The following is a 140,349-nucleotide window of genomic DNA, read 5'->3' as shown; positions in this document are numbered from 1 at the left end:
CAGGTCTGAATTTCAGCTCCAGTCCGTACCTGCTCAGTCCCAATATTATCTAAATCTTTGATAGTTGGGAAGTCTATTGGAAATTTGGAATTGGGGCTCACAAGCTTCAAGTTATGTCAATGGCCTCACCTCACAACTTACAGGATTTGAAAGTTTGTCCGCTAATATCTTGGTGCTTTAAAGGGAACCTGTCACCCCGTTTTTTCAGATTGAGATAAAAATACTGTTAAATAGGGCCTGCGATGTGCGTTACAATAGTGTATGTAGTGTACCCTGATTCCCCACCTATGCTGCGAAATACATTACCAAAGTCGCTGTTTTCGCCTGTCAATCAGGCTGGTCAGGTCAGGTGGGCGTGGTGACATCGCTCTTTTCTTCCCCAGCTTTCCGTTGGTGGCGTAGTGGTGTGCGCATGTCGCAGTGACGAATCCACTGCGCGCACGTGAAGAAGCAGCGTGCGATCTGCGCTATTACCCCCTGTCATCGGTGGGGGCGGCCATCTTCCTGGGGCCGCGCGTGCGCATATGGAGTGCTCTGCTGCACGGGGCTTCAGGAAAATGGCCGCGGGATACCGCGCGTGCGCAGAAGAGATCGCGGCGGCCATTTTCCCAAAGCCGAGTTTGCATCTCGGCTTTGGGAAAATGGCCACCGCGATCTCTTCTGCGCACGCGCGGCATCCCGCGGCCATTTTCCTGAAGCCCCGTGAAGCAGAGCACTCCATCTGCGCACACGCGGCCCCAGGAAGATGGCCGCCCCCACCGATGACAGGGGGTAATAGCGCAGATCGCGCGCTGCTTCTTCATGTGCGCGCAGTGGATTCGTCACTGCGACATGCGCACACCACTACGCCACCAACGGAAAGCTGGGGAAGAAAAGAGCGATGTCACCACGCCCACCTGACCTGACCAGCCTGATTGACAGGCGAAAACGGCGACTTTGGTAATGTATTTCGCAGCATAGGTGGGGAATCAGGGTACACTGCATACACTATTGTAACGCACAGCGCAGGCCCTCTTTAACAGTATTTATATCTCAATCTGAAAAAACGGGGTGACAGGTTCCCTTTAATGTCACCTTTAGAGGTCTTGTTGTGAGCTCATATGGCAGTACAAACGAGAACTACTCAATATAGGCAGGTGGTTTTATGGTAATTGTGGTCAGTGTACATACTGCAAGAGTCGTCATTAATCAAGATCATACATTTGTCAGAGTAAATACGACATGATAAATTACTCGCATGCCAAAGTTAGCTACAGATGGAATGTAAATGAAAACTAACTACAATGTGCAAGTTGACGGATCTACTCATACATCCATTTATTCCTCTATGGTGCCAATTCTACTGTCTAATGGCATTGCACTGCAAGTCTTAATAAAGGGTCTGTCTGGTGTACAATGGGCCTAACTCACTAGGCTTCGTATTTTTAACTGGCACTGCTAGAAATGTTACAGCAGTCAGGGACTGGGGTATATTGTGTACGTTAGTTTTCTATAATGTGATTGGCGGGGCGAAACCATGTCCCATCTCACCCATTTTACACCCATATTGGCATAGCTGGCTGACACTGGTATATAAATGACAAAAGCTGCAGTATTTTTGTACAACTCACAAGTTGCAATATTTTGCACCTTATTAAGGTGTTTTACTCCAGAATTCTGGCATAGACCCCTTGATGTTTGGGTCCTATGTGTTCACATGTATTCAAAAGGGTATTTTCAAGTTTGGAAGTTATTCCCTATTCAGGTTATAGGGTATAGGTGATAACTTCCTGATTGATGTGAGTCCAACAAATGGGACCCCAGACATCCTCCAGCACCAGGGATATGAAAACCCCCATGTGAATGGAGCGGAGTCCAATCATTCACTCTGCCACTCCATTTATTCTTAGTGGTACTGCTGGAGATAGCCGAGTGCTGCGCCCAGCTCATCAAAAAAAAAGCCATGGGACCTGTTATGACCTGGTGGTTAGGAGCACCCGGAATGACCTGATAGTTAAACCTCATACAGGACGAGTTCTGGGATGTGGGAGCTCTGCTGACCGCAAGCCCTAATCCTATCACACACTAAAAATAGCCGTGGAGCGCTCCTGACCAGACCTAGGCGCCTCGTCACAGCCTAAGAACTATCTAGCCCTAGAGATAGAAAATAAAGCCTACCTTGCCTCAGAGAAATTCCCCAAAGGTAAAGGAAGCCCCCCACATATATTGACTGAGAGTAAAGATGAAAGTCACAAACGCAGAAATGAAACAGGTTTCAGCAAAGGGAGGCCAGACTTACTAAATAGACAGAGGATAGGAAAGGTAACTTTGCGATCAGCACAAAAACCTACAAAAGACCACGCAGAGTGTGCAAAAAAGACCTTCGCACCGACTCACGGTGCGGAGGGGCCACTCTGCATCCCAGAGCTTCCAGCTAGCAAGACAAAATCATGAAAACCAGCTGGACAAGAAAACAGTGAACAAATAATGAATATCAGGAACTTAGCTTCTGCAGGAGAAGGCAGGTCACCAGAGAGATCCAGGAGCGAACTGAACCAATGCAAAAACATTGACAGCTGGCATGGAGTAACGATCTAAGAGGAGTTAAATAGAGCAGTCAACCAAAGGATAAACCACGTCACCTGTGCAAGGAACCTCAGAAGCAGCAGCTTCACTCACAGCCACCAGAGGGAGCCCATAGACAGAACTTGCCGAAGTACCATTCACGACCACAGGAGGGAGTTCGACAACAGAATTCACAACAGGGACCCCACTATTCTTGATAGCCAGCTATTATAAAGCTTACAGCTGAGGGTTGCAACCCGCAGCTGTCACTTTTGCCTGCACTGGTTATCAAAAATAAAAGAGACCCAACATAATTTTTTTATTATTATTTATTTATAGCACAGGCACTGGCTGATGAATACTCCCATCAGCGGTGCCTGCTTTCACTGTTATTAGTGACAACAGGCGTAGGCTGATGGGAGTAGTACTCCCTCATCAGCCGATGCCTGTTACAGGTGATAACCTTTTTACCACCGGTCATAGCTGTTGGCTCATGCTGCCATCTGACAGCGTGGGAACCGCAGCTCTCTGACTGGCGGTAATGATCTTACCCCTAATCCAAGCCACCGGTGTTTCTCGCACTGTCATGCAGATGACAGTGTGGGAAACAGCCGATGTTCAGGCTGCCGAACCCAAACAGTAACACAGACTTCCTGGAGAAGTCCGTGCCCTAACACCTGGTGTTTGGTACGGACCTCTAACTTTAATGCTCGGGTTTGCCCACCTCTATCCCCTATCCTATGACTAGGGAATAACTTTCAAACTTGAGAATGCCCCTTTAATTTTATTTTATTCCTAAAGTGATCAGTTTATTCTGTCTGCAAAAGATGAGGACATTTCCTTATTAGAAGTCAAGAAGACACTGCCATCTACAGGCCAGAGGTATGGAAACTTCTTATAAAACATATTCAAGAGGATTAGATAGTGTTCTTGCATTCCATATAAAAATAATTCTAGGGCATATTGTGTTTGAACTTCAATCCTCTGTTGTTCTTCTTGTAAATGCATAAATAAATTGAACAGTGAACATTACTACTCCCTTTGTCAATAAGGTGTGTTCCTATTCACTCTGGCATTATCCAGTAAGTGCGAACACGAAATCTATCATAATTGCTGAGTAAACTATTTCCTTATTCATGCCCCCATCTACCCCCTTGCTCCTCAGTTTGTATTTTCAAATTTCTCCAGCTGTCCATATTGTGTCTGTACCTGTCCTTTCCTTGCTCTCCAAACTGTGTCCTCAAATCTTCCCCATCCTGTTACACTAAATCTCCCCCACACTAAATACCCCCATCTCCACACTAAATCTCACCACACACATTAAATACCCCCATCTCTACTCATACTGTGTCTGAATACATTCCCCCTTCGCTCCTCATACTGCGTTCGCACCCATCCCCCACTCACCATACTGTGTCTGCACCCACTCCTAATATTGTGTTCCCACCATACGCCCACTCACCATACTGTGCCTGCAGCCATCCCCATACTGTTTCCTCATACATGCCTGCCCATCTACCCACTTGCTCCTCATTTTGTATCTTCAAATTTCTCCAGCTGCCCATATTGTGTCTGTACCTGTCCTTTCCTTGCTCCTCAAGCTGTGTCCTTAAATCTTCCCCATCCTGTTACACTAAATCTCTCCCACACACTAAATACCCCCCATCTCCACACTAAATCTCACCACACACATTAAATACTCCCATCCCCACACTAAATTTCCCCACACACATTAAATACTCCCATCCCCACACTAAATCTCTCCACACACATTAAATACTCCCATCCCCACACTAAATCTCTCCACACACATTAAATACTCCCATCCCCACACTAAATCTCTCCACACACATTAAATACTCCCATCCCCACACTAAATTTCCCCACACACACTAAATACTCCCATCCCCACACTAAATCTCTCCACACATTAAATACTCCCATTCCCACACTAAATCTCTCCCACACACTAAATACCCCCCATCTCCACACTAAATCTCACCACACACATTAAATACTTCCATCCCCACACTAAATCTCTCCACACACATTATATACTCCCATTCCCACACTAAATCTCTCCCACACACTAAATACCCCCCATCTCCACACTAAATCTCACCACACACATTAAATACTCCCATCCCCACATTAAATCTCTCCACACATTAAATACTCCCATCTCCACACTAAATCTCCCCACACACATTACTCTCATCGGAATTCAGTCACCAGGGGAGACACTTTGGACCGCCGCATTAGGCAGCCCAACTGTGCGGCCCTGCTTGCTTTGCCCGAAACAAATGCCTTGGCGTCCGCCATGTTCTTCTGCCGGCGGCCAGGAGGAGCAGCAAGAGGATCCAGGGACCTAGGTGAGTATGCTAGGGTCCCCGAATCCCCCTATTTCTCTGTCCTCTGATGTGCGATCACATCAGAGGACAGAGAATTACACTTTACTTCTTTTTTTTTTTGCGGTCGCCGGTAAACAGTTAATTACCGGCGATCGCAAAACAGGGGTCGGTAATACTCTTTGGGGTAATGCTCTTTGGGGTCTCGGCTACCCCCAGCAGCCGAGACCCCAAAGATTCTCCCGATGCCGGCCGGCGGGCGCACTGCGCATGCGCCCGCCATTTTGAAGATGGCGGCGCCCACCGGGAGACACGAGGAGCATCGGGGGAACTAGGTGAGTATTGGGGGGCCACCTGGGACCCCTTTTCTCTGTCCTCCGATGTGCGATCACATCGGAGGACAGAGAAATTAAAAAGAGATCGCGGTTTTTTTTTTTTTTGCGATCGCCGGTAAACGGTTAATTACCGGCGATCGCAAATGCGGGGTGGGTTAAAAACCCCCCGAATCATGTTCTCTGGGGACTCGGCTACCCTCGGCAGCCGAAACCCCGGAGAAAATCGGCCTCTGGGGGACGCTATGGACTTTTTCCACAGCGCCGTTAATTAACGGCTCTGTGGTTTAAGTACCCTTAGCGGCCGCCGTTAAAAGGCGTATCGGCGGTCGCTAAGGGGTTAAGGTTGAAGGAAGACTTTAAGTCCATCTAGTTCAACCCATAGCCTAACCTAACATGCCCTAACATGTTGATCCAGAAAAAAAAAATTCCTTCCCGACTCCACATACGGCACTCAGACTAGTTCCCTGGATCAACGCCCTATCAAGGAATCTAGTGTATATACCCTGTAACATTATACTCTTCAAGAAAGGCATCCAGTCCCCTCTTAAATTTAAGTAATGAATCACTCATTGCAACATCATACGGCAGAGAGTTCCATAGTCTCACTGCTCTTACAGTAAAGAATCCGCATCTGTTATTATGCTTAAACCTTCTTTCCTCCAGACGTAGATGATGCCCCCTTGTCCCTGTCTCAGGTCTATGATTAAAAAGATCATCAGAAAGGTCTTTGTACTGTCCCCTCATATATTTATACATTAACATAAGATCACCCCTTAGCCTTCGTTTTTCCAAACTAAATAGCCCCAAGTGTAATGACCTATCTTGATGTTGCAGACCCCACAGTCCTCTAATAACCTTGGTCGCTCTTCTCTGCACCCGCTCTAGTTCAGCTATGTCTTTCTTATACACCGGAGACCAGAACTGTGCACAGTATTCTAAGTGTGGTCGAACTAGTGACTTGTATAGAGGTAAAATTATGTTCTCCTCATGAGCATCTATGCCTCTTTTAATGCATCCTATTATTGTATTTGCCTTTGTAGCAGCTGCCTGACACTGGCCACTAAATGTGAGTTTGTCATCCACCATACACCCAGGTCTTTTTCATTGACGGTTTTGCCCAGAGTTTTAGAATTAAGCACATAATTATACATCTTATTACTTCTACCCAAGTGTATGACCTTACATTTATCCCCATTAAAGCTCATTTGCCATTTGTCAGCCCAAACTTCTAGTTTACATAAATCATCCTGTAATATAAAATTGTCCTCCTCTGTATTGATTGCCCTGCAGAGTTTAGTCTCATCTGCAAATATTGAAATTCTGCTCTGAATGCCCCCTACAAGGTCATTAATAAATATGTTAAAAAGAAGAGGGCCCAATACTGACCCCTGTGGTACCCCACTGCTAACCGCTACCTAGTCCGAGTGTGCTCCATTAATAACCACCCTTTGTTTCCCTATCCCTGAGCCAGCTCTTAACCCACTTGCACATATTTTCCCCTATCCCCATTATTCTCATTTTATGTATCAACCTTTTGTGTGGCACCGTTTCAAAAGCTTTTGAAAAGTCCATATACACTACATCCACTGGGTTCCCTTGGTCCAGTCCGGAACTTACCTCTTCATAGAAACTGATCAAATTAGTCTGACATGAACGGTCCCTAGTAAACCCGTGCTGATACTGGGTCATGAGGTTATTCCTCTTCAGATACTCCAGTATAGCATCGCTTAGAATGCCCTCCAGGATTTTACCCACAGTAGAGGTTAAGCTTACTGGCCTATAATTTCCAAGTTCAGTTTTTGTCCCCTTTTTGAATATTGGCACCACATTTGCTATACGCCAGTCCTGTGGTACAGACCCTGTTATTATGGAGTCTTTAAAGATTAAAAAATAATGGTCTATCAATGACTGTACTTAATTCCTGCAGTACTCGGGGGTGTATCAGTCATTTTCTGATGATCTCTTCCCTTAAAATCAGACCACTTTAAACAATATGTATTTTTATGATGATATCTTCACTTTAAGTCAGTAGACCACATTTTGTATCTTGTGCTTTATGTAAGGGAGTATAACAGTCTTTGATTTTTGCTTCTAATAGTATTTTCTGTTTTCAGGTGATGCCATCTGTAGCCTGTACCATGCTGAAGTAACCTATTTGGCCACTAGATGTCAGCACACACTCACTCACTCCTGTCACCTGCCCTAACTTGACCAGTCTACTCTTTCAGCAATTATCCCCTAAGCACTTGTATTGTACGAAAATGCAGTAGTAAGCAAAGTTTGCCCATAGAGCTATTTATTTTCTGCTTTTTGATGAGATCCGACAAAACTTTTAAAATAAAATTATATATTTTTCTACTTTTTATTTGTAATTATTTTTTTTATTTTTTATGCAATGGGTTTATTACTCTAGCTCTATCTCTAGCTGAAGTCCTAGCTGTTGAAAAAGTATGTAAAAATTAAAATATTGTTGGCGTTTTGCTTTTCCACAGGGGACATGTTTTTTTTTTAGGTTACAGGGGAAAAGAATAGTGCATCATTTGTCTTATCACTCGTTACCTACACAGAGCACTCACTGCGGAGCCCAGCAGGCAAGGACAAAGTTATCCTGGCTGCTACACTCTGCATAGGAAACTGGAGATACCAAACCTCCTGGCTATATTACTCATCTAGATTGCTAGCCAAGCACGCACTCGCTGTGCAATAGCACCATTTCAAGAAATGGTTGCAGTGGGGGTTTGGGGTAGAAATGTACACTGTTATGATCTGGTGGTTTAGGAACAACATGAGACAAGCTCTGAAGGAGGTGGTATCTGTACTGACCGCAGACCCTGAACCTAGCAGCGCAACTAGAAATAGCCGTGGGGGGTACCTGACGCTCCCTAGACCCCTCGGCACAGCCTAAGATCTAACTTCCCCTAAAGAAGGAAACAGGAAACCTATCTTGCCTCAGAGAAAATCCCCAAAGGAAAGATAGCCCCCCACAAATATTGACGGTGAGAGGAGGGGAAAATAACATACGCAGAGATGAAATCAGATTTTAGCATAGGAGGCCAGTCTAGCTTGATAGATAGGACAGGAAAGGATACTGTACGGTCAGTATAAAAACTACAAAAATCCACGCAGAGTTTACAAAATATCCCCACCTGACTAAAGGTGTGGAGGGTAAATCTGCTTCCCAGAGCTTCCAGCTAACAGAAATAATCCATAATGACAAGCTGGACAAAAATAGAATGCACAGAACAATAAGTCCACAACATGTGGACTGAAATGAGCAAAGCCAGAACTTATCTTTGCAGAACTGGTCAGGAAACCAGGAGAATCCAAGCAGAGATGTGAATCCAGCCAGAGAACATTGACAAGTGGCATAGGCTGAAGACTAGAGCCAGGTTAAATAGCAGAGCCAGGAGAGATGATTAGTGAAAGCAGCTGCTAAAGCTAAACCCAAGGAGTGGCAGTTCCACTCAAAACCACCAGAGGGAGCCCAAGGGCAGAATTCACAAAAGTGCCATTTACAATTGTGGAGATCAGACTGAACTAAAGGAATCCATCTTATCTTCTTCCTGAGAAATCTCGCTTACAACAAGATTCATTTCTGCTGACTTGACATTTCCTTTTATGGAAGTAATCATGTGTGCATTCCTTCTTTCAATAGCAGCCTTTCATTCACCTTCCAGATGATGTAACTTTCTACTGATAAAGACTGGTATAGATTGTTTATGTAAGAGATAGTGAAATATGAGCGCTTGTGCGCATGTCTGTAAAAGAATAATTCTTTTCTATATAAAGGGAGGGCAAAGCCCAGAGAGAGAGATGTGCTCCTGGGCTTCCCTTGTATATGATCACACAATACCTTGTTTGCGTGTCATTTACTCTGGATCCCTACCTCTAGTAAGCCAGGGACTGAGAAGGACTTAACATTTCTTTGGCGCCCGAACAGGGACCCGAGATGAGAGTATTTGCTCGAGATTCACCTGCGGATACGGACAATGGAGATCTGGGATAATGGACGGCAAATGAACTGAAAAACCTGGCCAGGTAAGAGACATTATTAGTTCTCTTTTATCTGCCTTGTATTATCCGAAAGATCTCTATGAGCCGTGTCACGCTGGGTTAGTCTAGTAGTGAGTAGATACCTATAAAACTCGGGTTACTATATTGTATAGATTTATGAGTCCTGTCCCTGGCAGTGTGTGAACAGTGTGAAGGTTGTGGTATGTTGTGAAAGAAGAGCAAAAGTGCGTAGAAAAATAAGCCGAAATAGTTGGGGTATAAGCCTTATACACGGAAGTCAGCCTAACTGGGTCATGTGGTTGCGTCCTTTCGGGGAGACCTCCGCCCATGCTTGACTCTCATTTAAGTGCTTAACCTCCTTCATTTCTGGATAAGGTTTGATAGAATGAGCCCAGGACGCGGGTCCATGAGCCTGGGACAAGTATGCTAACTGACACAGAAAGTTTTGTGATCTGTATGGTGTTGCTGGGTCTGTTTGCGTGCATAATAGCACTTAAGTACATTCTGCACATTAGAAAGAATGGAGCAGATCAGCCCTTCAATATTTTAGCTCCCTAGGAGAGAAGGCAACGAGACATCACCTAGGATAAGTGATTGTCCAAACGTCACCTGGGGTAGAAATAGCTAATATTGAAAAAGAAAAATGGGAAATAAACAGACAAAAACCGTCTTAGGACAAGTGGAAGCAGCAGATATCATACAGGAAAGATGTGGGAAGACAGTCAGAAGTCAGATTAGAAGGGTAAGAGAAAAATTGGGAATTTCAGAAGCACTTATGTTCAGTACAGAATGGGAAAAACTGAGTAAAGAACGAGGTGGAATTATCAAAGACAATGGGTGGGAAGAAATCATACACTGTATGATAGAGGTCTCAAAAACAGCTAAAGAGGAGAATTGGAAGTATGATCCAGACACTTCCAAATGGATTATGGGGAAGGGAAAAAGTTGTGACATAATCCCACCACCTTACCTAGATCCAAAAGCCCAATCATTTGTACCATCTGGAGGAGCAGAAGGAGGAAAACAATTTCCAGCCTTGTATCCCAATCTTGGTGGGGTAGGAGGATGGGTATGTTCACACTGTGGACAACAAAATCCAGATTGGAGAAATGATTGCCTAGTCTGTGGTACACCTAGACATGGCGCTGTACTTGCCCCTGTTAGGGTAGTACCAAGACCCTTTAGGGAACCTGGTGCTGACGGGGTAATGGGAACTAGATATCACCAGACCCGACAGTATTTTCCTTGGTCCCCTGCTGAAGGTATGTCCCTCCTGCATAATGCGCCTGATCCCACTCAATATCCCATCCGATTTGCACAATACATACAACAAATCATGCAGACTCATGCTGGGGTCTGGGCGGACGGGGAAGAATTATGTAGAATGAAAATGTCCCCCGGACTTTTTCAGGAATTATTGACACACCTACAGCCCAATAGACCAGTGGCAGAAGGGGGTGCCTTACAGACAGAAGCATCAGGTACCCAGTTCACAGAGGCATTAATAATTTTCATGAGAGAAAAACAGAGGGAAAGGGGATCTACGGGTGTGATTATGCAGAAATTTGGGCAAAGTATTGAAGAATATAGTCAAGAATTAGAAAATAGCTTTAGGGATGAAGGATTGGATTTGACTGATGCTTCAGTAAGGAGACTTTTTACAAAACAATTAATAGAGGGGCTAGATCCGAAAATCAGAGAAAAATTTAAATCCTCTACTCCAGATTGGAGAACAATTGAACAACCAAATATTGTGAAACAACGATGTTTAGGAATAGTCATGGATATGAGAGAGAATCGTAAGCCTGTTAGAATAGCACAAGCTAATACAGGAGGAAGAGTGAGACACAACTTTCCTTGCCACTACTGTAAAAAGCCAGGTCATTTCCAAAGAGAGTGCAGGAAGAAGTTGGCAGATATAAAGTCAGGCAAATTTGTTCCCAGAAATAACCCTCCCCAAACGGACAACCAGCAGAAATCTACCATCATAGATGGTCCCATACCAGATTCAGATTGACTCGATGTGTTACAAACTTCCCTACCAGCTAGAAGACCTATGATACAGGTGAATGTGGGGGGGAGAGAGATTCCATTTTTGATAGATACAGGTGCAACTTCCTCAATTTTGAATCAAGATTTTCTTCCGAATCCGGAAGATATTTCAGAACAAACAACTTTTGCTGAGGGTTATGATGGGGTAATTCGAACACTGCCATATACTGTGCCCCTAGAGGTCTCATTAGGACCTAAATGTTTTGCATCCAGATTTTTGTATGCCAGAGGTGCCCCAACATGTTTGTTAGGAACTGATGTCCTAAAGAAATTAGAAGCTAACATCAATTTTAGGGAAGATGGCACAGTTATACTGACTATCCCTGATGATGCAGAAACATTAGAACAATATGTTAGAATTCAGGCTTTTGAGGATTATGCTGAAGAAAAAGAGTACACCACAGATCTAGACCTCTCAACAGTCCCAGAAACACTGTGGGCACAGGGTGACACCGATGTGGGACTATTGCATATCTCTCCTGTAAAACTATCTGTGCAACCAGGAACTGTTCTCCCACAGCTCAGACAATACCCTGTGAGTGCCCAGCAGGAACTAGCGATTACAAAACAGATAGAGGGATATAAAGAGAAAGGAGTTTTGGTAGAGATACAATCACCTGCTAACACTCCTCTGTATCCAGTCAAAAAGAGAACTCTTGATAAGAGTTCTATGCCCAAATATCGTATGGTACATGATTTAAGAGAAATAAACAAAGTTCTAGATCCAATCACCCCAGTTGTACCCAATCCTCATACGTTACTATCACAGATACCAGCCAGTTCTCAAGTATTTACTGTAATAGATCTTTCAAATGCATTTTTCTCGGTTCCTTTACACCAAGATAGTTGGCATTTGTTTGCATTTACATTTAAGGGCAAACAGTTGGCGTGGACACGCCTTCCACAGGGAATGATACACTCCCCTACTCTTTATTCAAATGCCCTACAAACAGTCCTTCAGAGGTTTGAACCCGAACCACAGGTAGTAATTTTGCAGTATGTGGATGACCTACTACTTTGCTGCCCAGATCTAGAAACTGCAGAAAGGTCCACTGTGAGTTTACTATGTTTTTTAGAAAAAGAAGGGTGTAAAGTGAATAGACAAAAGCTACAAGTTTGTCAGACCAAAGTGGTCTTTCTAGGTCATTGCATTTCTCAAGGTAAAAAGCATCTTACACCACAAAGAACTGAAGCAATAAGACAGATGAATGAGCCTAGAAATCATAAACAGCTACGAGCATTTTTAGGAATAGTGTCTCATTGTAGACAATGGATTATACATGCCAGTCAACTAATGCAACCACTGTATGACTGTGTAAAAAGTGAACCTTATTTGTTGACAAAAGAAGGTCAGATTTCGTTCCAACAATTAAAAGATGCCCTTGTTTCAGCTCCAGCGTTAGGGCTACCAGACTACACCAAACCGTTTCAGCTTATGGCTGCAGAAGTTGATTCCCATGCTACAGGAGTTCTTACCCAGAAGCATGCAGGGAAACAAAGACCAATTGCATATCTTTCAGCAAGGTTAGATCCCGTAGCTAGAGCAGCGCCAACCTGTGTACGTGTAGTTGTTGCTGTCTCACTATTGTTGGACAAAGCATCAGAAATTGTCCTAGAGTATCCACTCACAGTTCAAACTACACATGATGTTTATGGGATATTAAACCAGGTCCAACCAAAACACATTTCCATGGCCAGACATTTGCGGCTACAGTGTTCTTTGTTGATCCCCTCTACTATCACATTTGCTAGGCTTCAGACTCTCAATATAGCTACACTGCTACCTCTCGAGTCTGAAGGGGGGAATAAGGACACTGATCCACACGCAAATTTTTTCCCTACAGACACACATGATTGTACAGAGCTCATTTTACAAGAAACGGTAGGCTTACCCAATGTATCCGAAACACCACTTCAAAATCCAGATTTAGAGCTGTTTATAGATGGTAGTAGGTTTGCAGATGACACAGGTAACTTCCATACAGGGTATGCAGTTGTGTCAGAATCTGAAACTCTCAAAGCAGAACCACTTCCACCGAAACAGTCTGCACAAGAAGCAGAACTAACAGCATTGATTGAAGCTCTTAAAATAGCTGAGAACCAGACAGCTAATATATACACTGATTCTAGGTATGCACATGGTATTGTGTTTGATTTTGGAGTAATCTGGAGAGCTAGAGGTTACATGACAGCGTCAGGACAACCTGTAAAACATGCTTCTCTGATCAAACAGATCTTAGAGGCTGCACAAGAAACAAAAGAAGTAGCAGTAATCAAGGTAGCTGCACATGTGAGACTCGACACTAGGGAATCTAGGGGAAATGATAGGGTTGATAAAGCAGCCAAAGCAGCAGCTGTCAAACCCTTACAACAGGTTCATACTGTAAACCCCACAGAAAATACTGAAGATAGACTGAGACAAGCACAGGAAGATGCAGGAGAAGAGGAGAGGGACAGGTGGAAAAAGGAAGGGGCAGAAGAACAAGCGGGAATTTGGAAGAAAGATGGACTAATATGTCTACCTAGAGCCTGGTATCCGATTGTAGTTGGTGGACTGCACCACCCTACTCATGTGTCTGCAAATGCAATGACACTACTGGCAAAGCAAGTCTGGTTGGCTCCAGGTTTTGGCAACTATGCAAGAGACTATTGTGCTGCATGCGCTATATGCCTGACACATAATCCCGGACAGACAGCAAAGACCCCTATGAAGCACCACGTCCGACCTCTCTACCCGTTTCAGCGATTACAAATAGACTTTATCCAGCTGCCAAAAAGTAATGGGTATGAGTATGTGTTGGTGTGTGTGGACATGTTCTCGGGGTGGCCAGAGGCCTATCCAGTTCGGAAGGCTTCAGCTAAAAACACTGCTGTAAAGCTAGTTGCCGAACTGATACCCCGTTACGGTCTCCCTGAAGTGATCGAGTCAGATAGGGGTACTCATTTTACTGGAGAAATATTTCAAAATGTACTGAAAATGTTGGGTGTTGAAAGTCAGTTACACACTCCGTACCATCCTCAAAGTTCTGGTAAGGTAGAACGCATGAATGGAACTTTAAAATTAAAAATACAGAAAGCCATGGCTGAAACAGGAAAGCCTTGGACAGAATGCCTTTCACTGGCCCTTTACTCAATACGCAATACCCCAAGGGGTAAGACTAAACTGTCTCCATATGAAATTTTGTTTGGCAGGACTGCCAATTTAGGATGTTATTTTCCACAGCAACTTGTGTTAAATATTGAGTCATTGACTTCTTATGTGCAAAATCTTCAGAAACAATTAACTAAGGTGCATGCACAAGTTTTTGCTTCCCTTCCAGATCCTGACAACACAGAAGGAAGTCACAAGTTGGAACCAGGTGATCAAGTCTATGTAAAAAGACACACCAGAAAGGCTCTAGAACCAAGGTTTGACGGACCCTTCCAAGTCCTGTTGACAACACCTACATCAGTCAAGCTTGAAGGAAAGGCATCATGGATACATGCAAGCCATTGCAAGAAAAGCAGTATAAACTCATGATATTGATGTTAATAATGATAACCTCAACGGAGGCGTGGGATAGACTGAATTCTCTAGCCCCTTTGAACAATAGATTCGTACAACATCATAGAAAATTAGTGCATGACTTGTTAAACAATACACAAACCCTGACAGATTGTTGGATCTGTACCCATTCGCCGGTATCAGCCACAAGTATACCTTTTCTAGCAGTTCCCGTATTAGCAGAAGAAATATTCGCTTGGCCTAATTGTTCAGACAACCTGGCCAACAACCAAATTGGTAATGCTAGGCTGTGGAATACTACAATCGCCATACCAATTGTGGGATGGGTAGAATTTCCTTGGTGGCAGGGTAATCTCTCAGGGAGTAACACACATCTACAATATTTAGCATTTAGGGGAGGAAAATGGGTACCTAGAAATAAGACTCGATTAACTAATTTAGGACAGGTCCCCACAGAAAATCTACAGCTTAGTTTCAGTACAACCGTCCCCCCCCTCTGATGCTTTCAAACCTGTAGTATTGGAAAGATACATACATAATAGAAAATGGAAACATTCTAAATTGTTCCCCCAAGGTGATGCAAACAGTTGTACAAGTAAGCCGGGGAACCTGGTTTGTAATGAATCCGATGAGTATATCAAAGGAATGCCTGTATGTGGGAATCCCGCAGCCGGGTACTGTAGCCCCTTGGGACAAAAACCCTCTTGGTGTATGCTTCAGAATGTATCTAGATTTGTGGACTTGGCTCACAGATTGGTATTGCAGCACTCAGCTCTATGGGATCTGCCTGAAGGTACATTTTGGATATGCGGAGAAGGAGCATATAAATGGCTTCCCGTAGGTATAAAGGGTACTTGTACATTAGGACGCCTAACCCCGGCTACATTCATAATTTCAAATAAACAAGTGAATATGCAAGCCGTGCCCAAGCACACACTGTATAAAAGAGCTGCAGATAACTCACCACGTCCCTCGGGGAGGCCACATATAGTACAAATGGGAATTCCTAACAAAATTGCTAGTACCATTTTTATTTATCCTATGTTAACACAGATGTGGGATAAATTAGTTAGAGCCACGGATTATCTAGATGATCAGATCTGGGATATATTGGATATACTAAACACTAGTATAGCTGTACAGAATCAGCTTATAATAGTCGTCAACCAACATACCCTGGTATTGGATTACCTAACTGCCTCACAAGGGGGTATGTGTCAAATCATCGGACCCACCTGCTGTCATTATATAGACCCGAATAGTACTATGAGTATGACATTTAAATTAAAGGACGTACAACGACTCAGAGATCAGTATGACAAAGACAATGACCAGAATAAGGATAGCTGGTGGTCAGATACCTTTTCTTTTCTTAACCCAGCCAACTGGTTCAGAGGAATCGGTGGGTGGGTTGCTGGGATTATGCAGAGCATAATACATATAGTTATGATTATTGTAGTCATATACGTACTATTCCAGATTGTGCTCAAGAGTATCTCAGTATGCACAGATAAACTTTGTGTAATAGATGCAAGAGTATAAAGTTTTTTTCCTTCTTCTCTTATGTTATCCTTTGCTAATACTGATTATTGCGCTTATTTTGCTATCCCTTTGTAATATCTGTACTTATTGCAAAACAAAGAAAAGGTTGCGAGAGTTAAACGGAAGAATTAACACTAGATTTGATTCTCTTATTGAATACAAGCATGTACATGTGTAATACCAAATAAAGGCTTTGTCTTTGGCCCTGTGGTAATAAAATAAATAAAAGAAAATGTCAAAGGGGGGAATTGTGGAGATCAGACTGAACTAAAGGAATCCATCTTATCTTCTTCCTGAGAAATCTCGCTTACAACAAGATTCATTTCTGCTGACTTGACATTTCCTTTTATGGAAGTAATCATGTGTGCATTCCTTCTTTCAATAGCAGCCTTTCATTCACCTTCCAGATGATGTAACTTTCTACTGATAAAGACTGGTATAGATTGTTTATGTAAGAGATAGTGAAATATGAGCGCTTGTGCGCATGTCTGTAAAAGAATAATTCTTTTCTATATAAAGGGAGGGCAAAGCCCAGAGAGAGAGATGTGCTCCTGGGCTTCCCTTGTATATGATCACACAATACCTTGTTTGCGTGTCATTTACTCTGGATCCCTACCTCTAGTAAGCCAGGGACTGAGAAGGACTTAACACAACCACAGGAGGGAGCCCAAGAACGGAATTCACAACAGTACTCCCCAATATAACTAATGGCCTAGGGCAACTGCCTTGTGGCTGCCCACACTACTACTGGCAGAAAAACACAGATCTGTCCCCATTTCCTGTAATGAAATAAACTTTACAGGTAATGGACAGCCACTTAGACAGAAAGCATTCATCAAAACTTTTAATAATAATAATCTATTTATATAGCGCCAACATATTCCACAGTGCTTTACAGTATTTGCACACAGTTTATGCCAGTATTGTGACAAAGTGGGCAGAGCTGGGTTGGGGTCCTGGCCATTGGCGATCATCAAATTCATGACAAATGGGGGCGTTACACCATGCAACAAATCTTCCTACTCCAGGAACTGGAGTAGGACTTGTAGCGAGGTGCAGATAGAGGTGTAGCCACTCTTCCAATGCTCCTGATTCATGAAGAGGCGTACATCTCTCCATGAATCAGAACTCCAGCACATCTCCTCAAGACCGGTGTGAACAACGCCAATTTCCATGTATCGGGCTCTTTGTGCCTTGCACTCTAACAATTTTTCATGCTGAAAAGCCATTTTGTGTAAATAAAGTACTTATTACATGAGCCAAAGATTATTATAATGGCATCCACCATTTAAATCCAGAGGACTTTTTTAGCTACTGAAATAAGCTGTAAGCCAGCCCCCTTCACATGTCGACAAAATCTTGTCCTATGTGGTGCACAGGACCAACCAAAAAGCAAGATCAGGGGCAGATTAAGAGTAGCCAGGGCCCCATGCAGTTTAGAAGGCGTCGGGCCCCCGTCTACCGTTCAAAAGTTTAGGGTCACTTAGAAATTTCCTTATTTTTTAAGGAAAAGCACAGTTTTTTCAAATGAAGCTAACATTAAATGATTCAGAAATATACTCTATACATTGTTAATGTGGTAAATGACTATTCTAGCTGCAAACGTCTGGTTTGTAATGCAATATCTTCATAGGTGTATAAAGGCCCATTTCCAACAACCATCACTCCAGTGTTATTATGGTACTTTGTGTTTACTAACTATGTAAGAAGGCTAATGGATGGTTACAATACCCTTGAAAACCCTTGTGCAAGTATGTTAGCACAGCTGAAAACAGTTTGGCTGATTAGAGAACCTATAAACCTGATCTTCCTTTGAGCTAGTTGAGAATCTGGAGCATTACATTTGTTGGTTCCATTAAACTCTCAAAATGGCCAGAAAAAAAAGAACTTTCATGTGAAACTCGACAGTCTATTCTTGTTCTTAGAAATTAAGGCTATTCCATGCGAAAAATTGCCAAGAAACTGAAGATTTCCTACAACGGTGTGTACTACTCCCTTCAGAGGAGAGCATAAACAGGCTCTAAGCAGAGTAGAAAGAGAAGTGGGTGGCCCCGCTGCACAACTGAGCAACAAGACAAGTACATTAGAGCCTGTAGTTTGAGAAATCGACACCTCACAGGTCCTCAACTGGCAGCTTCATTAAATAGTACACGCAAAACGGCAGTATCAACATCTAGAGTAAAGAGGCGACTCCGGGATGCTGGCCTTCAGGGCAGAGTGGCAAAGAAAAAGCCATATCTGAGACTGGCTAATAAAAGGAAAAGATAAATATGGGCAAAAGAACACAGACATTGGACAGAGGAAGATTGGAAAAAAGTGTTATGGACAGACAAATCCAAGTTTGAGGTGTTTGGATCACACGGAAGAACATTTGTGAGACACAGAACAACTGAAAGGATGCTGGAAGAGTGCCTGACGCCATCTTTCAAGCATGGTGGAGGTAATGTGATGGTCTGGGGTTGCTTTGGTGCTGGTAAAGTGGGAGATTGTACAAGGTAAAAGGGATTTTGAATAAGGAAGGCTATCACTCCATTTTGTAACGCCATGCCGTACCCTGTGGACAGCGCTTGATTGGAGCCAATTTCATCCTACAACAGGACAATGACCAAAAGCACACCTCCAAATTATGCAAGAACTATTTAGGGAAGAAGCAGGCAGCTGGTATTCTATCTGTAATGGAGTGGCCAGCGAAGTCACCAGATCTCAACCACATGGAGCTTTTGTGGGAGCAGCTTGACCGTATGGTACACAAAAAGTGCCCATCAAGCCAAACCAACTTATGGGAGGGGCTTCTGGAAGCATGGGGTGACATTTCTCCAGATTACCTCAGCAAATAACTGCTAGAATGCCAAAGTGTTGTGAATTCTGTGGCTGAATTCACTCCTGTGGTCACAAGTGGTACTGCAGCCTCTGGGCTTCCTCCCTCAGGTGTTCTGGTGAGCTCGTTGGCTGCCTTGTTATTTAACTCCACCTGATTCTGTCTTCCTTGCTCCTTGTCAATGTTCCAGTGTTGGATCTGAGCTCCTGGATCTTTCCTGTGGCCTGCTGCTCTGCTTAGATAAGTGCTTCTTTGCTTTTGTTGCTGTTTTTTCTGTCCAGCTTGTCTGTTTGTTTTTGCTGGAAGCTCTGAGACGCAAAGGGTGTACCGCCGTGCCGTTAGTTCGGCACGGTGGGTCTTTTTGCCCCCTTTGCGTGGTTTTTGCTTTAGGGTTTTTTGTAGACTGCATAGTTCTCTTTGCTATCCTCGCTCTATCTAGAATATCGGGCCTCACTTTGCTGAATCTATTTCATCCCTACGTTTTGTCTTTTCATCTTGCTAACAGTCATTATATGTGGGGGGCTGCCTTTTCCTTTGGGGTATTTCTCTGAGGCAAGTCAGGCTTGTATTTCTGTCTTCAGGCTAGTCAGCTCCTCAGGCTGTGCCGAGTTGCATAGGTAGTGACAGGCGCAATCCACAGCTGCCTTTAGTTGTGTTGAGGATAGGTTCAGGTATTGCGGTCTACAAAGATTCCACGTCTCAGAGCTCGTTCTATTGTTTTTGGATTTTTGTCAGATCACTGTATGTGCTCTGATTGCTGCACACTGTGTTACTGGATTGCCCACACAACAGTACAAGGAGCCAATCTAATGATTCTCAATAGAGGGAAAAAAGAAGTTCTGACATCATTTTTTTTTCTCAGCTCTGTGTTCAGTCTTTTTTTTCCCCTAGACATTAGGGTGCTTCAGGACACAGCTGTGGACATGGATATTCAGGCTCTGTGCTCTTCAATGGATAATCTCGTTATAAATGTACAAAAGATTCAAGATACAATTGATCAGAAATCTATGCTAGAACCAAGAATTCCTATTCCTGATTTGTTTTTTGGTGATAGAAATAAGTTTCTGAGTTTCAAAAATAATTGTAAGTTATTTCTGGCCTTGAAACCTCATTCTTCTGGTAATTCAGTTCAACAGGTTTTGACTATTATTTCTTTTTTGCGCGGCGACCCTCAGGACTGGGCATTTTCTCTTGCGCCAGGAGACCCTGCATTGAGTGGTGTCGATGCGTTTTTCCTGGCGCTCGGATTGCTGTACGATGAGCCTAATTCAGTGGATCAGGCTGAGAAAAATTTGCTGGCTTTGTGCCAGGGTCAGGATGATATAGAAGTATATTGTCAGAAATTTAGGAAGTGGTCTGTACTCACTCTGTGGAATGAATCTGCGCTGGCAGCTTTGTTCAGAAAGGGTCTCTCTGAGGCTCTTAAGGATGTCATGGTGGGTTTTCCTATGACTGCTGGTTGGAATGAGTCTATGTCTTTGGCCATTCAGATCGGTCGTCGCTTGCGCGAGCGTAAATCTGTGCACCATCTGGCGGTATTGTCTGAGATTAAACCTGAGCCTATGCAGTGCGATAGGACTATGACCAGAGTTGAATGGCAAGAACACAGACGTCTGAATGGGCTGTGTTTCTACTGTGGTGATTCCACTCATGCTATTTCTGATTGTCCTAAGCGCACTAAGCGGTTCGATAGGTCTGCCGTCATTGGTACTGTACAGTCCAAATTCCTTCTGTCCATTACCTTGATATGCTCTTTGTCATCGTATTCGGTCATGGCGTTTGTGGATTCAGGCGCTGCCCTGAATCTGATGGATTTGGATTATGCTAAACGTTGTGGCTTTTTCTTGGAGTTTTTGCGGTGTCCTATTCCGTTGAGAGGAATTGATGCTACACCTTTGGCCAAGAATAAACCTCAGTACTGGGCCCAGCTGACCATGTGCATGGCTCCTGCACATCAGGAAGTTATTCGCTTTCTGGTGCTACATAATCTGCATGATGTGGTCGTGTTGGGGTTGCCATGGCTGCAAACCCATAATCCAGTATTGGATTGGAACTCTATGTCGGTATCCAGCTGGGGTTGTCAGGGGGTACATGGTGATGTTCCATTTTTGTCTATTTCGTCATCCACTCCTTCTGAGGTCCCAGAGTTCTTGTCTGATTTTCAGGATGTATTTGAAGAGCCCAAGTCCGATGCCCTACCTCCGCATAGGGATTGTGATTGTGCTATCAATTTGATTCCTGGTAGTAAATTCCCTAAAGGTCGTTTATTTAATTTATCCGTGCCTGAACACACCGCTATGCGCAGTTATGTGAAGGAATCCCTGGAGAAGGGACATATTCGCCCATCGTCATCACCACTGGGAGCAGGGTTCTTTTTTGTAGCCAAGAAGGATGGTTCGCTGAGACCGTGTATTGATTACCGCCTTCTTAATAAGATCACTGTTAAGTTTCAGTATCCCTTGCCATTGTTGTCTGACTTGTTTGCTCGGATTAAGGGGGCTAGTTGGTTCACTAAGATAGATCTTCGTGGTGCGTATAATCTGGTGAGAATCAGGCAAGGAGATGAGTGGAAAACGGCATTTAATACGCCCGAGGGTCATTTTGAGTATCTAGTGATGCCGTTCGGACTTGCCAATGCTCCATCTGTTTTTCAGTCTTTTATGCATGACATCTTCCGTGAGTATCTGGATAAATTCCTGATTGTTTACTTGGATGACATTTTGATCTTCTCTGATGATTGGGAGTCTCATGTGAAGCAGGTCAGAATGGTTTTCCAGGTACTGCGTGCTAATTCTTTGTTCGTGAAGGGATCAAAGTGTCTCTTCGGTATGCAGAAAGTTTCATTTTTGGGGTTCATCTTTTCCCCTTCTGTCGAGATGGATCCGGTTAAGGTCCAAGCCATCCAGGATTGGACTCAGCCGACATCTCTGAAAAGTCTGCAAAAGTTCCTGGGCTTTGCTAATTTTTATCGTCGCTTCATCTGTAATTTTTCTAGCATTGCCAAACCATTGACCGATTTGACCAAGAAGGGTGCTGATTTGGTTAATTGGTCTTCTGCTGCCGTGGAAGCTTTTCAGGAGTTGAAGCGTCGTTTTTGTTCTGCCCCTGTGTTGTGTCAACCAGATGTTTCTCTTCCGTTCCAGGTCGAGGTTGATGCTTCTGAGATTGGAGCAGGGGCGGTTTTGTCACAGAGAGGTTCTGGTTGCTCAGTGTTGAAACCATGTGCTTTCTTTTCCAGGAAGTTTTCTGCTGCTGAGCGTAATTATGATGTGGGCAACCGAGAGTTGCTGGCCATGAAGTGGGCATTCGAGGAATGGCGTCATTGGCTTGAGGGAAATAAGCATCGCGTGGTGGTATTGACTGATCATAAGAACCTTACTTATCTCGAGTCTGCCAAGCGCTTGAATCCTAGACAGGCCCGTTGGTCGTTATTTTTTGTTCGCTTCGATTTTGTGATTTCGTACCTTCCGGGCTCTAAAAATGTGAAGGCGGATGCTCTGTCTAGGAGTTTTGTGCCCGACTCTCCGGGTTTATCTGAGCCGGAAGGAGTCATAGTGTCTGCCATCTCCCCCGATTTGCGGCGAGTGTTGCAAAAATTTCAGGCTAATAAACCTGATCGTTGTCCGGCCGAGAAACTGTTCGTCCCTGATAGGTGGACTAGTAAAGTTATCTCTGAACTTCATTGTTCGGTGTTGGCTGGTCATCCAGGAATCTTTGGTACCAGAGAGTTAGTGGCTAGATCCTTCTGGTGGCCATCTCTGTCACGGGATGTACGTACTTTTGTGCAGTCCTGTGGGATTTGTGCTAGGGCTAAGCCCTGCTGTTCACGTGCCAGTGGGTTGCTTTTGCTCTTGCCGGTCCCGAAGAGGCCTTGGACACATATTTCGATGGATTTCATTTCTGACCTTCCCGTTTCTCAAAAGATGTCAGTCATTTGGGTGGTCTGTGATCGCTTTTCTAAAATGGTCCATCTGGTGCCCTTGGTTAAATTGCCTTCCTCCTCTGATTTGGTGCCTTTGTTCTTCCAGCATGTGGTTCGTTTGCATGGCATTCCTGAGAATATTGTTTCTGACAGAGGTTCCCAGTTTGTTTCGAGGTTCTGGCGAGCCTTTTGTGGTAGGATGGGCATTGACCTATCTTTTTCCTCGGCTTTCCATCCTCAGACTAATGGCCAGACCGAACGAACCAATCAGACCTTGGAAACATATCTGAGATGTTTTGTTTCTGCAGACCAGGATGATTGAGTGTCCTTTTTGCCGTTGGCTGAGTTCGCCCTTAATAATCGGGCCAGCTCGGCTACTTTGGTCTCTCCATTTTTCTGCAATTCTGGGTTCCATCCTCGTTTCTCTTCAGGACAGGTTGAGTCTTCGGACTGTCCTGGTGTGGATTCTGTGGTGGACAGGTTGCAGCAGATCTGGACTCAGGTAGTGGACAATTTGACCTTGTCCCAGGAGAAGGCTCAACTTTTCGCTAATCGCAGACGCCGTGTGGGTCCCCGACTTCGTGTTGGGGATCTGGTTTGGTTATCTTCTCGTCATATTCCTATGGTTTCCTCTCCTAAATTTAAACCTCGTTTTATTGGTCCGTATAGGATTTCTGAGATTCTCAATCCTGTGTCCTTTCGTCTGACCCTCCCGGACTCCTTTTCCATACATAATGTATTCCATAGGTCGTTGTTGCGGAGATACGTGGCACCTATGGTTCCATCTGTTGAGCCTCCTGCCCCGGTTTTGGTGGAAGGGGAATTTGAGTATATTGTGGAGAAAATTTTGGATTCTCGTGTCTCTAGACGGAAACTCCAGTATCTGGTTAAATGGAAGGGTTATGCTCAGGAGGATAATTCCTGGGTTTTTGCCTCTGATGTCCATGCTCCAGATCTTGTTTGTGCCTTTCATGTGGCTCATCCTGGTCGGCCTGGGGGCTCTAGTGAGTGTTCGGTGACCCCTCCTCAAGGGGGGGGTACTGTTGTGAATTCTGTGGCTGAATTCACTCCTGTGGTCACAAGTGGTACTGCAGCCTCTGGGCTTCCTCCCTCAGGTGTTCTGGTGAGCTCGTTGGCTGCCTTGTTATTTAACTCCACCTGATTTTGTCTTCCTTGCTCCTTGTCAATGTTCCAGTGTTGGATCTGAGCTCCTGGATCTTTCCTGTTGCCTGCTGCTCTGCTTAGATAAGTGCTTCTTTGCTTTTGTTGCTGTTTTTTCTGTCCAGCTTGTCTGTTTGTTTTTGCTGGAAGCTCTGAGACGCAAAGGGTGTACCGCCGTGCCGTTAGTTCGGCACGGTGGGTCTTTTTGCCCCCTTTGCGTGGTTTTTGCTTTAGGGTTTTTTGTAGACTGCATAGTTCTCTTTGCTATCCTCGCTCTATCTAGAATATCGGGCCTCACTTTGCTGAATCTATTTCATCCCTACGTTTTGTCTTTTCATCTTGCTAACAGTCATTATATGTGGGGGGCTGCCTTTTCCTTTGGGGTATTTCTCTGAGGCAAGTCAGGCTTGTATTTCTGTCTTCAGGCTAGTCAGCTCCTCAGGCTGTGCCGAGTTGCATAGGTAGTGACAGGCGCAATCCACAGCTGCCTTTAGTTGTGTTGAGGATAGGTTCAGGTATTGCGGTCTACAAAGATTCCACGTCTCAGAGCTCGTTCTATTGTTTTTGGGTTATTGTCAGATCACTGTATGTGCTCTGATTGCTGCACACTGTGTTACTGGATTGCCCACACAACACCAAAGGTCTGCAATGCTGTAATTGCTGCAAAGGGAACATTCTTTGACGAAAGCAAAGTTTGAAGGAGAAAATTATTATTTCAAATAAAAATATATTTTTCGAACCTTGTCAATGTCTGGACTTGATTTTCAATTCAACTCATTTGATTAATAAAAGTATGAGTTTTCATGGAAAACACAAAATTGTCTGGGTGACCCTAAACTTTTGAACAGCAGTGTATCACATGATCCATCAAAGGGAATCCAGTGACAGGTCATGTGAGTAACACACAGGTGCTCTGGTGCACATTTGTAGATGGACGATAACACAGACAGCGGCGTACAGCACAAATTTTTCCTTTATGTAGAGCACTATACTGTACATAACAAATATATACAAAATAGAGCAGGGGAGGGAGAGTAATTTTCCCAAGGGGCCATATCAGAGACTGACTTGTGGAGGCTGAAATTAATTCTGCTCAATATTATAATTAGCATTAATTATAATAATTTTTTATATTAATTGTATGGCGTAATAGAGCATAATTATGCTGCCATCCCCCTATGTACAGTATGAGCCCCACATACAATATTTCCCACTCAATCAACAACCAAAGCGATCAACTTAATACCTTAAAAAATAAAAGTATTTTGTTAGTTTTAAATCTCATATACCCACATAGACACATTTCTATGGGCATGGACTACCTATATATCTATAGGCCTATATGGCCTGAACAGTTGTGTACTTAGCTTACTGGCATCTTCTTCTGACGCGTTTCCCCCTCTTTTGGTCATTCAGGGGTTCATACAAGAATTCTTTCAAATAGGACAAGAAATGGAGACCATAATCTGTACTGCAGTGAGGATAACTGCTTACAGGTCCAGGCAATATGCTCCCACATAGCCCCCTATATACAATATGAGCCCCCACACAAAGCCCCCCATATACGGTATGAACCTGCACACAGCCCCCATATACAGAACAGCAAAGCCACAAAAAGAAACACAAAAAAATTCATACTATAAAAGATTAGGTGGGCTGCTGGACACAATATTAGCGCACCCCTTGTTCTGTTTGATGAATCCTGTCATAAATCACACTCTGTGAGTATCTCCAGGCTCTTTATTCACATCATGTCTCAACCTCCATTACATGAATTCTGAGTACAACAACATCCAACAAGTTCCAAACAAAGAATATAGAACACACATAAAAGTAGTGAGACCCCTAGAGGCCACATGAACATATAACATATTGCTACATCCTTTCTCTTTTAACTAGAGGAACAATAAAAGATACTAAACTAATGTATACTATGACAAAGTTAGAAATTAACCTAGTACGTCCAGTTAGATATAATCTTTGAGGTGCGCCGGCTTTTTGCTAATTCTGCCAGCTCTGGTAATATAAGATGTGTCACTTTCTACATCTGGTACATCTGGTAGTTCTTCTGATATTGTCTGTCTCTGGCCAGAGTCCTCAACCTGATGGTCAGCTGTCACTGTTGGTGCCTGACTTGTACTTGCTGCCTCGTTGTCTTGGGTGTCTGGATACTGTTCAAAAGGCCATGAATCATCTCTTTCTTGCGTTTTCCTCAAATATCTTCGATTCCTCCTTAGTCTTCTTCCGTCGTCTGTTAGAATTTCGTAAGACCGAGGTCCCAGTTTCTGGACAACCTTTGCCTTTTGCCAGTGTTTGTCAAATGTGGTGCTTGGCTGCAGCCGAATGTTGTCATTTCTCTGGAGCTCAGGCAGATCCTTTGCAGATTTATTGTAATAGAAAGCTTGCCTAGCTTGATTCTTCTGTAATTTAGCTTCGATGTTTCCCAGCAGCTTTGGCTCTAACAGATGACACGCAGTTGGTACGAGTGTCTTTGTACGCCTACTCATGAGCCTCTGTGCCGGACTACTGTCTAGGCCTTGGGTGGGTGTGTTTCTATGATCCAGTATAGACAGATATACATCAGCACCCGCCTGGTTTGCTTTCTGCATGAGTCTTTTGGCCGTTTTTACTGCTGACTCTGCTTTCCCATTACTCTGAGGATATCTTGGAGAAGACGTCTGGTGTTCAAATTCCCATTTCTTACTGAAAGTTTTGAATTCTTCCGATGTAAACTGTGCCGCATTGTCAGAGAAAACGATATCTGGAATGCCATACCTGGCAAAATGGGCCTTGAGTTTTTTAATCACTGTTCTCGCCCTTGTGTCCTGCACCAAATCAACCTCCCAGAAGTTAGAGCAGACCTGGGCAAGATGCGGCCCGCGGGCCGCATCCGGCCCGCCTGACGATTGTGAACGGCCCGCCGCTCCCGGCACCGCTCGGCCAGCTGCCAGAGACAGTGCAGCTGCTGCGCGTCGCTGGTTCCCCTTCCCTTCAGCCACTCCAGCGCCTGCGCCTCTGCGCCCCTGCACCCTGCATTCAATCCCCCTGTCTGCTGAGAGGCGCTGACCGCCGCTGGCACTTCCGCATCAGGGAAGCGCCAGCAGCGGGTGACGTCACTCAGCGTGACACAGGCTGCTGCGCTGCTCCGTTCCGCCGGTGTTCTGTGTGGCACTGCGGCTGTACTGAGGTCTCCGGTGGTCGGTGGTAAGTGCTTCATGCTGCGGGGATCGGGTGATGGAGCTGCCTGGCACCTGTCTGTCTGCCTGCATGCATGATAGGAGGAGGAGGGAGCAGCGGCCAGCCCTGGGGGGAATGCGGATGGGGGCAGCACAAACAGGACAGTATGGGGCTGTGGGGCACAATTATCAGGAGTAAGGACAGTATGATGGGGCACATGTGACAAATCAGGACAGTATGGGCCCCATACTGTCCTGATTTGTCACTTGTGCCCCCATACTGTCCTGATTTGTCACTTGTGCCCCCATACTGTCCTGATTTGTCACTATGGGGGCACAAGTGACAAATCAGGACAGTATGGGCCCCATACTGTCCTGATTTGTTACTTGTGCCCCCATATTATATTAGTCCGGCCCTCTAAACCATCCAAATTTCTCATGCGGCCCCATGGCAAAATTAATTGCCCACCCCTGAGTTAGAGAAATAGTCCACTGTAATCAGGTATTGTTTGTCATTCCATGTGAACAAGTCTGTTCCTATTTTTGACCAAGGCCTATGTGGAATTTCATGAGGTTGCAATGTCTCCTTTGGTTGCTTATCATTGCAGGATGCACATATTTCACATTGTGATATGTAATTTTTTATGTGGTCATTCATTCCTGGCCAATAAACTGATTCTCGTGCACGACGTAGGCATCCTTCCATGCCTAAGTGAGAAGACTGCAGTGTCTTCAATATGCCTCTTCTGAGAACTTCAGGTATAACAGCCCTGTCTCCTTTAAAGATGATTCCTTGCTGCACTGACAATTCATCTCTTATGTGGAAGAATGGTGAGACTTCCCTCGGAGCATGCTGCTTGTATTTTGGCCAGCCCTGCAATATGACAGTCTTTAAACTCTGGAGACTTTTATCCTTCTCTGTAAAAGTCTGGATTTGCTTGACCTTTTCTTTTGACACTGCAAGGTAGTTACACATATTGATGGTTTCAATGTCTTCCTCCTCAGCATTTGTGATAGGAAGGTAAGCTCTGCTTAGCGTATCTGCAATCAGTAAGTCTCTTCCTGGACAGTACCCGATGTCAACATCATATTTCTGAAGTCGCAACAGCATGCGCTGTAGTCTCTTTGGGGCATTTAGTAATGGTTTCTTTGTAATGCTCTCCAATGGTTTGTGATCCGACTGCACTGTTACCCGTCGACCATAGGTGTACTGGTGAAACTTCTCCATCCCAAATACCACAGCCAGTAGTTCCTTCTCAATCTGCGCATATCCCTGCTCTGTTGTTGTAAGGGCTCTGCTTGCAAATGTAATTGGCTGTTTGTTCTGCATTAATGTGGCTCCAAGGCCTTTTTCCGAAGCATCACATTGTACCACCACTTCTCGATCTGGATCGAAATACCTTAGGGTTGCTGTATCTGCAATGGCATTCTTTACTGCTCGGAAAGCAGTCTCCTGGCTTTCTGTCCATTCCCAGCGCACATCTTTGTGGGTTAGCTGTCTCAGTGGCTCACACATGTCTGACAGATGTCTGCAAAATTTTGAGAGATAATTCACCATGCCCAAAAATCGTTGTACTCCAGAAACATCAGTAGGGGTAGGCAAATCTTGTATTGCTCTCACCTTTTCAGGATCCACTTTGACCCCAGTTGAAGTCAGTCGATGACCAATATAGGCCACTTCTGTCATTTTCAATTTGAATTTGTCCAAATTCAGCTTTATGTTTTTTTCTCTGCATCTGTCCAAAAATTGTATCATCTTCTGATCGTGATCCTTGATTGCAGATTCCATATTTTCACCTTCTCCCACTACTAGGATATCATCCGCTATTGTCTTCACTCCAGTAAGTCCTTCCAAAGCCTGCATCAATTTCTGCTGGAATATCTCTGGAGCAGGTTTTAGTCCCATGGGCATTTTCAGCCATTTAAAGCGTCCAAATGGTGAAGAAAATGTTGTCAATAAACTTGAATCTTCAGTCAGGGCCACATGCCAGAATCCATTTTTTACATCACATACAGAAAATATCTTAGCCTTTGATAAATCTGGTAGAACATCATCTAATGTTGGCATTGGGTAATGATTTCGTTTCAGCGCCTTGTTGAGTGGCTTAGGATCAATACATATTCTTAACTTGCCCGATGGTTTCTGCACTATGACCAAACTGCTGATCCAATCTGTGCTCTTATGGATTGGTGCTATCATGCCTCTTCTCTGTAGATCTTGCAGTTCTACTTTCAGCGGTTTCATTAAAGCTACAGGCACTCTTCTTGTAGGTAATCTGGTGGGCTGCACTGTGTTGTCAATTTCTAGCCTATATTTACCTTCAAAGCATCCATCACCTTCAAATACATCAGCATACTCTGCTTTTATTTTCTGCATGTCCAAGTTGTGCTCTCCATTTAGTTTTGGATTTTGTATATCCTGGGCAACTTCAACAGACATAATGTTCTGAGACTGTACTTTTATTAAGTCCATTGCCTGAACTGCTTTTAGTCCCAGTAATGGTACATGGTTACCACCCCGTAACATGGTAAATTCAACTCTATAACTCTTTCTGTTACATGGGTTTTGTATTTTTAGCTTACATGTCCCCATTGGTTTCAGAACACTTTTGTTGTACATCACCAGTACCTTGTCAGTTGGCTCAATAGAAACCTGTTTGTTTAGCAGATCAAATGAAATTACATTGCAGCTTGCTCCACAATCCAGCTGAAATCTAATGGGCTTCTCATCCAACAAGAATGTTGCATACAGCTGCTTGGCATCCTTCACTACTGACTGCCCGACTACATTGACTTTCTCTGTTGTAGACTGCATTTGTAGCCATGTAATGTCCTCTGCACTGTCAGTGTCTGGTGTCACAGTGTGGAGCTGTCTGTACTGTTTGCCTCTTCCTTGCCTGCAGACAGCAGAGGAATGATTCTTCTTGCCACATGACCTGCAGGTTTCCCCATATGCTGGACACTTGGTTTTGTCTCTCTCATGTCTTTTCCCACAATACTTGCAGTGGACAGTGTTTATAGGGTAGTCTGGTCCTGTCTTTCCTTTCATAGATACTGAATGTACCCTGTCATCATCATTCTCACTGGTGCCTGCCATCATCTTCAGGCTGTGCTTTGTGAGCTCAGCAGCCCTGCAGATTTGCATACATTTCTCTAAAGTCATGCCTTCCTCTCTCAGTAATCTTTCTTTGAGATGACAGTCCTTTATGCCACACACCATTCTGTCCTTGATTAGACTGTCCCTGATCTCTCCAAAGCCACATGTTTCTGCAAGTCTCCTCAGCTCTGTCAGATATCTGTCCACATTTTCACCATCCTCCTGATGTCTTGTGAAAAACTTATATCTTTCCACTGTCTCATTCTTCTTCGGGTCACAGTGTTTATCAAATGCCTGCACAATGTCTGCTAGGAGGAGGTTGTCTGTGTCTGGGAGCAAGGTGTGGGCTAATTCTCTGCCATTTTCCCCAATTAGGTAATAAAACAGCTTTACTTTCCGTTTGTCATCAGTGGGGCCCACAGTCAGATCCACATACAGTGTAAACTCTGCCTTCCAATGTCTCCAAGTCTGGGACAGATTACATGAAGTGACATCCAGTCTCTGAGGGGGCTTCAGACCAGTCTCCATTTTTCTGTACTGTCAGGGAATCTGTACTTACAGTTGCAGTGATCTGTGCAGTTCCAGCCTCATATAAGCTCTAAGAATTTGCAGGTTCTGTGCCCGGCTGCCACCATGTTCTGTTTGATGAATCCTGTCATAAATCACACTCTGTGAGTATCTCCAGGCTCTTTATTCACATCATGTCTCAACCTCCATTACATGAATTCTGAGTACAACAACATCCAACAAGTTCCAAACAAAGAATATAGAACACACATAAAAGTAGTGAGACCCCTAGAGGCCACATGAACATATAACATATTGCTACACCCCTTGAGACCAGACTCCAAGTAAGGGGAAGGGGAGATGGTGGTTTGGTTCAGCGAGGCCACTAGTAATACGATGATGTACCATTGGGGTAATTATATAAAAATCGTTGCTACTCATTTCGGAGCCAGTATGGTGCCTTCATCAGGCCAGTATACATACCGGCTCTGAAACGCATAGCAATGATTAAAGTTTTTACACAATTACCCCAGTGGTACACGATCTTATTACCAGTGGCAGCGCTAAACCAAGCCACCACCTCCCCTTTCCCTTGCTTGGATTTTTATCTGGATTCCAATGGAGTCCAGCGGGTGGTGCAGCAGCCATTCGGATTGACTAGATTTCTCTCCAGTGTTGAGCCTGTTGGACAATGGCAGGCACAGGTGAGAAGGTGAGAACCTCCTATATTATGCAGTTTGAGATACAGTTTCCCCTAGTATGATCTGCACAAGGTGCGCTTTCCCTTCTCTTTTTTTCTTTCATGAGAACAGACACCCCAGTTTACAAGGCCAGCGATGCTGGGCTTGGCTGCACAATGAAAAATAACATGAAAAAGCATGTATATAATATATAAGGTACTAGCTGAAGAGCCCGGTGTTGCCTGGGCATAGTAAATATCTTTGGTTATTTATAGCACCTCACTTCTCTTATTTTCCCATCACCCCTCTCATTTAGCACCTCACTTATCTCATTTTCTCCCGCACACCTCTTATTTTCCCCCTCACTCCTCTCATTCCCCCTAACACTTGTCATTTCAACCTCACATCTGTCATTTTCTGATCACTCCACTATTTTCCCTCACTCCTCTCATTTTACACTCACACCTTTTCATTTTCACCTCACACCTCAAATTTTCACCTCACACCTCTCATTTTCCCATCAGAATATACATGTTTGTCATCTCCCTTATATATAGCATATACCTGTATGTCATCTCCTGTATATAGAATATACCTGTATGTCCTCTTCCCTGTAAATAGTATATACCTGCTGTATGTCATCTCCTCCTGTATATTGTATATTTCTATGTGTCATCTCCTCCTGTATATACCTGTACGTCATCTCTTTTGTATATAGTATATACCTGTATGTCATCTCCTCCTATATATATAGTATATACCTGTATGTCATCTCCCCTGTATATAGTATATACCTGCTGTATGTCATCTCCTCCTGTATATACCTACGTGTCATCTACTCTTTTATATAGTATATACCTGTATGTCATCTCCTCCTGTATATAGTATATACCTGTGTGTATTTAGAACAATTCTTTTCATGTTTTTTCATTTAAGACAAATTTAATGAAGATAATAATACCAAATAATTTGTGTTTGCAATCATTTTCATGAAGAAAATGAGTATTATCTGACAGAATTGCAGGGGTGTCAATACTTTTGGCCATGACTGTACGTGTGTGTCATCTCCTCCTGTATATAGTATATACCTGTGTGTCATCCCCCATGTATATAGTATATACCTGTGTGTCATCTCCCCTGTATATAGTATATACCTGTGTGTCATCTCCTCCTGTATATAGTATATACCTGTGTGTCATCTCCTCCTGTATATAGTATATACCTGTGTGTGATCTCCTCCTTTGTATAGTATATACCTGTGTGTCATCTCCCCTGTATATAGTATACACCTGTGTGTCATCTCCTCCTATATGTAGTATATATCTGTATGTCATCTCCCCTGTATATAGTATGTACCTGTATGTCATCACCTCCTATATATAGTATATACCTGTGTGTCATCTCCTCCTGTATATAGTATATAACTGTTTCATCTCCCCTGTATATAGTATATACCTGTGTGTCATCTCCCCTGTATATAGTATACTAGATTGTGGCCCGATTCTAACGCATCGGGTATTCTAGAATATGCATGTCCCCGTAGTATATGGACAATGATGATTCCAGAATTCGCGGCAGACTGTGCCCGTCGCTGATTGGTCGAGGCATCCTTTATGACATCATCGTCGCCATGGCAACCATTATGACATCTACGTCAATACTGTGCCTGTCGCTGAATCAGAAACGTGGGATTTCTACGTCCTTTATGACATCATCGTCGCTGTGCCCGTTGCTGATTGGTCGAGGCCTGGCGGCCTCGACCAATCAGACGCGGGATGTCTACGTCCTTTATGACATCATTGTCAATCAAAGAAGCTGGATTTCTACGTCGATACTGTGCCCGTCGCTGATTGGTCGAGGCCTAGCGGCCTCGACCACTCAGAAACGCGGGATTTCCAGGACAGACAGACAGATGGAAAAACCCTTAGACAATTATATATATAGATATCTGTGTGTCATCTCCTCCTGTATATAGTATATACCTGCATGTCATCTCCCCTGTATATAGTATATATATGTGTCATCTCCTACATATAGTATATATATGTGTGTGATCTCCCCTGTAAATAGTATATACCTGCTGTATGTAATCTCCTCCTGTATATTGTATATACCTATGTGTCATCTCCTCCTGTATATACCTGTATGTCATCTCTTCTGTATATAGTATATACCTGTATGTCATCTCCTCCTATATATATAGTATATACCTGTATGTCATCTCCCCTGTATATAGTATATACCTGCTGTATGTCATCTCCTCCTGTATATACCTATGTGTCATCTACTCTTTTATATAGTATATACCTGTATGTCATCTCCTGTATATAGTATATACCGATGTGTCATCTCATCCTGTATATAGTATATACCTGTATGTCCTCTTCCCTGTAAATGGTAGATACCTGCTGTATGTCATCTCCTCCTGTATAGTGTATATACCTATGTGTTGTCTCCTCCTGTATATACCTGTATGTCATCTCTTTTGTATATAGTATATACCTGTATGTCATCTCTTCCTATATATATAGTATATACCTGTATGTCATCTCCCCTGTATATAGTATATACCTGCTGTATGTCATCTCCTCCTGTATATACCTATGTGTCATCTACTCTTTTATATACTATATACCTGTATGTCATCTCCTCCTGTATATAGTGTATACTGGTGTGTCATCTCATCCTGTGTATAGTATATATCTGTGTGTCATCTCCTCCTGTATATAATATATACCTGTGTGTCATCTCCTCCTGTATATAGTATATACCTGTATGTCATCTCCTCCAATACATAGTATATACCTGTATGTCATCTCCTCCTGTATATAGTATATACCTGTGTCATCTCCCCTGTATATAGTATATACCTGTGTGTCATCTCCCCTGTATATAGTATATACCTGTGTGTCATCTCCCCTGTATATAGTATATATCTGTGTGTCATCTCCTGTATATAGTATATACCTGTGTGTCATCTCCCCTGTATATAGTATATATCTGTGTGTCATCTCCCCTGTATATAGTATATACCTGTGTGTCATCTCCTCCTGTATATATATACACTTGTGTGTCATCCCCCTGTATATAGTATATACCTGTGTCATCTCCCCTGTATATAGTATGTACCTGTAGGTCATCTCCTGTATATAGTGTATACCTGTGTGTCATCTCCTCCTGTATATAGTATATACCTGTGTGTCATCTCCTCCTGTATATAGTATATACCTGTGTGTCACCTCCTCCTGTATATAGTATATACCTGTGTGTCATCTCCCCTGTATATAGTATACACCTGTGTGTCATCTCCTCCTATATATAGAATATATATCTGTATGTCATCTCCCCTGTAAATAGTATGTACCTGTATGTCATCTCCTCCAATATATAGTAAATACCTGTATGTCATCTCTTCCTGTATATAGTATATACCTGTGTGTCATCTCCCCTGTATATAGTGTATACCTGTGTGTCATCTCCTCCTGTATATAGTATATACCTGTGTGTCATCTCCTCCTGTATATAGTATATACCTGTGTGTCACCTCCTCCTGTATATAGTATATACCTGTGTGTCATCTCCCCTGTATATAGTATACACCTGTGTGTCATCTCCTCCTATATATAGTATATATCTGTATGTCATCTTCCCTGTATATAGTATGTACCTGTAGGTCATCTCCTCCTGTATATAGTATATACCTGTGTGTCATCTCCCCTGTATATAGTATATATCTGTGTGTCATCTCCCCTGTATATAGTTTATACCTGTGTGTCATCTCCCCTGTATATAGTATATATCTGTGTGTCATCTCCCCTGTATATAGTTTATACCTGTGTGTCATCTCCCCTGTATATAATATATACCTGTGTGTGATCTCCTCCTGTATATAGTATATACCTGTGTGTCATCTCCTCCTGTATATAGTATATACCTGTATGTCATCTCCAATATATAGTATATACCTGTATGTCATCTCCTCCTGTATATAGTATATACCTGTGTGTCATCTCCCCTGTATATAGTATATATCTGTGTGTCATCTCCCCTGTATATAGTATATACCTGTGTCATCTCCTCCTGTATATAGTATATACCTGTGTGTCATCTCCCCTGTATATAGTATATACCTGTGTGTCATCTCCTCCTGTATATAGTATATACCTGTGTGTTGTGAATTCTGTGGCAGAGCTCCCTCCTGTGGTCACAAGTGGTACTTCGGCTGGTTCTCTCTGTGAGCTTCCGTTGGTGGAGGAAAGTGGTACTGCGGCTTCTGAGTTTCCTTCCTCAGGTGATGTGGTGAAGTCGTTAGGTGCTTCTCTATTTAACTCCACCTAGTGCTTTGATCCTGGCTTCCAGTCAATGTTCTAGTATTGGATCTGTTTCCTCCTGGATCGTTCCTGTGGCCTGCTGCTCTGCATAGCTAAGTTCCTCTTTGCTATTTGTTTGCTGTTTTTTTTGGTCCAGCTTGTCAATTTGTTTTTTTTCTGCTTGCGGGAAGCTCTGGGACGCAGAGGGTGTACCTCCGTGCTGTTAGTTCGGTACGGAGGGTCTTTTTGCCCCCTTTGCGTGGTTTTTGTAGGGTTTTGTGTTGACCGCAAAGTTACCTTTCCTATCCTCGCTCTGTTCAGAAAGTTGGGCCTCACTTTGCTAAATCTATTTCATCTCTACGTTTGTCTTTTCATCTTAACTCACAGTCATTATATGTGGGGGCTGCCTTTTCCTTTGGGGTATTTCTCTGAGGCAAGGTAGGCTTATTTTCTATCTTCAGGCTAGCTAGTTTCTCAGGCCGTGCCGAGTTGCATAGGCAGCGTTAAGCGCAATCCACGGCTGCCTTTAGTGTAGTTGGAGAGGATTAGGGATTGCGGTCAACAGAGTTCCCACATCTCAGAGCTCGTTCTTGTTTTTTGGGTTATTGCCAGGTCACTGTATGTGCGCTGACCTCTATGTCCATTGTGGTACTGAATTACCTTTCATAACACCTGTGTGTCATCTCCTCCTGTATATAGTATATACATGTATGTCATCTCCTCCAATATATAGTATATACCTGTATGTCATCTCCTCCTGTATATAGTATATACCTGTGTGTCATCTCCACTGTATATAGTATATACCTGTGTGTCATCTCCCCTGTATATAGTATATATCTGTGTGTCATCTCCTCCTGTACATAGTATGTACTTGTGTCATCTCCCCTGTATATAGTATATATCTGTGTGTCATCTCCCCTGTATATAGTATATACCTGTGTGTCATCTCCCTGTATATAGTATATACCTGTGTGTCATCTCCCCTGTATATAGTATGTACCTGTAGGTCATCTCCTCCTATATATAGTATATACCTGTGTGTCATCTCCTCCTGTATATAGTATATACCTGTGTGTCATCTCCTCCTGTATATAGTATATACCTGTGTGTCATCTCCTCCTGTATATAGTGTATACCTGTGTGTCATCTCCCCTGTATATAGTATACACCTGTGTGTCATCTCCTCCTATATATAGTATATATCTGTATGTCATCTTCCCTGTATATAGTATGTACCTGTAGGTCATCTCCTCCTGTATATAGTATATACCTGTGTGTAATCTCCCCTGTATATAGTATATACCTGTGTGTCATCTCCCCTGTATATAGTATATACCTGTGTGTCATCTCCCCTGTATATAGTATATATCTGTGTGTCATCTCCTGTATATAGTATATACCTGTGTGTCATCTCCCCTGTATATAGTACAGTGGGGCAAAAAAGTATTTAGTCAGTCAGCAATAGTGCAAGTTCCACCACTTAAAAAGATGAGAGGCGTCTGTAATTTACATTATAGGTAGACCTCAACTATGGGAGACAAACTGAGAAAAAAAAATCCAGAAAATCACATTGTCTGTTTTTTTTATCATTTTTTTTGCATATTATGGTGGAAAATAAGTATTTGGTCAGAAACAAACAATCAAGATTTCTGGCTCTCACAGACCTGTAACTTCTTCTTTAAGAGTCTCCTCTTTCCTCCACTCATTACCTGTAGTAATGGCACCTGTTTAAACTTGTTATCAGTACAAAAAGACACCTGTGCACACCCTCAAACAGTCTGACTCCAAACTCCACTATGGTGAAGACCAAAGAGCTGTCAAAGGACACCAGAAACAAAATTGTAGCCCTGCACCAGGCAGGGAAGACTGAATCTGCAATAGCCAACCAGCTTGCAGTGAAGAAATCAACAGTGGGAGCAATAATTAGAAAATGGAAGACATACAAGACCACTGATAATCTCCCTCGATCTGGGGCTCCACGCAAAATCCCACCCCGTGGGGTCAGAATGATCACAAGAACGGTGAGCAAAAATCCCAGAACCATGTGGGGGGACCTAGTGAATGAACTGCAGAGAGCTGGGACCAATGTAACAAGGCCTACCATAAGTAACACACTACGCCACCATGGACTCAGATCCTGCAGTGCCAGACGTGTCCCACTGCTTAAGCCAGTACATGTCCGGGCCTGTCTGAAGTTTGCTAGAGAGCATTTGGATGATCCAGAGGAGTTTTGGGGGAATGTACTATGGTCTGATGAAACCAAACTGGAACTGTTTGGTAGAAACACAACTTGTTGTGTTTGGAGGAAAAAGAATACTGAGTTGCATCCATCAAACACCATACCTACTGTAAAGCATGGTGGTGGAAACATCATGCTTTGGGGCTGTTTCTCTGCAAAGGGGCCAGGACGACTGATCCGGGTACATGAAAGAATGAATGGGGCCATGTATCGTGAGATTTTGAGTGCAAACCTCCTTCCATCAGCAAGGGCATTGAAGATGAAACGTGGCTGGGTCTTTCAACATGACAATGATCCAAAGCACACCGCCAGGGCAACGAAGGAGTGGCTTCGTAAGAAGCATTTCAAGGTCCTGGAGTGGCCTAGCCAGTCTCCAGATCTCAACCCTATAGAAAACCTTTGGAGGGAGTTGAAAGTCCGTGTTGCCAAGCGAAAAGCCAAAAACATCACTGCTCTAGAGGAGATCTGCATGGAGGAATGGGCCAACATACCAACAACAGTGTGTGGCAACCTTGTGAAGACTTACAGAAAACGTTTGACCTCTGTCATTGCCAACAAAGAATATATTACAAAGTATTGAGATGAAATTTTGTTTCTGACCAAATACTTATTTTCCACCATAATATGCAAATAAAATGTTAAAAAAACAGACAATGTGATTTTCTGGATTTTTTTTTCTCAGTTTGTCTCCCATAGTTGAGGTCTACCTATGATGTAAATTACAGACGCCTCTCATCTTTTTAAGTGGTGGAACTTGCACTATTGCTGACTGACTAAATACTTTTTTGCCCCACTGTATATATCTGTGTGTCATCTCCCCTGTATATAGTATATACCTGTGTGTCATCTCCTCCTGTATATATATACCTGTGTGTCATCCCCCCTGTATATAGTATATACCTGTGTCATCTCCCCTGTATATAGTATGTACCTGTAGGTCATCTCCTGTATATAGTGTATACCTGTGTGTCATCTCCTCCTGTATATAGTATATACCTGTGTGTCATCTCCTCCTGTATATAGTATATACCTGTGTGTCATCTCCCCTGTATATAGTATACACATGTGTGTCATCTCCTCCTATATATAGAATATATATCTGTATGTCATCTCCCCTGTATGTAGTATGTACCTGTATGTCATCTCCTCCAATATATAGTAAATACCTGTATGTCATCTCTTCCTGTATATAGTATATACCTGTGTGTCATCTCCCCTGTATATATTATATATCTGTGTGTCATCTCCTCCTGTATATAGTATATACCTGTGTGTCATCTCCCCTGTATATAGTATATATCTGTGTGTCATCTCCCCTGTATATAGTATATACCTGTGTGTCATCTCCCCTGTATATATTATATATCTGTGTGTCATCTCCTCCTGTATATAGTATATACCTGTGTGTCATCTCCCCTGTATATAGTATATACCTGTGTGTGATCTCCTCCTGTATATAGTATATACCTGTGTGTCATCTCCTCCTGTATATAGTATATACCTGTATGTCATCTCCAATATATAGTATATACCTGTATGTCATCTCCTCCTGTTTATAGTATATACCTGTGTGTCATCTCCCCTGTATATAGTATATATCTGTGTGTCATCTCCCCTGTATATAGTATATACCTGTGTGTCATCTCCTCCTGTATATAGTATATACCTGTGTGTCATCTCCCCTGTATATAGTATATACTTGTGTGTCATCTCCCCTGTATATAGTATATACCTGTGTGTCATCTCCCCTGTATATAGTATATACATGTATGTCATTTCCTCCAATATATAGTATATACCTGTATGTCATCTCCTCCTGTATATAGTATATACCTGTGTGTCATCTCCCCTGTATATAGTATATACCTGTGTGTCATCTCCCCTGTATATAGTATATATCTGTGTGTCATCTCCTCCTGTATATAGTATGTACTTGTGTGTCATCTCCCCTGTATATAGTATATATCTGTGTGTGTCATCTCCCCTGTATATAGTATATACCTGTGTGTCATCTCCCTGTATATAGTATATACCTGTGTGTCATCTCCTCCTGTATATAGTATATACCTGTGTGTCATCTCCTCCTGTATATAGTGTATACCTGTGTGTCATCTCCCCTGTATATAGTATACACCTGTGTGCCATCTCCTCCTATATATAGTATATATCTGTATGTCATCTTCCCTGTATATAGTATGTACCTGTAGGTCATCTCCTCCTGTATATAGTATATACATGTGTGTCATCTCCTCCTGTATATATTATATACCTGTGTGTCATCTCCTCCTGTATATAGTATATACCTGTGTGTCATCTCCTCCTGTATATAGTATATACCTGTGTGTGATCTCCTCCTGTATATAGTATATACCTGTGTGTCATCTCCCCTGTATATAGTATACACCTTTGTGTCATCTCCTCCTATATATAGTATATATCTGTATGTCATCTCCCCTGTCTATAGTATGTACCTGTATGTCATCACCTCCTGTATATAGTATATACCTGTGTGTCATCTCCTCCTGTATATATTATATACCTGTGTGTCATCTCCCCTGTATATAGTATATACCTGTGTGTCATCTCCCTTGTATATAGTATACTAGATTGTGGCCCGATTCTAACGCATCGGGTATTCTAGAATATGCATGTCCCCGTAGTATATGGACAATGATAATTCCAGAATTCGCTGCAGACTGTGTCCGTCGCTGATTGGTCGAGGCAACCTTTATGACATCATCGCCATGGCAACCATTATGACATATACGTCGATACTGTGCCCGACGCTGAATCAGAAACGTGGGATTTCTACGTCCTTTATGACATCATCGTCGCTTTGCCCGTTGCTGATTGGTCGAGGCCGTGCGGCCTCGACCAATCAGAGACGCGGGATTTCTACATCGATACTGTGCCCGTCGCTGATTGGTCTGTCTGTCTGTCTTTCTGTCTGTCTGTCTGGCCTGGAAATCTCGCGTCTCTGTGTCATCTCCTCCTGTATATAGTATATACCTGTGTGTCATCTCCTCCTGTATATAGTATATACCTGTGTGTCATCTCCCCTGTATATAGTATATATATATGTGTGTCATCTCCTCCTGTATATAGTATATATCTGTGTGTCATCTCCCCTGTAAATAGTTTATACCTGCTGTATGTAATCTCCTCCTGTATATTGTATATATATGTGTCATCTCCTCCTGTATATACCTGTATGTCATCTCTTCTGTATATAGTATATACCTGTATGTCATCTCCTCCTATATATATAGTATATACCTGTATGTCATCTCCCCTGTATATAGTATATACTTGCTGTATGTCATCCCCTCCTGTATATACCTATGTGTCATCTACTCTTTTATATAGTATATACCTGTGTGTCATCTCCTCCTGTATATAGTATATACCTGTGTGTCATCTCCCCTGTATATAGTATATATATGTGTGTCATCTCCTCCTGTATATAGTATATATCTGTGTGTCATCTCCCCTGTAAATAGTTTATACCTGCTGTATGTAATCTCCTCCTGTATATTGTATATATATGTGTCATCTCCTCCTGTATATACCTGTATGTCATCTCCTCCTGTATATAGTATATACCTGTGTGTCATCTCCCCTGTATATAGTATATACCTGTGTGTCATCTCCTCCTGTATATAGTATATACCTGTGTGTCATCTCCTCCTGTATATAGTATATACCTGTGTGTCATCTCCCCTGTATATAGTATGTACCTGTAGGTCATCTCCTCCTGTATATAGTATATACCTTTGTGTCATCTCCTCCTGTATATAGTATATACCTGTGTTTCATCTCCTCCTGTATATAGTATATACCTGTGTGTCATCTCCGCTGTATATAGTATATATATATGTGTGTCATCTCCTTCTGTATACAGTATATATCTGTGTGTCATCTCCCCTGTTTATAGTATATACCTGTGTGTCATCTGCTCCTGTCTATAGTATATATCTGTATGTCATCTCCCCTGTATATAGTATATATCTGTGTCATCTCCCCTGTATATAGTATATACCTGTGTGTCATCTCCTCCTGTATATAGTATATATATCTGTATGTCATCTCCCCTGTATAAAGTATGTACCTGTATGTCATCTCCTCCTGTATATAGTATATACCTGTGTGTCATCTCTGTTATGTTTGCTAATGACAGGTGTTATGAAGGCAATCCAGAAACACAGTGTGCTTAGCGATCAGAGCGCACACAGTGATCTGACAAATACCCAAAAATACAAGAACGAGCTCTGAGACGTGGAAACTCTGTAGACTGCACACCTGATCCTATCCTAAACACAACTAAAAGCGGCTGTGGATTGCGCCTAACAACTACCTAGGCAACTCGGCACAGCCTAAGAAACTAGCTAGCCTGAAGATAGAAAAATAGGCCTGACTTGCCCCAGAGAAATTCCCCAAAGGAAAAGGCAGCCCCCCACATATAATGACTGTGAGTAAGATGAAAAGACAAAACGTAGGGATGAAATAGATTCAGCAAAGTGGGGCCCGATATTCTAGGACAGAGCGAGGACAGTAAAGCGAACTTTGCAGTCTACAAAAAACCCTAAAGCAAAACCACGCAAAGGGGGCAAAAAAAAACCCACCGTGCCGAACTAACGGCACGGCGGTACACCCTTTGCGTCTCAGAGCTTCCAGCAAAACAAAAGACAAGCTGGACAGAAAAAAAGCAACAAAAAAGCAAAAAGCACTTAGCTATACAGAGCAGCAGGTCACAGGAACAATCAGGAGAAGCTCAGATCCAACACTGAAACATTGACAAGGAGCAAGGATAGCAGCATCAGGCGGAGTTAAGTAATGAAGCAGTTAACGAGCTCACCAGAACACCTGAGGGAGGAAGCTCAGAAGCTGCAGTATCACTTGTGACCACAGGAGTGAATTCAGCCACAGAATTCACAACAGTACCCCCCCCTTGAGGAGGGGTCACCGAACCCTCACCAGAGCCCCCAGGCCGACCAGGATGAGCCGCATGAAAGGCACGAACAAGATCGGAAGCATGAACATCAGAGGCAAAAAGCCAGGAATTACCTTCCTGAGCATAACCCTTCCATTTAACCAGATACTGGAGTTTCCGTCTAGAAACACGAGAATCCAAAATCTTCTCCACAATATACTCCAATTCCCCCTCCACCAAAACCGGGGCAGGAGGCTCAACAGATGGAACCATAGGTGCCACGTATCTCCGCAACAACGACCTATGGAATACATTATGTATGGAAAAGGAGTCTGGGAGGGTCAAACGAAAAGACACAGGATTGAGAACCTCAGAAATCCTATACGGACCAATAAAACGAGGTTTAAATTTAGGAGAGGAAACCTTCATAGGAATATGACGAGAAGATAACCAAACCAGATCCCCAACACGAAGTCGGGGACCCACACGGCGTCTGCGATTAGCGAAAAGTTGAGCTTTCTCCTGGGACAAGATCAAATTGTCCACTACCTGAGTCCAGATCTGCTGCAACCTATCCACCACAGAATCCACACCAGGACAATCCGAAGACTCAACCTGTCCTGAAGAGAAACGAGGATGGAACCCAGAATTGCAAAAAAATGGAGAAACCAAGGTAGCCGAGCTGGCCCGATTATTAAGGGCGAACTCAGCCAACGGCAAAAAGGACACCCAATCATCCTGGTCTGCAGAAACAAAACATCTCAGATATGTTTCCAAGGTCTGATTGGTTCGTTCGGTCTGGCCATTAGTCTGAGGATGGAAAGCCGAGGAAAAGGATAGGTCAATGCCCATCCTACCACAAAAGGCTCGCCAAAACCTTGAAACAAACTGGGAACCTCTGTCAGAAACAATATTCTCAGGAATGCCATGCAACCGAACCACATGCTGAAAGAACAAAGGTACCAAATCAGAGGAGGAAGGCAATTTAGCCAAGGGCACCAGATGGACCATTTTAGAAAAGCGATCACAGACCACCCAAATGACTGACATCTTTTGAGAAACGGGAAGGTCAGAAATGAAATCCATCGAAATATGTGTCCAAGGCCTCTTTGGGACCGGCAAGGGCAAAAGCAACCCACTGGCACGAGAACAGCAGGGCTTAGCCCTAGCACAAATCCCACAGGACTGCACAAAAGTACGTACATCCCGTGACAGAGATGGCCACCAGAAGGATCTAGCCACTAACTCTCTGGTACCAAAGATTCCAGGATGACCAGCCAACACCGAACAATGAAGTTCAGAGATAAGTTTATTAGTCCACCTATCAGGGACGAACAGTTTCTCTGCTGGACAACGATCAGGTTTATTCGCCTGAAATTTTTGCAGCACCCGCCGCAAATCAGGGGAGATGGCAGACACAATGACTCCTTCCTTGAGGATACCCGCTGGCTCAGATAAACCCGGAGAGTCGGGCACAAAACTCCTAGACAGAGCATCCGCCTTCACATTTTTAGAGCCCGGAAGGTACGAAATCACAAAGTCGAAGCGGGCAAAAAATAACGACCAACGGGCCTGTCTAGGATTCAAGCGCTTGGCAGACTCGAGATAAGTCAAGTTCTTATGATCAGTCAATACCACCACGCGATGCTTAGCTCCTTCAAGCCAATGACGCCACTCCTTGAATGCCCACTTCATGGCCAGCAACTCTCGATTGCCCACATCATAATTACGCTCAGCGGGCGAAAACTTCCTGGAAAAGAAAGCACATGGTTTCATCACTGAGCAATCAGAACCTCTCTGTGACAAAACCGCCCCTGCTCCAATCTCAGAAGCATCAACCTCGACCTGGAACGGAAGAGAAACATCTGGCTGACACAACACAGGGGCAGAACAAAAACGACGCTTCAACTCCTGAAAAGCTTCCACAGCAGCAGAAGACCAATTAACCAAATCAGCACCCTTCTTGGTCAAATCGGTCAATGGTTTGGCAATGCTAGAAAAATTACAGATGAAGCGACGATAAAAATTAGCAAAGCCCAGGAACTTTTGCAGACTTTTCAGAGATGTCGGCTGAATCCAATCCTGGATGGCTTGGACCTTAACTGGATCCATCTCGATAGTAGAAGGGGTAAAGATGAACCCCAAAAATGAAACTTTCTGCACACCGAAGAGACACTTTGATCCCTTCACAAACAAAGAGTTAGCACGCAGGACCTGAAAAACCATTCTGACCTGCTTCACATGAGACTCCCAATCATCTGAGAAGATCAAAATGTCATCCAAGTAAACAATCAGGAATTTATCCAGATACTCACGGAAGATGTCATGCATAAAAGACTGAAACACAGATGGAGCATTGGCAAGTCCGAACGGCATCACTAGATACTCAAAATGACCTTCGGGCGTATTGAATGCAGTTTTCCATTCATCTCCTTGCCTGATTCTCACCAGATTATACGCACCACGAAGATCTATCTTAGTGAACCAACTAGCCCCCTTAATCCGAGCAAACAAGTCAGATAACAATGGCAAGGGATACTGAAACTTAACAGTGATCTTATTAAGAAGGCGGTAATCAGTACACGGTCTCAGCGAACCATCCTTCTTGGCTACAAAGAAGAACCCTGCTCCCAGTGGTGATGACGATGGGCGAATATGTCCCTTCTCCAGGGATTCCTTCACATAACTGCGCATAGCGGCGTGTTCGGGCACGGATTACTTAAATAATTGACCTTTAGGGAATTTACTACCAGGAATCAAATTGATAGCACAATCACAATCCCTATGCGGAGGTAGAGCATCGGACTTGGGCTCTTCAAATACATCCTGATAATCAGACAAGAACTCTGGGACCTCAGAAGGGGTGGATGACGAAATCGACAAAAATGGAACATCACCATGTACCCCCTGACAACCCCAGCTGGATACCGACATGGAATTCCAATCCAATACTGGATTATGGGTTTGTAGCCATGGCAACCCCAACACGACCACATCATGCAGATTATGCAACACCAGAAAGCGAATAACTTCCTGATGTGCAGGAGCCATGCACATGGTCAGCTGGGCCCAGTATTGAGGTTTATTCTTGGCCAAAGGTGTAGCATCAATTCCTCTCAATGGAATAGGACACCGCAAAGGCTCCAAGAAAAACCCACAACGTTTAGCATAATCCAAATCCATCAGATTCAGGGCAGCGCCCGAATCCACAAACGCCATGACAGAAAACGACGACAAAGAGCATATCAAGGTAATGGACAGAAGGAATTTGGACTGTACAGTACCAATGACGGCAGACCTAGCGGACCGCTTAGTGCGCTTAGGACAATCAGAAATAGCATGAGTGGAATCACCACAGTAGAAACACAGACCATTCAGACGTCTGTATTCCTGCCGTTCAACTCTAGTCATAGTCCTATCGCACTGCATAGGCTCAGGTTTAACCTCAGGCAGTACCGCCAAATGGTGCACAGATTTACGCTCGCGCAAGCGTCGACCGATCTGAATGGCCAAAGACAAAGACTCATTCAAACCAGCAGGCATAGGAAATCCCACCATGACATCCTTAAGAGCCTCAGAGAGACCCTTTCTGAACAAAGCTGCCAGCGCAGATTCATTCCACTGAGTGAGTACTGACCATTTCCTAAATTTCTGACAATATACTTCTATATCATCCTGACCCTGGCACAAAGCCAGCAAATTTTTCTCAGCCTGATCCACTGAATTAGGCTCATCATACAGCAATCCGAGCGCCAGGAAAAACGCATCGGGTCTCCTGGCGCAAGAGAAAATGCCCAGTCTTGAGGGTCGCCGCGCAAAAAAGAAATAATAATCAAAAGCTGTTGAATAGGATTACCAGAAGAATGAGGTTTCAAGGCCATAAATAGCTTACAATTATTTTTGAAACTTAGAAACTTAGTTCTATCTCCAAAAAACAAATCAGGAATAGGAATTCTTGGTTCTAACATAGATTTCTGATCAATAGTATCTTGAATTTTTTGTACATTTATAACGAGATTATCCATTGAAGAGCACAGACCCTGAATATCCATGTCCACACCTGTGTCCAGAATCACCCAAATGTCTAGGGGAAAAAAAAAAAGTGAACACAGAGCAGAAAAAAAAAAAATGATGTCAGAACTTTTTCTTTCCCTCTATTGAGAATCATTAGTTTGGCTCCTTGTACTGTTATGTTTGCTAATGACAGGTGTTATGAAGGCAATCCAGAAACACAGTGTGCTTAGCGATCAGAGCGCACACAGTGATCTGACAAATACCCAAAAATACAAGAACGAGCTCTGAGACGTGGAAACTCTGTAGACTGCACACCTGATCCTATCCTAAACACAACTAAAAGCGGCTGTGGATAGCGCGTAACAACTACCTAGGCAACTCGGCACAGCCTAAGAAACTAGCTAGCCTGAAGATAGAAAAATAGGCCTGACTTGCCCCAGAGAAATTCCCCAAAGGAAAAGGCAGCCCCCCACATATAATGACTGTGAGTAAGATGAAAAGACAAAACGTAGGGATGAAATAGATTCAGCAAAGTGGGGCCCGATATTCTAGGACAGAGCGAGGACAGTAAAGCGAACTTTGCAGTCTACAAAAAACCCTAAAGCAAAACCACGCAAAGGGGGCAAAAAAAAACCCACCGTGCCGAACTAACGGCACGGCGGTACACCCTTTGCGTCTCAGAGCTTCCAGCAAAACAAAAGACAAGCTGGACAGAAAAAAAGCAACAAAAAAGCAAAAAGCACTTAGCTATACAGAGCAGCAGGTCACAGGAACAATCAGGAGAAGCTCAGATCCAACACTGAAACATTGACAAGGAGCAAGGATAGCAGCATCAGGCGGAGTTAAGTAATGAAGCAGTTAACGAGCTCACCAGAACACCTGAGGGAGGAAGCTCAGAAGCTGCAGTACCACTTGTGACCACAGGAGTGAATTCAGCCACAGAATTCACAACACATCTCCTCTTGTATATAGTATATACCTGTGTGTCATCTCCCCTGTATATAGTATATATATGTGTGTCATCTCCTACTGTATATAGTATATATCTGTGTGTCATCTCCCCTGTATATAGTATATACCTGTGTCTCATCTCCCCCTGTATATAGTATGTACCTGTATGTCATCCCCTCCTGTATTAGACCTCGTTCACACGTCATTTGGTCAGTATTTTTACCTCAGTATTTGTAAGCTAAATTGGCAGCCTGATAAATCCCCAGCCAACAGGAAGCCCTCCCCCCTGGCAGTATATATTAGCTCACACAAGCAAATAATAGACAGGTTATGTGACTGACAGCTGCCGTATTTCCTATATGGTACATTTGTTGCTCTTGCAGTTTGTCTGCTTATTAATCAGATTTTTATTTTTGAAGGATAATACCAGACTTGTGTGTGTTTTAGGGCGAGTTTCAGGTGTCAAGTTGTGTGTATTGAGTTGCGTGTGGCGACATGCATGTAGCAACTTTTGTGAGATGAGTTTTGTGTGGCCACATGCGTGTAGCAACTTTTTGTGTGTCGAGTTGCATGTGACAGGTTAGTATAGCAAGTTGTGTGCAGCAAGTTTTGCGCGTGGCAAGTTTTATGTGGTGCGTTTTGAGTATGTGCAAGTTTTGTGTGAGGCAATTTTTGCATGTGTTGCAACTTTTGTGCATGTGTGCAAGTTTTGTGTGTGGCGAGTTTTCCAGGAGGTGAGTTTTGCACGTGTGGCGAGTTTTGCGTGAGCCTAGTTTTGCATTTGGCGAATTTTGCGCGTGGCGAGTTTTGAATGGCAACTTTTGTGTTTCGATTTTTATGTGGCGAGGTTGGTGTATGTGTGGTGAAATGTGTGCTGAGGGTGGTATATGTGTTCAAGCCCGTGGTAGTGTGTAGTGTGTGGCGCGTTTTGTGTGTGTTCATATCCCCGTGTGTGGTGAGTATCCCATGTCGGGGCCTCACCTTAGCAACTGTATGGTATATACCCTTTGGCGCCATCGCTCTCATTCTTTAAGTCCCCCTTGTTCACATCTGGCAGCTTTCAATTTGCCATAAACACTTTTCCTTTCACTTTTTTCCCATTATGTAGATAGGGGCAACATTGTTTGGTGAATTGGAATGCACGGGGATACAATTTCGCCTCACAACATAGCCTATGACGCTCTCGGGGTCCAGACGTGTGACTGTGCAAAATTTTGTGGCTGTAGCTGTGATGGTGCAGATGCCAATCCCGGACATACACACATACATACACACACACACACACACACACACAGCGTTATATATAAGATTGGACAAAGTATGCAAGCACGCAACCCGCGTCAAGGGACCTCACATGTACGAATCCTAAACACTAAATTTAATAGCAAAGCTACAACAAGATAAATCAGAAATACTCCAAGAATTCAAGAATTAACATAGCAAAAAAAAGGGGCAGCAGTATTTACCTGCCTGTGCCTCAGAACTAATGCACACGAGTAATGCACAGTGTCTGGCTTACAACCCATGACCTTCGCAAGGTTGACTCTAGGTGACCTTGCCCCTTTTTCCCTCGAATAAACACGCCACACCAGTACTTTTGGATAATAACGGCCACAGCAGCCCAATATTATTAATAATAATTAAAGACACTTGGTGGGGCCCTCGAAGCTAACCCGATCCTGGTCTGGTGATTAAACTATCGGCATTGCCTCTTCCCTCCCAGCCTTACTTCCAGCCGCGTTTTCCTCCAGGCTCGGAAGCACCATGGATTGAAATCACTATTCCGTTGATTATAACAGAACCTCAGGCTCACGAAGAGCCATCCGCCACCAGTCAGGAGAGGAAAAAACCCCTGTGGGGGAAACCTCCAGGGAACCATGGCGTTGGATTGCCCTTCCCCTGGGCTTAAAGGTAACTGCCAAATTAAACACGTTTGCATAAGTATCCTGCATATCATTATTTGAATATTTGATCCGGCCACTGTGACCCAGTCTTTCTTCTCCTCATCTGGGATGGGTGGGTGGGGCTTGTTGTCCGGCTGTCCTGGGAGTGAAAGAGGGTTATGGTTCCTCCCTGCGTCCTTTTATCCCCCTTGATCTCCCTCCTTCTCCCCCGTGCCTAGGTCACTTCCCCTATGTCATTTCCCCTTTGTCAATCCTTTACTACCTACCCCTCCTTCCTTGCTGTTCTCCCTGCCTTTTCCCAATATCCCCAATCACCTGGTCACTGGCATCTGCACCAGTCATGTCCCCCTACTTCCGACCCTCCGTGCCTCCTCCGGGGGTTACTTTAGTGACGCCCATACTATTACATAATGCAGGCTGCCCAGCACTATCTAAGTGCACCCCATGCATCCGGATAGTGCATTAGCTCTGAGACCTCGGCAGGTAAATACTGTTGCCCCTTTTTTCAGGATGCATGAGGGGCACTTAGAGGTATATAAGCCTAATAGAACTATATTACAATGCTATATCATTTACTAATTGTAGCTTATGTATCTATATTGTAGAAGTTTGCCGTACATACACAAATTGCTATCGCTTCAAGATAGTCTAAATGCAATATGATCTCGTTCAGTAGTGGCCAAAAGTTTTAAGGATACAAATTATGGCTTTCACAAAGTTTGCTGCCTCAGTGTTTTTAGATCTCTCAGATATTTCTATGGTTACTGGAGTATAATTATATTTCATAAGTTTTTACACTTTTTGCATTAACTTGATGTATTTGTTAAGACTTAGTATTTACAGTGTTAACCCTTATTTTTCCAATTTACCCGGACATGCTGGATATCAGCTTTTTCACGTTCACACATTCAGTATATTACATCAGTATCTGTAAGCCAAAATCAGGAGTGGAACAATCAGAGGAAAAGTATAATAGAAACACGTCACCACTTCTGTATTTATCACCCACTCCTGGTTTTGGCTTACACATAGTGAATGTGGCCTTTGGGCCAAATCCTGACCGATGACATCCCATTCTTCCCTAATCCGTGCTTGGAGTTAATCACAATCTGTGTTTTTGTTTGTTCATCCGCTTTTGGAAGATTGATCACGGGTTCTCAATGGGATTAAAATCTGGAGAACTTCGTAACCATGGACCCAAAATTTCAGTGTTTTGTTTGCCACATCACCTAGTTCTCACTTTTGCCTTGTGACATGGTACTTCGTCATGCTGGAAAAAACATTGCTCTAACCCAAATTGCTTCTGGATCATTGGGACCAGTTGCTCTTGGAGGATATTTAGATATTCTATATTCATGGCAGTGTTCTTAGGCAAAATTATGAGTAAGCCCACTCCCCTGGATGACAACCAACCCCATACATGAATGGTCTTCACTATGCATTACTGTATTTTTTTTCATGACAAAGGAAATTCGTTCTTCCAGATGTCCAGAATAACCTGAAGGAGGTTTTAGAGAAAATAACTACTCCTCTGTAGTCTCTGTGCTTCCTGCATAGTTATTCTGATGAAGCCCCTTTTAAAATAGTACATTGCCGTCACGGGTTTACTGCGACAGATGAGCCAGAAGACCGCAACGTCTGATTTCTCCTACTCCAGCACTAATTAGAAACACTTCACCTTTGTATTAAACGGTGTAAATTTCTTTGGGCAGTGCAGGGGTTAATCTGTTCTGTTGAGAGCTCCTGGAACTAAGACTCTCAGCTGATTATATGAACCAGTTATAGAAGAAGAAGTAATCAGGCTCCTTGCATCTTCTCGCCCAACCACTTGCACCAGTGACCCCGTTCAGTCACATCTCCAGTCCCTTTCCCTGGCTGTCACCTCTCACCTAACAAAAATATTCAACCTCTCTCTCACTTCCGGTATTTTTCCATCCTCATTTAAGCATGCCATCATACATCCATTACTTAAAAAACCATCCCTCGATCAAAACTGTGCCGCTAATTATAGACCTGTCTCTAATCTTCCCTTCATCTCTAAACTCCTCGAATGCCTGGTCCACTCCCGTCTTACCCGCTATCTCTGATAACTCTTCTCGACCCTCTTCAATCTGGTTTCCGCTCTTTACACTCTACTGAAACTGCACTCACTAAAGTCTCTAATGACCTACTAACAGCTAAATCTAATGGTCATTACTCCATGCTAATTCTCTTGGATCTCTCCGCAGCATTCGACACTGGATCATCAGCTCCTCCTCACTATGCTCCGCTCCATCAGCCTCAAAGACACCGTTCTCTCCTGGTTCTCCTCCTATCTCTCTGACCGATCCTTCACTGTATCTTTGCTGGTTCCTCCTCCTCTCACCTTCCCCTTACTGTTGGGGTTCCTCAAGGATCAGTCCTAGGCCCCTCCTTTTCTCTTTGTATACTGCCCCTATTGGACAAAATCAGTAGATTTGGTTTCCAGTACCATCTCTATGCTGATGACACCCAATTATACACTTCTCCTGTTATCACGCCGACCTTTTTAGTAAACACCAGTGATTGTCTTACCGCTGTCTCTAAAGGTACCGTCACACTAGACGATATCGCTAGCGATCCGTGACGTTGCAGCGTCCTCGCTAGCGATATCGTCCAGTGTGACAGGCAGCAGCGATCAGGCCCCTGCTGGGAGATCGCTGGTCGGGGAAGAAAGTCCAGAACTTTATTTCGTCGCTGGACTCCCCGTAGACATCGCTGAATCGGCGTGTGTGACACCGATTCAGCGATGTCTTTGCTGGTAACCAGGGTAAACATCGGGTAACTAAGCGCAGGGCCGCGCTTAGTAACCCGATGTTTACCCTGGTTACCATCCTAAAAGTAAAAAAACAAACACTACATACTTACCTACCGCTCTCTGTCCTCCAGCGCTGTGCTCTGCTCTCCTCCTGCTCTGGCTGTGAGCGTCGGTCAGCCGGAAAGCAGAGCGGTGACGTCACCGCTCTCCTTTCTGGCTGCCCGGCACTCACAGCCAGACCAGAGAAGCAGAGCGCCGAGGACAGACAGCGGAAGGTAAGTATGTAGCGTTTGTTTTTTTACTTTTTAGGATGGTAACCAGGGTAAACATCGGGTTACTAAGCGCGGCCCTGCGCTTAGTTACCCGATGTTTACCCTGGTTACCGGGGACCTCGGGATCGTTGGTCGCTGGAGAGCTGTCTGTGTGACAGCTCTCCAGCGACCAAACAGCGACGCTGCAGCGATCCGGATCGTTGTCGGTATTGCTGCAGCGTCGCTATGTGTGACGGTACCTTAACATCATGTCCTCCCTCAATCTGAAACTGAACCTGTCAAAAACTGAACTCCTCGTGTTCTCCCTCTATTAACCTACCTTTGCCTGACATTGCCATCTCCGTGTGCGGGTCCATCATTACTCCAAAGCAACATGCCTGCTGCCTTGGGGTCATACTTGATTCCGAGCTTTCATTCACCCCCCACATCCGATCACTGGCTCGCTCTTCTTATCTGCATCTCAAAAACATTTCTAGAATTCGCCCTTTTCTTACTTTCGACTCTGCAAAAACTCTTACTGTTTCACTTATTCATTCTCGTCTGGACTATTGTAACTCTCTACTAATTTGCCTCCCTCTTACAAAACTTTCCCCGCTCCAATCTGTTCTGAATGCTGCAGCCAGGATCATATTCCTCACCAACCGTTACACCGATGCCTCTACCTTGTGCCAGTCATTACACTGGTTACCCATCCACTCAAGAATCCAGTACAAAACTACTACCCTCATCCACAAAGCACTCCATGGCTCAGCACCAGCCTACATGTCCTCCCTGGTCTCAGTCTACCACCCTAGCCGTGCCCTCCGCTCCGCTAATGACCTCAGGTTAGCATCCTCAATAATCAGAACCTCCCATTCCCGTCTCCAAGACTTTACACGTGCTGCGCCGATTCTTTGGAATGTACTACCTAGGTTAATACGATTAATCACCAATCCCCACAGTTTTAAGCGTGCCCTAAAAACTAATTTGTTCAGATTGGCCTACCACATCAATGCATTAACCTAACTATCCCTGTGTGGCCCATTCAAAAAAAAATAAAAAATCAGGTTCCTTGCAACATGTTCTCATACACTTTATGCAGTTATTAGCCCTCTGTGTCTGTACTGCTACATACTTAGGCAGTTAACTGGTTCATGCAGCTTTACATGAACACCTGAGCCTTACACTATGGCTGGTCCGAATAACTAAAGCAATTGTTACCATCCACCTCTCGTGACTCCCCTTTTCCTCATAGTTTGTAAGCTTGTGAGCAGGGCCCTCAGTCATCTTGGTATCTATTTTGAACTGTGATTTCTGTTATGCTGTAATGTCTATTGTCTGTACAAGTCCCCTCTATAATTTGTAAAGCGCTGCGGAATATGTTGGCGCTATATAAATAAAATTATTATTATATAGGAGATGGGAGTGGCTAACACATTGTCAGAGGAGCTTTTGCTGCATGGCTGGAGGTTGTTGGTGGTTTTTGGAGAAGGTGGTTGGTGGATTTATCCATCACTGTTGCTTAGTTTTGAGTGTGGGTCATAATTCGCTTTCTTCTCCTACTGGTTTAACCCCATCTTCCACTCCCCATGCATTCCTCTGTTATATGTGTGAGTATTGCCTTGTGAGTCTGGTTGGTGTACTACAGTAAATTACTACTTCCCTGGGTTGGAAAAGGGTACAGACTGAGGGCGGATTCAGAAGCTAAGGCAAGTTACATGGCCCCGGCATTTTCACCATCAGAAGTAATCCGGAGAGCAGGGCGAGCTAGGGTGCCCCCTAGTGTTAGGGGCAGGGAAGGAGCTCCAGGTCCCGGGACACCAGACAGTCGTAACAATTGCCTTGTGTAAACAAGCTATGTGCTGCCAAAAACAATATGATCATTCTATGCAGAGATCATTCCAACAATTGTTCAGAGCATATAGAATATTGAACGGCCAGTCTAAACAGAACTAGTATAAAATGGAAGAATTTACGCTACAGTATTTTTATGTACACAGTATTTATTTCCCAAGAACAGGTTTGTAAACACAGTATTACAATAAAATCATAAAAAGACATCAAAATTTCAATAACGGATAAAAAGTCCCTTTCTTACATTGCAGGCCACGTAATTTACAGGTCACCCATATATGCTACATACAGAAGGTCAATAGTAAATACAAAACGTACAAGAAGAAAACCAATCAAATAATTTAAGAATGAATCATCTGTGCAGTGATGTGACCTGATGAATCATTGGCCGGCAAGAAGGTCATATTGGGTAAGAATAAGAAATCAATATGTACCATCATTCATATCCTTCCGTCTCCCTTACATGTCAGCCGATTAATGAGGGTCCAACTATTATATTATTATTATTATTATTAATAAAATGTTTTGTAAAATTTGTCATAAATGTAACATTCTGTGTTTTGTAAGCTTTTGGTGGAAATGAGAAAAGTGCTGTTAGTCAACCAATACAACCAGCCCAATATATGTGAGTCACTAGAAATAGATTTTCAGCGTATAAACTCTTCATCTGCCATTTACAATGATATTGCCATATAAGTTGTACCACTTGGTAAGCCACGTGTGATTAGTATAGTGTAAGTACAAACCTCTAACGATGTCTCTAAAGGCCCCAATACACATTACCGTACAGTCACTTGCGGATTTCATCAGGACAAACTGACCAGCTAATGTATATGGGGCTTCCCGATTCACTCCCTGACGACAAGAAACCAGCAAGATGGCTCCTCTCGCCCCATAGAGAACACATGCATGCTCAGACAAACGGACCATGCATGTGTGTGTAAGGGGGATCAAGAGATAGCCGTCAGCTGACAGGTAATCATGTGCATGGACAGTTAACTTGTTTTAGCCGGACAGTACCTTTATCTGCAGGTTCACCTAATAACTTACTGATAGATGGGGGCCCAGACGCCGTCACATGCACCAATCAGGAGAACAGGTCATCTTTAGCCACGATGGGGCACTTTTATATCTCTATTACAAAATAGATTGGCAGGTCGTACATCCGACCACTACTCCATTCAGTATGAGGAAACTGGAAAAAGCGGAGTGCCATCCTCGGCAGCCGCACAGGGGGATGAACTGAGCAGCGGTTGAGCGTGTGCGCTAAAGGGGACAGAAGTGCTTCAGTCCGCCGATCGGTGGAGGTCCCAGCTATGGGACGCCCATTAATAAGTTATCACCTATCCTATGTATAGGATATGGAGGGGTTGTCTGGGGAAAACAAGGTAAGAACTGGGCAAGGCTTCCCTATTTCGTCTTGGTGCTTCTTGCTTTCTGGATTTTTCTGCAGGTGAACAGATAACTCGACTTCTTATATTTCTGGTCTGTAAAGACATTTTTATGTGGCAGATTTTACTGAAACGTTCCTCCCATTAATCTGAATGAGGTCATTCCTGCAATTTGTGCATGGATATCACATGAATGGGATATCCGCAGATATTTTTCCAATAGCTCCTCCACCCACAACTAAGGATTAGGAACAGGTTTTGAAAAACTGAATTCAACTACAGCGCAGTTGTTCTCCGAAAAAAAATGGCATTGGCCTTAAAGTCGGACACATATCCACCAGCATTCCTTATGGGTCACTCCTGTGACACAAATACAGCAGAACTAAAAATCGAGAACAAATAAAACATACGGTACTAAGGTTATGAAAAAGGGAAAAATAAAAATAATTTGAACATGAGTGTACAGGATTACAAAAAGTGACCCAATTTCTAGAAACAATCCCTCTCTTACCTATGGGCAGTGTCTAGTATTGCAGCTCATCTCCTTGGCATTGGGCTGTAATGCTAGACACAGCCTATGCACATGAGTGGCGCTGTTTCTTGGGGAAAAAATAAAGGAGACCCCTTATTCTAATCCAGTACAATCCCTTTAAAAATCAGACAATTTCACTGATCAAACATGATTATCAAGAATGCTGAAGAAACTCCTATACAGCCGATGTTACAATAATTCATTGAATCCTTATCTGTAGATTTTCCCTGACCTCTGATATCATTATACAAGTAACACAGGCTATTGGTTATGTTGGATGCACTGGGCACGGTATGACCTATACTGACCTGTCGGCACGATGGATCTGATTTGAAGGTATACCTACAACATGACTGACGCAGGGCAACATAGTAAGAATAGTTACGGTGGCTCGTCACATTATTTTACATTCATTTCATGTACAAAGGTGTATTATATATATTAATTACAATCAGTATTCAGGGCTGGGAGATGGGAGCGAAAAAATAATAAAGTACAGCTCCAGATCAAAAGAAGAAAAGTCTTAGCATGGTCTTTACAAATCACTATAGGATTAGATCACAGGTCTAGGAATCATCAGATTGTTGGATCATCATTTAGAAAGCTCATTAGCCAATCCAGACAGTGAAGCCAGGATCCAATCTCAAGCAATGGGCCATACCAGCCGAAGGAGGCAAATCTGGGCTCTTCTTCACAAATGGATCCCGATATCTCCAGATTTATGTCAAATATACAAACTATAAAGTGTTTTAAGTCCATAAAAAGCATCAGTATAAAAGATTGTCGTGTACAAGACTGTGCTGGAGATCCCTCAAGCGGCTGCTTCACAACGCTGGCTGAACAAGACTTCAACTATACTTGGGTCAGCAAGAGTCGATATGTCCCCCAAATCCTTCTCGTTGCGAGCGATCTGTCTCAGTACTCTCCGCATTATCTTACCTACAAGAACAAAGTATCGTTTTTATTGCGACATACCTGTTAAATGCCATGCTTTCAGTTCTTCATTGACAAAGGGAATCTGTTACCAAATTTCTTTTTTCTACCTAATCTGAGAGCAGCATGATTTAGGTGCAGAGAACATGATTCAAGTGATGTATCACTTACTGGTCTGCTTCGTGTAGTTTTCATAAAATCATTGCTTTATCAGTGGGAAATTATCCCCAGAGGACTAGTAAACCTGCTATCATGTAGTCCAACCCCACCTTCCCCACCGATTTCCAGCTTTCTGTGCACACTGTGCATAGGCAGAAAGCTGCCAACCATGGATTCTACAGATATCAGCTTTCTTCAGGTTCTTCTGGGACCTGTGTGGTGTGAGGAGCTAGGATCTGCTGCTGCGGCCAGATCCTGGTGTCTGTCTATGAACTAGTGTTTTGTTTTCCATGGAGTCGGATTATCGGGTGTCGCCCTGGATTTGTTATTTTGTTGCGGCCTTATTGTAAGTTGAAGAACCTTATCACTGTTTGCCGGAATATTCTCTCAGTTGCAATAAAGGTCTCTTGGATTATTCATCGGTCTGCCGTCCCTGCTTGCTCTGTCGCACACCCAGTCACAAACTGGGGTGTTTGTGACGGGGTAGAACTGGTAGATAAATCAAATTTTATCTGTAAATCTGTAGAACTGGTAGATAAATCAAATTTTAATCAAAACCGCAGCACCCAGTAAAGTAAGCGATACATTGCAGGAACCAGGGTCTCTGCACCTATACAATATGCTGCTCTCAGATTCCATAGCAAAAATCTGGTGACAGATTCCGTTAAGAGGGTATATAAAAGTAGGAAGCAGGTCTGCTTTTTTTTTTCCTCTCCTCACACAGCGCCAACTCTTGGCCATGGTACTGCAGCTCAGATACGTTCACTTGAAATGAACAGAATGAACAACAATTGATTTACACCATGGACGAAAATGGAGCAGTGGTTATGGATCTGAGAATCTCTGTACTGCCCCAAGGAATGCTATGCGGCTATATAAGCAATGGATAATAAATAGCCATACAGATGTGACAAAAGCATGGAAGTGCAATCAGGAGCAATAGATAAGAATGTCATTGAACCAAGACAGATTTATTTATTTAAAGGGAACCTGTCACCCCGTTTTTTCAGATTGAGATAAAAATACTGTTAAATAGGGCCTGCGCTGTGCGTTACAATAGTGTATGTAGTGTACCCTGATTCCCCACCTATCCTGCGAAATACATTACCAAAGTCGCCGTTTTCGCCTGTCAATCAGGCTGGTCAGGTCGGGTGGGCGTGGTCACAGCGCTGTTTCTTCCTCAGCTTTACATTGGTGGCGTAGTGGTGTGCACATGTTGAAGTGACGAATCCACTGCGCGCACGTGAAGAAGCAGCGCGCGATCTGCGCTATTACCCCCTGTCATCGGTGGGGGCGGCCATCTTGCATCTCGGCTTTGGGAAAATGGCTGCCGCGATCTCTTCTGCGCACGCGCGGCATCCCGCGGCCATTTTCCTGAAGCCCCGTGCAGCAGAGCACTCCATCTGCGCACGCGCGGCCCCAGGAAGATGGCCGCCTCCACAGATGACAGGGGGTAATAGCGCAGATCGCGCGCTGCTTCTACACGTGCACGCAGTGGATTCGTCACTTCAACATGCGCACACCACTACGCCACCAACGTAGCTGAGGAAGAAAAGAGCGATGTCACCACGCCCACCTGATCTGACCAGCCTGATTGACAGGCGAAAACGGTGACTTTGGTAATGTATTTTGCAGCATAGGTGGGGAATCAGGGTACACTACATACACTATAGTAACACACAGCTCAGGCCCTATTTAACTGTATTTTTATCTCAATCTGAAAAAACGGGGTGACAGGTTCCCTTTAAAATATTATCGGACTCTTGGAAAAAAAAAAATGAGCATTTGGTTTGTAAGTAACTATTCACCTCCTAAAGTCAGTACTTTGTAGAGCCTCCTTTAGCAGCAATTACAGCTGCAGGTCGCTTTGGAGAAGGTGCACTTCCTGTCACAAAGTTTGTGATTTATGAAGATAATTACTTGCACCAGAAATTTTTAGGGGCTTCATAGGCAAATGGGTGAATACAAATGCACATTCCAATTTTTAGTTATTTGATTCCATAAATTTTATTTATGCCTACATTTTTCTCACTTCATCAACTTAGACTATTTAGTGCTGATGTGTCACGCACAAATGACATCACAAAGATATTACACAGGTTGTAATGTCACAAAAATAAATAAGGCATGGAAAGGGGGGGGGGAGGGTTGAATACTTTTGTAAGCCACTGTGTGTATAGAATATCACTATTATAGTGCAAGAATCAACCAGGAAATTATTAGGAAGTGCGTTATCACACCGGGAAAAGGCAGGTGACCTTTATGTGTCTGACTGCACGGATAATACATAATGTATTGCATCCGATGTTCTACTGGAATTGTTCTTTGTCAGTAATGATTAACTAAACTAATTATTGATTCTTTCTGTCAATTGGTGTGGATCAAAGCAATGTGTTGGAGGCTACTATGTGACTGCACCTATTCCTGCATATTTACAGGTTGCCATTAATCAGAATTATTCACGGGCTCACCTGATCTGGTCTTTGGCAATCCTGGAGCATGCTGTATAAAGTCAGGAGTTGCTATTGGCCCAATTTTCTCCCGAACTGCAAATGGTGACATGAAACAAGTTCTTTATTTACATGGATAACTCAAAATATATCTTTAGAAACACCGCCAAAGTCACAGCACATAAGTTGCATTGGAAAATAAAAATGGACAAAAAAAAAGGAAAAAATGCTCCTGTTATTCTGTGGCACTCTCAGTGGCAACATCAATTACGAAGTAGATTACCAGATGCTAGCTTCTCGTGTCTAGAACAATACAGGACCCTTATACTGTAAAGTTATTACTATATTTCCCTAAGGATGGCACGATTTTAAAGTCTAGTTTAACCTACAAGACTGGACAGGTAGATCATCAGATTTCAGGAAAGTCGGTGTCCAAATGAAGCCAAATAGCCTTTCCTCCTCCTGACCGGCCGCTTTACAGAACACATTATTAAACGTGCAGCTGAACGAACTTGAAATCATAAGATACCAACTATATTAAAGAAAAAGTGAGAAAAATAAAGAACAAATAAGGACAGCTCAGTGAATAACTTACCTTGTTTTTTAAGTTCTTCTGCAATCAGTTCTGTAAACTTCTTCCCGTCTTTTAAGATCACGAAGCAGTAGAGACATTCTCCTTTGACAGTGTGTGGGCGGCTTACCACCGCGGCCTCTACGACTGCAGGGTGCTCCGCTAGGGCAGACTCCACCTCGGCGGTGCTTAACAGATGACCTGCAGGGGAAATACAAGCTCACTACACAGTACAATCGCAGCAGTGTACCCCTATAGCGGCTATGGGGCACTCATATGTCAAAAGATGCATTTCATGTCATTAAAGGGAACTGGTCACCAGAAAAAAACAAAACACTAAGCCATAATAAAGCTCCAATAGAGGCCTTTTTTGAACGTTAGCCTGTGAGGCAACACTGTGAGGCAACACTGAGGCAACACTGTGAGGCAACACTGTGAGGCAACACTGCAAAGATGGATCAAATTGAGTGCTCTGCTGCACGTAGAGAAGCGAACCGCATATGGATGTGTAACCTGCGTCTTAACCCCTTCACCCCGAAGCCTGTTTTCACCTAAGTGACAGGGCCAATTTTTACAATTCTGACCACTGTCACTTTATGAGGTAATAACTCTGAAACGCTTCAACGGATCCTGGCGATTCTGACATTGTTTTCTCGTGACATATTGTACTTCATGATAGTGGTAAAATTTATTTGATATTACCTTCGTTTCTTTGTGAAAAAAACGGAAATTTGGCGAAAATTTTGAAAATTTTGCAATTTTCAAACTTTGAATTTTTATACCCTTGCATTAGAGACTCATATCGCACAAATTAGTTAATAAATAACATTTCCCACATGTCTACTTTACATCAGCAACATTTTGGAACCAATTTTTTTTTCCTTAGGGAGTTATAAGGGTTAAAAGTTAAACAGCGATTTCTCATTTTTTCAACAACTTTTATAAAACCATTTTTTGTAGGGACCACATCATATTTGAAGTCACTTTGAGAGGCTTATAGGATTTAAAATACCCAAAAGTGACACCATTCTAAAAACTATACCCCCCGAGGTACTCAAAACCACATTCAAGAAGTTTATTAACCCTTCAGGTGCTTCACAGGAATTAACGGACTGTGGAAGGAAAAAAATAACATTTAACTTTTTTTTCCACATAATGATCTTTTAGCAACATTTTTTTTATTTTCACAAGGGTAAAAGAAGAAAATGGACCACGAAAGTTGTTGTGCAATTCCTTCTGAATACACTGATACCCCATATGTGGGAGAAAACCACTGTCTGGGCGCACGGCAGGACTCGGAAGGGAAGGAGCGCCGTTTGACTATTTCAAACCAAAATTGGCTGGAATTGAGATCGGACACCATGTCCCGTTTGGAGAGCCCCTGATGTGCCTAAACAGTGGAAAACCGCCACAAGTGACCCCATTTTGGAAACTAGACCCTTCAAGGAACTTATCTAGCTATGTGGTGAGCACTTTGAACCCCCAGGTGCTTCGCAGAAGTTTAGAACGTAGAGGCGTGAAAATAAAAATTCACATTTTTTCCCCAAAAATGATCTTTTAACAACAATTTTTTTATCTTCACAAGTGTAAAAGGAGAAAATGGACCACTAAAGTTGTTGACCAATTTATCCTGAATACACTGATACCCCATATGTGGGGGAAAACCACTGTTTGGGCACACGGCAGGGCTCGGAAGGGAAGGAGCACCTTTTGACTTTTACAAACCAAAATTGGCTGGAATTGAGATCGGACACCATGTCCCGTTTGGAGAGCCCCTGATGTGCCTAAACAGTGGAAAACCGCCACAAGTGACCCCATTTTGGAAACTAGACCCTTCAAGGAACTTATCTAGCTATGTGATGAGCACCGTGAACCTCCAAGTGCCTCACCAAAAATTATAATGATGAGTCGTAAAAAAAAAATAGAACACATTTTTTCCACAAAAATGATCTTTAGCAAGGTTTTTTTTGTTTTCCCAAGGGTTATAGGACAAAATAGAAAGAAAAAAATGTTGTGCAATTTTTCACGAGTACGCCGATACTCCATATGTGGGGAAAAACCACTGTTTGTGCGCATGGCAGAGCTCGGAAGGGAAGGAGCACCATCTGGAATGCAGACTTAGATGGATTGGTCTGCAGGCGTCACGTTGCATTTGCAGAGCCCCTGATGTACCTAAACAGTGGAAATCCTCCACAAGTGACCCCATTTTGAAAACTGGACCTCCCAAGGAATTTATTTAGATATGTGGTGAGCACCGTAAACCTCCAAGTGCCTCACTCCACAAGTGACCCCATTTTGAAAACTGGACCTCCCAAGGAATTTATTTAGATATGTGGTGAGCACCGTAAACCTCCAAGTGCCTCACTCCACAAGTGACCCCATTTTGAAAACTGGACCTCCCAAGGAATTTATTTAGATATGTGGTGAGCACCGTAAACCTCCAAGTGCCTCACTCCACAAGTGACCCCATTTTGAAAACTGGACCTACCAAGGAATTTATTTAGATATGTGGTGAGCACCGTAAACCTCCAAGTGCCTCACTCCACAAGTGACACCATTTTGAAAACTGGACCTACCAAGGAATTTATTTAGATATGTGGTGAGCACCGTAAACCTCCAAGTGCCTCACTCCACAAGTGACCCCATTTTGAAAACTGGACCTACCAAGGAATTTATTTAGATATGTGGTGAGCACCTTAAACCTCCAAGTGCCTCACTCCACAAGTGACCCCATGTTGGAAACTACACAGTGTGTTGTGTCAACAGGGTATAAACTAATTTTTATTAATTTGTGGACGTGTGGTATGCTTTGAAGCAATCCTTAATGCAAAGGCCAGGTTTCTCAGGGCAGGTTTCACAATGGTAAATTGTGTCCTTTCGGATTCCCCTCTTGGAACATACTCTACACCGTTTTTGTGATCGTCCTGTCCTCGCTGTTTGGGGAACCTGTCCTGGGAAATGTTGACCTTGGACAATACGGGCACTATCAGATTCAGAAGTACTGGGACCCTCACCTCCCTGAGTGCCAAACATTAGGGCCTTGATGACTACCTCCTGAAACTGAAGGAAGGTCCCCGTATTGCCTGCAGATCGGGACAGCACAAAAGCATTGTACAGTGCCATCTGTACAATGTGCACGGCCAATTTTTTGTACCATACGTAAGCTTTTCGCATGGCACTGTATGGTTGGAGGACCTGATCTGAGAGATCCACACCCCCCATGTACCGATTGTAATCCAGGATACAATCTGGCTTTGGGACTTGTGTTGTGGTCCCACGAACAGTGACAAGGGTGCTGTTGTCACGGTGTATGGTGGTCAGGATAAGGACATCCCTTTTGTCCTTATACTTGACCACCAGCATGTTGTCGCTGCATTTGGCTCTGCTTTCCCCTTTTCTCAGCGTTTGCCCAATTAGCGGCTTAGGGAGGCCTCGCTGATTTTTTCGCACGGTGCCACATGCAGCTGTACCTCTGGCAGAGAGGGCCTTGAAGAGTGGGATGCTGGTGTAAAAGTTGTCAATATAAAGGTGATAACCCTTATCCAGTAGTGGGTGCAGCAATTCCCACACAATTTTCCCACTCACCCCCAGGATGGGGGGGCATTCAGGGGGGTTAATCTGGGTGTCCTTACCCTCGTAGACCCTAAATCTGTGGGTGTACCCTGAGGTACTCTCGCACAGTTTGTACAGCTTTATTCCGTACCTGGACCTCTTACTGGGCAGGTACTGTCGGAATTTTAGCCTCCCTTTGAAATGAACGAGAGATTCATCAATAGCGATGTCCCTCTGGGGTGTGTATGCCTCAGCAAATTTTCTGCTGAAGAGTTCAACCACTGGACGAATTTTATATAGACGATCAAAGTTTGGATCGTCTCGGGGAGGACACTGCGCATTATCACTGAAATGCAAAAATTTTTGGATCGCTTCAAATCGTGTCCTTTTCATGGCCATGCGGAATACCGGTGTACTGTAGAGAATGTCAGTACTCCAGTATTGCCGAAGCTTTGGCTTTTTGATTAGGCCCATATGCAGCACAATTCCCCAAAATGTCATCATCTCTGCTGCATTTACGGGGGTCCATCTGGCATAAGATGACGTGGGATTTTGGGTAAAAAATTGTTGGGCATACAGGTTCGTCTGGGCCACCATAATATTTATTATTTCATCACTGAAAAAGAATTTGAAGAAGTCAATTTCAGTGAGGCCAGTCGTGTCAAACTGGATTCCTGAGCTGCTGCTGAAATCCGGAATGATGGGCTGAAAATTTTCCGAGGGTGCAATCCATACGGGATCGATTGCTGCAGGAGTTGCCTGGGTCCTACGGCGCCGTGTTAGGGGTCTTTCCTCACCAGATGAGGAGGAGGAGGAGGAATAGAGGAATGTGGGATCTTCCTCACTGGCTGAATCCGTGTCGGACGCAAGGATGGCGTAAGCCTCCTCTGGTGAATAGCGCCTTGTTGACGAATGGGCCATTTTTTTTTTCCCAAACCCTGGGTGTGTGTGTAAGTGGTGCTTTTACACGTGTAATGTGTGGGGCTTGTGTATAGGGTACTCTTTATTAAAACCAATCAGAGAGAAAAAACAAGTAGTGAGAAAAAAAATGTAGAAGAAACAAGAAAAAAAGATGAAAAGAAAAATCAATGTAAAAAAATAAGTTTGTATAAAAAAAAAAAGTATAAATTTACCCTACGCAACTAAATATTTTTTTTACAAAAGAAAAGCGAACGCCACTAACACTGTGACGTACGCTCCCCTAATGCACTAGAGATAATCCGGCGATAGCAGATTTTTTTTATGCACAAGACGCTACCTCCCTACCTATAAAACTCAGTACGATTTTTTTTTCTTCTAAAAGATGATCGGTCGTCACTAACGCTGTGACGCTGGCTACACTAACACGCTACCACTAAACTACTCTGTACAATTTTTTTTTTCTCCAAAAAAAAAAAAAAAAGACCGGTCGTCACGAACGCTGTGACACCAGCTAATCTACGTCTAAGACTACACTGTACTAACTACTATTATATTTTTGTAAAAGAAAAAAAAAAAAAAATCGGACGTTGCTTAGACTGCAATGTCCGCTACACTAACTAAAAAAAAAAAGTCCTGTAGCGCAGTCTCTGATCAGCAGCGATACTGATCAAAGAGCTGCGGACACAGGAAGAGCACGAATGCTCTGCGCGGGACGCCGCGCACAGGAAAAAAAGCGCAAAAAAGTGCGCGAAAAATTGAATTGGAGGGGGGTACTTGAACAGGGATGGAGGGACGTCAAAAAAAAAACAGACGTCGCTTAGACTGCAATGTCCGCTACACTAACTAAAAAAAAAAAGTCCTGTGGCGCAGTCTCTGATCAGCAGCGATACTGATCAGAGCGCTGCGGACACAGGAAGAGCACGAATGCTCTGCGCGGGACGCCGCGCACAGGAAAAAAAGCGCAAAAAAGTGCGCAAAAAATTGAATTGGAGGGGGGTACTTGAACAGGGATGGAGGGACGTCACCAAACACTGACGCCGGCTACGCTACCTTGTTACGTCTAAAACTACACTGTACTAACTACAATTTTTTTTCTAAAAAAAAAAAAAAAAACGGACGTCGCTTAGACTGCAATGTCCGCTACACTAACTAACCTAAAAAAAAAAGTCCTGTGGCGCAGTCTCTGATCAGCAGCGATACTGATCAGAGCGCTGCGGACACAGGAAGAGCACGAATGCTCTGCGCGGGGAAAAAAGCGCAAAAAAAGTGCGCAAAAAATTTCAATTGGAGGGTGGGGGAGGGAGGGGGTACTGGAACAGGGATGGGGGGATGGGAAAGGGGTGGGGGAGGTGCTGCTGCTGCTGTGATCACAGGAGTCACACAGCAGGCAGATGGCAGCAGAGAGCACACAGCACGGAGCACAAGCTGAAGCAGGAGCACAAGCTGGAGGCAGGAGATCCCAGGGAGGATCGCACTGGCCACCAATGGATTCCTTCACTAAGGTGACACAGAGGGGCTTAGACCACCGCTCTGAACGCCAAATCTGAGAGAAAGATGGCGTGCAGGGCGGTGATCGGTATTTTAAATTAACCCCTTTGGCGCTGATTGGCTAGAAGCTATTGTTCAGCCAATCAGCGCCATAGGGGTTAATCAGGTGAGGTGACGTGGCGATCACCCCACCTACAGTGACGGCTGTGATTGGTGCGACGTCACAGAGCATCAATCACAGCCTGTCACATGCTTTTTTTTTTTTTTTTAAACTTTATTGTCACATCGCTGTGATTGGCTGGTCAGAATTGACCAGCCAATCACAGCGATCGCTGATGCGGGGGGGCGGTGCAGGCACCCGGGGCTGCGTGCAGGGATTGTCTGCTGTCAGGAACAGCAGACACCGGAACCCGATCACCGCGCGATGCCGCGCGGTGACCGGAAAATGGCGGCGCCGTACTAGTACTGCGGCTGGCACTTATGCAGTGCCGGCAGCGCAGTACTAGTACGGCGCATGGCGCGAAGGGGTTAATGAAACAGAAGACGAATGAAATTGTCGAAGAACTGCTGATGCAGCCCGACGGAGGGCGGCCAGAGCAAGAGAAACGAATGAAGTAACTGAATCATGTAGAGCATCTAATGCTGCACAACAACGAGCAACACGCAATGCACAGTGATACATATTTCTAAAACAAGAGAACAAGATAGAATACGTGTCCAAAATGTAAGAGCCACTTGACGACGGCAAGTTACATTTGCTGCTAGAGGACTTCTCAATCAAATTGTTGAGACACGTATTGAAGAGCAATATGCTGGCAAACGGACATTTCGATGTCAGTTCTGCCAATCTAAAAATTTCAAAGACGAAATGGCGCAGGACAAAACATTCCCTTCCTGCTGCAAGAGAGGGCGCATCCAATTACATTCCACTTGTATGGATGATCATTTAGTCAAGTTGATGAAAGGAGAGCATCAGCACTCCAATAACTTTATGGCTAATATAAGGCAATACAATAGCTCGCTTGCTTTGGCATCAATGGGAGCACAAGTAGTGCCACCTGCTGAGCATGGGCCATACTGTTTTCGAATTCATGGACAAATTTACCACAGAACTGCCCCATTGAATCCCACTGTGGGTAGTACTCCCCAAGTTTGCCCAGATTTATATCATGGACAGTGAAGAAGCATTAAGTACAAGAAGTCAAGCAAATAAAAAGTGCCTCCCAGCACTGCTATCATCTCTTAGAGAGAAAATGAAAGCAATTAACCCACTCGCAAGAGCCTTCACAATGATGAGGGAATTTGAAATAGAGGAAGAGAGGATTGCTCAATTAGAAAAATCACTATCCACTCGAAATAACAATATCAATTATAACGGACTACAATGATGACCAGAGGAGCTACAATGCACAAAGGTGCAATGAAGTAGCTATAATTTATCAAGATGCAATGGGTGAACCGCCATTTAATAGGGACATCAGAGTTCACCTCAAAAGTGAAAACCAAACTAACAGAAAGTGTGATGCAATGGCACTTCTATTCCCATATGGGGACAGTGGATGGACAATAAATTTGACCCGAAGTGTGCAACATCAAGGAATTGGTGACATTCATCTACCATCCATACCAGTGGATCAAGATCGACAAGGTAAAAAAAAAAAAAAAATCACCCTGTTGCATACTTGCAGTACTATGCATACAGGCTTTCCATTCATGAGGAGTTCAATCCCCTTTCAAATGCTGGGAAGTTGACGCAACAATTTATCGTTGACAGTTACGTCAAAATTGAATCCAACGGGATCGAATATATAAAACAAAATCAAAAGGCATTACGCGTCGACAGTTATGCCGGCGTTATGGATCACATCCATAATGCTGCGTTACACCAAGGGCTAAGAGCTGGGACACCAGTAATTTTACCGTCCACTCATTGGAAGCCCAAGAGCTATGCTGAAAAATTACCAAGACACCATGACAATTGTCGGAAAACCAGATCTTTTTGTTACGATGACCTGTAACCCAAAGTGGAAAGAAATGACTGAAAACGTAGAACCATGGCAAAGGCCAGAGTTCAGACCAGATTTGGTTGCACGAGTATTTAAAATCAAACTCCAAGCCGTGCTTAACGAGATTTTGAAAAAACACATTTTTGGCCGTGAAGTTGCCTATGTGCATGTAATAGAATTTCAAAAGCATGGACTACCACATGCTCACATGCTCTTAATCCTCGGAGAGGAAAATAAACTGAGGGACAAAGAAATAATTGACGAATTGGTCTCTGCTGAAATCTCAAATGAGACAGCAAATCCAAAACTGCATGAGGCAGTGATGAAGCACATGATTCATGGCCCATGTGGTGAAGATCAACCTGGTGCTATATGCATGACAGATGGTCAATGCGCAAACAAATTCCCAAAGGAATTTAATACAGGAGACAAACCCCAATGTTGATGGTTACCCACAGTACCGTCGACGCAATACTGGGAAAACCAGACGAGAAATCGACAATAGATGGGTAGTTCCATACAACCCCTATTTATTACAAGTACAATTGCCATTTTAATGTGGAGATATGTGCTTCAATAAAAAGTGTTAAATATCTTTTCAAACATGTATACCAAGGACATGACTGTGCCAATATCAAGTTTGATACGATAAACTGGAATGAACCAGCCATGTACCTAGATTCTCGGTATATAAGCGCCCCTGAGGGCATGTGGAGAATCAAAAAAAATAAAATGCATGATGATTCACATACCATTAACCCCTTCATGACCTTGGGATTTTTCGTTTTTCCGTGTTCGTTTTTCACTCCCCTCCTTCCCAGAGCCATAACTTTTTTATTTTTCCGTAAATTTGGCCATGTGAGGGCTTATTTTTTTGCGGGACGAGTTGTACTTTTGAACGACATCATTGGTTTTAGCATGTCGTGTACTAGAAAACGGGAAAAAAATTCCAAGTGCGGTGAAATTGCAAAAAAAGTGCAATCCCACACTTGTTTTTTGTTTGGCTTTTTTGCTAGGTTCATTAAATGCTAAAACTGACCTGCCATTATGATTCTCCAGGTCAGTACGAGTTAATAGACACCTAACATGACTAGGTTATTTTTTATCTAAGTGGTGAAAAAAAATTCCAAACTTTGCTAAAAAAAATTAAAAAAAAATTGCGCCATTTTCCGATACTCGTAGCGTCTCCATTTTTTGTGATCTGGGGTCGGTTGAGGGCTTATTTTGCGTGCCGAGCTGGCGTTTTTAATGATAGCATTTTGGTGCAGATACGTTCTTAAGATCACCCGTTATTGCATTTTAATGCAATGTCGCGGCGACCTAAAAAACGTAATTCTGGCGTTTCTAATTTTTTTCTCGCTACGCCGTTCAGCGATCAGGTTAATGCTTTTTTTTAATTGATAGATCGGGCGATTCTGAGCGCGGCGATACCAAATATGTGTAGATTTGATTTTTTTTTTATTGATTTATTTTGATTGGGGCGAAAGGGGGGTGATTTAAACTTTTATATTTTTTTCACATTTTTTGAAACTTTTTTTTTTTTTTTTTTTTTTACTTTTGCCATGCTTCAATAGCCTCCATGGGAGGCTAGAAGCAGGCACAACGCGATCGCCTCTGCTACATAGCAGCGATCTGCTGATCGCTGCTATGTAGCAGAAATGGAGGTGTGCTGTGAGCGCCGACCACAGGGTGGCGCTCACAGCCACCGGTCATCAGTAACCATAGAGGTCTCTAGGACCTCTATGGTTACTGTTTTGAAGCATCGCCGACCCCCGATCATATAACGGGGGTCGGCGATGCGATCATTTCCGGCCGCCCGGCCGGACGCGGTAGTTAAATGCCGCTGTCTGCGTTTGACAGCGGCATTTAACTAGTTAATAGGTGCGGGCAGATCGCGCTTCTGCCCGCGCCTATTACGGGCACATGTCAGCTGTTCAAAACAGCTGACATGTCCCGGCTTTGATGCGGGCTCACCGCGGAGCCCTGCATCAAAGCAGGGGATCTGACCTCGGACGTACTATCCCGTCCGAGGTCAGATAGGGGTTAAAAGGCTTGCTGTTCACCTTGAAAACATGCAGCAAGTGTTTTTCGACGATGCGAATGTGGATATGGTTATTTCGGACTCAATAGCCTCTACTCTGCAGGCTTATTTTGAGCTAAACAGAGATGAAGCTTTGGCCCGTCAGTATTTGTCCAGTGAAATCCCTGAACACCATGTCTGGGATAAAAATGCTGTACCAGAAAGATGGAAAAAACGACTGGCTCAATTTGGGAAAACAATTGCCCAAATGTATACAGTCTCTAACAGATGGTGAGCTGTATTACCCAAGACTCCATTTACTTCACGTAAGAGGAGCAAAGTCTTATACTGACTTAAGGACTGTCAATGGAGTCGTACATGACACATATAAAAATGCATGCATTGATCTTCATCTTTTGGAAGACTATTCCCAATGGGAAGACGGTATAACGGATGCAATCGCTTTCCAAATGCCCTACCAACTTCGCAAATTATTTGCTATAATTTGTGTATATGGGAAACCAGCTAAACCATTGGCATTATGGCAAAAATATAAAACTGAATTTATGGAGGATTACACCAGGCAGTATACTCCAGAAATTGCTGAGCAACTGGCTTTCCGCGAAATTAATGAAGTGCTCTTAAGCAATAAAAAGTCCTGTGCTGACTATGGATTGCCAACTCCAGTAAATGTTCCAGATGGAATACTGGACCATCTGAATTATGCTGTAATAAAACAGGAGGCTGAGCAATTGAAAGCTATGCTTAATGAAGCTCAGAAATCAGCTTTCGATGCAATTATGCAAGCAGTCAATGCTGCATCACAGCCAGATGACACTAGCTCACACTGTTTTTTTCTGGACGGCCCAGGAGGCAGTGGGAAGACATTTTTGTACAACGGCTTGCACAAGACACTACAAGCTGAAAAAAAAGTTATTTGCTCAGTAGGCTCCTCTGGATTGGCAGCTACATTACTACAAAACTGTAGCACCTTCAATTTCAAGTCTGGCCTTGGAATTACAACAAATGAGACCACAGTGTCAAAAATTAAGTCAACCTCACTTCAAGCAAAGGAGCTTAGGGAGTCATCTGTCGTTATTTGGGACGAAGTAACAATGACTCCCTGTTTTAATATGAACGCTGTAGATAATTTGTGCCAAGACATATGTTGGGAAAAAAAAGACTATTTGGTGGAAAAGTTTTCATAAACGCTGGTGACTTTCGTCAAACCCTACCAATAGTGGAAGGTGGAAAAAGAGCCCAAATTGTACACCATTAAATACTCAAAATCCTGGAATCAGTTTTCACGGTTCCAGTTACAACAGAATACGAGAACGTCTCAGGACGAAGTTGAGTACAACTCATAGTTACTGAAACTTGGCAATGGAGAGTTGTCAAATGTATATGGTCTACCAGAAGACAATTGAAATCCCACATTCTTTTATTGAAGAGGGTAATTTAATTACGGCTATTTTTGGCGACTCAATTGAGATTACCGATGCAACGGTAGAAGCAATTGCCAATAAAGCAATTCTTACGCCATTGAATGATGACGTTCACACCTTGAATGACAAAATTCTTAGTCAAGTTCAAGGTGAATGCTCAACATATCGCTCCGTCGACATAATTGCGGAAGAGGAGGGTGTGATTCTCACAGATTACCCTGTAGAGTTTCTTAACTCTTTGAATCCCACTGGGATGCCTCCTCATGCACTAAAGCTGAAACCAGGAGCTGTAATTATGCTCCTGCGTAATCTTAACAGAAAGCGTGGCCTTTGTAATGGTACAAGGCTTTATGTGAAAAGCTTAAAAGCAAACGTTATTCATGCTGTTGCTTTAAATGGATAAAGTAAAGGGTCAGACAGTTTTTATTACAAGAATTGACCTGATTTCCAAAGATAAAATCTTGCCAGTCCAGATGCGATGGCGTCAGTTTCCTGTCATGTTGGCTTTTGTAATGACCATCAATAAGTCTCAGGTACAGTCCTTGGATATTATAGGAATTTATTTGCCTCTCCCAGTGTTTTCACATGGGCAGTTATATGTGGCTTTCTCCAATGTAGCTTTCTCCAAGGGAAGGAAAAGCCAACAAATAAGGGTCAAAATATTTGAGACAAAAAAGCAAGGTAAACTTATTCCTAAAGGTACCTTCACACAACGATTTTGTTAACGATATCGTTGCAACGTCACGCTTTTTGTGATGTAGCAACGACCCCGCTAACGATCTCGTTATGTGTGACAGCGACCAACGATCAGGCCCCTGCTGGGAGATCGTTGGTCATTGGGGAATGATCAGGACCTTTTTTTTGGTCGCTGATCACCTGCTATCATCGCTGGATCGGCGTGTGTGACGCCGATCCAGCGATGTGTTCACTTGTAACCAGGGTAAATATCGGGTTACTAAGCGCAGGGCCGCGCTTAGTAACCCGATATTTACCCTGGTTACCATTGTAAAAGTTAAAAAAAAACAGTACATACTCACATTACGATGTCTGTCACGTGCCCCGCCGTCAGCTTCCCTGCACTGACTGTAGGGACGTCACCGCTGTGCTCTGCTTTACGGCCGGCGCTGACACAGTCAGTGCGGGAAGCTGACGGCGGGGGACGTGACAGACATCGGAATGTGAGTATGTACTGTTTTTTTTGTTTTTTTTAACTTTTACAATGGTAACCAGGGTAAATATCGGGTTACTAAGCGCGGCCCTGCACTTAGTAACCCGATGTTTACCCTGGTTACCCGGGTGCTGCAGGGGGACTTCGGCATCGTTGAAGACAGTTTCAATGATGCCGAAGTCGTTCCCCTGATCGTTGGTCGCTGGAGAGAGCCGTCTGTGTGACAGCTCCCCAGCGACCACACAACGACTTACCAACGATCACGGCCAGGTCGTATCGCTGGTCGTGATTGTTGGTAAGTCGTTTAGTGTAATGGTACCTTAACACTGACAAATGGTTTACTGTCAACTGTGTGTACAAAAGTCTTTTATTAAGCTTTTTAACAATTGTAAAAGCCAAAAAATTATATACACAAAAGCGGGACTAACTCCTAGCCGCGGTCTACGGACCAAACATTGGGCATGGGCAGGGCCTTGGGGGCAGATCCCAAGTGAGCTCAACCATGTGAAATATCTTACGCTCAGGAACATTGAGGAATAGCGCTATCGGATAGCTCTACCCGTTCATTTTCTTTAGGAGTAGAACTATGGGATAGCTCTACCCGTTCACTTTCTTCATGGATAGCGCTATCTCTACCCGAACAGAGCTTTTTCATACATAAGGTAGGAGGGGCAGGAGAGGTACACCAGGTATTTATGTTTGCTGTTAGTCTGAACATACGCCAGTCTGGTGCGTGGGTACACCCTATTGCGAGGTCAGTCTGCTGTGTGGCTACACCCCATTGCATGGTTCATAATCACAGTGCAATCACTCGTAGAAGCCTAAAAAGACTGTACTTCAGTACACGGAGGCCATATACTTTGTACTATAGGGACTAGAGATGAGCAAACACGAATTTAAAACTGAGGTTCGTATCAAAACAGTTACACCAGGGGTGTCAAACTGCATTCCTCGAGGGCTGCAAACAGGTCATGTTTTCAGGATTTCCTTGCATTGCACAGGTGATAATTTAATCACCTGCAGAGACTGATTCCAGCATATTGTGCAATGCTAAGGAAATCTTGAAAACACGCATGGTTTGAGGCCCTCGAGGAATGCAGTTTGACACCCCTGAGTTACACTATGTTCACACGTTGCCTTTTTTATGTGTTTTTTTTTCCTGCAGGCAAAACTTGCTCTTTGCAGTAAGAGCTTGCTTAAAAAAGAAAAAAATATCAGGTTTTGCTTACTTTTTGTTGTGCTTTTTTCCATCGTTTTTGTCAAGGTACATTTGTTTTTTGTACATGCTGATAACATTTAGTGCATAAAAAAAAATCTAGGTTCACATTTGCAGCTGAGTCCACAGCGTTTCGTGCACAACCGCAAACGCATGGAAAAACGCATGCAAACGCATGATAAAGCTGCATATACGCATGACATAAAAAAACGCAACGGTTGCACGCGTTTACATTCGTTTGCGTTGTTTATGCGCTTATTATGAAAACATTTTTCAAAGACAATTTCATTGACACAAGGCATGCACAATGGGAGTGGCTCATGGGATTTCTGTATATAGACCCTTGTGCAAACGGAAGCAAACACATGTCCTTGCGTTCCTATAGACTGTAATACGTTGTTTTGACGCACTCCTTCCGCAAGCGTCAGCATGCGTATGGCGGCGGAAATTTGACGCCTAAAAAAATTCTAACATGGTGCGCTCAGACGCTCACCGCGAAAATACACATGCTTAAGCAAATGCGGGCGAACACATGCACCTGCGTCTACAATGTTAACCCCTTCCCGACCCATGACGCCACGTAGGCGTCATGAAAGTCGGTGCCATTCCGACCCATGACGCCTATGTGGCGTCATGGAAAGATCGCGTCCCTGCAGGCCGGGTGAAAGGGTTAACTCCCATTTCACCCGATCTGCAGGGACAGGGGGAGTGGTAGTTTAGCCCAGGGGGGGTGGCTTCACCCCCTCGTGGCTACGATCGCTCTGATTGGCTGTTGAAAGTGAAACTGCCAATCAGAGCGATTTGTAATATTTCACCCATTATAACGGGTGAAATATTACAATCCAGCCATGGCCGATGCTGCAATATCATCGGCCATGGCTGGAAATACTAGTGTGCCCCCACCCCACCGATCGCCCCCCCAGCCCCCCGATCTGGCCGGTACACTGCTCCGGCTCCCCTCCGTCCTGTGCTCCGCTCCCCCCCCGTGCTCTTGTCCGCTCCCCTCGTGCTCCAATCACCCCCCCGTGCTCCGATCACCCCCCCTGCACTCCGATCCACCCCCCCGGTGCTCCGTTCCACCCCCCCGTGCTCCGTTCCCCGCCCCCCGTTCTCCGTTCCACCCCTCCCGTGCTCCGATTCCCCCCCCGTGCTCCGATCCCCCCCCCGTGGTCCCCCCCACCCCATCATACTTACCGATCCAGCCGGGGTCCCGTCCGTCTTCTCCCCGGGCGCCGCCATCTTCCAAAATGGCGGGCGCATGCGCAGTGCGCCCGCCGAATCTGCCGGCCGGCAGATTCGTTCCAAAGTGCATTTTGATCACTGAGATATAATCTATCTCAGTGATCAAAATAAAAAAAATAATAAATGACCCCCCCCCTTTGTCACCCCCATAGGTAGGGACAATAAAAAAATAAAGAAATTTTTTTTTTTCCACTAATGTTAGAATAGGGTTAGGGTTAGGGGTAGGGTTAGGGTTAGGGGTAGGGTTAGGGTTAGGGCTAGGGTTAGGGCTAGGGTTAGGGCTAGGGTTAGGGCTAGGGTTAGGGCTAGGGTTAGGGGTAGGGGTAGGGGTAGGGGTAGGGTTAGGGTTAGGGTTAGGGTTTGGGTTTCGGTATGTGCACACGTATTCTGTTCCTCTGCGGATTTTTCTGCTGCGGATTTGATAAATCCGCAGTGCTAAACCGCTGCGGATTTATGGCGGATTTACCGCGTTTTTTTCTGCGCATTTCACTGCGGTTTTACAACTGCGATTTTCTATTGGAGCAGTTGTAAAACCGCTGCGGAATCCGCACAAAGAAGTGACATGCTGCGGAATGTAAACCGCTGCGTTTCCGTGCAGTTTTTCCGCAGCATGTGTACAGCGATTTTTGTTTCCCGTAGGTTTACATTGAACTGTAAACTCATGGGAAACTGCTGCGGATCCGCAGTGTTTTCCGCAGCGTGTGCACATACCTTTAGAATTAGGCCATGTGCACACGGTGCGGATTGGCCGCTGCGGATCCGCAGCAGTGTTCCATCAGGTTTACAGTACCATGTAAACATATGAAAAACCAAATCCGCTGTGCCCATGGTGCGGAAAATACCGCGCGGAAACGCTGCGTTGTATTTTCCGCAGCATGTCAATTCTTTGTGCGGATTCCGCAGCGTTTTACACCTGTTCCTCAATAGGAATCCGCAGGTGAAATCCGGACAAAAAACACTGGAAATCCGTGGAAAATCCGCAGGTAAAACGCAGTGCCTTTTACCCGTGGATTTTTCAAAAATGGTGCGGAAATATCTCACACGAATCCGCAACGTGGGCACATAGCCTTAGGGTTAGGGTTGGAATTAGGGTTGTGGTTAGGGTTAGGGGTGTGTTGGGGTTAGGGTTGTGGTTAGGGGTGTGTTGCGGTTAGGGTTGTGATTAGGGTTATGGCTACAGTTAGGATTAGGGTTAGGGGTGTGTTGGGGTTAGTGTTGGAGGTAGAATTGAGGGGCTTCCACTGTTTAGGCACATCAAGGGTCTCCAAACGCAACATGGCGCCACCATTGATTCCAGCCAATCTCGTATTCAAAAAGTCAAATGGTGCTCCCTCACTTCCGAGCCCTGACGTGTGCCCAAACAGTGGTTTACCCCCACATATGGGGTACCAGCATACTCAGGACAAACTGCGCAACAATTACTGGGGTCCAATTTCTCCTGTTACCCTTGTGAATCTAAAAAAATGCTTGCTAAAACATAATTTTTGAGGAAAGAAAAATGATTTTTTATTTTCACGGCTCTGCGTTGTAAACGTCTGTGAAGCATTTGGGGGTTCAAAGTGCTCACCACACATCTAGATAAGTTCCTTTCGGGGTCTAGTTTCCAAAATGGGGTCACTTGTGGGGGGTTTCTACTGTTAAGCCACATCAGGGGCTCTGCAAACGCAACGTGACGCCCGCAGACCATTCCATCAAAGTCTGCATTTCAAAACGTCACTACTTCACTTCCGAGCCTCGGCATGTGCCCAAACAGTGATTTACCCCCACATATGGGGTATCAGCGTACTCAGGAGAAACTGGACAACAACTTTTGGGGTCAAATTTCTCCTGTTACCCTTGGGAAAATAAAAAATTGCAGGCTAAAAGATCATTTTTGAGAAAATAATTTTTTTTTTTTTTTTTCATGGCTCTGCGTTATAAACTTCTGTGAAGCACTTGGGGGTTCAAAGTCCTCACCACACATCTAGATTAGTTCCTTTGGGGGTCTAGTTTCCAAAATGGTGTCATTTCTGGGGGATCTCCAATGTTTAAGCACACAGGGGCTCTCCAAACGTGACATGGTGTCCGCTAATGATTGGAGCTAATTTTCCATTTAAAAAGCCAAATGGCGTGCCATCCCTTCCGAGCCCTGCCGTGCGCCCAAACAGTGGTATACCCCCACATATGGGGTATCAGCGTACTCAGGACAAACTGGACAACAATATTTGGGGTCCAATTTCTCCCATTATCCTTGGCAAAATAGGAAATTCCAGGCTAAAAAATCATTTTTGAGGAAAGAAAAATTATTTTTTATTTTCATGGCTCTGCGTTATAAACTTCTGTGAAGCACCTGGGTGTTTAAAGTGCTCAATATGCATCTAGATAAGTTCCTTGGGGGGTCTAGTTTCCAAAATGGGGTCACTTGTGGGGGAGCTCCAATGTTTAGGCACACAGGGGCTCTCCAAACGCGACATGGTGTCCGCTAACAATTGGAACTAATTTTCCATTCAAAAAGTCAAATGGCGCGCCTTCCCTTCCGAGCCCTGCCGTGTGCCCAAACAGTGGTTTACCCCCACATATGAGGTATCGGCGTACTCGGGAGAAATTGCCCAACAAATTTTATGATCCATTTTATCCTACTGCCCATGTGAAAATGAAAAAATTGAGGCGAAAAGAATTTTTTTGTGAAAAAAAAAGTACTTTTTCATTTGTACAGATCAATTTGTGAAGCACCTGAGGGTTTAAAGTGCTCACTAGGCATCTAAATAAGTTCCTTGGGGGGGTCTAGTTTCCAAAATGGGGTCACTTGTGGGGGAGCGCCAATGTTTAGGCACACAGGAGCTATCCAAACGCGACATGGTGTCCGCTAACGATGGAAATAATTTTTCATTCAAAAAGTCAAATGGCGCTCCTTCCCTTCCGAGCCTTACCATGTGCCCAAACAGTGGTTTACCCCCACATGTGAGGTATTGGTGTACTCAGGAGAAATTGCCCAACACATTTTAGGATCCATTTTATCCTGTTGCCCATGTGAAAATGAAAAAATTGAGGCTAAAAGAATTTTTTTGTGAAATAAAAGTACTTTTTCATTTTTACGGATCAATTTGTGAAGCACCTGGGGGTTCAAAGTGCTCACTATGCATCTAGATAAGTTCCTTGGGGCGTCTAGTTTCCAAAATGGGGTCACTTGTGGGGGAGCTCCAATTTTTAGGCACACGGGGGCTCTCCAAACGTGACATGGTGTCCGCTAAAGAGTGGAGCCAATTTTTGATTCAAAAAGTCAAATGGCGCTCCTTCCCTTCCAAGCCCTGCCGTGCGCCCAAACAGTGGTTTACCCCCACATATGAGGTATCAGCGTACTCAGGACAAATTGGACAACAACTTTCGTGGTTCAGTTTCTCCTTTTACCATTGGGAAAATAAAAAAATTGTTGCTAAAAGATAATTTTTGTGACTAAAAAGTTAAATGTTCATTTTTTCCTTCCATGTTGCTTCTGCTGCTGTGAAGCACCTGAAGGGTTAATAAACTTCTTGAATGTGGTTTTGAGTACCTTGAGGGGTGCAGTTTTTAGAATGGTGTCACTTTTGGGTATTTTCAGCCATATAGACCCCTCAAACTGACTTCAAATGTGAGGTGGTCCCTAAAAAAAATGGTTTTGTAAATTTCGTTGTAAAAATGACAAATCGCTGGTCAAATTTTAACCCTTATAACTTCCTAACAAAAAAAAATTTTGTTTCCAAAATTGTGCTGATGTAAAGTAAACATGTGGGAAATGTTATTTATTAACTATTTTGTGTCACATATCTCTCTGGTTTAACAGAATAAAAATTCAAAATGTGAAAATTGCGAAATTTTCAAAATTTTCGCCAAATTTCCGTTTTTATCACAAATAAACGCAGAATTTATTGACCTAAATTTACCACTAACATGAAGCCCAATATGTCACGAAAAAACAATCTCAGAACCGCTAGGATACGTTGAAGCGTTCCTGAGTTATTACCTCATAAAGGGACACTGGTCAGAATTGCAAAAAACGGCAAGGTCTTTAAGGTCAAAATAGGCTGGGTCATGAAAGGGTTAAAAATAGGATATTAAGACGCATGTGGATGTATGCTTCAGAAATGCTGCGGACACAACCGCAAATGTGACACCAGCCTGATTCTACTTCATCACGTTTTGGCACCAAAAATGCAGCAAAAAAACTGATACCTGAGTTTTTTCATCGTTTTTTGCAGCACCCATTGCTTTCAACGCAGAAAAAAAAACAAAAAACACGCTGAAACAGGCGACATGCTGCATTTTGCAAAAAACAAGGTATTGCACAAAATACTGAGGACAAAAAACAAGCTGGGGGCCTGAGATTTCTGAAATCTCATTTACTAGTAATGTAAAACACTGCTGAAAATTTGTACTAAAAAAAAAAAAAAACAAACGTGTGAACATAGCCTTGGTGTACGGTGCTAAACGCCGAACACTGACTGCTCCAGGAAGTCCGTTGTAATGTTTGGCATTTCGGGGAAGTCCGGAAGGACAGAGGCAGCGAGAATATTTTCCAGCTGAAATGTTTGAGTCCCCATTGTTTTCAATGTGGTTCAGTGTTATGATCTGGTGGCCTTGGAGCAGCATGGGACGTACTCTGGAGAAGGTGGCACCTGTACTTACCGCAAACCCTGAACTTAGCAGCGCAACTAGAAGTAGCCGTGGGGGGTACCTAACGCTCCCTAGACCCCTCGACACAGCCTAAGAATTAACTACACCTAAAGACAGAAACAGGAAACCTATCTTGCCTCAGAGAAAATCCCCAAAGGATAGACAGCCCCCCACAAATATTGACTGTGAGAGTAGAGGGAAATAACATACGCAGACATGAAATCAGGATTTAGCATAGGAGGCCATACTAGCTAAAAAGAAAGGATAGAACAGAGTACTATGCGGTCAGTATTAAAACACTAGAAAATATCCACCACAGAAAATACAAAACACCACATCTGACTAAAGACATGGAGGGTATATCTGCATCTCCAGAGACACAGCTAAGCTGCAAAAAATCCTTCACAACAAAGCTGGACAAGACAAAACATGAAAAATGCACAGAACTATAAGGTCCACAGCAGGTGGACAGCAAAAACAAAGCCAGGACTTATCTTTGAAGAAAAGCACAGCGAACAGGAGAGACCAGAAGGGATGTGAATCCTCCAAAAACAATGGACAACTGGCACTGACTAAAGGAACAAGCAAGGCTATATAGCCCAGCCCAAATTGCAAAAAATAGATACACCTGATAAATGCTGCGATCCAACTACCGCAGCACTACCACTCATAACCACCGGAGGGAGCCCAAGAGCAGAATTCACAACAGTTCAGGCTCTGGTTTTAGTTCGGGTACCGGAACTTTGGAATAAATATTGTGCACCAGAACATGAACTTCAACAGGTCCGCTCATCCCTACTAGGGACCAGTAGTCGTGTATGGCCTCAATACCCTAAAGTACAGGCCCTGTGTACTGAGAGTTGCCATGTGCATACAACCTTACAATGAGCAAAGGTCCACATTGGATAATGTAGTGTATTTAGTGTAATGTACACTAAACGTCCATCTATTCATTTAACTTACCTGAAACGTTCAGCATGTCATCAATGCGCCCGGTAATCCAGATGTATCCGTCCTTATCTCTTCTGCATCCTATCAAGCAGATGAGAAGGTCTGAGGTTAGCAGATCACTATGGTACTTGCAATACTGAAAAGGTCACTAAACTGAAATGTCCATTGCTTCCTGTTAATTTATGTATGTAGTTACCTCTACTGCAACGTCCTGCTGTCTGGCCTTCTAACACTCTCGCACCCTCTAATCTATGCTAAACTCTTCTGCCTAAAGGTACAGTTACACTAAACGATTTACCAACGATCACGACCAGCGATATGACCTGGCCGTGATCCTTGGTAAGTCGTTGTGTGGTCGCTGGGGAGCTGTGACGTCACCGCTGTGCTCTGCTTTACGGCCGGCGCTGACAGTCAGTGCAGGGAAGCTAACGACGGGGGACGTGACAGACATCGGAATGTGAGTATGTAGTGTTTTGTTTTGTTTTTTTACTTTTACAATGGTAACCAGGGTAAATATCGGGTTACTAAGCGCGGCCCTGCACTTAGTAACCCAATGTTTTTCCCTTGTTACAGGTGAACACATCGCTAGATCGGCGTCACACACGCCGATCCAGCGATGACAGCGGGGTGATCAGGGACCAAAAAAAGGTCCTGATCATTCCCCGCGACCAACGATCTCCCAGCAGGGGCCTGATCGTTGGTCGCGGTCACACAAAGATATCGTTAGCGGGATCGTTGCTACGTCACAAAAAGCGTGACGTTGCAACGATATCCTTAACGATATCGTTATATGTGAAGGTACCTTAACTAATCCACCACCTGTGTCCCCCGCGGTCAATAAGAATGATTTGAATGCTGGCCTAAATTTTCCTATCACCCGACGGGGCAAATGTTTTGCTCATTCATTGGTTGATCACTGGCGTGTCTACACAGGCCGACAATCGGGAACGAGCATTCACCGATTATCCACTTGTCTAATGGGCTTACTCCATCTGTCTCTTCGGCACCTTCCCAGAGTACAGCAATGATCTGCAGGAGACATGGAGTTATACCTGCGTGACTAGGCAGACTTGCTACTCAGTATTGCAGTAAGGTGAGGGGACCACTCGTGGACAGACATTGATGTCACCCCGTGTCCAGGTTCTAAATCTTTACAGTGATGTATAGATATGATACCAATCCAACCATATTCTTCAAAATCATGGAGGGGCAGAAACATCTGCAGTCATTGGAAAGATTTTTTTCCCCCAAATTAAATATTCGTAATTATGGAAACTAGCATTAAAATGCAACATGGCGGCTACAAGGATCAGTGTTGACATTTGTGCATCACTCACATAAAATAAAATAATTAGGATCACTAATGAGAATTCAGGATTTTGGGTCAGACAATTTCTACACCAGTACTGATCTTACCATCTCCAGCAACATAATATCCAGGGAACTTCCGGAAATACGTATTTTCAAAGCGTTCTTGGTTGCCATACACGGTCCTCATAATAGATGGCCATGGCTGCTTGAAGACCTAAAGTTGTCAAGATATAGTTAAGATTAGTGATGAGTGAATGTGCTGGGATAAGGCGTTATCGGAGCATGCTCGGGTGCTAACTGAGTGACGTCAGAGTGCTCTATTAATATGTTCAAGCCCCGCAGCTGCATGTGTCGCACATATTCGACAGCCACAACACATACAGCCGCTGGCCTCAAACATATTATTCGAGCACGCCGAAGACACTCGGTTAGCACCCAAGCATGCTCAGATAACACCTTACCCTAGCACGCTCACTCATCACTATTTAAGATACTTGGTGACTGATTTTTTTTTTTTTTTTTTTTTTTAACCAAGAGAAACTATATCCAACAGGAGCACCTTGATATCACCATTTCTCAGATTGACAAAAAGGACACCTAAATCTGCTGTACATTTGATGACACCACCAAAAAGCCCTAAGTCTTCTCGGACACCATTAGTGCCTAGGATTGAGTGACACTCTAGGGTTTACTGCAGATAAGTGGAGTTATACAATTTTTTGCCATGAAGCTCAATAACAGATCACATTTTGGGCTTGATCACACAACCATATTCTCAGTCCAACTGCCATCAAAAATTAAAAAAAACATAAAAAAATTTCAGCATATACTAGTCTACTGCCCTTGTCGGATGAGACATGCACATACAAGTCTCTGGGTACAACACGCCTTCCTGCGGTCAACCTTTATGCAGGATTATGTGGGGCATATTTTAATATGGAGCATCTTATGGGGCCCATCATAAATTTTATGGAGCATTATATGGGGTCCTGATTCAATATGGATATTCAAAAACACAACCTACTGATGTCTCAATTAATTTTACTTTTATTGGTATCTATTTTTATTTTTGACATTTACCGGTAGCTGCTGCATTTTCCACCCTAGGCTTATACTCAAGTCATTAAGTTTTCCCAGTTTTTTGTGGCAAAATTAGGGGGGGGTCGGCTTATACTATATAGAGATATATATATATACTAGCTATTGAACCCGTTCTACGCCCGGGTGGCGAGCATTTATATTGGTATATGGTCTCCATCCTGGTATGTGCTGCTCCATCCTGCGTCCCCATCCTGTCATGCGCTGCTCCATCCTGCGTCCCCATCCTGTCATGTGCTGCTCCATCCTGCGTCCCCATCCTGTCATGCGCTGCTCCATCCTGCGTCCCCATCCTGTCATGTGCAGCTCCATCCTGCGTCCCCATCCTGTCATGCGCTGCTCCATCCTGCGTCCCCATCCTGTCATGCGCTGCTCCCATCCTGCGTCCCCATCCTGTCATGTGCTGCTCCATCCTGCGCCTCCATTCTGTCATGTGCTGCTCCCATCCTGCGTCCCCATCCTGTCATGCGCTGCTCCATCCTGCGTCCCCATCCTGTCATGCGCTGCTCCCATCCTGCGTCCCCATCCTGTGATGCGCTGCTCCCATCCTGTCATGTGCTGCTCCATCCTGCGTCCCCATCCTGTCATATGCTGCTCCATCCTGCGTCCCCATCCTGTCATGTGCTGCTCCATCTTGCGTCCCCATCCTGTCATGCGCTGCTCCCATCCTGCGTCCCCATCCTGTCATGCGCTGCTCCCATCCTGCGTCCCCGTCCTGTCATGCGCTGCACCCATCCTGCGTCCCCATCCTTATGTGCTGCTCCATCCTGCGTCCCCATCCTGTCATGTGCTGCTCTATCCTGCGTCCCCATCCTGTTATGTGCTGCTCCCATCCTGCGTCCCCATCCTTATAGGCTGCTCCATCCTGCGTCCCCATCCTTATGTGCTGCTCCATCCTGCGTCCCCATCCTGTCATGCGCTGCTCCCATCCTGCGTCCCCGTCCTGTCATGCGCTGCTCCCATCCTGCGTCCCCGTCCTGTCATGCGCTGCACCCATCCTGCGTCCCCATCCTTATGTGCTGCTCCATCCTGCGTCCCCATCCTGTCATGTGCTGCTCCATCCTGCGTCCCCATCCTGTCATGTGCTGCTCTATCCTGCGTCCCCATCCTGTTATGTGCTGCTCCCATCCTGCGTCCCCATCCTTATGTGCTGCTCCATCCTGCGTCCCCATCCTTATGTGCTGCTCCATCCTGCGTCCCCATCCTTATGTGCTGCTCCATCCTGCGTCCCCATCCTTATGTGCTGCTCCCATCCTGCGTCCCCATCCTTATGTGCTGCTCCATCCTGCGTCCCCATCCTTATGTGCTGCTCCATCCTGCGTCCCCATCCTTATGTGCTGCTCCATCCTGCGTCCCCATCCTTATGTGCTGCTCCATCCTGCGTCCCCATCCTTATGTGCTGCTCCATCCTGCGTCTGCATCCTTATGTGCTGCTCCATCCTGCGTCCCCATCCTTATGTGCTGCTCCATCCTGCGTCCCCATCCTTATGTGCTGCTCCATCCTGCGTCCGCATCCTTATGTGCTGCTGCATACTGCGTCCCTATCCTTATGTGCTGCTCCATCCTGCGTCCCCATCCTTATGTGCTGCTCCATCCTGCGTCCCCATCCTTATGTGCTGCTCCATCCTGCGTCCCCATACTGCCTCTGACCCGCTCGGCGCCGAGTGCTGGGGGGCCTGAGCAGGCGGGGACACCGGCACGCTGTGGGGGTCAGGTGCCGGTATCGCCGCCAGCTCAGGCCCCCCAGCACTTACTATACTCACCTGTCCTGCGTTCTAGCGCTGCGCGCCGCCATCTTCCCAGTCTCCTGGCCGTGACTGTTCAGTCAGAGGGCGGCGCCGGCGCGCATTAAGCGCGTCATCGCGCCCTCTGAACTGAAGGTTACAGACCGAAGACCGGGAAGATGGCGGCGCTCAGCGATGGAACGCAGGTCAGGTGAACATAGGCGATACTCACCCTCCTGGCGGTCCCTGCTTCTCTGTTGGAGATCGCGGTGTGCGTTCAGTGTGAACGCACACCGCGATCTCCCGGGAGCGTCACTCTGTGAGGCCCAGACTGCGCCGGCGCTTGCGCCTGCGCAGTCTATAGAGGCTTCGGACAGAGTGACGCTCCCAGCGTTATATTATAGATATATATATATATATATATAGTATTTTTTTTTTTTTTTTAGAATACTTGGATGTCACACAATTATGGGGACACCACTTACCAGATAGCCCTCGGCCTCCCCTTCCAGCTCCTCTCCGTGCTCATTCAGTACTGCAGGAACCACTCCAAAGAATGGGAAAGTCTATAAAACCCAGAAATCGATCAAACCAGGATATAAGCAAGCTCTAAAGCTCGGAACTATATTCAACTATAAGTTAATAGGGGGTTTCAAAATATACATTGAGAAACCATCAAAATGTTTACAAGTCACCAACGAGGATTATACAACTACTAATGTGAACAGAAAAATAAAATAGATAAACACAATGTTCCCGTAAGTAGAGACTGGCGGGCGCAAATAAATAAGGCAGGTTTAGGAGATGTCAGATAATGAGTCTCAAACTTCTGTCTGCAGATATACAACCCAAGCCTGAGGCAATATGGGGCGGAAGAGGGTACTTCTAATAGGAAACATGCCAGAGGAAAACCCAAAACAGACCTGGAATGCCAAGAGCTTTTTGGTCTCCCTTGGACACAAACTAATAGCTGTAAAAGGCTTGTTGGTTTCTAACCCCAAGAGCCCATATATAGTTCACATTTCAATTCCTGATTTATGTGCGGCGTTATGGTTGCCAACAACAATGTAGAGACATACAGACATTTAACTCATTAGTTTAGTGCCCTAAGAAAGGGGTGTTCGGATGTGCGACGCTGCAGGGGCTCCGCCGACATTTTGTCAAAGACCAGAGCCCCGCACTTTTATGGTTTACCAAGCGGTGGACTTCGGGAAAATGGTTGCCAGGGTGGCGCATGCGCAGATGGAGATGAAGATATTGGGAGATGAGATCTCGGCGCCAAGATCTCCATCCGCTCCCGGCAGCCATTTTCCCAGAGTCCACTGCAAAGTAAACCATGGAAGTGTGGGGGCTCCAGGCTTTCACAAAATGTTGGCGGAGCCCCTGCACCAACGAACACCCGCAGCATCGCACAACCAAACACCCCTTTCTCCCAGTCTGGGGTCCGCGGCATCACCCCACTCCTGCCTCCGCCAGCAGCGACCCTGGGGCCCTGCTTCACCACAGCCGCCACCCCCGGTAAACAATAATGGATTGTAAGAAGCATCACCATTTTATTAAAAAAGTTTTTTTTTCCTATTTTTCTCCTCAAAATCTGGGGTGCGTCTTAGAAACCGCAAAATATGGTAGTTTCCCATTTCACAATTCAACCTGTATGTCTGACTGTTCCCTATTCTACAATTAAGTCAAGATGCCAGATGGATAAGAGTGGGGTTGTTCGGAGGGCGGGGAGAATGAAGCTGGAACTGGCCCTCCCCCCCTCCCCCATCTCAAGAAACCTGGTTTGATATAAACAGTGGATCTTAAAAGGTAATTTGACAGTGGGATCCACACTCAAACTGTTTATACGGGCATGCAGGCCATATAAAGTGGATTCAAATTATACCTTGATCTATGGAATGAGCACAGAACTTCCTGAGAATCTGCCTCCAGAGTTTATTTTAAATGAAAGGAGGTATTCCCAGAGTGAGACATGCAGATCAGGAGGGTAGACTGTCAGTCATTACATGTCTCACACTGGTAACTCTCCCTTTCATTTAAAATAATCTCTGGAGGCAGATTCTCAGGGAGAGCTATGTCCGGCCCATAGTTCTTAATTGCTCATTGACATATAAGAAAAATGCAGATGTCACTGTAATAAGACATCACATCACAGATATCAAGGTATCATTGTATTCAGCTTCCTATGACCTACATAACCATGTAGACGGCTTAGGAGGGTTGATCCTACTGACAGATTCCCCTCAACAGCATAGCGGTATCTCTATCAGCGGATATATCATAGATGACAATCACTTACAGCAGATCCTGGTTTCAGAGGTGTAGCGGCTGGCAAAGGAGTTATGACATGACCTCCCTGAAAATACAAAATACATATTATATATATCTTTTTATTCAGTTTATGGAAAACTTAAATGATTTGTTATATTTTGTCTAACAAATATCTGAAAAGATGGAGTTAACTAAATGAAGATAACTAACACACAAACATGTCAGGAGTGGTTACATTCGTATTAGCCATTTAGCCCCTTCCTGACCTGGCGATAATCCATTTTGTTCATTTATTTTTTGCACTTTTAATTTTTCCTCTACTACTTACATGAGTCATAACTTAATGCTTCTTAATGTTCCTTTATTGTTTTGAGGCTAGCATGTTTTCTATCCTAAGAATATTAGCAAATACCTCCAATTAAAAATATAGTATAGTACTTCTGATTCGTTATGTCACTTACCCCATGTGCACGGCATTGCCATAACTTAGGTATCCATGGTTACAACCACTAACAACCAACTGTCACTATGAGTGGTAGTAACCATGGATTCCTAAACTACTGCAATGCCCTACACATGGGGTAAGCGACATAGCGAATCTGAAGAACTATATCATAAAATTTGAGGCATTTGCTAATATTTTCCTGCTACTGCTAGTTTAAAGTGGTGTAAAAAAATGTGGAAATTCATAAAATAAAAATTTCTTGCTTGTATCGCCTTTTTTACTGATAACTGAAGCATTTTCAGTTTTCGGTTGATGGAGTGGTGTGAGGGTTTTTTGTGTGTAGCGGAGTTCATGTGTTGTATTGAGGTAGATTAAGCACTTTGATAGCTTCTTAATGCATTTCCTTATGGCGTTGCAGCATCCGAGAAACTACAATTCTAGCCTTTCAGTTTTTTTCCTCTGTATGGCCTTTACCGATAAGGTTAGATCATTTTATATTTTGATAAAACGGACTTTTACAAACCAGATATACCACATATGTCATGCATTCTTAATGGGGGAGGTGGTAAAGGTGTGCCGTTCTGATTTGTATTCTTTATTTTTCTCGACTTTCTTGCATTTTTTCCTTTTCTCATTTATTTTCAGGGGGTTTGAATCAGCAATTGGACAATCACTTGCACTACAGACTTCTATACCACAGTATTGCAGAGTGTATTAAAGGTCCGCAAATGCCGCTGTCAGATACAGGGCTGTGGCATTTAAGGGATTAATAGCAGCAGGCAGAGCTGAACCTCACTTGTCACTGTTAGATGCAGATGAGGACTGTGTAACACAGCCACCATCTGTTGGGAATAAAACAAGCTCAGCACCTGAGCCTACATCAAACATGGGGACCCAACAGATGACATGATACACAATATGTCAGGAAGTTTTGGCATATCATTTTATGCAATTCTGACTATTGCCATTCCTGTGTTATTACTATTAGAAATTAAACAGTTGCTCTTCTTTTGAGGTGGAAGAGGACCCCCATTACCTCTTAGGCCCCCGTGTGACTGCACCAGTGGTGTGTCCACCCCTTCATAGCAGCTGAACGAGTTTAAGCAGCCGGCGGAGTGGGGCGCAGGATGTCAGACACAGCTGGACTTCCCCGCAGAAGATGCAGAGACAGTTTATTACCGTCTCTGCCTTTACTGTATACATAGTGCTGAAGAAATGCCCCGTATACTGTATCGGTGACATTGCCTTCTCTAGACCCCGTGATCATGTGATAGCTGGATCTACAGAGGGAGCAAGAGCTGCTGTCCTAGGAGACCCACTCAGCTCTGCTATGCAGCCAGTAGGCCGAATCTCTCTTGCAACTGGGGGTTTAATATACTAACCCCAAGTTAAAAAGGGAATTGTTATTTTGTTTTATTATCACTTACTGGGGGCATAATGTGTGCAATAAAGTAAAAATAATTGAAAGGAAAATAAATATATATATACATATATATACATATATATATATATATGTACACACACACACACACATATACACATATATACACACACACACTGAAGCAAACCGTTGCGGTTACTAGCCTTGTCCCTGTCTAAACAGAAAAAAAAACCACACACACGTGTCCAATATAGATATAGGAAAATAAATGGTCATGGAAAGGGGAAAAAAAAAAAAACATGAAATAATAATAATAGTTCTAAAAAGGGTAACAGCATTTAAAATGTATTTCAGTGTCCCAGCGTGGTAAAAACAAAAAGTGAATAAAGTTGTTTTTATTTTCCCACAGACATTGGAAAAAAAAATTTAAGAGTGTGAAAATAACAAAAATAACAAAAGGATAACAAGACAAATGAAAAAGATGCAAAAACCATTTGAATATCAGAATAAGAAAGTTTTACAGTTCTTAAAACTGCACGTAAAGAAAAAAAAAAACACAAACAAAAAGAAAGAAAATGTGCCTCGTCGGGAACAGGTGTAAATGGTCTGGTCTTGAATTAGTTAAAGACTACTTACTGTTTCTGTCTGCCAGAAAGTGTCAACAATGGGGCACCTCTGATTACCGATGACGTTGTAGTACCACAGCCACGCTTCTGCATTTATGGGCTCTCCTACTGTACCCAGTATTTTTAAAGAATTCATATTGTACCTGAAAGGAAGTAAGAAAACATTAGGGGTGAACAGATCAGCGATCAGTAAGGGCATCTATCCGTGGGATCTACGCTCCTAAGCAGTCTATATGAGCATGTAGAACATGGGAAGTGAAATCTAAATGGATACCTCTAGATCTACTATCTGAGGTCTTAGTCCAGAGTAATCCATATTTTTTTTAATCTGTAATTGAGCTGTTAAAAAGGACTGTCAGCACAGAATGACTGTTTAAAAGAGGCACTCGGTGCTTCACGGTGGGGTTAAACATTTATATACCTTCTCAGCTGATAGGCTTCACAGGGTCAGAGAAAGGTAAAGATTGTTGGGAGCCCTATTTTCCATCTAAGAAGAGGGGGGTGGAGACAGAGGGAAAGCAAGCAGGTGGGAAGTGGCATAAAAAGGATTGGCCTCGCCGTGAAGCACCAAGTGGTGGGACTATGTTTGAACAGTCATTCAGTGTCCTTTCAGATCTATGTGCAGCGCCCCAGAGACCTGGTCGTTGCAGTAATGTCGCTCTGCCACTAAGGGGAGTGATGGTACGTCTGATGGCACTAAAGGAGTTCACCTGACCAGGTATCACAGTCACACACTACATTTCACACTCCTGCCACCAGGGGGAGCAAAAGGTTCTATCTATTAGGCCACTCCTCACACTTTGGTAAAACTGGGGGTTGGATAGGAAGTTAGTCAGAAGCTGACTGGGTTTTGTCCAGGCAACATCCCGTGGCAGGGGGTGTTGCGGGGAAGATTCAGAGGGGTCCCTGTCAGGCGTGGGAACCTGGCAGTGACTCAGCGACAAGGACAGATCGTTACAGAGCCGCGCCTGCACTACCTTGCAGCGGCATCTAAAGAAAGGACACGAAGCGAAGTATATTGTGGAGAAGTGAGAAACGAGATCAAAGCACAAAGGAGAGCCAGTAGGAGTTGTGCCCCGAGATCGGCAACATCCTACTGAGGTGCGTAGCCGGTGGCCAGAACGCCGAGGAAGTAACGGACTCCAAGCATTACTTCAAACAGAGGCAGGACAGTTGATTATAGGTTGGCTGTCTAACATACAGCACCTAAGCAGACATAGAGGGCAACCGTGGAGAGGGGCGTCTCTAGGGTCCCAGAATAGCTCCGAGCCTTCCCGTCATACGGGTGCGTCCTAGCCATAACTGGGGGACGAAGCAGAACATCAGAACAGAAACGACAGTTGTGAGGACTATCCCGAATGCTCAGCAGGGAAGGACTACAACACACAGGCGCTAGTGGTAGGCAACGATTTCCACCTGCAAAGGGAACTCTGGATGTGCCTTCGGACCGGCCAGTCTCAGCCAGCCCTGTTAACAGTGCTCCGGATTGAGGATCCTGAAGTCACCAGTAAAGAGGTAAAGAGACTGCAACCCACACCATCGCCACCTACACCACTGGAAAGCCCTGGGGATCTACTTCACCTGTGGGAAGGTATACCATCTATCTGCCATCACATCACCCCAGCGGACCCCAAGCAGCGTCAGTCACCCTGACCGAACACCACAGGTGGCATCACAAACACCTAACAACTTTCACTACCCTTTCATTGGGCGCCCCTTAGCAGGGTCACGGACCGTGTCCAGCCACCGTGACAATCCTAGAACTGAGACAGAGAGGACCGGTACCAAGCAACCTGCGGCCCTGCGTCTGGGGGCGCTCCATATGGGCCGGACATAAATCTCCCCGAGAATCTGCCTCCAGGGCTTATTTTAAATGACTAACAGTCTGCTCTCCTGATCTACATGTCTCACACTGGTAACTCTCAATTTCATTTATAATAATCTCTGGAGGCAGATTCTCAGGGAGATCTATGTTCAGCCCATAGCTCTTAACATTAAGAAAAAAAGTGAATTTCTCTGGAATAAGACATCAGATCGCAGACATCAAAGCATCGTCAGCTGCCTATGACCTGCGTGCCCATATAAACGGATTTGGAGGGTTGATACTACAACAGATTCCATTTAAACAGACAGTGGTTTGCAACAAGTAACAAGACTTACAGTGATCTCAAAATATATATGCATATAATAATATTTACTAGCTATTGAACCCGTTCTACGCCCGGGTGGCGAGCATTTATATTGGTATATTGTCTCCATCCTGGTATGTACTGCTCCATCCTGCGTCCCCATCCTGTCATGCGCTGCTCCATCCTGCGTCCCCATCCTGTCATGTGCTCCTCCATCCTGCGTCCCCATCCTGTCATGCGCTGCTCCATCCTGCGTCCCCATCCTGTCATGCGCTGCTCCATCCTGCGTCCCCATCCTGTCATGCGCTGCTCCATCCTGCGTTCCCCTTCCTGTCATGCGCTGCTCCCATCCTGCGTCCCCATCCTGTGATGCGCTGCTCCCATCCTGTGATGCGCTGCTCCCATCCTGCGTCCCCATCCTGTCATGTGCTGCTCCATCCTGCGTCCCCATCCTGTCATGCGCTGCTCCATCATGCGTCCCCATCCTGTCATGCGCTGCTGCATCCTGCGTCCCCATCCTTATGTGCTGCTGCATCCTGCGTCCCCATCCTTATGTTCATGCTGCATCCTGCGTCCCCATCCTTATGTGCTGCTGCATCCTGCGTCCCCATCCTTATGTTCATGCTGCATCCTGCGTCCCCATCCTTATGTTCATGCTGCATCCTGCGTCCCCATCCTTATGTGCTGCTGCATCCTGCGTCCCCATCCTTATGTGCTGCTCCCATCCTGCGTCCCCATCCTTATGTCCATGCTGCATCCTGCGTCCCCATCCTTATGTGCTGCTGCATCCTGCGTCCCCATCCTTATGTTCATGCTGCATCCTGCGTCCCCATCCTTATGTTCATGCTGCATCCTGCGTCCCCATCCTTATGTTCATGCTGCATCCTGCGTCCCCATCCTTATGTGCTGCTCCATCCTGCGTCCCCATCCTTATGTGCTGCTCCATCCTGCGTCCCCATCCTTATGTGCTGCTCCATCCTGCGTCCCCATCCTTATGTGCTGCTCCATCCTGCGTCCCCATCCTTATGTGCTGCTCCATCCTGCGTCCCCATCCTTATGTGCTGCTCCATCCTGCGTCCCCATCCTTATGTGCTGCTCCATCCTGCGTCCCCATCCTTATGTGCTGCTCCATCCTGCGTCCCCATCCTTATGTGCTGCTCCATCCTGCGTCCCCATCCTTATGTGCTGCTCCATCCTGCGTCCCCATCCTTATGTGCTGCTCCATCCTGCGTCCCCATCCTTATGTGCTGCTCCATCCTGCGTCCCCATCCTTATGTGCTGCTCCATCCTGCGTCCCCATACTGCCTCTGACCTGCTCGGCGCCGAGTGCTGGGGGGCCTGAGCAGGCGGGGACACCGGCACGCAGTGGGGGTCAGGTGCCGGTATCGCCGCCAGCTCAGGCCCCCCCAGCACTTACTATACTCACCTGTCCGGCGTTCCATCGCTGGGCGCCGCCATCTTCCCGGTCTCCTGGCTGTGACTGTTCAGTCAGAGGGCGGCGCCGGCGCGCATTAAGCGCGTCATCGCGCCCTCTGAACTGAAGGTCACAGGCCGAAGACCGGGAAGATGGCGCTGCTCAGCGATGGAACGGGGACAGGTGAATATAGGCCGATACTCACTCTCCTGGGGGTCCCTGCTTCTGCGGTGGAGATCGCGGTGTGCGTTCAGTGTGAACGCACACCGCGATCTCCCGGGAGCGTCGCTCTGTGAGGCCCAGACTGCGCCGGCGCTTGCGCTTGCGCAGTCTATAGAGGCTTCGGACAGAGTGACGCTCCCAGCGTTATATTATAGATTTATTTTTTTTTTTTTTTTTACACATGTTGACCACCACTTACTTTTGAATAACATCACATCCGTATTTCATCAGTAAACGTATGGCGGTGGGTGCAGTGTAAAACTGGTTCACCTTGTACTTCTCAATGATTTCCCAAAATCTCCCCACATGTGGATAGGTAGGAATGCCTTCAAACTACAAAAAAAAAAAACAACAAAAAAAACAGACTAAGCATATAATTTATTTTTTTTTACACTTACATGAAATACGACTTTAATAATTCATCTGTAGGCAAAAATACGATTATGCAAACATGAAATAAGCCCTTTCCAGTTTCCTAGTATTTGTGAAATGTGGCTGATAAGAGAGATGGATCGCCATGCTTCATATTAGAGTAATTGATAACTTTATGCAGGTGACATTTCTGTACTCTGGTGCTCACTGGGCCTTGTACAGGGGCTTAACTGGATATAAAAGTCCAATATATCACTTCCTTTCATGGGTAGAGAACATGTACTGTAGGTAATGAGTTGAGAACACTTACCATTACACTTGTGGCCCCATTAGCTAATGGACCATAGGTAATGTAAGAATGGCCTGTGATCCAACCAATGTCGGCTGTGCACCAATAAATGTCATCTTCGTGGTAATCAAACACGAACTTGAATGTTAGAGCCGTGTAGAGCAAGTATCCTGCAACGGTGTGCAAAACCCCCTGCAACACAAGGAGTCAATCATTACACAATAACACATGAATATCCAGGATTGATGCATGCATATATAGACGTGGACTCAACCGATACCCTTCTGTTAAAGAAAAACCCACAGTGGTCATGGAAATAGCCTGACAGAAGTGATGTAATGAAAATCAGACAAATCAGTGACCATTGTGGGGTTTACTCACTTTAACATAATGGTAACAACAATGTTGTACAAACTGTTACTGAAAGTCCAAAAGACAGAAGTAAATGAGTAGCAATCACTGATGGACGCAGATTCCGATCACGTGGTCTATAAATGCCACTTCTGGTTCTGTCACAGGTGGTAGATTTAGGTTATCTTACAATGCTAATCCGAATGTTACGTCTACTGTGAATTCCACATATTATAGAATCTTCACAGCAGTTACACCATTACCCCTGAGGAAGCCAAATGTGAATGGTCTAAGGCGTGAGGACTTCTGCCATTTCCCATATATACCAGGTTGTATTGTATCATGGATATTGTATCAAGTGGGCCCCAACCTTTCTGGCCTTGAGAGCCACATTCAGCACCGCACTCTCACACAGTAGTGAAGCTCAGAGCCCCCCATTAGCAGTAAAATAACAGCCAAAGCTTCCCCATACAAAGCACACAGAGGCCATGTGCCCCCCACTTTTCTAGGCAGTACAGTTACATCCAGGGGTTACCCACCTTACCCCCATTTGGTTATCTTGCATATAGCACTCCGACCATGCTACCCCAATAACGCATCCAGCCTCATGCACCTCTCCAGCTGGCAGCTTACTAGATTTTTCTCACCACCAGTATATATGCCTCCAGATTTGCTCTTCAAAAGTCACCATGGACACCTGCTCTTCATAACAGTTTCTTAGACCGGGTGCTAATGCACAAATCTGGTAGACAGCCGCGAGCCACACATGGCTACCGAGCCACAGGTTGGGCACCCCTGCTCTAGAGTTTAGTGGCCATAACAGTTTATCATAGTTTACACGGTATTATTTGTGTTTATTCTATGTATTACCTACTATTTGTCTAGGAGTTATCGAATGTTCTAATTTGGATTCATAGATTTTTGGGCCACTAATTAGATGGTTGAGGACACCATTTATGTATGTCTGTAGATGTGAGAGTAGAAGCAGTCAGATGGTGTGGACTGCTTTAGGTTTTTTATTACGTTACTATGGGAGACACTAACGCGTGCATAGAGTATCTCCTTTATGACCAACACGGTCCTATAAAAGTTTCCTAAATTTTATTAAATTAATATTACCTTGGCAGTTTCTAAAAAAATTGAGCAGGTTAATATGTCTAGCAGAGGTGACGAAAGAAAGATTATTGAACCATGAAGACGACTCATTTTTTCAATGGTCATTTCCCTACAGGTTTAAATCAGACAAGATCTTCTAGATCATTATTAATAAAATGTGTTTATCTATCAATCTGTACCCCTATGACGTTTTTGTATGCCGTATTGCATATGTTAAAGGTTTTTAATCGGCGTGTATTTCCTATGTGTTTGATCAAGGTCCGAATGTGATGTTTGCACGGTTGGATATTTCTGTTTTATATGCCGTGTTCCTTAGGTGAAAAGCTGCACGTTTTTACAGTCTGGAATCAGAGTGCTGGACTTTGCCTTTTTTTTATAGAAACAGCATGTACATTTTAAATAACACAATAAACAGTATGCCTTCCAGGATATTGTATTAGACAAAAAAAAAAAAAATGTCACCCTGCACTTGCTGGAATGTTTATTCAGGGAGAGGCACGGCTGTACATGTCATAAAACAAAGAATGTTTAGAAGTTTACAAATGTCCCTGCATACGTGGACACAACTGACGTGACATTTTCTTGCTCGAGTTTCCTGGTACTGTGTGGTCAGATTAAGAAGTTTTGAAGAAAATCAGAAGATGACAAGTCAACATTCACATCAATAAGAAAACATAAGTTGGATTAAATGATAAATCAGACAATTAAAGAGGAAATCACTAGGTCCAATGTGCTAAAAATGGTGGTGGGGTTAATATGTATCACTTTCTTGGTTGTTTGATAGAGTGCAGAACAGCTGCTTCCAATGAGACCAAAAGCATCATATAGGAAAATAAGTGTTTTTTTTTTTTTGTTTTTTTTTTATAATAACTCATTGTTGGTGAAATTCAATGTTGCAGAGACTTTTCCAGTCCTTACCTTTGGTTTTCCAGTGGAGCCACTTGTATAAAGAATAAACAGAGGATCTTCTGAATCCATCCACTCCGGTTCGCACTCCTCCTCCGCCGCGGCCATCAGATCATCCAGCCACCTGTCAGTATCAGGATTCCAGGCAGTCTGCAGACAGGGACAAAATATTCATCAGCGACCATGAACAGCTGCAAAACATAATGTACTGTGCACTCAGGCCCAAAATAGAGAATGTACAGGGGGATTATTCTCTCCTGGAACGGCTACATAATAGAGTGGCGGTAAACAAGACTGTGTGAAATGGTGCTCAAAACACAAGTGTTACGGGATAAAAGAACAAACGTTAATGAAAAAAAAACAAATCTAAATAAGGAAGACTAAGTGTAGCGAAGCATAAAATGAGACAGACGTTCTTCTAAGTTTGGGGCAAAAAATATATAATTAAACAATATAGATGTACGATTTACCTGAAGTTTGGATTTGTTTTGGTTGTTTAGTCTCCCCCCAAGGTGTTTCACCACGATGCAATTCTTCACAGTGTGTGCCCTGTGTGACAGAAAAAAGAAATACAATTTTAAACAAGCAATATATAAACCATCACATAACTATATCACCACAACCATGATGCCAAGCTCACCGACTTGCCAATCACAATTATTTTTTTTAACAGCTAAACTTTGTAATATCTGTAAAGGATCCTGTATATTGTACTGCTAAGACGTCTGTAGGCCATAGATGGCTGCTCCACTATACAATCAATGTCCAGCTGTTTTCAGAGAGGACAGGGCTGCCGGACACCTCTGGCATCAGAGAACAGGAGAATCGGGCATATATAATCTAACTGCCCTACTGTCACCTTCCCCGAGATCATCGAGTCAGGACGCCTCCTTACACATCAGGTGGTCAGCCAGTCCTGACGTTTAGGGCCTCATATCCACGTTAGATGGCTGTCAGACAATTGTTTGGCCAGTAGCCATTTTGGCCGCATCTCCCATACACAGGAGCTCACTCTGCCGAGCGCTCATGTTTTCACAGGGATTACAAAAGGATAGCCATTCCGAAATTATAAATGTCGAATCTATATCTCCCCTGACAATCATTCTGTCTGGGACCCCCATTCACATTAGACAGTCATCCAAAAAAGCAAATATTGGCCGACGTTCGTGTCTTGGGGGTCTTAAAGCCCAGTTCACAAGTCCCGTAATCATCTTTCAGCCTGATCCAGTATTTTGTTTACAGGATCCATTTTAAACTAATGAAAAATTGATAATTTAATATGGATCCATCCACATTGACTTAAACCATGTAAGAAGTGGATCCAGAAGTAATCAGTTTGGTGTTTTTTTGGTAGCCAGATCAAACACATTGTATGCAAAGATTTTAGTTTGACTAAAAACAACAGTCAAGTCAGTCAATGAGAATGAATCCATTTTAAAGTATCAGTTTTTCATTAGTTTGAAGATGATCCAATTTTTTGGTTTATTGGATACGTCCACAGATAATTACTGGACAAGTGAACTCAACCTTACCTACAAGAAAAACGGTATAATGTGAGGGACGGTGAAATGTACATGTGACAGAGATATAGAGTGGTTATCCTCCTTGTGCTCCGAGCGCTGGAGACAATCCTATGATTTAGAAGGTTCGGTTTATACTAGCACTAGATTAGGCTCCATCGGGTTTTTGCTGAATAGATCTATGGCCAAAATAGATTCTTGGTTCCACAGGCACTAACACAGAAATTTCTCAAATGGAGTTATTTTTCAATCAGTTTTATAGAGGACCTTTCATCACATTTCACAATCCAGTGTGCCTACATTATTTAATAGATCTCTAATGACCCCCGATAAACATTGGATCAAATCGTTTGGCTCCCCTGATTCTCCCAAATGCAGGATGTTCAGATCTAGGAGGTAGCCACTGCCAAATTCATCTGGCAGTGTATTTTCTGGAGAATAAAAGGATCAGCTGATGGGAATTTAACAGGCTGGGTCCTTCTCTTCCACAGCATCATCTGCCGAGGGGAGAGAGTCAGGAGGCCCCCCATTAACATTAGACTCTCGGCAGATCATTATTAGTTAAATCTCTAAAGTCAGCCACACCTCATATTGTTGGCTGATCCTGCTGATATTTGCTGGCTCGGCCACCTTTAAAAGTCTCATTTGTTTGGGAGCCTTCACACCACTTGAGACTGGTGTACTCAAATTGAAAATCCACATCCTGATGGCTATATAGTACCAATAATAAATACGGTAATCTTTTTAGGAGTCCATAGTTGTTACAATATTCAGTGGTAACATTATAATAAAAGGATTATAAAGCCAAACTGACATGAATTTTCAAAAGTAAGTACACCCGTCTCATTAGGTTAAAGATTTATTTAATACTGAATTATGAAATCTAGTGACAGATCCACACATTCCTTTTATACCTGTGTGTATTTTATTTACTGTAATATATTCTATAGAAATGACAACAGGAAAAGGATTTAGAAAGTCATACTTTTCCTTGCACTTTTGGATAGCCTCATCTGCAATATGCTTCAAGTTGATGATTTTTTCTCCTCTGAATACCCCATCTTAAAAAGAAACATTAATTTTTTTCCATGATTGATGGCCACACAAATGTTGGATCAACAAATAAGCGCGTGATTACACATGGTAGATTTTCTTTAGATATTTCTGCAATGGTCACATACTTTTCAAATTGGTTTCTAACAATTGTGCATATGTCCAGGAATAACTACATAATCATACATGAAACAAGTTCTCCCCAAACACCTGCCACATGAGAAGGTGTCGGGATCAGTAGACTTTCCATACCTGCAGTGATCAGGACAGCACACTGGGAGTCCAAGATCCTTTCACAAAGTGAATCAGAGGAAAAGCCTGCAAACTAAATAAGGTAGAAATCAAGAACATGCTTATTACTGTAAGATTCCAAAACGCATCTTGTGGGCAACATGCATGAAATTAACAAACGTTCATGTTGGACCATTGGTTCATGCAGATACACAATGAGGGTCCATGTCACAATCTTTAAAAAAAAAAAAAACTACTGGCTTGGAGGTGACCATAGTGGAAGGGACCATACACTCAGACAGCTCCGAGGTTGTATACACTAACATAGCCCATGTTTGTAATCCCAAAATCTCAGCAATGATATCATTCCAGGCTGACTTGTCTCATTGTTCTAGTGATGAAGCTTCATCAGATGCCACATGCAGATCACAGGTACCATTCATAAAGTCATCCTTACAAGTGAAGGAGCAAATTTCCTCATAGAGGGATATTTTAGGCCATCACAAGCATTGGACTTTCCTCCCGATAATGAGAAAAGTAGTCAAAGCAGTTGAATGTTAAAAGATTTTACTCAAAAACTCATTCTCTTCAAGAGGATGATGTCTTCAGGGTTCAGTTCAATAACATTTATTACCTCAACAAAGATACATACAGTACAGACCAAAAGTTTGAACACACCTTCTCATTTAAAGATTTTTCTGTATTTTAAGGACCATGAAAATTGTACGTTCACACTGAAGGCATCAAAACTATGAGTGAACACATGTGGAATTATATGCAAAGCAGTCATCAAAGCAAAAGGTGGCTACTTTGAAGAACCTAGAATAGAAGACATAATTTCAGTTGTTTCACACTTTTTTGTTAAGTATATAATTCCACATGTGTTAATTCATAGTTTTGATGCCTTCAGTGTGAATGTGCAATTTTCATAGTCCTGAAAATACAGAAAAATCTTTAAATGAGAAGGTGTGTCCAAACCTTTGGTCTGTACTGTATATGATAACCACTGGGCCCACTATGAGAACAGGTTCCTGTGACCATCGTGTACATGGAGTAGTAGTTCATATACACACTGACCTCTCCTTTCAGTCTATGAAACCAGAATTGTGCATGTGGGACCACAACTCTGAGACAGTGATTTGTGGGGAGGAGATTGTGGTGTTGGTGGTGGGTTGGGAGGCAATGATCTTACCCCCATAAATCATATTTGCCATATGTTCATTCTTACAGCATGGAAGATGGACAAGACGCATCTCTTCACCGATTTAAAATCAGGAAAAAACACAAGTAAGAAGAGACAAAAGCCGGCCACACACGTACAATAGCCGATGGCCATCAGCTGAACCCCAACTCCCCTATACACATTAATGTACAGCGTGGCCAAATCTTTGGGCTTGAAAAGAGAGATTGGACAGAGCGGCTGACAGACAGCAGCATATCTGCTGAATAAAAAGTGCCCGATCCTTATCTCCCACATCATCATCGGTTATGAGACCCCCATAACATTAGATTGATTGATGACCTAGCCCAAAATAATGTAATGTGTATGGGCGCCAAAGCTCTAACTTGGGCTATATGTAGAAAAATAGAAAAAGGAAGCCAGCTCACCGCTACATCAGTGGATATAGGTCAAACAGGATGAAGGCTTGTTCCAGCTGCTGGGTGCAGGATAAAAAGATTGTTTTAATTACTGAAATATTCTTAAAACATGGCAACAAGACGTCAGGGAGCTGGACAATCCTTCATCCTTTTTGTCCTGTAACCAGTGCTACCATGCCGCAGTAGTGACATTTACAGGCTTTGAGACCAATGTTAAAAAAGAGGCACCTACCACTATAGAGTGAACTGCGCCAATTCTTGCACATGCCAACATGGAATATACCAGCTCTGGGATCATTGGCAAATAAATGGCCACCCTATCTCCTTTCTTCACTCCTTGAAAATAAATACAAAAACAAGATAAATTGAAATCAGAATGGAGGGCACCTTACAACCAACTTTTACAGCATAACTAAAATATAGATATTTATTGGGTGTAAGTCTCCTGCACACAGTAACACGAGTCTATGATGTATTGTGCGCCAGGAGGACAAGACCTGGATAGGATTTGGCTCAGCATAATAGTCACCAATGATGGACCCCATCTACCAGGATGCCTGTATCTGAAAACACAATGCCATCATTGTAATTCCCCAACACTCACTATACAGCAGACATGAACGTTATCACCAACTTGGGTTTCCTCGATAATACTAAGCAAAGCAATGATAACGAAGTCATCTGCTACTTATACCCCGTGAATTGTACGTTATCTCAGCGAAACTTACTGACACGGCTTAAGAAAAAACCACTGCGATTCCGTATCTTTATTACGGATGATTGTAAAATATGGCCTATTACTTCACTTTGTCAGAAGACACCAGAACGCAATCTTCAGCTTATCAACCTAGAAGCGTTTCCTGTGCTTTCATGACGTCCTCACCAGAGTATCAAACAGGAGCTGTGGGTTATGGCAGACCCATGTTATCTCATTTTGTGATGGCAACATAATGGATCCCATAGACTTGGGTTAGATCTGTCTGATCTACCATGCTATTCTGACCATTAGGAGTAAAGAAAAAAAATCAACAAAGATGGCACCACTGGAAAAATACTTAAGAGTTGGTGCCTTTACTTTACCCGATGTGTTGGGACATGATTTTGTAGCACTTAAGAGGATATAGCTATGACAGGTTCTCCTCCTGCTCTTCTTAGTGTGGATTTCCTCACAGACTGCACAGATCTCCAGTCCATACAGTGGCTACTGCTGGAGGAGCATGTGATCAGCCTTGTCCAATAGAAAGATTTCACATGGGAAAAGTGCTTTTCTACTGGAGAAACTGAGGGCAGGTCTGGTCACTGCTCCTCCACCGGCAGCCATTGTATGGACTGGAGAACTGTGCAGTCTGAGGAAAGCTGCTCGAACAAGAGCAGGAGGAGAACAGGTCATAGCTATAGAGTAGTAAGTGCCACAAAATCATGTTCCAACACATCTGATAAACAATAATTAGGGCCCCGATTCATCAAAGCTTTGTCACAAGAAAATTGGAGTACAAAGCTTTGAAAAGTTGCAAAAATTTTGCAGCTTTATTCAATTTTTTCCCACTTCCATCAAAACAGGCAGAGCTGAAGCAGGACGGGGATGTGCAGGGCTGTGGATTCGGTGTCCATTTTGGTGGAGTTGAAGTCAGTATAAAATTGACCGACTCAGACTCCTAAAATATATAATAAATTGGGTTCAGTTCAGTGCAGGATGTGCTGAATATATTTTCACAAGAATTTGTGAAAGTTCTGAAATGTCCTATAAATGTCTGTTCTGTTCCTGATCCAAGAATCTCGGCTCTTAGTGGAGATGAATCTGTGCTGCACTTTATGCACATGCTCAGTAGTGACGCTCCACCTCTATCAGAGGAAAAAGGCACTGGGAAGGAACGCCTGCACTCATCTAAGAACTGCGCATGTACAGGGAAACAGGATTAAGGCAAGTAAATAGCTTGATTATTAAATCATAATGGTGATAAAATGTCTGCTACCATTTTACTACAGTAAATTTATCACTTAAACAGGAGCCATGTATAAGGGATTCAGTTTTGGAGACGGGAGTCAGAGTCAGAGAATTTGAGGAGTCACAGTCGGAGTGGGAGATTTAGGTTACTGACTCGACAGCCCTGGGGGTGTGACACCACCGGTCTTCTAATTCTTGAATCTTAAATCTTATTCTACTCACTGACTGGAGTAAGATTTGTGGTGGGGTGCACACTACTTGTCAGGTATTCCGGATAAATTAAGAGACATGCACTTCTTAATGAATCAGAGGCTGCTAACTCCACCAAACTCTCTCCTCAAGATCTCTTGACAGAAATGATCTATAGCCCCAACTGCATTGATTTAAAGAAATATAGTCTCCAAAGTTGGACAACCCCGTTAAAAGCGTTATTCCCATCTACCCATAGGATAGGTGATAGCCTGCTGTGAAGTGCACCCACTTGAGTAGTGTGATAGTCACACCAGCACAGCACCACTCCGCTGAATGTCTGGGAGACAGATTGCTGAGCGGTGCGCTCGGCTGGTCTTCGGTGCTCACATAAGAGTGTATGGAGCGGCACTGTGGATGATCGACCTCTAAGAGCCCCGGTTCCTGGGATTGGTGGGTGTCCCAGCACTACTCGGATCCCTCATCAAAAGGTTAGGGGATAACTTTTAAATTTAAGCCAGAGAGGAGCGCCCCACACCCTCACCCATAACAAACCTGCACATTGTAGCACAGATCACATAATCCATATTCTGCAAAGATATTGTGAACATTTGCCATAGATGTCAGACTAGCCGGTGCAAAACTAAATCAAGTCATTCATACAACAGGCCGCATTTCTGGGCGCAATGAGCAGAAAATGACTAACTGGATATGGTTATAAAATGAGTAAACTATTGACAGAGAAGACATTTAACATCCGCGTCTGTAAATGTATCACTCGTTTATATGTTCTGTTCTGGTTATGTAATGCTTCTAATGTTATGACATCAACATAAATATTCATTTATGGGACGGAATGTCTTCATACTCATTAGACAACCTAGTTTTACAGGGCAGCAGTGTCACTACAATGGCCACATAAAATGCTCAGCTCCTGGTCACCATTCGTGACCCCGAGAAGGAAGCATGTCACACTCTGATCCACCTGCCTCATTATAGTGAATGGATTCACCGCTTCCCTTGCACAGTGGCTACAGGGACCCCAATGTATAACTTGCGATGCAACCACTTCTGAGGATTGGTGGGAGGGCTATATAATAAATAAATAAAAATCCCACTGATTAGGGAGTAATGCCATATCTAAAAGCTGTGTTTTCATAGAGATGTATGAGAAGGTTACAATATATATTCAAAACTCCAAAGAATCACACCTAATGCTTTTGGGTTTTTTTATCCACAGGATAAGTGGAACATGTATGAAATCAAGAGGGCAAGGATTGTCCAGACCCTCACCCATCCAGAGAAGGCCCTCACCCATCCAGGGGTCTCACAGCATGTGGGAATGCTCACTGACTTCCACATATTGTCCTCCCATCAGCGCCAAAGAAGTAAAAGGAGCAGCAGTCACGCATGTGCACCATCTCTACATTGATCCAGGGAATTTTGGGCCCCATTTTTGAAGTTAGTAGGGGTCTCAAAAGCCAGCCACCGACAATCATACATTTATATACAAGATTACATTAAACATTGTATATACAGTAATAAAACCAACCATATTCAGCAAGTATTTGTACGGATGTGTTATCTATGTGGACATCTTAAACATTATTTACCTAAATTCCTCAAGACATTTGCCGCCTTGCACACTTGTTTGAGTAATTCGGCATAAGAAATGACTGAAGAGTCGCAGGGAGAATTGCCTTCCCTAAAATACAAAATTAAGAGTATGTCAGTTTTATTCCCCTAGCTTTATGAGAATATTTGATACCAGGCCACATTGCCCCCTTCTTCATGTACGGAGGAGAGATCTCGATCTCAGGTGCACCCTTCTCTGACTGTGGAGCATTCTTATTAAAAGGGTAAGTTCACACTGGGCGGTATTTTTTTTTTAGCGTTTTTTTCCTGCAGCAAAACCTGATCATTTGGGAGAAAAGAAGCTGCAAAAAAAAAAAAAAAGTTTTCCTTGTTTTTTCTTGCGGCTTTTTTATGCTTTTATGTCATGCTAGATTTGTCTGATGTTCATGCTGTAAGTTTAGTGTAAAAAAAAAAAAAAAAAAAAAGTCCTATTCCATAGAATCAAGCTTTGGCACAAAAAACGCAGCAAAGCCCGATACCTACATTTTTTCACCACCCGTAGCCTTATATGAGCATCAGCACCATAGACTGCTGTTAGTGTATTGTTTGATGCCAACAGATCAAAAGTTGCCAGTTTTTGGTTTTATTTTATTCCTGCTGCTCCCTTGAATGATCTTTTTTTTTCTCCCCACCATACAGTTCCATAGATATGGGCCTTCTAATTTCATGCAAATTTTTGCCTTCACCAATGGAGCACAATTCTCCGAGGTCATGTCTCATGGCTGTTCTGCAGATTGCATTACCCCCCTATAAGCAACGCCCCCTTGGTACAGACCATAAAAATTATCACTAAATAAAAAAGGAAGGCCCATATCACTGGAATCATATTTGAAAATGAGAAATATTTAAAAAAAAAAAAAAAAAAACACAACACACACAGCACCCACACATCACAATACACAAAATGCAAAAACTGATCATTTTTTTATCCTAGTTACAGGCCCTCTTTCACCTGCCACCCTGAAGACAAAGTTGACAGCCAATAATTCCCTTTTATGTGGACCACAAATGTTAAGCTCTACTCAGTATAGAATTCATTATATATGCGGTGTTATATACAAGACAACACTAATACACAATATTAGAGACAAGATTGTCATCAGGCAATTCAGCAGTTAACGGGACGCAGATCCTTTTGTGGTGTGTACACTAGCGAGTCCTGAGCCCTGCCCTATGGACGTGGAACCAAATGTTAAATAAACGACTAGGTAAAAAAAAAAATAAAAACAAGTCAGTGGAAATATTACACCTGTCACTAGAAAAATATTGGCTGCAAAGTAATCTATTCACTTCACAACATGCCAAAGGAAATAATAGTCGACTAGACTTGGCTTACTTAGGAGAAAAGTAGAAAAAAAAAAAAATTCATGAATTTCAAGACAATACATCATGGAACAGCACTAGTCACTATTAGAACATTAGACTTTTCCTCACTGCGTTAAATGCATGAGAGCTTGGTGGTTTGCAATATATATATATATATATATATATATATATATATATATATATATATATATATATATATATATATATATATATATATATATATATATATATATATATATATATATATATATATATATATACACACACACACTAGATGGTGGCCCGATTCTAACGCATCGGGTATTCTAGAATATGCATGTCCACATAGTATATTGCCCAGCCACGTAGTATATTGCACAGTGACGTAGTATACAGCAGAGCCACGTAGTATATTGCCCAGTCATGTAGTATATTGCCCAGCCCCGTAGTATATTGCACAGTGACGTAGTATACAGCAGAGCCACGTAGTATATTGCCCAGCCACGTATGTAACAGGTTACAAAATAAAAAAGAAACATACTCACCATCCGAAGAGCCCGTTGTAGTTCCGGCGCTTGTGTGCGGTGCACCCAGCAGCTTCCGGTCCCAGGATTGGTATGAGCGCAGGACCTGTGATGACGTTGTGGTCACATGACCGTGACGTCATGGAAGGTCCTTCTCCCATAGCATCTTTGGAAGCGGAACCTGCCGCTTGCAGGGCGGAGGTTGAGAATAACGTTTTTTTTTTATTATTATTTTTAACATTAGATCGTTTTACTACGCAGCATCAATAGTAAAAAGTTGGTCACACGGGGTTAATAGCTGCATAACCGGAGTGTGTTACACCGTGCTCTGGTAACGCTGGCATTAACCCTGTGTGAGGGCTGACTGGAGGGGAGTATGGAGCAGGCACTGACTGACTGCACATCAAACGCATAAAAAAAATGCATGAAAAACGCAGGTGACCTGCCAGTGACCTCAGGTGCAGATTTTACATGCGTCAAATCCTGATGTAATACTGAACGTGGAAACATACCCTTAAAGAAAGTCCAGTAAGAGTGCTCAATACATTTTCCCTGTATCATTTCTCATTATTATATATAACTTAAATAATGGTCATCTATGGATGATTTCTTTGCCTGTGCTGATTGGATGGGTTGTTACCGACATCTGGTGAGAATTTCATGTCAATAACACCTTTATGAATATATTTACTTAGAAAACTGGTGACGTGTTCAATACTAATTTCACCAGCTGTAGATACACATATACTGAAGATAAGTGCAACAGAAAGTCTCCGGGGAACCTCTTTAGCGTGGGAGGAGAGCAAGTAAACCCCCACTGATCACAATTTTGGACACATCTGACATGTCAAATGTTTGTTTTTTCCTAAGCACGCATACTGTAAACTTTAAACCAAAAACTGGTTATAGATAATTTTTAAATAAATTCTCAAATGTCATATTCAAGTAAGTTTATATTAAGACCCATATTAAATCAGGAAACGTGTTCCTAGGAATGCCCTTTCCCAATCAGTCCGGCAATTATGCTCATTCATTGGGAGCGATAATTTTTAAGCAAGCTTAAAAATAATCGTAGTAGTGTTGAGCCACCCCCCTAGTGTTAGAGTTCGGTTCATCGAATTGGGGCGTGTTCGATGAACACCATCGAACCCCATTGAAACCAATGGCAGGCAAACAAACAAACACATAGAAAACACCTTAAAGGGAATCTGTCACCTGAATTTGGCGGGACTGGTTTTGGGTCATATGGGCGGAGTTTTCGGGTGTTTGATTCACCCTTTCCTTACCTGCATGTTGGCCGCAATATTGGATTGAAGTTCATTCTCTGTCCTCCGTAGTACACGCCTGCGCAAGGCAATCTTTGAGAAGGAGAGAGCTGGAGGGAGAGCGGACACCCCAGAGCTGAGGGGTTAGATTGAGAAAGGAAGAAGGCAGTGTAGCTTGCTTCATGGGTGGGCTACTCTGCTGGCTAGCAGACACTGAAGCTTTGGAGCAGACCTCTGAATCCCAGGCCATAGTATGTGTAAACAGCTCTGCAGACTCAACCATCTGTGTTACCCCAAGCCATAGTGTATGTAGTTTCTAAAGGTTAAAGGGGGGGGGGGGGGCGACCCCACCCACCTGGAATTGACGATGCCAATGTCATGTAAAACATAGCAAGGAGACTCCAAAAAGAGTCTCCATTTTTTCCAAAAATTGGGCCACAGACACCACTCAAGTGCCATCACTTTCGCCAGAGTTTCTTAAAATGGTTGGTGAGGTGATTTTCAAAAATCATCAAGCTTTTAGTCTCCCCAGGATGACACGGGTAGAAAAGTCCTTGCGGATCCAGGATTTGTTCATCTTGATGAACGTTAGTCTGTCTACATTGTCACTGGACAGCCGCGTGCACTTTTCTGTCAGCACACCACCAGTAGCGCTGAACACACGTTCAGAGAGAACGCTGGCTGCGGGGCACGACAAAATCTCCAAGGCATGAGTGGCAAGCTCAGGCCATTTTTCCAGATTGGAAGCCCAAAATGAGCAAGGGTCCAGTTCCACAGTTATGGCATCGATGTTAACTTGGAGATACTCCTGTACCATCCTCTCTCTAAGATTTGGCTGTGCATCAGACTTCTTGTCTCCTGTGGCCTTGCAAAGGATGGTCTAAAAAAAAAAAATCTTGAAACGATTGGAAAAAATTGCTGTTATCACCAGATACGATGTTACTGTTACGGTTTGAGTGATGACTCGACTGTCCCACGCTTGGCAAGTTAGAACTCAGAGATTCACTACGTGCACCACTGGTGTTTTGTGGAAAAGCAGATGTAAGATTCTGTAACAGTCTCTGCTGATACTCCAGAATGCGTAAATCCCTTTCTATGGCAGGAATTATTTCACCAAATTTACTTTTGTACCGGGGATCTAAGAGTGTGGCAACCCAGTAGTCGGCATTACTTCGGATTCTGACAATCCGACGGTCATGTTGCAGGTAGTGCAGCAAGAAGGCACTCGGGTGTCTTGCGCATCCAGGAGGACCAAGTCCTTGTTGTCTTGGTGGCGGCGAGGTGAGAATCATGCTTCCTTCCTCTGCCCTCTCCCCCCCCCCAATCTCGCACAACAGAAATTTGATCAAGGTCTCCCTCATCTGATGAGTCTTCCATGCCCAGTGCCAGTTCATCCTCCACTTCTTCCTCGGCGCCTGCACCTTCCTCAACAGTTTGGCTGCTACCATGCGCCCTCGGTAATCCCTCTCCCCCACCCTCCAATGCCAGCCGCCTTGGTGCTGCCGACAGTCTGGACCGGAGATATTATCCCTTCCGCATACGACTCCTCCTGTTCCTCCACTTGTCCCACCACCTGACTCCGAATACTGTTTAAGGTGTGCTCCAGCATGTAAATGACCGTAATGGTCATGCTGATAATGGCATCATCAGCACTAAACATCTTCGTCGCTATTTCAAAAAGGGTGCATATGTCCCTGATTTGAGACCACTCCTGCAGCGTGATTTGCCCCACCTCTGGATCTCGTTGGCCCAGGTTATACGTCATAACGTATTGCACCAGGGCTCGTCGGTGCTGCCACAGTCGCTGCAACATGTGCAGAGTTGAATTCCACCGTGTGGGCACATCGCATTTCAGCCGGTGAACTGGCAGGCCCAATGACTTCTGTATAGATGCAAGTCGTTGAGCTGCAGGATGCGAATGGCGGAAGTGAGCACACAGCGACCGTGCCCTCTGCAGAAGCCCATCTAGTCCGGGATAGTGAGATAAAAATTGCTGGACAACCAGGTTCAAAACATGAGCCATACAAGGCACGTGACATTGCCCCGGCGAAGGGCCGCACCCAGGTTTGCAGCATTATAGCACACGGCCTTCCCTGGCTGCAGGTTCAATGGAAACAACCATTGATGGAACTCGGTCTCCAGAGCTGACCACAACTCCTCAGCTATGTGACTCACATTTCCCAGACATTTCAAGGTAAACACCGCCTGATGCCGTTGAGCCCTGGTGACAGCATAGTAAGGAGGTGTGCAGGATTCCTTCTGCGCAGTTAGAACGCGGGTGGCATTACCAGACAGGCTTTGGGTGCAGGTGGAGGACCGAGAGGAGGTTGAGGAGGCAAAAGCAGTGGAGAAACTTCTAGATACAGAGGATCGACGAGCAACTCGTGGGGACGGCAAGACTTGGACAGCAGCCCCTTCTCCTGCTGTCACCATAGTTACCCAGTGCCCAGTCACCGACATGTAACGCCCCTGTCCATGTCTACTCGTCCAAGTGTCTGTGGTGAAATACATAAGCTACTTACCGGTAGCGGTGTTTTTCAGGAACCCATGACAGCACCACGAGAGAGGGGATCTGCCCTTCAGGGACAGGAAACCTACAGACATAAAAAGGGTGACACCTCTCTCCCTCGTCAGTTGGTTTTCATAGCATGAGAGGACCTCCTAGGTTAGTAGCATATAAACAATTTTAAAACATGGTACAATTCACCCAGTGAATAAACTTAGGACTTAATGGAAATAAGGTTTTGACCCACACAAGAAGAGAGGGTAGGGAATATAAGAGTGCTGTCATGGGCTCCTGAAAAACACCGCTACCGGTAAGTAGCTTACGTATTTATTCAGTCGCCATGACAGCAACACGAGAAACTTTCAGAGAAGTAAAAGAGACTAGGGAGAGACAACTGCTTCAAGCACCCTTCTTCCAAACGTGAGATCGGAGGAGCTACCCAAATCTAGTCTATAGTACTTAAGAAAAGTAGATGGAGAAGACCATGTGGCCACCTTACAAATGTCTTCAATCGACACCTCTGATCTCTCTGCCCAGGAAGTAGCCATGGCTCGAGTGGAGTGAGCTCTTATACCTTCTGGAATCTGCACACCACCTGCTGAATAAACCAAAGAAATTGCCTCCCTGATCCATCTAGCTAATGTGTTTTTGGACACTCTAAGTCCCTTTCTAACTCCCTGGAAGGATACAAATAGGGAATTATCTTTCTTCCAAGTGTTAGTAACCAAAATATATTTAAGAAGACATCTTCTTACATCTAGCGAATGGAATTTTCGCTCTATCATTAGTGGGGTTAGAACAGAACGAAGGTAGAACCACTTCCTGTAATCTGTGAAATTTTGAAGCTACTTTCGGAAGGTAAAAAGGATCAGGTTTCAAGATAACTATCTTCTCTAAACTGCATATATGGAGGCTGTCTAGATAGGGCTTGCAGATCGCTAACCCTTCTTGCGGATGTGAGCGCGACTAAAAGGGCCGTTTTAAAAGATAGGATCTTAATCGGGACAGTGTCAATAGGTTCAAATGGTGCTTCCATCAGAGCTGCCAGTACAAAATTTAAGGTACCTTCACACATAACGATATTGTTAACGATATCGTTGCTATTTGTGACGTAGCAACGATATCGTTAACAATATCGTTATGCGTGACAGCGACCAACGATCAGGCCCCTGCTGGGAGATCGTTGGTCGCTGAATAAAGTCCAGAACTTTATTTCGTCGCTGGACTCCTGCTGACATCGCTGGATCGGCGTGTGTGACACCGATCCAGCGATGTCTTCACTGGTAACCAGGGTAAACATCGAGTAACTAAGCGCAGGGCTGCGCTTAGTAACCCGATGTTTACCCTGGTTACCATGCTAAAAGTAAAAAAAAAAAAAAAAAACACTAGACACTTACCTACCGCTGTCTGTCCTCCAGCGCTGTGCTCTGCACTCCTCCTGTACTGGCTGTGAGCCGGAAAGCAGAGCGGTGACGTCACCGCTCTGCTTTCCGGCCGCTGTGCTCACAGACAGTACAGGAGGAGTGCAGAGCACAGCGCTGGAGGACAGACAGCGGTAGGTAAGTATCTAGTGTTTTTTTTTTTTTACTTTTAGCATGGTAACCAGGGTAAACATCGGGTTACTAAGCGCGGCCCTGCGCTTAGTTACCCGATGTTTACCCTGGTTACCGGGGACCTCGGGATAGTTGGTCGCTGGAGAGCTGTCTGTGTGACAGCTCTCCAGCGACCAAACAGCGATCCGGATCGTTGTCGGTATCGCTGCAGCGTCGCTTAATGTGAAGGGGCCTTAAGGTCCCATGGAACCAATTTCTGCTTAATAACTGGCCTGGACCTAGTTGCAACCTTGAAGAACCTAGATATCCAGTGATTGCTGGCTAATTTACTATTGTACAGCGCCCCAAGAGCTGACACTTGAACTCAGAGTGCTTGTGGCTAAACCCATCTCTAAACCCCTTTGTAAAAATTCCAAAATTTTATTAATACAGAATTTTTTGGCCAATATGTGCCCCTGAGACCTCTAAAAATTTCTTGCAAATTCTGACAAATGTTTATCGTAGACATTTTCCTACTCTTTAATAAAGTATTTACTAGCTCTCGAGAAAAACCCTTCGCTCTTAGTAATGACCTCTCAAATTCCACGCCGCTAGATGTAAATTGGCGACTCGTGGATGGAGAATTGGGCCCTGGGAGAGGAGATCTGGTATCTCTGGAAGAATCCAAGGCTGGGAAATGGACATCTTCCTCAGCCATGGAAACCATGACCTTCTGGGCCAGAACGGGGCTATCATGATTACCCGAGCCCTGTCCACCTGTATCTTCCTCAGAACTATTGGGATTAAGTTTAGAGGAGGAAAGGCGTAAGCGAGATTGAAGTGCCATGAAATTAAGAGAGCGTCCACTGCATATGGGTTTTCCCTGGGGTTTAAGGAGTAGAAACGATGTAGCTTTTTGTTTTCCTTACTTGCGAAAAGGTCTATATCTGGGCACCCCATAATTGTACAATCTGATTGAAGATGGTCTGATTCAATGTCCAATCTCCCTGTCCGAGCTTGTTGCGGCTTAGGATAGTCGGCCATGACATTGAGCTTTCCTTTTATGTGAAGAGCCATAAGAGATACTAATGTTTTTCGGCCATCTGAAAAATACGATCCGCAACATCCATTAACGAACCTGACTGAGTACCTCCTTGATGGTTAATATAGGCTACGGTCACCTGGTTGTCTGAAAAAAATCTGACATGTCTACCCTGTAGGGGTATAAAAAAAAAAAAAATGTAAAGCGCGTTCTACCGCTAATAATTCTTTTAAGTTGGACGATGAATTTTGCTCAGATTGAGACCATAGTCCCTGGACCCAACTATCCTCCATGTGCGCTCCCCATCTCCTGGGACTAGCATCTGTAGTCACTATTTGGGACACCTCGTTTGTCCAGAGAACACCTCTACGTAAATTTTGTATATGTGTTCACCAATGTAAAGATTGTATAGAATCAGTGGATAGTGAAAAAAAATACCCGACAAGTGACGGGTGTTATGTAAAACGCCCCACTCTAGTGTTCTGGTGTGATATTTTGCCCAGAGGACTGCCGGAATACACGATGTGAGCGATCCTAACAGTGACATTGCCTTTCTTATAGAGACAGATTTTTTTTAATTACTTTAGTTACTAGTCGTTGGATCCTATCTACTTTTGCATCTGGAAGGCGGCATTCCTGCCTACCAGAATCTATGAGACGACCCAAAAACTCCTGTACTTTAGAGGGTTGTAAACGGGATTTTTTTAAATTAATGATCCAACCCAATTCCTGCAACATTGAAGTCACCTTTCCTAACTGGTCAGTGCAGTGTGATTCCGAATGTCCCACAATTAATAAGTCATCTAAATAGGGAACTATTAACCTTTGTCAGGCTGCATAATTTTACAACGTTAACAGGCTGCAGAGGTACAATTGTACCTTCATATATTTTATTGAAATTTGGCCAATATATTCTGGGCCAAAACTGCAGAGATGTCACGAAATTTCAGCCCTCTACTACAGCTTTTCGAAAAAAAGTTATTGCAATTTTAAAAACGGAATAGTTACAATTGTACCTACTCAGCCGGACGAAGGTTAAGATGTCCTAATCGCGAAGGTGCGCCATGACTTCTACCATTATCTTAGTGAAAACACAGGGTGCAACCGCACCACCAATGGGAAGTGCTCGGTATTGGAAGTGCTCTATTGTGCCATTAATAGAAACTGCCACTCTAAGGAATTATTGGTGGTCTGAGTGTATCGGGACGTGATAATAGGCGTCTTTCAAATCTAAGACAACCATGAAGCAATTGTTAAACATAAGCTTTATTGCCCTCTTTACAGACTCCATCTTGAAGGAAGGAACCAGGAAAAATGTATTTAGGCCTTTTAAATTAATGATGGGAAGGAAGGACCCAGCAGGTTTTTTTTAATCAGGAAGAGGGGGGAATAAAACCCCTTACCTCTTTGTATTGTTGGTACATTAACCAGCACTCCTTTTTGCTGAAGTTCCTGGACTTCCGATTCCAGTGCTAATTGTTCTGCAGAGGAAGAACGGACAGGTGTTAGACAAAATTTATCTTGAGGAAACCTTTGGAACTCGAACCTTAGACCAGTTGCAATAATACTGAGGGCCCATGGCTATTGGAAATCTTCAACCAGGCCGGGTAGAAGGCTGAAAGTCTTCCCCCCACCTGGTCCAGCAGTCATTGAGTCTTTTTATAGTCCCGAGAGGTGTTAAACATATATCCTCTACCTCTTTTTCTGTTACTGTCATATCTGGATCTTTCTCTGCTTGATCTTTTGCGGTTGAACCATCTTTTATTGTATTCCCGTCTGTATGAGAGTCTTCCTAGAAAGGGAAATTATAAAAAGCTATCGCCTGCTTTTTCTAACAGCTCATCCATTACTGGTCCAAACAAGTGCGCCCCCTCACAGGGAATGCCACACAATTTTGATCTGGCTGGTAAATCTCCTGGCCAACATTTTATCCATAAAGCCCTGCGGGCCACATTGGACAGGGCTGAAGATCTGGCTGCCAATTTCACCAAATTTGCCAAAGCGTCTGAAAGAAATGCTGCTGCTTCTTGAATTATAGGAAGGGAGGCTAAGATCTCATTTCTAGGAACTTTGTTTTTAAGTTGATCTTCCAGGCGGTCAAGCCACACCATTAGCAACCGTGCTGTACAAGTAGCCACAATTGCTGGTCTCAGAGATCCCGCCGCCATTTCCCAAGTACCCTTAAGAAAAACGTCAGCCTTTCTGTCTAACGGGTCTTTTAGATTGCCTAGATCCTCAAACGGTAGCGAGGTCTTTTTACACGCTTTGGCTACTGCCGCATCTAGCTTCGGGGCTTTATCCCATAAGGATGAAGCTTCTTCCTCGAATGGATACCTCCTCTTAACCGCCGGTGGAAGTGATCCTTTCCGGTTTCTTCCACTCCCTTGTAATTAAAGCTTTTATTTTATCAAATCACTGGAAAAGATCTACGGGATTTTTTATCTAACCCCTTAAACATTATGTCCTGCATGGAGCACTCCGACTGGGGCTCTTCAATCCCCATTGTATTATTCACCGCTTTAACCAGCCGATTAATTCTATCTAGTGGTAAGCAGGAGTGTCCCGACTCAGCGTCCATGGATGAAGAGGAAGATTGAGAGGGATCTGAGCTTAGCTCGTCCGAATTTGAACTAAAGTCCGACATTGGGGATCTAATTTTTTTCCCCTTTTTAGAATCTGATTTTTGGGATTTAATAGAACTTCTGATTTTCTGTCTAACCATATCTCTTAAGGCAGACGTAAGGTCAGGGGCCTCTTCCTCTATTAAACGCTGTAAGCAAGGCTTGCACAACCTTTTCTCATAATTATCCAGGAGTGGTTCTCCACATTCGCCACACTCCCTGTGTTTGGCCTTGGTGGAACATTTTCTCCCCTAGAGAGAGGGAACATAAAGAGGGGCAGAGGATCATTAAGTGAACGTTCCGTAGATCACTTACCCCGATGCGTGGTTCATGGTACCGTAGTTAGTGGGGGGTCCCTCCTGACCGGTGAGGTTTTACGACCTGATGACTTCTGAACACTTTTGGCTCCACCAGCGCTACTACTACCACTAGATCACCGCTGGGAGATAGGATGGGTCTCTTCAATGGTCTGAGGCTGCTGCCGCTTCTCAAGCTGCGGTGATTCCTGCTCCAGCGACTCCATTTGAATAAATGGGTCTGAGACACTTAGCAGCTGCCATATCCTCCTTAAATATGCCCCCAGCGGTACCTCCCCCGGATGGGGGTCAGCAGGATCTCCATGTGACCTGCCCAGCACCAGCGTGAGGACTGGCTTCCCCCTCCCGAGGCCGCGCCCCCAGCTGACAATTGGGCCCCCCAGGCCGTGCCGCACCCGCTTTCGCCGTCCATCCAGAGGGATACGCCATGATCTGGCACGGCTTCACCGCACATGCCTGGTCGCATCATCAGACTGCGCCGCCGGCCTCGCCAGGGAACGCCCCTTCCGGACGCGACTGCGGCGCCTCCTCAGACACCCGGACACGCTGGCAGCCGTCCGGACCGAAGCACTCACCTCCGCAGGACACGACCAGACCCAGAAAGGTCCACCAGACACGGCCCCAGGAGCAGGCACCACATACTTACTGGTACCTGTGGTGATGGGTCATTAGGAAGCAAGCCGTTCTGAAGGCTGCTTCCCTCTGCTGACACCTACACAAGACAGTCCCCCTGCTGTGTGGTGCTTCCTGCGTCCTGGACAGTCCGAGGTAGGGGTCCTCCCGCTACCTGCGTCGGACCACCAGGACTGGGTAGTCTTCTTTCTTCAACCTCCTTCACAAAGTCTGCCTGAAGAGGTTCATCTGTCAGGGACAGGAAACCAACTGACGAGGGAGAGAGGTGGCACCCTTTTTATGACTGTAGGTTTCCTGTCCCTGAAGGGCGGATCCCCTCTCTCGTGGTGCTGTCATGGCGACTGAATAAACGCACCCTGTCACACACAGAGTTTCTCAAGGAAGTGGTGATGTTGTGTGCGACATGCTGGTGTAGCGCAGGCACAGCTTTCTTTGAGAAGTAGTGGTGACTGGGCATCTGGTAGTTGGGAACTGTGATGGACATAACGTCTCGAAAATCCTGTGTCCACCAGGCGGAAAGGCAGCATTTCTGTAGCAAACAGCTTGCAGATGGTGAAATTCAACCTCTTAGCTTTGTCATGGCTAGGAGGAAATGGTATTTTACTTGTCTACATCTGAGGGACCGAGAGCTGGCTACCGTGCTTAGACGAGGTTGAGTAGGGTGTCCCAGGCAAACTGCTGGTCTGTGAGGAAGGTGCAGGCGGAGATATTATGTTGCTTTGATCAAAATGTGGTGGTCTCGATGTCGGAGAACGCTCAACACCAGCAGGTGTTTCCACTTGCAAATTTCCTGACGACCTGCCAAGCACACTGGCATCCTCCTCCACTTCCTCTGCTGACCTCATGGCCTGGCGGACTGTGGGTTGACAGTAAGTGGGGTCTCCAACCTTGTCATCACCCTGTGTGTTCCTCTGCTGACCTCATGGCCTGGCGGACTGTGGGTTGACAGTAAGTGGGGTCTCCAACCTTGTCATCAACCTGTGTGTTATCACACCCTTCGTCCTCAGAGCCAACCTTTTCCTGCCTTACCGAAAAGTCAAGTTTTCGTTCCAATCAGGTATCTCAGTCTCATCATCATCTTCCTCATTGTCTCCACCAACAGGAGTTACAGTTTGGGAACGAGGATCTACATTATGCTCAGAACTTTCTTCATCTGGGCCTGGATCCGACTCACAAAGATTCTGGGCATCAGTGCAGATCATTTCCCCGTCTGGATTCACAGAAGCTCTACCCCACGGACACAACCTTTTTTCCCCCTTTCCAACACGCCTATTCCCCTTTCTACCAGCAGCAGGCCTTTTGCCACTCATTTTGATGCTTAACTAATTGGCAACTCTGTAGTTGTTGGCACAAAAAAACGATGGATGGAAACCGAGCAGAACTGAGTGGCCAAACTGTGGTACTGGCCCAAAACGATTTACTCGGTTAGATGCAGTAAAAATTTAGATACACCGGCGGTGAAGCTAGCTTCACAGGCGGGCTACTCAGATGACTACCAGACAATGCTACTAGCCCAAAAGGATTGGCTGAGCTAGATTACACCAAATGCTGTGACAAACACTTGCACAGCACTGGCACAGACCTGCCTGGCAAAAAGTGCTAGGAACTGCTGTAACCTACCCTGAAAAGGCTGATATTACAACTAGTCCCGACTCCCTAAACCTATCTCTCTCTGTCTAACAGAAAATTCGCTCGCAATTAACACTCTTAGACTGTATAGCACCCACAGCAGCAGCGGTGTCGTCTAACACTAAGCTGCAGCAGTGAGGAAATGGTGGCGACAGGGAAAATGGCTGGTTCTTATAGGGCAAGGACATGTGACATACACAGCCAATGACACATGCCCTTGCTTGTGTGCATCACATGCACATTGCTGTGTGTGTGTGCACTGCTGATAGACTGCACCGCCCCACTGTAAATGCGGGAAAGAAAAAAAAAAAAAAGGAGATCGGCATTATTTCAGCACAGATGTATGGGGGGCCCACTATACACTGAAACAGTCTATTAACATTGATAAACCGTTTTAATGTGAAAATCAAGTTAAGCTTTTGGTGAACGAACAGTTATCGAACAGAAACTCGAACAGCCGAATTTTAAGCAAATTGTTCGAGTTTGGCGAACGACTCGAACACCGCCCAAAACAGCTCGAATTTGAAATTTGTTGAACAGTTCGACTCGAACACCGCTCATCTCTAAACCGTAGTCAGCAGCGTATCGCTCCATATAAACAGGACAAGTGCTGCCAATAACACTATACTCTATGTGCACAGAACCAGCATATCGGCCATTGTTCTCTTAGTAAAGAACATTAGTAGGCAGTTAAAGGACCACTGACAGGCTTGTGTGTAGCTATTCGGGGGTCTTAACAGCCGTGTTCAGCACATCCTTAGGACTGGATTATGAGCTAGTACAAGACATCAATAGGGATGAGATAACAAGTTTGACTTGATCTAAAATTATCTTAAAAATTATTAGCATTGACCTCGATAGCACAAAGCTCTTCCCTTTTTCTGTCGTCATTGTTCTATATAAAGATAACAACTCTGCTAACGAACGTCTGAAGAATATCATAAATGTGTAGCTCTCAGCCAACCCCGATAATGTGTCATTACAAATCGTTTCCTCTGTGAATGGACTGTACATAGTGTAGTTAGCACCAAGTACCGGTCCCAATGTCCCCCACCTGGACTATATAGGCCAGAAGAAGCATCTATCTGAGGTCTTTGTCATGTCTATCTCCCATCTACGGTGAGCGGTCAATCATTCCCTGAAGTCAGCAGTCACAATGGTGTAAAGGAATTAGACAGGTTGGATTTTAATCTGAATCCGACTTTCAACCTGAAAAAAGTAACCCCAATAGTGTGTGGTGCCAGCCCATGCCTGCGCCCACCATAGAAGTCACAAAACTGCTCATCTGACCAAAAAGGGCACAGTTATGGGGGAAATATACAATAGGTTTAGCTGAGCCCCAGCAAGCACGTCATGCTTACGAGGACCAGGTTCACCCAGACTTTACAGAGGTGCTTATACAAGGCCACAGAATTAGGCTGCCGTCACACTAGCAGTATTTGGTCAGTATTTTATATCAGTATTTGTAAGACAAACCCAGGAGTGGAATAGAGGAAAAGTATAATAGAAACATATGCACCACTTCTGCATTTATCACCCACTCCTAGTTTTGGCTACAAATACTGATGTAAAATACTGACCAAATACTGCTAGTGTGACGGCAGCCTTAGACTCACAGTAATACAGCTTTGTTATATCTAAGAGAATCCTGCTTCTTTCTCCTCCTTCACGGATCATTCATTTTCAATTCAATGGGAATCTGTCTTACGTGAACACAGATTTTCCTGTTACTGAGACAGGAGATGCCAGTTAGTTCTCCATAGAACATTATGCGCACTAACTGTTTCTAGGAGAACTTACAGCAGAATGTCCATTTCTGCCTCTAGTTCCTTCTTCTGCAGAGTTTTAAAAGCACAAACTGTCAGTTCTCAGTGGTGGCACTATCTGACTTCAGAGTACAGATTTTACTCAAGAACCAGGAATGAAAAAGAAGTCTACATGGTGAATGAAGTAGATTTCTCTGATAATAACCAACTATGTAATGGATCTTATCATGTATAATATTGGTTTATTAAATAAAATTAACATACAGCAGTGAGTAATGAATCAGCGTTCCCTGTGTGTCACTGTCATTCGGATCTATCAGTGCGTCCTTTAAGGTCATTCAATATCTACCCTGCAAGGCACTAAGAATATCACTAAGCGGTGACACACAGGCTCGGATCCTTTGTAATGAGGACAGAATGTAGACCTTCTCTGTTCATTAACATGATGCAATGTGGACTGGCCCAAAACTGAAGTTATCTTCAAAATCTGGGTCATCTTCAAAATCACCTCGAAGGCTTGGGTGAGACGTCTTCTGCGCCTGTAATTGGATAATAGCCGTTCAAGCACTGGAGCATTTGGATAAGGGCAAGTACCCATATGCGAGAAAAACGGATGAGTGCAATCTGATTAAAAAAAATAAAAAAATATCGGATTGCACTCTGACCAGTGTTATTCAATGAGTTACATCTCATCTGTGATTTTTTTTTTCTCAGCTGAAATCAGACTGCGAGTGCTGTCCGATTTTTATGCACCGGTGTCCTTTGAAAAGCCGGTAATTTATGTGCCGCATACAGTAAAAATCACACTGACAGGTTAGAATAGAATAGTAATATACACATAGAATAGATAGATATACAGATGTCCGTGACACACATGTATATATGTATTTGTATTGCACAGAAAGATAGAAGAAAAGCTGGGAATTAACCTGCCTTTAAAGTACCGTAGTTAATGAGTGACCTAGAAAGTGGTTTCCATGTCCTTCAATTGGAAACTAAATGAAATCTGTCAGCAGTTTTCCCTCTGTAATCTGAGAGGAGCACGATGAAAGGGCTGAAACCCTTCTTCCTGCGATATGCCACTTGCTGGTCTGCATTTCATCAGTTAAATTAAATCAAATCACAGCCCACACCACTGAATGGCAGGTTTTTGTGTACACTAAATTGACTAAACCAGGGGTCCCCAACTCCAGTCCTCAAGGCCCACCAACATGTCATGTTTTCAGGATTTCCTTAGTCTTGCCCAGGTAATAATTGCATCACCTGTGCAATGCAAAGGAAATCCTGAAAACATGCTAAACGACACCTAATCCTGTAGTGATTGTCTCCTGCTAATAAAACACTGATTTTTTTTCTTTTTTTATTGAAACCACAACACACAGCCCAATAAATGACATCACTGGAATCAGGGTATCAGCCCCTACATCATGCTGCTCTCAGAGAACATAGCAAAACCTGATGACAGATCCCATTACTGATTTACTTACTGTATTTAGGTGACCCCCTTTCCTGCAGTTTAGGAATTTCAACAAATGCAGGAATAAAAACTTCCTAAATCAAGAAATGGGATCTCAAATCGGGACATTGGCGCAGATTTCATAAAGGATTGCTGCACACAAGTTTTATTAGGTTCCGTTTGCACACAACATTTTAGTCACTGGATAATTTCTTCAAAGGGAATTATGCCTGGTCCAACAATGGATTTTGGTCACCCCCCCAAGACCGGGGTAACAACAAGAAGGAGTTGTGTTGGTTTTATAGTTTCTATTTTTAGAAACAGCATTACCCCAAGGAACCTAACAAATTCTTTAAATAGTACAGAAATTATGTTGCATGAACAACGGCTAAACAAGTAGATCCACTCGAACAGCCGGTTCTATTCTTCATCTACCGCTGCACCAACCGGAATTTCTGGTCATCATCTGCTACGGAGTAAGATGGCTATAATGTCACTTACAACCAGGTTACGGATAGAAGTACGGATCTGTGGTCGGCATACTGGCCATCAATAGACAAGCGACCGCTCTGTTACTCCCAAATCACCCCATCCCGAGCGAAGGACTCGCCCAGAAGAGAAGACTGGAAGTGGAAGCACAGCCCAAGTCAGATCTGGACAATGTTACGCAGGTTCCTCCACATGAATGAGGCGTCCGTGTGGAAAATAAATAAATATGGCAAGATGTAATAATCGCACCAATTTATGTCTGTGGGTGGGCAAAAAAATGAAATAAAAAAATAAAATTATATATACAGGGGTCTAAGGGGTAATGTTTCTCCTTGTGGAGAGTGACATACCAGCTCTGGCTTGTCAAGGTAAGGAGGCTTATTCGCCGTGCAATGCTCCTCTGGGAAATTAAATATGCAAATTGCCTCTTCAGAGAAAAAGAGGACTTGAACTCCATAGCGCCACCTGTTGGAAGTAGCGATCCTACAAGTCATAATCAACCCTTTAACGAGTCTTGCAATATGACTTAGGATAAAAGCCAAATCGGTATCTCAATTCGCAACATGCGAATACATTACCAGAGATATGCCGTCTTGTCCCCAAGGTTCTTCTCCAGGACATTTCTGTCCACGACATTGTAGCAGACGTTGGTCTTGGCCCCGCTCATGAACTCCACAAATATTTTTCCTTTGGTGATATCAAAGTTATAATCCAGCACTTTGCCAGTAGGGGGCGACTTCCAGTAAAACTCAGAAGCCACATTCAGCCAAAATTCTGGGCAGAAGGAAGAAAAGGGCATCATTGGGAGCACATCACTGCTGCAACGCAAGCTTTACTAGGGCTCTTCAGACAGAAAAGTCATTCATTAACCCTTTGATATTGCTGTATTTAGACACTGAGATCACCTGTGTTGGGTGTATATTATGCAGTCCTATGTAAAACTACACATAATGCAGTCTGGTACTCAGTCAGCTCTGGCGCACCCACAGGTCACCCGCTCAGCTCTGCCGCACCCACAGGTCACCCGCTCAGCTCTGCCGCACCCACAGGTCACCCGCTCAGCTGTCACCCACTCAGCTGTCACCCACTCAGCTCTGCTGCACCTACAGGTCACCCGCTCAACTCTGCGGCACCTCCAAGTCACCCGCTCAGCTGTCACCCGCTCAGCTCTGCCGCACCTCCAGATCACCCGTTCAGCTGTCACCCACTCAGCTCTGCCGCACCCACAGGTCACCCGCTCAGCTCTGCGTCACCCACTCAGCTCTGCCGCACCCACAGGTCACCCGCTCAGCTGTCACCCACTCAGCTCTGCCGCACCCACAGGCCACCCGCTCAGCTCTGCCGCACCCACAGGTCACCCGCTCAGCTGTCACCCGCTCAGCTCTGCCGCACCCACAGGCCACCCGCTCAGCTCTGCCGCACCCACAGGTCACCCGCTCAGCTGTCACCCGCTCAGCTCTGCCGCACCCACAGGCCACCCGCTCAGCTCTGCCGCACCCACAGGTCACCCGCTCAGCTGTCACCCACTCAGCTCTGCCGCACCCACAGGCCACCCGCTCAGCTCTGCCGCACCCACAGGTCACCCGCTCAGCTGTCACCCACTCAGCTGTCACCCGCTCCCACACAGGTCACCCAGCTCTGCTACATGGAGATGGGCATAGTGGCCTCTACAGGAGGAATACCTTGAGGGTTGTTGATGGACTTCTCATACAGATCCTTGTATGTCCTCAGATCTGGAACGTGGGCATGCTCCTGCAGGGGCTCTGCGGGCTGATAGGTCTTCTCCTCGTCTTCTGGAGCCCCCTGAGACGTCGCCTTCACCTGGCTTGGCATATTGGCTTCTCAAACACGTTGCTCCGAATTTAGGAACGACTTCTTGGCGAGTGCCCCCTCCGGCAGCCGTGTGTATAGGAACACAGGTGACCGGGACCGGACTACCTGGGATTTAGCAGCGGTAATCCCTCCTCGCCGCCTCCTCACTCGCTGCTCTCTCGATCTTGCAGCAGGACCCGATTTGTGAATCTCGCCCGGGTCTGAATTCTCATAAGTCACCATCCAATCAGTGAACGCCCTGCTCACACTCCTTTTTTCTGATTGGCTATGACGCGCTCGGCTCATCTCTTGCCATTGGAGATGTAGCGCACACAAGACGGTGGAGTCAGCGGGCGGAGGAGGCGCTGCTATAGTCTGAGGGGGCGCTATAAGGGGGAGGACCTCAGCTGTACTGCGAGGACGATAGGAGAGAGGGTGCTGCTATAGGGAAGAAGGTAGAGGGCTCTGCTGGAGTCTGAGGGGCAGGGCTGCCACTAGAAATTTTGGGGCCCCATACTGGCAAAATTTTCGGGGCCCCCTTGAAACTCCGCCCAGGCTCCACCCAAGCCCCGCCTCCAGGCTCCACCCCACGAACTGTCCACAGTCCCACCGCCATCTCTTGGAAAATCTCCACTTCTCACCTATCACACATTAACAGTTCCCATCACCAGATCACACATATAGCCGGCAGCTTTTGTTTTGGCCAAAAGATTTTTTAAACCGCCACCATAACACGGTAGACACTTTTGGCCGGGCCCTACTCTACTGTAACCTACTAAATATTTGTTAAAATATGCAATACAATTTAGGTATATTTTTATTTATTTTTCAATTTTTAAAATGACCAATATCACATACAAGGAACAAATACCACAGCACTATGACCAGATGACATATTACCACCACAGTGATCGAATAATATAAAATACAAGGAACAAATACCGCTACACCATGACCAGGCCACATATAACCACAAATGACTGAATACTACAATACTGATCAGTAATAAAAAAAACCCACAATACTATCACCATCAGTGCCATTATACACAGGAGATCTGTAATTAGTAAGCAGTGTCTGTGTACAGGTAATACAGTGATCACCGGTGACATTATACACAGGAGCTCTGTATATAATGTATAGGTAATACAGTGATCACTGGTGACATTGTACACAGGACCTCTGTATATAGTATACAGTGTATAGTGTCAGTGTATAGGTAACACTGACTCACCAGTGACGTCTCTAGGTGAAGTCCTTCATCTTTCATCCAGCACAGACCGCCATCACTTCATCCAGCCAGGACTCGTCTCTGCAGGAAATAAAACAGTCATTTCGAGTTCCGCTTGTAGAACACATTACTTAATTTTCCCAACTTCTACATTACACCACATGAAGAAGGCAACATAGTATCACTCTACACAGTAACAGGACCTCCCCCCCATTTAAAACAGTATACTCAAAAAATAAAATAAATACATCACTGCAATAATAATATCCGTTAATTAGCCCCTATGGTAATATTCGCCATCCTAGCCCCCGTGTGTCTCATTCCAGGCTCCAGCCATATGTTCTCCCATCCTGCCCTCATGAGTATCCATTCTGCCCCATATGATCTCCCCATCCTGCCCCATCTGTCTCCATCGTATCCATCCTGCCCCATCTGTCTCCAATCTTGCCCCATCTGTCTCCATTCTGCCCCATCTGTTTCCAATCCTGCCCCATCTGTGTCCAGCACTCTGCCCCATCTGTGTCCAATCCTGCCCCATCTGTGTCCAGCACTCTGCCCAGTCTGTGTGCAATCCTGCCCCATCTGTGTCCAGCACTCTGCCCCATCTGTTTCCAATCCTGCCTCATCTCTGTCCAGCACTCTGCCCCATCTCTGTCCAGCACTCTGCCCCATCCCTGTCCAGCACTCTGCCCCATCCCTGTCCAGCACTCTGCCCCATCTCTGTCCAGCACTCTGCCCCATCCCTGTCCAGCACTCTGCCCCATCCCTGTCCAGCACTCTGCCCCATCCCTGTCCAGCACTCTGTCCCATCTCTGTCCGGCACTCTGCCCCATCTCTGTCCAGCACTCTGCCCCATCCCTGTCCAGCACTCTGCCCCATCTCTGTCCAGCACTCTGCCCCATCTCTGTCCAGCACTCTGCCCCATCTCTGTCCAGCACTCTGCCCCATCTCTGTCCAGCACTCTGCCCAGCACTCTGCCCCATCTCTGCCCAGCACTCTGCCCCATCTCTGCCCAGCACTCTGCCCCATCTCTGCCCAGCACTCTGCCCCATCTCTGCCCAGCACTCTGCCCCATCTCTGTCCAGCACTCTGCCCCATCTCTGTCCAGCACTCTGCCCCATCTCTGTCCAGCACTCTGCCCCATCTCTGTCCAGCACTCTGCCCCATCTCTGTCCAGCACTCTGCCCAGCACTCTGCCCCATCTCTGTCCAGCACTCTGCCCCATCTCTGTCCAGCACTCTGCCCCATCTCTGTCCAGCACTCTGCCCCATCTCTGTCCAGCACTCTGCCCAGCACTCTGCCCCATCTCTGCCCAGCACTCTGCCCCATCTCTGCCCAGCACTCTGCCCCATCTCTGCCCAGCACTCTGCCCCATCTCTGCCCAGCACTCTGCCCCATCTCTGTCCAGCACTCTGCCCCATCTCTGTCCAGCACTCTGCCCCATCTCTGTCCAGCACTCTGCCCCATCTCTGTCCAGCACTCTGCCCCATCTCTGTCCAGCACTCTGCCCCATCTCTGTCCAGCACTCTGCCCCATCTCTGTTCAGCACTCTGCCCCATCTCTGTTCAGCACTCTGCCCAGCACTCTGCCCCCCGTGTCCAGCTTTACTGCCCCCCGGCCCCCACCCTGTGTCCAGCTTTACTGCCCCCCGGCCCCCACCCTGTGTCCAGCTTTACTGCCCCCCGGCCCCCACCCTGTGTCCAGCTTTACTGCCCCCCGGCCCCCACCCTGTGTCCAGCTTTACTGCCCCCCGGCCCCCACCCTGTGTCCAGCTTTACTGCCCCCGGGCCCCCACCCTGTGTCCAGCTTTACTGCCCCCCGGCCCCCACCCTGTGTCCAGCTTTACTGCCCCCCGGCCCCCACCCTGTGTCCAGCTTTACTGCCCCCCGGACCCCACCCTGTGTCCAGCTTTACTGCCCCCGGGCCCCCACCCTGTATCCAGCTTTACTGCCCCCCAGCCCCCACCCTGTGTCCAGCTTTACTGCCCCCCGGCCCCCACCCTGTGTCCAGCTTTACTGCCCCCCGGCCCCCACCCTGTGTCCAGCTTTACTGCCCCCCGGCCCCCACCCTGTGTCCAGCTTTACTGCCCCCGGGCCCCCACCCTGTGTCCAGCTTTACTGCCCCCCACCCTGTGTCCAGCTTTACTGCCCCCCGGCCCCCACCCTGTGTCCAGCTTTACTGCCCCCGGGCCCCCACCCTGTGTCCTGCTTTACTGCCCCCGGGCCCCCACCCTGTGTCCAGCTTTACTGCCCCCCGGCCCCCACCTTGTGTCCAGCTTTACTGCCCCCCGGCCCCCACCCTGTGTCCAGCTTTACTGCCCCCGGGCCCCCACCCTGTGTCCAGCTTTACTGCCTCCCGGCCCCCACCCTGTGTCCAGTTTTACTGCCCCCCGGCCCCCACCCTGTGTCCAGCTTTACTGCCCCCCGGCCCCCACCCTGTGTCCAGCTTTACTGCCCTGGGCCCCCACCCTGTGTCCAGCTTTACTGCCCCCCGGCCCCCACCCTGTGTCCAGTTTTACTGCCCCCCGGCCCCCACCCTGTGTCCAGCTTTACTGCCCCCCGGCCCTCACCCTGTGTCCAGCTTTACTGCCCCCCGGCCCCCACCCTGTGTCCAGCTTTACTGCCCTGGGCCCCCACCCTGTGTCCAGCTTTACTGCCCCCCGGCCCCCACCCTGTGTCCAGCTTTACTGCCCCCCGGCCCCCACCCTGTGTCCAGCTTTACTGCCCCGCGGCCCCCACCCTGTGTCCAGCTTTACTGCCCCGCGGCCCCCACCCTGTGTCCAGCTTTACTGCCCCGTGGCCCCCACCCTGTGTCCAGCTTTACTGCCCCGTGGCCCCCACCCTGTGTCCAGCTTTACTGCCCCGCGGCCCCCACCCTGTGTCCAGCTTTACTGCCCCGCGGCCCCCACCCTGTGTCCAGCTTTACTGCCCCGCGGCCCCCACCCTGTGTCCAGCTTTACTGCCCCGCGGCCCCCACCCTGTGTCCAGCTTTACTTCCCTGGGCCAAGCCCCCCCCCCCCCCCGCATCGCCGCTCTCAAAAAAGAAAAAAAGTTCTACTTACCTGCCGCGCTCCTCTCTCCACGCAGCTGCACCGTGCACTCGCCGGCGACTGACAATGACGTCAGACGCCGGCGACCTGCACACTGCGGCTGGCGGCTGTTAACTATTGACGTGCGGGCGCGGGCCCGCACGTCAATAGCGTACAGCGGTAGCGCCGGCCGCCGCTAAGGGCCCGGTTCAGCCTGCGGCTGCCAGTAGGGACCCGGTGAGCAGGTAAGAGGGGGCCCGATGCGGGCCCCCTCTGCTCACCGGGCCCCATACGCCAGTCACGGCTGTAATGCCCTGATGGCGGCCCTGCTGAGGGGCGCTATAGGGAGGGAGTGGGGCATAACATCTGACATCTCTGGGCGCTATAGGGGGGCATTACTGAAGTAGGCCGTAGGCTATGTGCACATGTCAGGATTTCTGGCAGAAATTTTCCTGACAAAAACCTTTCATTTCTGCCAGAAATCCGCATGTGATTTTTTCGCGTTTTTGATGCGTTTTTTCTTGCGTTTTTTCCAAATGCATAGAATAGCGGGAAAAATGCGAAAAAAAACGCAAAATTAATGAACATGCTGCTTTTTTTACCGCGATGTGTTTTTTTCACGGAAAAAAAACGCATCATGTGCACAAAAATTGCAGAATGCATTCTAAATGAAAGGATGCATATGTCTGCAGTTTCTAATGCGGTTTTATCGCGAAAAAAAAAACACGAAAAAACCTGAACGTATGCACATACCCTTAGGCCGGAGTCACACTACAGCGAGATACGGACGAATCCAACAGGTTAAAAACAAGCTCTGGCACCGGCACTCCGGAGCGAAGCGTGCGGCTGTATAGCAATACATGGAGCTGCATGTTCCGCTCTGGAGTGCCGTTGCCAGAGCTTGTTTTTAACCTGCGAGACTCGGCCGTATCTTGCTGTAGTGTGACTCCAGGCTTAGGCTACTTTCACACTAGCGTCGTGCACTGCACGTCGCAATGCGTCGTTTTGCAGAAAAAACGCATCCTGCAAAGTTGTCTGCAGGATGCGTTTTTTCTCCATAGGCGTGTATTAGCGACGCATTGCCACACGTCGCAACCGTCGTGTGACGGTCCATTGGCAGCAAAAAACGTTACATGTAACGTTTTTTGCAGCGTCGTGTCCGCCATTTCCAACCGCGCATGCGCGGCCGGAACTCCGCCCCCACCTCCCGCAACTCACAATGGGGCAGCAGATGCGTTAGAAAAATGCATCCGCTGCCACCGTTGTGCGGCGCTTCCACAGTATACGTCGGCCCGACGCACTGCAACGGGCCGAGTACGACGCTAGTGTGAAAGTAGCCTTAGGCTACTTTCACACTAGCAGCGGTACGGGTCCGTCGCTATGCTTCGGGCCGACGTACAGTTTTTCAACGCATCCGCTGCCCATTCTGAAGTCCGGGGAGGAGGGGGCGGAGTTTTGGCCGCGCATGTGCGGTAGAAAATGGCGGACGCGATGGACAAAAAAAGTTCACTTGAACGTTTTTTCGTGCCGACGGTACGCCAAAACACGATGGATCCGTTGCACGACGGACGCGACGTGTGGTCATCCGTCACGATCCGTCGCTAATACAAGTCTATAGGCAAAAAACGCATGCTACATAGTTTTAGGCACTCGCTCAAAACACATTTGTTCAGAGCGGCCCACCACGGTCACTAATCAAACTCATTTTATGTTTGTGTGTGTGTAGCCCATTCAGTATCTCCATCTATCCCCCACCCCCTGAAGATGGCTGGACCATCATTGTAAATACATCATTGTAAATACACACCTGTACTTTGTATCTCCCCCTCCTCATTGTAGATTGTAAGCTCTCACGAGCAGGGGCGGCTTATTTCGCTTTAATTATTGTATTGTTAACGTTGCTACTTATGACTGTGGTGTTTGATACTGTTAAACTGTAAAGAGCTGCGGAATATGTTGGCGCTATATAAATAAAGATTATTATTATCCTGCAAGCACACTTGCAGGATCCGTTTTTTGCCCAAAACGACGGATTGCGACGGATTAAAAAAAACGCTAGTGTGAAAGTAGCCTAAGGAGGTGGGAGCACTAGTGTCAGGACCAAGAGCTTGGACCTACAGTTAGGGTTGCGTGACTTTAACTTTTTTAGGGTCGAGTCGGGTTTCACGAAACCCGACTATCTCAAAAGTCGAGTCGAGTGAAATCGGCCGATTATGGCGAAAAGTCAATGGGAAATAGCGATAGGCGTCCACGCCCCTAAGACCTATGTCATCACTCTGCCCACGCTCCTTCATTGGCTGAAAAAATGGCGCCAAACGCGTCATACGAAACGCGACTTTGGCGCGAAGATCGACGACCGCATGGCCGATCCCACACTAGGATCGGGTCGGGTTTCATGAAACCCGACTTTGCCAAAAGTCGGCGACTTTTGAATGTGTACGATCCGTTTCGCTCAAACCTACCTACAGTGACTTGTGAAAATATTCACCACCTTGGCTTTTTCCTATGTTGTTACATTACAACCTGTGTTTACATATTTTTATAAACCGATTTGTGTGATGCATCAGCGCTAAGTAGTCTAAGGGTATGTTCACACTATGCGGTTTTTACTGCGGAACTGCCGCGATTTTGCCGCTGCGGGTCCGCAGCTGTTTTCCATGCAGGGTACAGTACAATGTTACCCTATGGAAAACAAAAACCGCTATGCCCACATTGCGGAAAATCCCGAAAAAAACCGCGCTGAATTGCTGCGGAAAAAAAGAAGGACCATGTCACTTCTTTGTGCAGAATCACAGCGATTCTGCACCCATAGAAATGCATTGATCCGCTTACTTCCCGCATGGGGCTGTGTACACCATGCGGGAAGTAAGCGGATAATGTGCGGGTTATACCCGGGGTGGAGGAGAGGAGACTCTCCTCCAGGCCCCGGGAACCATATTTGAGTAAAAAAAAAAAGAATTAAAATAAAAAAATCATGATATACTCACCCTCTGAAGTCTCAGCGCCAGGGGCGGACATACCATTGGTGCAACCTGTGCGGCCGCACAGGGGCTCAAGAGCTAAGGGGGCCCATTTCTTGCTCCAAAGCAAGTGCAATTTTGCATTTTTAGGAGTTCTCGGGCTGCAAAGGGCCCAAATATTGTTCTTGCACAGGGGCCCTTTTCTGACTGTGTCCGCCAGTGCTCAGCGCTGCATGCGGCCGTCCGGTCTCAGGTTTGCTATGCGACCAGGACCTGCGGTGACGTCGCGGTCACAAAGGTCCTGGTCGCACAGCATCTTTGGAACCGGATCGCCGCCTGCAGCGCCGAGGAGATCGGGATGTCAGAGGGTAAGTATATAATTATTTTATTATTTTTAACATTACTATTGATGCTGCATATTTCTGCATATGCAGCATCAATAGTAGGGGTAAAATCCCGCAGCGGAACCCGCAGGACAAACCGCGATAAATCTGCAGGGATAACCGCAGCGGGTTTGCCCTGCAGATTTATCAAATCCACTGCGGGAGAACCCGCAGGACAGGACGCAACGTGTGAATGTGGCCTAAGGCTACTTTCACACTTGCGTTGTTAGGCGTACGTCGCAATGCGTCGTTTTGGAGAAAAACGCATCCTGCAAAGTTGCCTGCAGGATGCGTTTTTTCTCCATAGACCTGCATTAGCGACGCATGGCGACGGCCCGCACCGACGCAAGTGTGAAAGTAGCCTTAGTCGGTGAAGTGAGAAAAATATAAACTGAAAGTGCGTTGTTTTGATGCTGCACTGAACTGCGTTGAACACATGTTGCATTTTCTTGCGGTTGGCGCAGCATCAAACTGACGCATGCAGAGGCATCCGCATACATCCGCATGGCCTGCGTACCCAATGTTAAAGATAGGGTACGCAGGACGCATACAGATGTAGGCGGAGCTGAAGGAAGAGGTGCGGCAGTGGGTGGGGCTTAACAGAGGAAGAAGACTTTCATCCGCAGCCCTGCCGAACGCTAGTGTGAAACCAGCCTAAAGTACTGCAGTGCGCAGGCGCCGGGAAAGGTCAGAGAGGCCCAGCACCTGCGCACTGCAGTACTTTCCTCTGCCCTCAAACAGGACAGATAAGTACCCCTGCGCAGGAGCGCGATGCCGGGGAGCGATGAAGCAACAGGAGGGTGGCTTCGCAAGAAGATGGGAGGCACCAGACCTGCGACACCCATCGAACCGGACCGCCCCCCCAGGTGAATACAACAAAACTTATTTTTCTTATCTTGTAGGTCGAACCGGATTATAGAATACTGTAGAGAAGCCCTGAAAGGCGGTGGCCGTATCTTATATCGGCCCAAACTGCTGACAGGTTCACTTTAAATTTATGGAATCAAGTAACTGAAATTTGGCATGTGCATAAAATTTCTGGTGCAAGCAATTACCTTCTTAAGTCACATGCTTAGTGACAGGAAGTCCACCTGTGTGCAATCTAAGAGTCACAAATCTGTCAGTATATACACACCTTTCTGACAGGCCGCAAGACCATTAACCCCTTGGTGACCAAGCCAATTTTGACCTTAATGACCAGGCCAAATTTTTAAAATCTGACTAGTGTCAGTTAATGAGATAATAACTCTGGAACGCTTCAACGGATCCCACTGATTCTGAGATTTTTTTTTTTTTTTCATGGCGCATTGTACATCGGAATTTTCAAGCTTTTAATTCTTATGCCTTTAAATCAGAAAGTTATGTCACACAAAATAGTTCATAAATAACATTTCCCACACGTCTACTTTTAAATCTGGATAATTATCTTTTTTTTTAGGATGTTATAGGGGTTAAAAGTTGATCAGCAATTTCTCATTTTTCCAACAAAATTTACAAAACCCTTTCTTTATTGACAACCTCACATTTGAAGTCACTTTAGGGGTGATATGACAGAAAATACCCAAAAGTGGCACCATTCTAAAATCTGCACCAGTCAAAGTACTCAAAACTACATTCAAGAAGTTTATTAACTCTTTAGGTGCTTCACAGGAACTGGAGTAATGTGGAAGGAAAAAATTAGCATTTAACTTTTCTTCACAAAAATTTTACTTTAGCTCCAAATTTGTTATTTTTACAAGAGTAACAGGAGAAAATGGACCATAAAAGTTGTTGTGCAATTTCTCCTGAGTACGCCGATGCCCCATATGTGGGGAAAACCACTGTTTGGGTGCACAGCAGGGCTTGGAATGGAAGAAGCACTGTTTGACTTTTTGAAAACATAAATAGCTCGAATCTTAAGCAGACGTCATGGCGTATTTGGAGAGCCCCTGATGTGCCTAAACAATGGAAACCCTAAGTGATCCCATTTTGGAAACTAGACCCCTTAAGGAATGTATCTAAATGTGTGGTGAGCACCTTGAACCCCCAGGTGCTTTACAGAAATTTGTAACGTAGAGCAGTTGAAAATAATCACATTTTCCCCATAAAAATGTACTTTTAGTCACACATTTTTTTTATTTCCACAAGGGTAACAGGAGAAAATGACTCCAAAATTTGTCATCCAATTTCTACTGAGTACGTCAATACCCCATATACGGATGAATACTATTTGGGTGTATGGCAGGGCTAGGAAAGGAAAGAGTGTTATTTGTGCTATGTCGGATTTGAAGAGCACCTGACATGTGAAAACAGCAGAAATCGCACACAAATAACCCCATTTTGCAAACTAGACCCCATGAGGAATCCATCTAGGAGTGTAGTGAGTATTTTTAAGGACTCGTACTTGCGCGAGACTCGGATGAGTCTCGCACGGCAATACCCAGCACTGCACCTGGCACAGAGGAGCGGAGCGTGCGGCTGCATGTATTCCTATGCGGCCGCACGCTCCGATCTGGGTGCCGGCAGCAGCGCCGGGTATTGCCGTGCGAGACTCATCCGAGTCTCGCGCAAGTGAGTATGAGCCCTTACCCATAGGTGCATCCCAGAATTTTATAACATTGAGTCGTGGAAATATGACATTTTAGTGGTAAAAATGTAATTTTTGTATTTGCTGCAAATTTGTCAGGTACTCAAGGGTTAATAGGTGAAACTAGAACATTTTATTGCTTGATTTCTCCCAAACATGGTGCTGTCCCATTTGTTGTCAGAAATTACTGTTAGGCCCCATGTCAGGGCTGAGAAGGAAGGAGCACTATTTGGATTTTGGAGCACAGATTTTGCGAGAATAGTTTGTGGGCAAAATTTGCGGAGCGCTGAAGATGCCAGAACAGCAGAAAACTCACAAAAGTGACCCCATTGTAGAAACTGCACCTGTCAATGAATTCATCTATGGCTGCAGAGACTACTTTGAAACATCCACAATTCTGGATAATTGCAAATCTGCCAGTCTTATACCCATACATTGTGTCCCCATACAGTGCAGAGCCAACATATATTGTAAAACCACTGTCAAACATGGTGGTGGCAATAGGGACAGGGAAGATGGTTAAAATTGATGGGAAGATGGATGGAGCCAAGTATAGGATCATTCTTGAAGAAAACCTTTTGGAGTCTACAAAATACCTGAGACTGGGACGGAGATTTGTCTTCCAACAAGACAATAATCCCAAACATAAAGCAAAATCTACAATGGAATGGTTCACAAATAAATGTATCCAGGTGTTAGAATGGCCAAGTCAAAGTCCAGACATCAATCCAATTGCGAATCTGTGGAAAGAGCTGAAAACTGCTGTTGACAAACGATCTCCATCAAACTTCACTGAGCTCGAGCTGTTTGCCAAGGAAGAATGGGCAAAAATTTCAGTCTCTCGATGTACAAAACTGCGACATACCCCAAGCGACTTGCAGCTGTAATCGCAGCAAAAGGTGGCGCAACAAAATATGAAGTTAAAGGGGCCGAATAATATTGTACGCCTCACTTTTCAGTTTTTGAATGTCCGCAAAAATTTAATATAACCAATAAATTTCGTTCAACTTCACAATTGTGTTCCACTTGTTGTTGATTCTTCACCAAAAATTTACATTTGGTATCTTTATTTTTGAAGCATGATATGTGGGAAAAAGTTGAAAAGTTCCAGGGGTCCGAATACTTTCACAAGGCACTGTATATTAACAGCATGGAACAGACCTACCCTATCTATTATACTGAAACATCTAATGAGCGTGTGCCAAGGTCTCTGTGAAGGAAGGGGAGCAGGGTCAGCTGTGATATCCCTTATTGTTATTGGTGGATCACCTCTATATGGAGGTGCAACTGTAAGACCCCAGGGTCCTGGTTGTTGCAGTGGCATTGCTTTCCTCACGGGGAGAGTGATGTCACGCTTGGAAGGTGAGAGAAGCTCTTCTTTATCAGGTAAACTGTTATGAACTGGTGGTTTAGGAGCAACATGGGACGAGCTCAGACGGAGGTGGTACCTGTACTGACCGCAGTCCCTAAGCTCAACACAACACTAGAAGTAGCCGTGGGATGCTCCTGTCACTCCCTAGGCACCTCGTCACAGCCTGAGAACTAACTACCCCTAAAGATAGAAACAGGAAAACTATCTTGCCTCAGAGAAAATCCCCAAAGGATAGATAGCCCCCCACAAGTAATGACTGTGAGTGTAGAGGGAAAAGACATACACAGAATGAAACCAGGATGTAGCACAGGAGGCCAGTCTAGCTAGATAGATAGAAATAGCAAAGGTGTGCACTCTGATCAATGTAGGTAGGTGCAGGCTGAACCAGGGTAACTTCACAAAATAGGTAAAAAACAGCCACACTCGAATTTTTGTTTTTTTCATATGCAGAGAAGTAATTTATTATGTTCACCACAGTGATATTGCGAAGCTGGGGTCACCACAATATTATAGAGGTACTGAGGTAACGTTTCGGCCCTGCTGTGGGCCTTTGTCAAACCTCACTAGAAAGACAATAAGAATTGTAATATATTACTAATATGAACAAAGAAATACAAAAAAATACAAAAAAATGACACAAAGGTGCTATACATTAGTCATGTGCAACAACTGCTGGCTGAGGTTGTAGAGCTATACACAGTGACATCTATCTAATCCAGACACTTTATATTTACATTAAATATATACATCATGCACTTTATATTTACATTACATATATACATCATGCCACTAGTTGAATTAGTGAAATCTACACTCACAGAGCTGACATGAAAGGTGGCGTACACATCGGCAAATGACATCCAAGGATAAGGTACTGACAAAACCTGAAACAAGCAATACAAGTACTAGTAGTGAGACCAAGGGTGACTAACCTTGTTGTAGACGAGAAAAAAATGTGTGGAAGATACCCCGAAATTGCGGGACAGATAGTAGCATAAGGCAGGCTCCAGTGAAAACTGTAGAGAGGGAATAGTATAGGGTTAAATGGAATGGAGAAAATAAGTAAAAGGGGGGGGGGAAGGGGGATTGTAGGTATATAACATACCGTTTGGCATATATGCATAGAAAATGTAGGTCAGGGAAGGGGAAAAAAACTCCCAGTATGTGCTGCAAAAGAATACATAAAGAGGGGGTCAGCTGTGATGTTCAGAGCCTAGGTGTTATTGTATACATAGGCATTCTCGTAGTTGTCCATGTAGATATTGGCATATGCTGGTGCCACATTCGCACCCATGGCGGTGCCTTGGGTCTGTAAGTAGTATTGATCTCCAAAAAGAAAGAAGTTATTGTGTAAAATTAAGGACAAGAGTTCAAGGCAAAACTGCCGGGAATTATCGGTAAAGTTGGATTGCTGTAGGAGATCCGCCACTGCTTTTAGGCCTAGGTCGTGTTTGATGGAGGTATACAAGCTACACACGTCAAATGTGACAAGAGTGGTACCTGTTGGCGTGGGTGAGAATTGTCGTAGGGTTTGCAAAAAATGCCCGGTGTCGAGGATAAACGAATGCATCGTCCTAGTGAGCGGGGTCAGGATTTTTTCCAAGTAGATTGAAATAGGGGCCAAAATAGAGTCTGTGGAGGCGACAATTGGTCACCCTGGTGGGTTAGTGAGAGATTTCAGCCCTCGGTCCTGCATCCCTGCAGTGCACAGTCGCTTCCTGTGCCGCTTCTTTAAATTCCACTGACCTACCCCAATATCACTGGGGTGATGGTTGGGAGTAAATCTTTTAAGATCGCACTATTTGCTGATGATGTTCTTTTGACGCTCACTAATCTCCACGTGTCTCTTCCGAACCTCATGAGGGCTTTGAGGAGATATGGGGACTTATCTGGGTATAAAATCAATTCCAGCAAAACGGAGGCAATGCCGCTGAACATCCCCCCTGAGGTATGGGACCACCTACGCCTGAATTTTAAATTCAGGTGGAAACAGGATGCTGTGAAATATCTGGGGGTGAATATTACGTCCTCATATGAGACCCTCTACAAATTAAATTTCCCCTCCCTCTTTAAAGAATCAAAAGCCCGCCTGACTAAATGGCAATCACTCCCTCTCTCGTGGATGGGTCGGATAGCGGCGGTAAAAATGAGCCTTTTACCCAGACTGATCTATGCCTTTGAGACCCTCCCAGTTGGAGTTCCGGTCTCGGAATTGAAGTCCCTTCAGGCGGCTATTATTAGGTTCATATGGCAACAAAAGCGCCATAGAGTGGCTAAGGAGGTTCTCACAGCTCATAAGACCAGGGCAGGGCTTTCTGTGCCAAATATTCTTAAATACTACTGGGCTACTCACCTGAGGAGAATCCACTGCTGGACGTCCCTATGGGCCTACAGCAAGTGGAATGAAATAGAGAAATTATGGCTTGCCCCAATACACCCTAACTCTCTTTTATGGTCGCCAGCACAATGTAAGTCCTTTCCACCTTTTTTAGGCCCCATGCAGTTCACCCATGACATTTGGAACACCTGCACACGGAGATTCGCCCTCATGTCCCCTTGCTCCCCCCTGGTGTCCTTCATCTATCATCCACAGCTCCCAAGCAGTTTAGAGTCTCCTATGCTTCACACTTGGCTTAAAGCGGGCCTATTTAGATTTGCGGATATTATAGACGGGGAGACCATGGAGATTCACTCCTTTGATTATCTTAAGCAACATTTCTCGATTTCCAACAGGGAATTCTTTCAATACCTACAAATCAGAGATTTTGCTAACTCCCTATATGGTAAAGCGGGAGCTTCGATCCCCACGGAATTCGAGAAAATTTGCAGGAGGGGCGTGAACACCAGGGGTCTGATCTCAGAAATTTATAACCTTTTATCGGATCCATGGGATGGGTCTGGTGAGTCTTTTCTATACATGCGCAAGTGGGAGGCTGCCCTGGAGCGGCGTATTTCTCCCCGAGAGTGGTCTGTCATTTGGAGGAATGCCGCAAAATCATCAGTTTGTACTCTCTATAGAGAAAATATCTATAAGATACTAATGCACTGGTATCACACTCCAGAGTTTCTGCATGGACTGAATCCCTCTGTCCCTCCCTCCTGTTGGAGATGTGGAGGAAGCACTGGGTCTCTTGTCCACATATTTTGGTCGTGCCCAAAAATTGTGCCTTTTTGGGGTCAGGTTAAGTCCCTCATCGATAAGGTATTGCATGCAGACATAGAACTAAACCCGCTAGTGCTTCTCCTGGGTCACGGGGCGCCGGGTATGAGCAAACTCTCCAATAGATTATTGCAACATATCCTTACGGCGGCCAGATGCCTGATTGCGCATCTTTGGAGGCAGCCGAGTCCCCCTTCACTTCAGATCCTCATTAGACGGATCATGGATGTCAGAAGGATGGAACACCTTAGAGCCTTACTAAATGACTCGGTGGTGCGCTTCCAGGCAATATGGTCCCCGTGGGATTATTATGCAGCGGGATCCGACCTGTAGTGCGGCTGAGTTCGGATTTGATTAGTCGATTTAACTGAGTTTTTTTTTTTTTTTTTTTCCCTTCCCCTCCTTCTACCCCTTACTGTCTTGTCTTTGTCATTTACGTCTTTGTAAAATTAAGGTCATTCATAGCCTTACATCGTTTATATCGTTTATTATTCATGCACACTATACAGAAACTAAATACTTGTACGACGCTGTTTTGTTATACAATGTTTAATAAAATAAAAATGTTATGGTTAAAAAAAAATTCCACTGACCTCCCATGGCTTCACACATCACCGCAGGGACGCCAGCACACCGGACCCGCAGGTACTCTATATTCCATGTTCCCCCCCTATCACCTAGGCTTTGAACATCACAGCTGACCCCCTCTTTATGTGTTCTTTTGCAGCACATACTGGGAGTTTTTTTCCCCTTCCCTGACCTACATTTTCTATGCATATATGCCAAACGGTATGTTATATACCTACAATCCCCCTTCCCCCCCCCCTTTTACTTATTTTCTCCATTCCATTTAACCCTATACTATTCCCTCTCTACAGTTTTCACTGGAGCCTGCCTTATGCTACTATCTGTCCCGCAATTTCGGGGTATCTTCCACACATTTTTTTCTCGTCTACAACAAGGTTAGTCACCCTTGGTCTCACTACTAGTACTTGTATTGCTTGTTTCAGGTTTTGTCAGTACCTTATCCTTGGATGTCATTTGCCGATGTGTACGCCACCTTTCATGTCAGCTCTGTGAGTGTAGATTTCACTAATTCAACTAGTGGCATGATGTATATATGTAATGTAAATATAAAGTGCATGATGTATATATTTAATGTAAATATAAAGTGTCTGGATTAGATAGATGTCACTGTGTATAGCTCTACAACCTCAGCCAGCAGTTGTTGCACATGACTAATGTATAGCACCTTTGTGTCATTTTTTTGTATTTTTTTGTATTTCTTTGTTCATATTAGTAATATATTACAATTCTT

The 140,349-nt window shown here is 44.7% G+C and overlaps 1 protein-coding gene across 1 annotated transcript; it reads right to left on the bottom strand.

Moving 5' to 3' along the window:
* Positions 1-55,062: 55,062 nt before the first annotated feature.
* On the bottom strand, positions 55,063-124,541 carry LOC138642704 (acetyl-coenzyme A synthetase, cytoplasmic-like). Its single transcript, XM_069731059.1, has 18 exons — positions 124,202-124,541; positions 123,098-123,293; positions 105,413-105,504; positions 101,898-102,001; positions 100,088-100,160; positions 99,768-99,843; positions 97,733-97,811; positions 97,275-97,412; positions 94,911-95,081; positions 94,428-94,561; positions 90,474-90,606; positions 88,040-88,096; positions 86,226-86,306; positions 83,024-83,132; positions 81,620-81,688; positions 60,994-61,170; positions 60,420-60,494; positions 55,063-57,795 (listed from the first exon to the last, which is right to left on the bottom strand). Exons 1-18 carry the CDS (start codon positions 124,350-124,352, stop codon positions 57,668-57,670), a joined length of 2,043 nt encoding a protein of 680 aa, XP_069587160.1. The 5' UTR covers positions 124,353-124,541; the 3' UTR covers positions 55,063-57,667.
* Between the last annotated feature and the right edge of the window lie 15,808 nt (positions 124,542-140,349).

This window comes from Ranitomeya imitator, chromosome 6, assembly GCF_032444005.1.
Source record: "Ranitomeya imitator isolate aRanImi1 chromosome 6, aRanImi1.pri, whole genome shotgun sequence".
NCBI lineage: Eukaryota > Metazoa > Chordata > Amphibia > Anura > Dendrobatidae > Ranitomeya > Ranitomeya imitator.
This window is presented reverse-complemented; position numbering and strand designations above follow the sequence as displayed.

Coding starts and splice junctions, on each gene's coding strand:
- LOC138642704 (XM_069731059.1), bottom strand. CDS start 124,352: ATGCCAAGCCAGGTGAAGGCGACGTCTCAGGGGGCTCCAGAAGACGAG. Junction 123,294..124,201: donor GTCCATCAACAACCCTCAAG/GTATTCCTCCTG, acceptor CCTTCTGCCCAG/AATTTTGGCTGAATGTGGCT. Junction 88,097..90,473: donor CTTTCTGGCAGACAGAAACA/GTAAGTAGTCTT, acceptor TTGTATTTTCAG/GGAGGTCATGTCATAACTCC.